The sequence below is a fragment of the Lampris incognitus genome, chromosome 6 (genome assembly GCF_029633865.1).
Source record: "Lampris incognitus isolate fLamInc1 chromosome 6, fLamInc1.hap2, whole genome shotgun sequence".
NCBI lineage: Eukaryota > Metazoa > Chordata > Actinopteri > Lampriformes > Lampridae > Lampris > Lampris incognitus.
In genome coordinates, this window is record NC_079216.1 from 3,111,221 (window position 1) to 3,255,399 (window position 144,179).

Sequence of the window (144,179 nt, forward strand, 5' to 3'; positions counted from 1 at the left end):
AACTCATAGTCTGCTGCAAAACAAGCTATTGGTTGTACATGTTGTAAAATTATATAGTTTCATAATTCATGGTGTTATGGTACTGTGTTAAATGAGAAATAAGGTCTCATTTTAAGATATAAGAAAGCGAACATCTTAACTAATATTTTCTGTATTGTATGTGCAGTTTTGTTTTTGTTTTTTTTACCTGGAATTAGCTTGGTTTCAAGCCATGCCTGAGCTGGATGGCGAACCTGCCCAGTGAGAAACTCCCAAGCAGGGAACGTTTGGAACCAGTGTGGCCAACTGGTTTGGATTCCTTTCTTCGGAGCGACTGATCTGATCCTCCTCATGATTTCAGATAAGATAACACGTGCACACTTTAGTTTTCTACCCGGGTAGATAAGTGATCACAGTATCAGTAAGAGGAACACTGAAACTAGTTTTTTCCAACAAAAGAAGAACAAATACACTCCAAACATTGAGGAAGCAGGACCATTTAAGTACAAAACCAAGGCACCAAAGGATATATGTGAATTTGTTTATTTTGCTACTTTAAACAGAAGGTCACTTTACACCTTTGTTTGATATTTTTATTAGGTGAACTTTGTGTTTGTGAGGAAATTTCATTATTTTGTACCATTAATGAATCGCAGTGATCATTCAGTAAAGATACCCTGTTATAAAGTTGCTAAGTGTTCAAGCTCATGCAGTCTCCTCGTGAGCCTTTCTGACCTTACTGCTTAAGAACCTGGGTTTGAAGTGTAGTATCTCTAGTCAGTTGGGAACAGAGGCGCTACATTACTTAAGTAAAAAAAGACAGTCTTGGTGAGTCTTTAATGTGCTTATCAAAGGAAGGGCTAGAATCAAATGTAACACCCGAGATATTTAGCTGCCACTTTGTGTAATCACAGAGTTGTCGATTGTTATCATTACTTGATCAAATTGGTGTGTGTCTAGCAGGGCCAATGACCAGCAAAAAAAAGTTTTATCCGAATTTAAAAGCAGAAAAATTAGTAACATCCAGTTTTTCACAGCAGCCAAGCAGGTCTCTAAATTAGTCATTTGAGTACGATCATCAGCCCTTGTAGGCACATGCAGCTGAGTGTCATCAGTATAGACATGGAAATGTATTCCAGTGGGGAGTTTGAAATGTAAGAAGTTTTTTATACCTAAACACACATTCTCTCTCTCGCTCTCTCGCTCTCTATCTCACTCTCAATTATAAATACTGTACTGTAGTTAGATTTATTATTATTACTGTGTTATTATGTTTTAGGTATAATATATACTCTAACGTGCATGGATAAGAAGACACGCTGGCCCCTGGCTCGCGGGTCTGACCCTTTAGTCAAGCGGTTAGCGATGCCTCCTGCGGTGCGGGCGATACGGGTTCGCTTCCCGGCCGCGGCACTTCCTGTGGTTGCGTTGTCCCCCGAATTCGCTACATTGGTGTCAGAAGTGGGATGGAGCAACCGTAAGGCCATCGGAAGCGTGTGCGCCCTGAGGCGTGAAGGAGCTGATATGCTTAAGTGTGGGGACGCGCTTCCCGAAGGAGGGGGGTAGTGTAACGTGCATGGATAAGAAGACACGCTGGCCGCTGGCTCGCGGGTCTGACCCTTTAGTCGAGCGGTTAGCGACGTCTCCTGCAGTGCGGAGGATACGGGTTCGCTTCCCGGCCGCGGCAGCTCCTGTGGTTGCGTTGTCCCCCGAATTCGCTACAATACTATATACTGAGACAAACATTTGACTCATTGACGCTAGATGTGAAATGTATGTAACTGTTCTGACTTAAATACAAATTCAACATAAGAACAGACTCAAAGACGAAATTCGTTCGTTCTATCTGACATTTTGTTTATGTAGCACATTTTGCATATAAAATGTAATGCACGTTTACATAACAAGTTGAAGAAAAAAAACATTATTTAGCGTGCGTGCGTGTGTATATGAGGTTGTTTGCAATAAATGGTGTCATGTTCCAGCTGTCATGTCATGTGGCATTTAACAGATTTCCCTTGACCTCGCAAGACAGCTGTAATAATTCTCTTTAGAAAAACAGAGCCAACAGATCCAGTCCATCTTCTGTGTTTGTCTTGTTATGCTGATCATTTAAACACCTTTTTCTGTCATGTTGATAAGTTGTTGAAGTATTCACCGCTGGAGGGTGAGAAAATCAAACATGATCTCCACCAGTGACAAAAATATTGGCAGGTTTTTACAAAGTGTTTCAAAGAACAATGAAAATGATGCAAGTACAGATAGAGGCTGTGATCCATCCATTATCTTAACCGCTTATCCTGCTCTCAGGGTCACGAGGAGGCTGGAGCCTATCCCGGCAGTCATTGGGCAGCAGGCGGGGGGAAACCCCGGACAGGCTGCCAGGCCATCACAGGGCCAACACACATACACACACACCCATTCGTTCCTCGGGACAATTTAGTACGGCCAATTCACCTGACTTGCATGCCTTTGGACTGTGGGAGGAAACCGGAGCCCCCGGAGAAACCCACACAGACACAGGGAGAACATGCAAACTCCACACTGAGACACTGCGTGGACGGTACTGGGTGAGGCCGCCACAAACATAAGTTTGTGCCGCCATCTTCCCACACCAGAAGCATGCAATGGATGTTGTTTACACAATTTACACAAGACAACACTGAAAGAGGATAATAGAATTATAATGGAGTTATAAAATTTACGAAGAATATGATGAGGATGCCAAGCAGTGTCCAGATGCCACCGGAACGGCCCAGGACCTAAGCCATGTCGCCACCATCACCATGGAGACAAAAAAAAAAAGTCACACATCTTCGTAAGAGAGAGGCTATAACATTAAAACAGGATAACAAATTATATGGATTTATAAGATATATAAAAAGAAAATGTGATGAGGAGGATGTCAAGCAGTGTCCAGGTGGCAACCACCATCACCATGGAGACCTGGGAGGAGGTCAGACTACGTGTGCACACAAGGGAGACTCACATCAAACCATTCACACACAGATGGACAGAAAGGAGAAGACATCATTCAGGGAGAGAGAAAAGACACGTGAGAGAAGAGAACAGTTTGCAATTGTCATAATCTGTACTCTATAATCTATAATTTATACTCTATAATCTATACTCTGTAGTCTATACTCTATAATCTATACTCTATAATCTATGCTCTATCATCTGGTCAGCAGAACAGTGCTTGGTATTGAGACAGAAACAGACCCACCATGCAGTACAGGTTGTGAAGCACTTAACTTAAAGACAACTAATTGTAAGTTAAGGTTAGATTTAAAGGACTCAACAGACTCTGACTCTCTGATGGCAGCAGGCAGGTTATTCCACAAGAACGGGGCCCGATAGGAAAAGGCCCTGCCACCAGCTGACTTCTTTTTAACGTTGGCTACACACAGGAGCCCTGTATTTTGACAGCGAAGAGCAAAAAATGACCGCCAACAGTCGTTCTAGTAGTCTTTAAGTCCCGGTCGTTGTTTGGGACTGTTTCCATCCAAAGGAGTTGAATCAAGTGCAACTGGACTTGGTATATATCCATGAAGACGTTTCGCCTCTCATCCAAGAGACTTCCTCAGTTCGTGCCTTTCTGACTAGACCAAGCTAGTCTGACTGGCTGGTGATGAGACTCCGAATTTATCCTCTAGGAGTCGTTGTCAGAGCTATAGATGTCCATGGCTCTTTATGATCCGATGTTTACCAATGCCCGTCGCTAACAGAGCCATAGATACAGTGCATCCGGAAAGTATTCACACCCCTTCACTTTCCCCACATTTTGTTATGTTACAGCCTTATTCCAAAATGGATTAAATTCCTTTTTTTTCTCATCAATCTACACACAATACCCCATAATGACAAAGTGAAAAAGGTTTTGTAGAAATTTTTGCAAATTTATTAAAAATAAAAAACTGAAATATTGCATTTACATAAGTATTCACACCCTTTGCTATGACACTCAAAATTGAGCTCAGGTTCATCCTGTTTCCACCCATCATCCTTGAGATGTTTCTACATCTTGACTGGAGTCCACCTGTAGTAAATTAAATCGATTGGACATGATTTGGAAAGGCACACACCTGTCTATATAAGGTCCCACTGTTGACAGTGCATGTCAGAGCAGAAACCAAGCCATGAAGTCAAAGGAATTGTCTGTGGACCTCCGAGACAGGATTGTATCGAGGCACAGATCTGGGGAAGGGTAAAAAAATTTCTCCCATTTTGAAGGTCCCGAAGAGCACAGTGGTCTCCATCATTCGTAAATGGAAGAAGTTTGGATCCACCAGGACTCTTCTAGAGCTGGCTGCCCAGCCAAACTGAGCAATCGGGGGAGAAGGGCCTTGGTCAGGGAGGTGATCAAGAACCCGATGGTCACTCTGACAGAGCTCCAGCGTTCTTCTGTGGAGATGGGAGAACCTTCCAGAAGGACAACCATCTCTGCAGCACTCCACCAATCAGGCCTTTATGGTAGAGTGGCCAGACGGAAGCCTCTGCTCAGTAAAAGGCACATGACAGCCCGCTTGGAGTTTGCCAGAAAGCACCTAAAGGACTCTCAGACCATGAGAAACAAGATTCTCTGGTTTGATGAAACCAAGATTGAACTCTTTGGCCTGAATGCCAAACATCATGTCTGGAGGAAACCAGGCACCTCTCATCACCTTGCTAATACCATCCCTACAGTGAAGCATGGTGGTGGCAGCATCATGCTGTGGGGATGTTCGTCAGCGGCAGGAACTGGGAGACTAGTCAGGATCGAGGGAAAGATGAATGGAGCAAAGTACAGAGAGATCCTTGATGAAAACCTGCTCCAGAGCGCTCAGGACCTCAGACTGGGGCGAAGGTTTACCTTTCAACACGACAACGACCCTAAGCACACAGCCAAGACAACGAAGGAGTGGCTTCAGGACAAGTCTGTGAATGTCCTTGAGTGGCCCAGCCAGAGCCCAGACTTGAACCCCATTGAACATCTCTGGAAAGACCTCAAAATAGCTGTGCAGCGACGCTCCCCATCTAACCTTACAGAGCTGGAGAGGATCTGCAGAGAAGAATGGGAGAAATACCCCAAATATAGGTGTGCCAAGCTTGTAGCTTCATACCCAAGAAGACTTGAGGCTGTAATCGCTGCCAGGGGTGCCTCAACCAAGTACTGAGTAAAGGGTGTGAATACTTATATACATGCAATATTTCAGTTTTTTATTTTTAATAAATTTGCAAAAATTTCTACAAAACCTTTTTCGCTATGTCATTATGGGGTATTGTGTGTAGATTGATGAGGAAAAAAAGGAATTTAATCCATTTTGGAATAAGGCTGTAACATAACAAAATGTGGGGAAAGTGAAGGGGTGTGAATACTTTCCGGATGCACTGTATGCGTGGCTCTTTTGTGTACCGATGTTTGGCCATGCCCGTCGTTATCGGAGCTATTGATATGCGTGGTTCTCCTGTGCTCCGATATCCAGCCGCGCCCGTCGCCATCGGAGCTATTGATTTGCATTTGTTTAGCAGCGACGGTCGTTGGGGGTGTTAGTTTCGACTTCCTTATTCAGTGGTCATGAGAGTTGTTGGAGCCGTTAGTGAGCGACTGTTGTTCTTGGAGGCTCGGCTTCTTGAGTCTCCTGGGTAGAGATGAAAAGACGGCATTGTAAGTAGGAGATAGGTGGTGTTGCAGACCTCCTCCTCTGTTGAGGGATGGTTTTTCCAGTTTCACATAGATGGCCTCCTTCACCCCTCTTTCAAACTATCTATCTTCCCTGTCCAAAATGTGTACGTTGCTGTCCTGGAAGGAGTGTGTCTTCTCCTTTAGGTGTAGATAGACTGCTGAGTCTTGTCCTGAGGAGTTTGGCCTTCTGTGTTGGATCATCCGTTTGTGTAGTGGTTGTTTGGTTTCTCCTATGTATAGGTCAGTGCAATCCTCATTGCATTGGACAGCATACACCAGACTGCTTTTCCGGGTGTGTGGTACACGGTCTTTGGGATGAACCAGTCTTTGTCGGAGTGTGTTGCTGGGTTTGAAGTATACTAGGATGCGGTGTTTGTTGAAAATTCTCCTGAGTTTCTCTTAGACCCCAGAAACATACGGGATGACTGTGCTATTCCTTCTGTTCCTTTTCTCCTCGTCGCTCACCTGGTTGGTCTTTCTGGAACGTGTTGCAGTCTTCACAAAGGTCCAACTGGGGTAGCCACAGGTTTTTGAAGCTCCCCTCCGGTGTTTGTGTTCTTCTCGTTGGGCCTGAGTGCTGCTGGGCACATTGTCAGCTCTGTGTTGCAGAGTTCTGATGACGCTCAGTTTGTGTTCCAGAGGGTGGTGTCAGTCGAAAAGTAGATATTGGTCTGTGTGTGTAGGTTTCCTATAAACCCCAATGTGGAGGCTCCTTTCTTCCCCAATGTGGACGTCACAGTCCAAGAAGGGCAAACTGTTGTTCTTTACATCTTCCCTTGTGAACTTAATGTTCTTATCCACTGAGTTGATGGGTTTGGTAAACGCTTGCACCTCTTGTGTTTGGATTTTGACCCATGTGTCATCCACATATCTCAACCAGTGGCTCGGAGGTGTTCCTCTGAAGGAGGTCAGGGCCCTGTGTTCTACCTCTTCCATATATAAGTTGAACATTCACAGACACGTAATATTTTCACTTTTCAATTTTGCTATTTAAGTTCCACCATGTCTCTTTGAAGTTTAAATTGTTTAGAAATAGTATTATAGTTGTTAAAATGTTAATTTTGGTGTCAGTTAGTTTCTTAACAGACATACTAACATATGTAATGCATTAATATCTCAACTGGGTATTTATCTTGACACAATATAGAGTTTAAAAACCGGCCGTCATGTTGACCGCCCATGGTGGTTTTAGGTAGGAGTGAAACCCCGGTCGTTCTAGTGTTAACAAAAATTCATTTGAGATCTGAAAGATAAAATTTTAAACTTTTTGGCTTCAAGATACCATCCATCATTCAACCACTACTACTACTATCAACTGCTCCCGTTAGGTGGCACCACAGCGGATCATCTGTTTCCATCTCATCCTGTCCTCTGCATCTTCCTCTGTCACACCAGCCACCTGCATGTCCTCCCTCACCACATCCATAAACCTCCTCTTTGGCTTTCCTCTTCTCCTCTTCCCTGGCAGCTCCATATTCAGCATCCTTCTCCCAGTATACCCAGCATCTCTCCTCCACACATGTCCAAACCATCTCAATCTTGTCTCTCTTGCTTTGTCTCCAAACCGTCCAACCTGAGCTTTGTAAAATACTCGTTCCTAATGCTGTCCTTCCTCATCACTCCCAATGAAAATCCCAATGAGCTAACTGCTAGCCCATGCAGACCTGCGGTTTTGACAGTCATCCTTGCTGGCGTTCGTTCTGTGGGGCAGTGATTTTTAGTTTAGCTATATGTGTTAGTTTGGATATATCAGTTTTTGTAGTTCTTGAATGTGTTCTTGTCTGTTTGTTGCACTGCTGTGGGCTGGGGGAAATGGCATTTCGTTTCATTTCATGTGCACAAGCACATGAGGTGAAGTGACAAAGTGTTCCTGATTCCTGATTCCCAATGAGCATAGATATCTGGAGTTAATTTAATTTCAGCACACAAGTCGGAAAAGAAGAATTCGTTTGGAGGGGAGGTCATGCATGTTCATCTGAGAAGGAAACGGCAACAGAGGAATTGGAAAGCTCTCTCTAGATAGAGGATAGAAGTCAGAGGAGCAACTTATCCGTTGCCTCTGACCTGTCGATAGAAGAGAGATGGCGAATGCATAAATGGATTTGTGTACCCAACACAAACTGCTGCTATTTCATACAAGTGTGAGTTTAATTGGCTTTGGGAGCAGGTTGGTTGAGGAGAAACATGCGGAACATGCATTGATCAAGGGAAAGGGCTCAGAATGTAAAACGCTGAGAGAACTGGGTAACCTGATTTGTCTTTAATTAAAAGTAAAAGTGTTATCCTTACTGAAGGCAGCCTCCGGTCTCCTAAGGCCACTCCAATTACAGAGCGAGACAAAAACAGCAGCGGCCAGACGGAGGAACGGGAAGCAGAGGAGGTGATGGTCCCGGTAATGTTAAGGTTAAATACAAGGAGAGTTTGCAAACTTGTTTGTTTTCCTCAAAACCATCAGAGGCAGATGTATAGCCACAGCTCTGTGTGTGTGTGTGTGTGTGTGTGTGTGTGTGTGTGTGTGTGTGTGTGTGTGTGTGTGTGTGTGTGTGTGTGTGTGTGTGTGTGTGTGTGTGTGTATTTGTGCATCCGTGCATGTGTGTGTTCTTGTACTTCTATCTGAGTGAGGACATTTTGGCCCGTCATCACTTCTTTAAGGGTCTATTTTCGGGTTAGAGTTGGGTTAGGGTGGGGTATCCGGGTGGCGTGGTGGTCTATTCTGTTGCACACCAACACGGGGATCGCCGGTTCGAATCCCCGTGTTACCTCCGGCTTGGTCGGGCATCCCTACAGACACAATTGGCCGTGTCTGTGGGTGGGAAGCCGGATGTGGGTATGTGTCCTGGTCGCTGCACTAGCGCCTCCTCTGGTCGGTTGGGGCGCCTGTTCGGGGGGGGGGCAGTGTGATCCTCCCATGCGCTATGGTGAAACTCCTCACTGTCAGGTGAAAAGAAGCGGGTGGCGACTCCACATGTATGGGAGGAAGCATGTAGTCTGCAGCCCTCCCCAGATCAGCAGAGGGGGTGGAGCAGCGACTGGGACGGCTCAGAAGAGTGGGGTGATTGACCGAGTACAGTTGGGGAGAAAAGGGGGGGGAGTTTGGGGGTGAGGGTTAGGCATGTAGTTCTGATGGTTAGGGTTAGGGGTTAGGGAATGAATGTGGTCAGTGAGACTCCTCACGGGTATAGAAAACATGCGTGGGTGTATATGTTATTCCCCCCAGTTCCCCCTCCCCCCGACATGCGTGGGTGTATATGTGTGTGGACATGCATATCTGCACATGCGTGCATGCACACACGTTAACAAGTCTGCATGTACAGAGGGATGTGCACTGCTGAATGTGCACAGGGATTGGAGGAAGAAGCAGGGAGAGACTTACCCTTTCTTCTTTTCTCTCCCTGATGTGTATGTGTGAATGTGTGTGTGCATGGGGGGGGGTAGTTAAGTTTGGAGGGTGGAGTCAGGGGTGGGTGAGATGTGGCAGGGGAGGATCCTGCAGCGGTTACTCGGGTTCCAGTTCTGGAGACTCGTTCAGTTGCTTCTGAATGGAGAGACTTGAACACAGCGGAGGACTTTTAACTCACAGCAACGCAACATGAGAGACCTTCATCTGCTCCTCATCACTGTCTGCATCGCCCTGATCTGCCCGCCTGGCCCCAGCCAAGGAGGTAGGAACCACTCCAGATTGGTCTAAAATACCAATCCAAACTGGTCTGAAGTTCAATTCCAAGGTAGTCTAAAATAACCATTCCAAACTGGTTTTAAATACCACCCCAAACTGCTTTTAAGTTCCAGTCCAAACTGGTCTCCCAGCTGACGGGGACCTGACACCTTCTCAGATAAATGGTTTAAATGGTTTGGTGGTGGGGGGGGGGTAGATCAGATCACTCCCCTGCATCCGTCTAAAGATAAACTGCTGCCACCACTAATGAATAGTCCCTGATTGAGCGACGGGCGGTCTGGAGGGAAAGACTCGAGACTTGCGAGGGCGAGGGATTGTGTGTGGTTCCAGATGTGCAACAGATTTTCTTTGTCAGACGTGTGAAGCGGCGAGTCGCCCTCTCGCTCCTCATGTCATTCATTGCTGAGTGATGATGAGACCCTGGTTGACTTGGAGGATGGAGGACATGCCAGGGCCCTCACCGAGTCCAAGGTCTGAGACAGCCGCAGCTGCTGCAGCACTCTACAGTGTGTGTGTGTGTGTGTGTGTGTGTGTTTGTTTGTGTGTGTGTGTGTGTGTGTGTGTGTGTGTGAGAGAGAGAGAGAGAGAGTGTGTGTGTGTGTGTGTGTCTGTGTGTGTGTGTGGCTGTATCAGTTTATCTGCCCGTGAGAAATTTGACGTGTGTGTGTGTGTGTGTGTGTGTGTGTGTGTGTGTGTGTGTGTGTGTGTGTGTGTGTGTGTGTGTGTGTGTGAGAAACTATGCTGGCTGGCTGAGGGAAGTGAGTTTGAATCTGAGGTTCCTCCGCTGGCAGGATTGAAAGGCTCTTTCAGGGGGGGAAAAGAGTCTGGGTGCAGATGTGAGCAAGAATCTCTGCTTGTGTGTGTTTCAGAGTGCATATATGTGAATGTTTGTGTGTGTTAATCTACAGAAGAGGGAATGTTTGTGTATATTTTTGAGTAACTATGCATGACAGGGTGTGTGGTGTGTGTGGGGTGGGGGGGGGCACGAAGGGCAGAGCACATACAAAGGGCCCACAGTTTAGGGGTTGAGTCAGCCACTGTACTACCTATGCAACCACTACACACACACACACACACACACACACACATCTGAAGTGCAAAAATGTTTGTGTGTTTGGTCTTAAGTGATTGGTTTTGAGGGGGGGGGGGTCTGGCTTTTGACCTGGTTCTGGTTCTGGTTTTGCGTGCACGTGTGTGTGTGTGTGTGTGTGTGTGTGTGTGTGTGTGTGTGTGTGTGTGTGTGTGTGTGTGTGTGGTGGGGTTCACTAGATTCCTCAGTGTTGGACTGTGCACAGTCATTTGGATATGGAGCTTGTTGCTTGTTGCAAATTCCTTCCACCCCAGTTTTGGTCTGCATGAGAGCTGCCAACTTGCTCTCTGGCGTCTAATAGAGGACGAATGGCTGTGCATCTGAACAGATACGTCTCACGTTGTTTCAGTAGCAAAAAAAAATCAAAGCTTCATCTGTGCTTCTCTTTTCTCTTTTCTAGAAAGGTCTGGGTTTGATAGTTCACATGACATGCATTGAGTCTTGGGTTTAGTCTTTAAGAGACAGACAGATTTAAGTAAAACTTTTTTTGCAGTTTTGAGGCTGCTGTTTTTTGAGCATGTCTCTCCTACGTTCACCGGGACACGCAGGCTAAACTTTTCAATTCATTGATTTTATCTGTTTGTAGCTAACAGCTAACAGAGACATGCTATGGGGTCACACTATGCCAGGGGTGGGCAGTCTTATCCAGAAAGGGCCAGTGTGGGTGAAGGTTTTTGTTCCGACCTAGCAGTTACACACCTGAGCCCACTAATTAACAGTAGAGTCTTTGCTGAGGAACTTGATTAGGAGACACAGGTGTGTAACTGCTTGGTTGGAACAAAAACCTTCACCCATATTGACCCTTTCTGGATAAGATTGCCCACCCCTGCACTATGCAATACTGCACAGTGGTAAACTTAGCAGTCAGCTAAATGGTGCAGAGGAAAATTGTAGAAAAGGTTGTTCACCTGGTCATAACCTTGTCACAATCAAAGTATGAAACTGTGTTTGGGAAGGAAAACTCAACACCAACTCTGGAGCACATCCATAATATCAGTATGTTACTGAGCCACTGGTTAAACGTGACCTAGCTAACGCCCACTGCAAGCTGCCAGGGAAACCTTTTCCACAAACACTCACTGATGGTTCGACTTTGTCCTCTTTATTCACGTCTTCATGTACTCTCCAGCACGCCGCTGGCCACATGACACCCAGATACCCGGATAGACTCGCTGCCTTTGACATTCCTCCCAAATAAGCACTCAGCCGTCTGTCTTCTCTTCTGCGAGGATGAGACTGGTGTAATTCAATCTATCAGGACTTGAACAATAGCAGATGAGTATAAGCATTTTGAGTTTCAGAGTGGACAGTAATGAGCACATCATAGTGAGTCGTCCCTTATTATTTGGTTTTCATCATTTAATGAAAATTCTCACTTTCTCACAGGTGTAAGCCATCTTGTTCAGTCCACCCACATACTGCAGCAGATGCAGTTATGTGACCAAATCACTTGACCACATCAATAACTTATTTTCTCTCTGGATCTCATATGAAAACATAACAGTCCTACCAAATACATGACTGAACCCAAGTCAGCGCCACGTTTTAGTAATATAACAAACTCAATTATAAAAATGTTGACTCCAGTTTTAAAGCGGCTGTAGACAACATTTCAACTCCCCTTAGCATTCCCAAGTGTCTTTATTGTTTGTGCTGCTGTCACAAAGACAACCCGATCGCTTTCTGTGTATTAGCAGCCTGGTTACTGTCCAAAGCAAGAAACAACCGTAAGAATCCCAATTTGAACTAGAAACCCTGATCTCACTGCTGTGATAAAGGCAGCGCAAAACATCCGGTAGTATTAATAAGTAGGAGCAGAGATGCAATTCTGGGGTTCCCAAAACGGACACTCTCCTCACCTTGGCTGCACCCTGAGATCCTGTCCATGAATATCACAAACAGAATCGGAGACAAAGGACAACATTGGCAGAGTCCGACAACCACCGAAAACATGTTTGACTTTGTGCCGAGATTGCGGACACAGCTCTCACATTGGTTATACAAGGACCGGATGGCTTGTATTTCTATCACTTATTTTTACATATTACCGTATTGTGCACCATGGCTGCTGTTCACTATTGTCTCATTACTGTATCATTTTTTTTAAACATGGCTCTCTTCCAACTTCATATCCAATCAAACCTGTAAAATTGTCATTTTCATTTCATGTTCTTCCTTGAGACATTTCATCTTTTGGTCATTAGGGGTGGGAATCTCTAGGCACCTCGCGGTTCGATTCCGATTCAGAGGGCGACGATGCAATTATAAAATTATTATTGATGCATCAACATTTTTGATTTCTATACATCCATCCATCCATCCATCCATTATCCAAGCCGCTTATCCTGCTCTGCGGGTCGCACGGATGCTGGGCCTATCCCAGCAGTCATTGGGAGGCAGGCGGGGAGACACCCTGGACAGAGCGCCAGGCCATCACAGGGCCTTCCGCAGTCGAGTCTATTTCTATACATGATTTATTTTTTTCTCACTGTGTGACTACTTACTACTTTTAAAACATGACTGAACCTGAGTCAACTCCACGTTTTAGTAATATAATAAACTCTATTATAAAAAGTGTTGACTCCAAATTTAAAATGGCTGTAGACATTTCAACTCCCCCTAGCATTCCCAAGTGTTTTTATTTTTGTGCCGCTGTCACAGAGATGACCGGATCACTTTCTGTTTATTAGCAGCCTGGCTACTGTCCAAAGAAAGAAACAACTGTAAGAATCCCAATTTGAAATAGAACCTGATCTCGGTGCTATGATAAAGGCAGAGTAAAACATCCGCTAGTCTTAATAAGTAGGCAGGCAGTGTTACTTACTGATCCAGTAGAAAGAATGCCAACTGAATGTCGGTTTCGAACCCTCTCAAGTCTCGGGTGTTGTGTCGAACTCCGTTTCCCCGTCGAGTTCTGTTTCCCCCTAGCCAGAGTTCGATACAACACCAGAACACTTGATTAACCTAAACCTAACCCTAAGCTTAACCTAACATTTACCTTAACTTAATCATAGGCGATAGCGAACCTGTTTCTATGCCAACACTTTCCTCTGGCTAGGGGGAAACAGATCTAGATGGGGAAACAGATCTCAGTCTAACACCGAAGCTCTCTACATCGACTGAATGCCCGTCTGAGGTTCACTCTTGTTTTACCTCTGTTTCTATCACTCTCCCTATTCGCCTTCTTTGCCTCCTCCGTAAACCAGGTTCTTTATCTCTTCCCGGGTAGTTTCCACTGTCACTTCAGTTGTTCCACCGTCCGCCTGGGGGTGGTTACTGATCGCTACCAGGGAAAACAAAAGTTCCATCTTCATCAGATTTTCGTTGCTTAATGGTTGACACACTTCCTTTGTGCCGTAAATTGAGCCTTAATTTTTCCGCCAGATCATACCCAGTGACAGACAGAATTGCATAGTGAAAGTGAGGCTTATAGGGGGCATCTGGGTAGCGTAGCGGACTATTCCGTTGCCTACCAACACAGGGCTCTCTGGTTCGAATCCCCGTGTTGCCTCCAGCTTGGTCAGGCGTCCCTACAGACACAATTGGCCATGTCTGCGGATGGGAAGTCGGCTGTGGGTGTGTGTCCTGGTTGCTGCACTAGCACCTCCTCTGGTCGGTCGGGGCGCTTGTTTGGGGGGGGGGGGGGGGCTGGGGGCATAGCGTGATCTTCCCACTTACTACGTTCCCCTAGGGAAACTCCTCACTGTCAGGTGAAAAGAAGCGGTTGGCGACTCCACCTGTATCAGAGAAGATATGTGGTAGTCTGCAGCCCTCCCTGGATCAGCAGAGGAGGTGTGGCAGCGACCGGGACGGCTTGGAAGAGTGGGGTAATTGGCCAGAAACAACTGGGGAGAAAAAGAGGGGGAAATCCAAAAAACCAAAGAAACGATCCACAAGCCCTCTTTCATTCACTCCCAGTCCTCTCATTCACTAACTAGGTTTCTGTGTTCACTCTGAACTTAAAGGAGTTTGCACTATGAGATATTTCCAGTCTGTTCTATTCTACTGGTATGTGTGGAACAAGACACCACATCCGTGTCCTGTCTGACCAACCTCACAGGTCAGATGAAACCAAACAGGTGAAAGTGTTTCTGAGACCGGTGTATGTCGCTTTGATTTGAACGGAAAACACAGATGGAAGCCATTCTAATGTGAACTGAGTCCAATTAAATGATGAGTGACCTCCATCGACCCATTACCCTGACAGAGGGCGGTGTGAATTTCCACCATAGCTACACCCCAGGTACCCCAACTGACCCAGCAGGCGCATTGAACAAAGATTTTTATCTGAAGAACTCAAAAGATGCCCATTTTAAAACACAAGTATCGGAAGTCAATAGAAAACAGTAGATATGACTCGTAAGTGCATTGTTAAAATGGATTTATGCTTAACAGATTGCCAGAATAACCCATAAGACAGCAGTGACTGATGGGAAACCATGGACTAATGATTTATGTACATTTATGAGGGCTTTGAGAGGACTTGTTCCTGAATGTATTTACCATTTGAATCGCAAAGCGTAAAGATTAGATTTGCATCCAGAGACGGCATATGAGCCTCCTATCTCCCCTGGTGTATTATGTCGCCATGGCAACAAGAAAAATAAATATGGATTTTTTTTCCGCGGCTTGCCGGTGTGTCTGTGTGCAGGAGGACTCCATGTGTTCCTCCAGAGCTGACAGGGTGAGCCTGTGACTGCAAGTGTCTGCGCACAAGATTAAAAAGTCCAATATTTGCTTTGGGAAATTGATGAGATTAGTGCTCCGCTGGCCCCGCTGGTCTGACAGACGTGCTGGATGACCCCACATTCCCCTCCCTTCTTTAAACAAGGCGATGCCACGGCAGTAGAGAGATGCAGCGTTTGGTTTGAATCCAGACGAGACAGCCGGGCTGTTCAGAAATGCAACGTATGAAACACCCGCCTTTTGTCCTGTCGCCAGGCGGAAGGAAATCCCTCCAAATCTGGTGACTGCATGCTCACCTGTGAAGTGCAAACACTCCACAAAACCTGAAGAGACACGAGGAATCTTCTGGGAGTGTGATGGTGCATCTTCATCACCTGTATAAAGGACATTTCTTAGTTTCTTAGTTGGTCTTTTGAGAAGGTCAATCTCAGAAATGCGTCCTGTATGTCACTTGAGTATACAAACAAGTATTTTCCTTGAACTCATTAGAGGATGAACTCTTGCTCCTGTTTTCTTGAGTCTGAGGCTCTGTGGCGTCCACTCATGGCGTATACATATGCACCGGTCATGTTCTTTCAGTCTCCTTGGTTATACCTTCTGCTTGTGAACGAATGCAAACATAGTCTTTGTAACTGCTGAAAAAAAATCAGTATTGATTATGTTTCCTTTTTCTCCCCAATTGTACTTGACCAATTACCCTGCTCTCTGAGCCGTCCTACTCGCTGCTCCACATAGCAAGTGGGAGGATCATGCTATTCCCCCCAGTTCCCCCGCACAGGCGCCTTGACCGATCAGAGGAGGCGTTATTGCAGCAACCAAGGCGCACACCCACATCCGACTCCCCACCCACAGACACGGCCGATGTGTCTGTAGGGACACCAACCAAGCTGGAGGTAAGACGGGGATTCGATCTGACGATCCCTGTTTTTGTAGGCAACGGAATAGACCACCACGCTACCCAGACGCCATTGATTATGTTTCTAAAGTCTAACAGCCCCACACCGCTTTTCTATCACCCAGCTGTTTTATCTTGCCACTTTGGAGGAGAGACTGTGAGAGACTCATTGTTTATTAACGGACTTTGTAGGTTCTGGCCCAAGGCCAACACCACCGCCAGAATTCAAAGTTCTCCCTCTCTCCACTCCACGCCTGGCTAGAACCTAGTCTCATTTCCACTGGTTTCAAATAGGAGTTTCACTGCAGACCTAAGTGGCTCTGGTTGAGTCTCGCAGTCCATGACAGCATTCGAGTCACTATGTTGTAATAGAAATGACACAGGTTTGATGTGCTGTCGAGTGTCTTTTCATTAAGACACACAACTTCTATCTGCTGGTTAATCACAGAACAGCTCATCGGTGAAATGCTTAAAATCAAAAATGTAGGGTGTCCAGGTAGCATAGTGGTCTATTCCATTACCTACCAACTTGGGGATCGCCGGTTCGAATCCCCGTGTTACCTCCAGACACAATTGGCCATGTCTGCAGGTGGGAAGCTGGATGTGGGTATGTGTCCTGGTCGCCGCACTAGCGCCTCCTCTGGTCAGTCAGGGCACCTGTTTGGGGGGTAAGGGGTAACTGAGGGGGGAGTAGTGTGATCCTCCCTCGTGTTACGTCCCCCTGGTGAAACTCCTCAGTGTCAGGTGAAAAGAAGCCGCTGGTGACTCCACATGTATCGGAGGAGGCATGTGGTAGTCTGCAGCCCTCCCCGGATCGGCAGAGGAGGTGGGGCAGAGACTGGGATGGCTCGGAAGAGTGGGGTAATTGGCCGGGTACAACTGGGGAGAAAACGGGGGGGGGGGGGAGAGAAAAACCCGGTGGAGAGAATCCACCTTCTTTTAGAAAACACTGCTGGCAGAGCTGCCAAAGTCATAGCGGATAAAAGCAACATCACAGCTCAGTTTGTTCTCATTCTGATGCAAAAACAGAGAGAGAAAGATACCCCCCCCTTGCCTCATCTTGAGAACCCTATTCTCCGCTGGCGGGGAATCTGTTCCCACAGTGCCGTCTGGGAGGCGGTGGTGGCTGTCAGCAGAGGGCTGCAGGGATTATACTGAAGGTCTGTGATCAGCCCACACACACAGGACTCATTTCAACTCCAAGTGGATACACAAAGAGGTCCTGTACACAAACATAGACGTGGACTCTGCCCGGGGTCGGGGATCAAAGGGCATCTGGTGAAATGCCCCGATGTTGTTTTAACCCTATCCATGTCAATCAGATACAGACGGGTTGCCTCAGTGCAAGGTGGTCCGGTCGTGGACCACACTGGGACCGGGGTGAGACTTCGGTTTGGGGGCCTCCTGAATTACTGATGACCACTCCTCGCCGTGTAGCTTCAACACATTTTAAGTGCACATTCGTTTTTGGAGCAGGGGTCAGCATTTGTTGAAGTGAGTGGACGTGGTATTCATATATACTGTCTTATAGGACTGTGTTATGAATATGTGCTTTGCTCAAGGGCACAAAGCAGCACATCAGAATCTGTCTGGTTATCTTCCCACATCAGACTTTACACCTCATAAGAGGACTGCAACTGCTTACAGGTTCTGGCATCATGAAGGTGCACTTATGACACTGTCTTGTAGGAAGCTAGGTGTGTCTGTGGGGAGGGGGGGGCTTACACAACATCTTTATTGATCAAATGAGAGAATGTAGTAATAGTACAATGCCAATACTAGCAAGGGCATGTGTTATGCAGTACAGTGTTGTCAAAGCAGGGTCTGGGGTCTGCTGGGGGTCCTGGACAGATTTCTACAGGGTACCAAGCAGTATGGAGAAGTTTTAAGGTACAGTATCCAAGTTCATCTCTTTGAACAAACAAACAACGACAAGACATCTACTGGATCATATAAGTGGTATAAATATGCTAACATATGTGCTTTTCCTGAAAATAACATTATCTTTATTCTATGATTACTATTAACTATATTACATGTATTTTCATTCACTGAAAATCTGGATGGTGACAAGTATTCAGTAGTCTTTCCGTCACCTGTCTGTTGAATCTCCTCATCAGCATGGCCGATACATTTCATTCTGCACCACGTCGGCGCCACCTAGAACATAGAACAGACATACAGAGAGCCTTATCACCTCATAATGCATACCTCTGCAAGTAGGGCGGTCCTTGAAATGAAAAACTCCAGACACCTCTGCTGGTTTTTATCTGGACGTCTTGATTCTGTACCACTCTCATGATGTCATTGAAGCAGGTCTGCAGACCACAGGCATGTATAGATACTATGTGTTTGTGTGTGTATGTATGTATGTATGTACAAATGTATATGTATGTATGTGTGTGTATGTATGTACAAGTGTGTATGTATGTATGTGCAAATGTATGTGTATGTGTATATATATACATGTGTATGTATATGTACGTGTGTGTGTATATGCATGTATATATGTACGTATGCATGTATGTATGTACAAATGTATGTATGTGTGTGTATATGCATGTATGTATGTATGTGTGTGTGTGTGTATGATATGTATATATGTATGTTAGCATGTTAGCATGGCTAACACCTGTAGCAGTGGACATTTTTCGATTCCAGGCGGGGGTTTTGTCAGATTAGTATTCTGTCCCTCAGCAGACACTGTACCCGGCGTGTTTATTTTTGATAAGAGCTTTATGGGAGTTCAGTGGCCAAAATCAAAACTCCAGTTTCCACTTTCTCATCATCACAGAATTGCCAATTTTTCAATAAGCAGGAATTATGCATGAGCAGATTTCTCGATACAAGCGGCCTCGCTGGGTTTTTGGTCGTTTGTCTGGTCAGAATTATCCCTTTTTGGCTGGAGAAAAAGGATCCAGTTCTTTTCTGTCCGCCATTGTCTCTGTTATCTGGTGAAAAGAAATTAGAATGAAAACAAAATCCAAATGTCCTATCCCTTACATAATGGACAACAATGAACAGAGTCAGTCCACCTCTGAAGATTAGTTCTCAACCATCTCACTGCAGGTCTATCACTGGTATTATCAGCGGGTGTAATTATCAGCCGCTGCTGTTAATCTGTTGCGGGCTTGTATTCAGTAGACGGACATGGCGGAGATCTAAATTAGATCTGGTAAGAGAAAGCCTACTCCTTGTTGAGGACGTGATGAAGAATGCTGCACGCTCTTATTAGCGGAGACAAAATGACAGAGCCCATGGCCGACATAAATCTACCGCCTGTGAGGCAGCGGAGCGGCGGCATGAATCATGGGAAATGTTTGCCGCGTCGGGGGCTGAGTCATCTGAGACGTGTTAGAAGGGCCTGAGGTTTCCACTCCAACATCTGGAGTGGGCTGAGCTGATTCGTAACGCGGCCGTGGCTGGAAGCTTTCATCAAAGTGCCCTTCCACTTCCCTCGCAAAAAAAAAACAACAAACACCCAGAATGCACTGCAGCTATTTGAGCTCTCAGCAGGAAGAGCGGTGAAACCACAGCGTTGGTCTTCTCCCATCACATCCGAACTCTGCTGAGCTTCCTTCACAGGCCGTTAAGTTGATCTTCAGGCTACCACACCAAACAGACTGACAAACATTAACAAGCTTCCAAACACATTTGTGTTAAATATTTTGTCTCTGAGTCCCACGTAGCATGAACCCCCGAGAGAGACTTCCTTTGTGCGGCGTGTGTGAAGGCCGGCCGCCACAGAGGCAGTTTGAACACATGAAGATGAGTCAGACGGTGGTAAATTTAGAGGAAGACGACTCTGGCATGGGCACTGCTTCCATCCCGCGAGGCGGATGAGTCACACGCATCACGAGATTCCTCCTCTCTCGCAGTCGGGTTCTAGTTATTCTTCTTCAACCGTGACTATTTACGCCGTTGTCATCGCTCCCCCCGACCGCTTTAGACCTTGGCCTTGCCCGGCTGCGTCTTCTCGATGGTGACGGGCTGAGCGGAGATGATTTATTGGGTTTGTTTGAGATAAGAACTTCATCTCATCGTGGTCGTACAAGGTCAGGCAGGAACCATCTATAGAGAATTCCAGGACAGGGCGGCGATCCCGACCAGGGTCCCCACACGTCCTGGACAATCTGGAAATTAGTAGACTAGTCATGGAAAACACCTGGAAAATGATGATCATCCATCCATCCGTTATCCAAGCTGCTTATCCCAACTGGGGTTGCGGGATGCTGGAGCCTATCCCAGCAGTCATTGGACAGCAGGCGGGGAGACACCCTGGACAGGCTGCCAGTCCATCACAGGGCCAGGACATTTTCAGGGCATTGATCAGATGTCCTGAAAATGGTATTGAGGTCCCCGGCGTAATGTTAGGTTATACTGTTGTGTTTTACCAGTTGAGATGGCTGACTTCCAGCACGGTTTAAAGGTGTGATGTCATATTTTATCCACATGTCTGTGTTGAGATGTGTCATCAGCAGCTAAGAACCACGGCCCACTGACAGACTGTTGGTGTCTTTGCTGTAGTGTCAAACGCCACAACGATGAACCCACGTCTGTGTTCACACCGTCATGAGAAATGTACTGCCACGGGTGGCGCTATTTCAGTAAAACTCTGACTTGCAGCAGCTGTCAGGTGTGCTGGAGCAGAAGTCGTGGAAAGTGATTTCTTATAAAGAGAGGGGTCCCGTTGTTCCTCAGTACACTGAAAGAATAGTCTGTTGGAGTTAGATAAAAAGTTGTGTACACCAGTTGCACATATTAAAGTTGTGTTTTCTAAAAAATAATTTATTTAAGTTCAATATATGATATACCAGTTTAGTAGTTTTCTCGGGAGGTCTCCCATCCAAGTACATACCTGCTTAGCGTCCGTCATTTGGCAGAGCCAAGGTACACAAAGCAGAAGCTTCTCACATATACACATGCGGTTGGGACGCACGTTGGTGCACAAGTTCTTTGGACAACAGCATAGTGAGCAGTAACCACTGACGTCTTTACGAAGGGGCCGGGGCTTCCAAACAAAACATAACGTCTTCGTTGGTCCTTAACATGACTGAAACTTTTAGATTTTACGTCCGTCAGAATTAAAAGAGTTCTACATGTCTGACACATGATCAGAGGAGTAACACACATGACTCAAGTCATACATACGAAGTGCGTTTTTGTAAATTGTACACCCCCATCTCTCCCCTTTTCCCAGTGTAGCGACTCCGCTCAGTTGAGTGGTTGAACACTTTTTTAAAAGCGTTTTAACTTTGGGTCTGGAGAAGGTAGAAGTCCAAAGAGTCAAGCCAAGCCTAGAACGACCAAGACGGACCGGACCGTCTTCTTGGATTTTCAAAGTTTAAAAACTTTGTCAAAAAAAAAAAAGATACAGACCTGCCGCTCCCCGAATTCTCCTAAAATTGCGTATATTTGCATTTAAAACGAGTTTTAGATCAATTGCACACAAAAAAGAAAAAAGTTAAGATAAGATCTTCCTAAAATGACCATGGGCGGTCAACATGACTGTCTCATAATTTGCACGTGATGGTGTGCGTCATGTCAGTATTTATGACATCCTGTGTGAAGTTCATTGCTGTGTCCTAGAAACACACTAGCGTCCTCCATTGGAGACAAATAGTCTAAACGTGGTGTGTGATGATGTCCAACATGTCTGGTTACAGACGCACCATGACTACCAGCGAGGCCTTGCAGTATTTACGGCGTTGGACAGCGGCCATTTTAAATTGTTTAAAAATAGTATTAAAGTTGTTAAAATGTTAATTTTGGTGTCAGTTGGTTTCCTAAAGGACATACTAACATATGTAAGGTATTAATATCTCAGCTAGCTATTTATCTTGACACAATATAGAGTTTAAACACCAGCGGTCCGCCCATGGTCGTTCTAGGTAGGAGTGAAGTCCCGGTCGTTCTGGTGTTAATGTGAGGCTGGAGGCCACATCTCCATAACTACGTATGGTTATGGACCATGAGTGACAGTGTGCCACATTATGTGAAATGAAATATTAGTGGAGCCTCAAACTTCCTTCATCACATATTTTGTCCTCAACCCGTCTTGAAAGGATGAGACAAACTTTAGTCTTTTAAAACGGCCACCAGTGCTTGGACTGAAGCAGAACAGGAAGTGTTGTGAATTGACTGAATCAGGCTGATGCCGGAGGAGTGTAGGGTCATTTTATGGAGTGTGTAACATGAATCCGCGTCTCTGACTGCTGCTCCAACAACACGCCGGTGTGGTTTTTATAGGAGAGGCCCTTTCACATGGTGCTGAGATGGAGGCCAGATTAACGCCGGCTCTCATCTCGTTGAAAGTCCTCATCGGCAGCAATGAGGGACCGTGAGGGCTGTGAGTAATTTGCTGCCAGACGGGCTTGTCAGAGGCGCGGCTCAGTCACACCAGAACAGGGGGGCTGGGGCAGATCTGGTAGACGACAGACCGGATGGACTGCGGAGGATAAATATAGACAGACAGCAGAGGCAAGACAGGAGCACACTGCTTCAGCTGGGGCTGACAGGAGGTGTGTGTGTGTGTGTGTGGCAGGCCAGATTCATGTCGTCATCTGGGGCTCAGATGAACTCGGGGTGATTCGTCCCATGGAGCCCCCTCTGACTGGCTGTGCAGCCGGGCCCGTCTCTACAGCTGGGTCCGTCTCTACTGCGGTTCTATTTACTGCTTTAGACAAACGAACGATGGTTACGTAAGAGACAAGTCAACCGCTGCTGCAGAGTTGGTCTTGCGACGCGATGTGGTGTCATACCTGGCAGAGGAAAACAGAGAGAGAGAGGCTCGGTGGAGCTTTCATAGCCTCTGAGTCTCTGACAACAGTTTCTGAACTCACCAAAGAATTCAGCTGCGGAGCCAGAGGAGGATCCAGATGTTTGTGGCCCACGTTGCAGTCCCGTTCTCAGGCTCTGCTCGGATTTGGGTTTTTGTTTTTGTCAGTTTGCGGAATGCGAAGTTAAAGAAAGGGAGGCTTGACCACGTTTGACCCCGGAGCATCAAGTCACACAGCTGCCAAAAGACGTGAAATGGACCTGCAGCGTTCCTCTGCAGACAAGCCTCCGGTTATTGGAGCGACTGCAGAGAGAGAGCGGTCTGCTGGTTTAAACGTGGACATTACGGAGTAACTGCTCGGTGTAGAGGTTAAACTGCAGCAGCCTGCTCTCCTGTCTAGTGACGGCATGTAATCATTTCTTATAAAACTTTTAACACATTTTGGGCGGCACGGTTGGCGCAGTGGTTAGCGCGGTCGCTTCACAGCAAGAAGGTTCTGGGTTCGAGCCCCGGGGTAGTCCAACCTTGGGGGCGTCCCGGGTCGTCCTCTGTGTGGAGTTTGCATGTTCTCCTCGTGTCTGTGTGGGTTTCCTCCGGGTGCTCCGGTTTCCTCCCACAGTCCAAAGACCTGTAGGTAGCAGTTGAGATGATGAATGGATGGATGGATGGACTTAAACACATTGTTGATAGTTGGCCAGAGAACATATGGTGAGAGGATGCTGTCGTTACTGGGTAAACACCTGACACCCGTCATCCTGCCCGTCACGCTCAGGATTTCTGTGTACATGATGTGAAATTAAACAGTCATGGATGTCGGACACCAGAATTCATTGGGGTTTATAGTAATCTGGTGGACTCACTGGTGGACGTGTCACATCCGCTCGGCTAGCATCTGCCTCAGCCACTCTCTGGACCACATCCTTCTTCTTAGTCCTCGCTCTCATTGTCTCTTTGTTTTCCTTTGTCACTATAACGCTTATCCGAGACTGATATCGATAAGATCAAGCTAATTATGTTTTGCCGAACAGGTCGGTGTCTGTTTGTCTGTCTCTGTCTCATCAGGTACATGTTGTCCTTTTTCGTTTCCGAGTCTCCTTGTGATCCAGCATGCAGAAGAGAGGGACTGGGGGGGGCTATAAATGTGCAACACATACCCTGTGCTCCTGTCACCCCACAGATCATCCACAGGGCAGAGTCATTATGTGGTCCCCCCCCCCTTTTCTCCCCAGTTGTATCCGGCCCAATTACCCCACTCTTCTGAGCCGTCCCGGTCTCTGCTCCGCCCCCTCTGCTGATCTGGGGAGGGCTGCAGACTACCACATGCCTCCTCCCATACATGTGGAGTCGCCAGCCGCTTCTTTTCACCTAACAGTGAGGAGTTTCACCAGGGGGACGTAGTGCATGGGAGGATCACACTATTCCCCCCCCCTCCCCCGAACAGGCGCCTCGACTGACCAGAGGAGGCGCTAGTGCAGCGACCAGGACACATACCCACAACCGGCTTCCACCCGCAGACACAGCCGGTTGTGTCTGTAGGGATGCCCGACCAAGCCGGGAGTAACACGGGGATTCGAACTGGCGATCCCCGTGTTGGTAGGCAATGGAATAGACACGCCTCTTATAAAGTGGTTCCTGATAATTAATAAAGATTGTCTTTGCAGGTCGAGAACCTGAACTCCACCTGCAGATTATCTGTCTGGGACACACTGGCACTTCTCCTGTGTTGTATGTCTAGCCTGCCGACATCACGGGTCAGAGAAGAAGAATTAAAAACACATTATGTAGGCTGATTATCGACTACACACACTTCCAGAGGGTCAAACCTGACAAAATACAAAGTGAGGAAATGTGATTTATAAGTTGTTAGACGTACTTGACACTTGACTGGCTGATCCATTGGCATTCCTCGTGTCAGTCTGAGATGGAGATGATGTGAATCTCAGACATCGTGTCGAAAATCTGTTTTCCAAGAAAGCCGTGGGTCCTTAGAAACACTTCAGCTCACTCATTCCTGCCTAATAGCCGGTCCTTGGTTGAGTAACCTCCAGGGAATAGCTAATTGGCCGGGTCTGAGAGAAAGTCATTTGCTACCCATATGGTGAAACCATCGGCTGGTAATTAGCTTAAGGCCAAGCCTGAGGGGGGAAAATTAAGCTTGATTTTCATGGCTCCCTGGTTTTCTAATGCAGATGAATTTATTATTTATCAAGAAAACAAAGCTCACGCTGTTTTCATTTCCCTCCATCCATTACAGAAATATCAACCGATTTTCTGATCGTATGAAAAGGGAAAAATAATTGCCAAAGAAGAATGGCTGCTTGCGTAAAGACCCCTGCCATGCCGTCTGCTCTGTTGCAGTGGGCCTCTTTGTGAAATGGGCTTGAGTCCCGGAGGGGCACTTCATCAACCGACGCCATTTTAGTTTTCATGTCCTCTTTCCACACACATGAAAAGTTGAACTAAGGTGAACTATTGGTTTTATTAAGAAAATTCATTTCAGGGTGGCGTGGCGGTCTCTTCTGTTGCCTGCCAACATGGGGATCGGCGGTTCGAATCCCCGTGTTACCTCCGGCTTGGACGGGCATCCTTGGCCGTGTCTGCGGGTGGGGAGCCGGATGTGGGTATGTGTCCTGGTCGCTGCACTAGCGCCTCCTCTGGTCGGTCAGGGCACCTGTTCGGGGGGGGAGCGGGAACTGGGGGGAATAGCGTGATCCTCCCACACGTTACCTCCCCCTGGTGAAACTCCTCACTGTCAGGTGAAAAGAAGCGGCTGGTGACTCCACATGTATAGGAGGAAGCATGTGGTAGTCTGCAGCCCTCCCCAGATCAGCAGCGACCGGGAAAGCTCGGAAGAGTGGGGTAATTGGCTGGATACAATTGGGGATAAAAAGGGGGGAGGTCCAAAAATTTTTTCATTTCAGTCAAGAGTGAGAGACGTAGATGGAGAGGAAGAACCAGGTTAAGGAAGTTTTAAATCGTGAACTCTTGTCAGACTGGCTGTCTGCTTTTGTACACAGCGTTATACTTTATTGATTAGCTCATTCATTAATGGATTGGCTGCCATACCCGAAAAACATCCTCTCTGTAAACCAAAATCATACTTTACATTTTGCAGTCATAGTAAAAGTGGACTCCCCGTCACCTCCATCAGGGAAAGCAACCTGAGAGAATGGACAGTATGGAAGTGAAGCTCACCACCTTAAACTAAACATATTGTAGAGTATGAAAACCTTTTGAGCTCATTTTCCGTAGCTGGAGAAGTAAAGATTCGCTGTCTTCCACAACTTATCCGTTGCGTTTTGGGTCTGCCCCCCCCTCCACAATTGTACTTGGCCAGTTACGCTATTTATCAGAGCCGTCCCGGTCGCTGCTCCAACCCCTCTGCCGACCCGGAGAGGGCTGCAGGCTACCACATGCCTCCTCTGATACTTCCGGAGTCACCAGCCACTTCTTTTCACCTGACAGTGAGGAGTTTCACCAGAGGGAGGATCATGCTATTTCCCCTCCCCCCTGAACAGATGCCCCAACCAACCTGAGGAGGCACTAGTGCAGCGACCAGGACACATACCCACATCCAGCTTCTCTCCCGCAGACACGGCCAATTGTGTCTGTAGGGATGCCCGACCAAGCCGGAGGCAACACAGGGATTCGAACCCGCAAGCCCTGTGTTGGTAGGTTACGGAATAGACCACTACGCTACCCGGACACCCTGTGTTTTGTGTTTTGATGGGAAAGTCGGTGCTAACTGACTGGACGGCTGCTCCAGGGAGGACTCAGACTTGATCCAGTGTGAAGCTACTTGTGAGCAAAAATATGTTCCTGGCATCTGACATTGCCATTGCAATGCCAAAAAAACTCAGCTCCAAAATATGCCTGGACATGTAGGAAGGTTCAGTTTGCAGTCCTGACTCATGGACCAAAGAGAGAAACACAATCTGTCTCTACACACATCTGTACACACTCTCATTAGGTGGTTTATAGCGCAGCTGTCGAACTTCTGACAGAGGTTAACTAACAGGTACTTTCAGCATGCAGTCCCATTTGGTCAACCATAATGATCAATGACTCTCGGAGAAGACGAGCCTCCGGACCGATCTCACAAGTCGATTGTATTTATCGTTTCTGAAATGGGATGTGACTACCACTTGGTGTGAGCCATTTAAAAACTCCATTCACAGCTTTGGAGCTGTTCCAAGCAGCCTACATAGTCTGCAAGATTACTAGAGAGACTCGTATCGAGGCAGCACAGTGGCGCAGTGGTTTGCGCGGTCACCTCACAGCAAGAAGGTCCTGGGTTCAAGTCCTGGGTTCAAGCCCCGGGGTAGTCAAACCTTGGGGGTCATCCCGGGTCGTCCTCTGTGTGGCGTTTAAATGTTCTCCCCGTGTCTGCGTGGGTTTCCTCCGGGTGCTCTGGTTTCCTCCCACAGTCCAAAGACATGTAGGTCTGGTGAATCACCGTACTACATTGTCCTTAGGTATGAATGTGTGTGTGTGTGTGTGTGTGTGTGTGCCCTGTGATGGTCTGGTGGTCTGTCCAGGGTGTCTCCTCGCCTGTTGCCGAATGACTGCTGCGATAGGCATCAGCACCCCCGTGACCCTGGGGGCAGGATAAGTGGTTCGGGTAATGGATGGATGGATATAATCATATTGAGGAAGAGATCCCACAGCAGAGTCACATGATGCAGTCACATGATGGGGGGCTGTGATGTCAGCAGACATTTTGAATTAGGTGTCCAAAGAGGGGCTAACAATTTTTTTTGGGGGGGGGGGGGTTGTCACTCAAATGTTCTTAAATTTTGGAATAATTTCTTTGAAATAACACTGCAGGTTATACGTATAGTTTTGCAATCAAGAGGATGAGGATACATGATTAGGTAATCCCCCCCCCCTTTTTTTTTTTCTCCCCGATTGTTCCTGGCCAATCATCCCACTTTTCCAAGCCGTCCTGGTGGCTGCTCCACCCCCTCTGCTGATCCGGGGAGGGCTGTAGACTACCACATGCCTCCTCCGAAACATGTGTAGTCACCAGCCACTTCTTCTCACCTGACAGTGAGGAGTTTCGCCAGAGGAAGTTAGCACGTGGGGGGATCATGCTATCCACCCCAGTTCCCCTGCCCCCCCGAATAGGTGCCTCGACCGATAAGAGGAGGCGCTAGCACAGCGACCAGGACACACACCCACATCTGGCTTCCTACCCGTAGAGACGGCCAATTGTGTCTGTAGGACACCTGACCAAGCCAGAGGTAAAACGGGGATTCGAACTGGCGATCCCCAACGGAATAGCCCGCCACGCCACCTGGACACCTTCATAATATTAATATTAAAAAATAATGACAATAATAATTCAAATGAGTCCGGTGCATCTGATATTCATACAGCAGGTCAAAACAATGTTGTCTCGCTCCTGCTGGCAGCTGTCGAGAGCTTTATGTCTGTTTTTTTTTACTGTTCCTTGTTATGCATCCGTTGTGCCAGCTCCTGTCTTTCTCGCAGTTTAGGGGGATGCTTTCCTTTTGTTTAAAAAGGATGTTGTCAAGGTCCCGCTTGCGTTTAGAAAAGTCACTGATGAGTGAAATCGATTTTGAATGCAGCTCTGGTTGGAACATGCTTTGGTTTCCCATCAGTCTCTGACAAATTGAGGATCCATATTCTTGCCAGGGAACATTCAGCCATTACCCAACATCTGTTCCTGTGTACTGCTGGCCGGCCGGCCGGCGGCCCTACTCTGGTCTGCTAGATGATACGGGAAACAGATCTAAAGCAAATTCTACTGGAGATGAAGTCTAACCCCAGTAGCAGGAAACATTTCCGTAACGTAAGAGTTTTACGCCGACACAGAGTTTCTGCCACCAGAGAAAAAAATAAAATCTCTTGCCACCCTACTAACCCGCATGGAAAAAATAGTAAAAACGGTAACTTTTGTATTACCAGGGAGCAATATTTTAACGTTCAATGCCTATATTAATTTTAATGCCCTTTTTTTTTTGTTAATGTTCCAACAATTTGTAGTATTTCAAAATTCAAAGGTTGGGTCATTGCTGTTATCTGCTGAAATTCTGTTTCTTTTTTCATTTTCTGAAACATTTATAGATATCCATATTAAGCTGACAGTGCAGTACCTGCACACCATCCAAACCCATTTGACTCTAGAAGTCTAGAACATTGTGTTCTGGTACAGCCCACCCCCAACATTAAACCTTGTGTTCTAGTACAGCCCACCCCCAATGTTAAATAGGCTGTTTTAGAGCATGTGGTTTTGGATCCACTCGGTTACTTATGGGAAATCTTAACTTATAGACATACGGTTCATTCACAAATCAGTATAATGATTTTACATAGAGAAGAAGAGTCCGGCTCTGCATTCTTTTAAAAGTACAGCCGTAAAATATTGAGGGTGGTCTCCATCAGAACCCGTTCTAGACTCCTGTAGCACTGCCTCATGAATGAGGTCATTTGGAAAAGATCTGAATGTCTGAGTCTGGAGAGAAAAGGTTTGGGTTGGAAAATGTATTTGTGACTGCAGCAGTTTAGAAAAAGCTTCCAGGATGATAATGGAGCAGGCGCTAACTGAGTAGGTGTCCTGTGAAACAGATATGTCCCCTTTCCTGATGATTCACAAACTTTCAGAAATCACTTTAAAAAGTCTTAAAGTGAAAACTGACATTAAGATGCGTGTTTGGTCCTGGCGATGGGTCATTTAAATGGATGTAAAGGGTTAGGAGGAAGCGATAAGATTCATATCGGCAAACTGTCGGATTGATTTTAGCCTACAGCTTTAGAACTGGATGAGGAGGATGGTGTGATGGTTTACTTGACATTTACGGCCAAACTTAGCCATACTGAACTGAACTGAACTAAACTAAACTGATTTGAACTAAACTAAACTGATTTGATATGAACTAAACTAAACTGATCTGAACTACACTGAATTAAACTAAATTGATCTGAACTAAACTGATCTGACCTAAACTAAACTGGTCTGAACTAAAATAAACTAAAGTGATCTGAACTAAACTAAACTGATCTGAACTACACTGAGTTAAACTAAACTGATCTGAACTAAACTGAACTAAATTAAACTTACGTGAACTACACTGAATTAAACTAAACTTATCTGAACTAAACTAAACTGATCTGAACTAAACTAAACTGATTTGAACTAAACTAAACTGATCTGACCTAAACTAAACTAAACTGATCTGAACTAAACTAAACTGATCTGAACTACACTGAATTAAACTAAACTGATCTGAACTAAAGTGATCTGAACTAAACTAAACTGATCTGAACTAAACTAAACTGATTTGAACTAAACTGAGCTGATCTGAACTAAACTAAAGTGATCTGAATTAAACTAAGCTGATCTGAATTAAACTAAACCAAACTGAGCTGAATTAAACTAAACTGATCTGATTGGAACGGAACAGAAGTGAATTGAACCGAGGTAAAATGACTTCAACTGAACTCCTCTTCCACACTTCCCCTTTCTGTCCCATTTCTCATCTCCTTTCTCCTCTTCATCTATCTATTTCTCCATACATTTTTTTTTAATTCCCATCTGCTGCACCTGAGCAGAATACAGAATACTACCTGCTCCCCAAAAAGACAATTCATCCCCTTGGAGAAAGTGAATGTACAGAACAAGAAACTTTTTCTTTATTATTCAAAAAGAAAAAAAAAAGCGTGGTGACTGGTCTACTGAACAGAGACCTGGGACGGGATGGAGAGAAGGTGGAAACTATGCAGACCGCTGAAAATCAAAGGCATTTTCACCTTCGAATGAGACAACACAAATGCAACCGTGTTTTGAAAAAGATTCACAGTTTTGATGCTGTATTGCATTTTTCCATCTTTCCTGTTTAAATCTGATACTACACGGTGGGGAGTGGCAGGTAACAGTTAACAGCACGGCGTTGCAGTTGTGATGCACATGTGTAAATAGCATGTCACACCGCCAACAGTAAACCATACAACACACTGATATTAAACCCAGCTGTGTATAGTTTGCTGAGATGCATCTAAACACCGGGCCTGGATGCCTCCCAGTTAAAGATATTTATTGTAAACGTGTCCTTCACATACACCCAGATGTGCATATAGCGACTGTACTGGCTTATAAATCTATTTATTCCCACAGCCCTTTTTACCCAGTGAGTCGAGCAAATCTGTAAAACACATGAATGCCAGCTGGTGCAGCATGCCCTCAGCAGAACGACTCCTACTTCAGTTTTTCTGCTGTGAGATGGAGCGGCAGTCATTAGCAGTCAGTGGTACAGGCCGTTTCGTTTAGCCTGTGGATACGAGTTCTTCAACCTCATTTGAATGCTAGTAATAAATGGCCACGAGTTTAGAACAAAAGGCCAGAGCTCATTAAAGTCCGACTTTCACGATGAGTGCCATGACTTCAAATGAGCGTCAGCATAAAAACATACGTAAAACAACCAGACTGTCAGCACATGGTGATATGCATCCACCACGTTGCGTCTGTAGACATCTCAGATGGAGAGCAAACCTGGCAAGCATGCCAGTTTTAATGGCCAAATGTCAGAAAATTTCAGAAAACATTTGACTTGGTGTTGACATCTAGAAGACATGTGACTCCAGATAATGTGGGAAGATGAATGACCGTTCATTGGAATGGATTAATTCATTTCGTATTAAGATACTAAGATGCTGGACATCCGTTCCTCCTCTGGCTTCATTTACTTGATATTTTCATTGAGGCGGACGCCAGCACAATACAGAAATGCTTAGTATGTCCACAACATTGAAGCCTACAGTAGAAGATGAAAATAATCTTAAACATTCAGCAATTGAGACAAATTTGCATTTAGCATGCAGTAGAAATGCCATTAGCCATGTTAGCAGTATAGTCCTGTTGGGTTAAAAGGAGCCTGGTGAACATGTCGGGTTTTGTCTCTGATTCCCTTGACAAACTGAATGCAAGGCAAGGCAATGCAAGGCAAATTTTATTTGTATAGCACATTTCAGCAACAAGGCAATTCAAGGTACTTTACATAAAACATAAAAGGCATTAAGAAAAAATGTGAAAGCAACATGAGCCAATAAAAAGACATTCAAAAACAAATAAAAAGTAAAAGTTACAGGTAAGATGATCATCAGAAGCTTCAAATTTGATTTAATAAAAGGCAGAGGCAAACAGGAAAGTCTCTAGCTTTGATTTTAAAGAACTGAGAGTTGCAGCAGACATGCAGTTTTCTGGAAGTTTGTTCCAGATATGTGATGCATAAAAACTGAAAGCTGCCTCTCCATGTTTAGGTTTTGACGTTGGGGACAGAAAGCAGGCCTATCCCAGGTGATCTCAGAGGTCTGTATGGTTCATAATGTAGCAGAAGGTCAGAAATGTATTTTGGCCCTAAACCATTCAGCGCTTTATAAACCAAGAGCAGTATTTTAAAATAAATTCTTTGATGGACAAGAAGCCAGTGTAAAAACCTCAGAACTGGAGTCATGTGATCTACTTTTTTTGGTCTTAGAAAGGACTAGAGCAGATGCCTGAATCAGCTGCAGCTGTTTGATTGATTTTTTTTTTTTTTTTAGAGAGAGAGACCTGTAAAGATGCCATTACGGTAGTCGCATCGACTGAAGATAAATGCATGGACAAGTTTTTCCAAATCCTCCTGAGATATAAATCCTTTAATTCTTGATATATGCTTCAGTGATAGTAGGCTGACTTTGTAATTATCTTAATGTGGCTATTGAAATTCAGGTCTGAGTCCATGACTACACCAAGATTTCTGACTTGTATGTGGTTTTTAACATTACCGATTGTAGCTCAGCACTGACTTTTAATTGTTCTTCCTTGGCTCCAAATACAATTACTTCCGTTTTATCTTTGTTTAATTGAAGAAAATTCTGAGACATCGAAACGTTGATTTGTTCAATTCACTTGCTCATTGCTTGTATGCGATTATAGTTCCCCTGGTGAAATGGTTATGTAAATCTGTGTCTCATCTACATAATTATGGTAATATATTTTGTTGTGTCCATAATCTGAACTAGTGGGAGCACATAGATAATAAACAGAAGCAGCCCCAGAACAGAGCCTTGGTGCACTCCACAGGTCATTTTTGTATGCTCAGATTTATAATTACCTATAGACACAAAGCAGTCCCTGGCCTTTAAGTAGGATTCAAACTAGTTTATGCTCTGCCACAAAGGTCCCACTCAGTTTTCCAATCGGTCTAGTAATATGTTGTGGTCGACTGCATCAGATGCAGCCCTGAGATCCAATAATACCATGACTGAGATTCTGCCACTGTCTGTGTTTAAGTAGATGTCATTAAAACCTTAACAAGAGCAGTCTCCATGCTGTGGTGTGGTCGAAATCCCGACTGGAAGACATCAAAACAAGCTGTTTAGTGCCAAGAACTTGTTCAGCTGCTGGTTAGGGTTAGGCTTTTTCAATGATTTTGCTCAGAAATGGGAGGTTAGGGTTAGATAGGTTTGATATGGGCCTATAATTATTCATGAGGGAAGTGTCTTGATTATTCTTTTTTTAAGAGTGGCTTGATGGCTGCAGTTTTCAGGGCCTGTGGGATGAAACCTGAGATAAGAGACATGTTGACAATTTGTAGAAGATCTGAGGCCATGCAATTAGAAACATTTTTGGAAAAGCCTGTTGGCAGAATATCAAGGAAGCAGGAGGAGGATTTCTGATGTTTTATAATGTCCTCCAAGTTTTCATTGTTGATGGGATCAAATTATGTCATGCTATTTGAATTGATTTTAGGTGGACACAGGGACAACACATACCCCCTACCTAGTATGGAGGTACCGACTGCCTGCCTTATTTTCTGAATTTTGTCATTGAAAAAGGAGGCAGATTAATTGAAGCCCAGGCTTAATAAAAATCCAGAGGCTATTGCCACAGGAGGGTTTGTTAGCCTGTTGACAGTAGTAAACAAGACACATGCATTATTATTGTTTTTGCATTGATGTCAGAGAACTAGGACCACCTTGCAGACCTTGGAGCTGCTCCTCACTGTCCGGGGTGGGCTGTATCAGCAGCAGAGGGTCCATACCCAGTAAGCAGAGGGAGACATGAGCTGAAAGGGGGGGGGGTGTTAGTAGTCAGCATGCCCTTGCTTTGTTTGGATAAGTCGAAACTTTTGGTGCCATATAGTAATATCTCATCAATCCCTTTTATCTGCATCTTTAGCTTGTGTGAGATATCTCTGACAGGCGGGGGGGGGGGTGCTGGGGATGATCCGTGATGTTGTCCTGGGTAAAACAGATTGCTCTACTTTTACCCAGATTTTCCTGACACTTTCCAAATAACAGCAGTGAGGTGCTGGAGCCCATAGGTTAAGTTGGCCGCAAGTGCATCTGGGTAGCGTAGCGGTCTATTCGGTTGCCTACCAACACGGGGATCGGTGGTTCAAATCCCTGTGTTATCTCCGGCTTGGTTGAGCATCCCTACAGACACAGTTGGCCATGTCTGCAGGTGGGAAGCCGGATGTGGTTATGTATCCTGGTCGCTGCACTAGCGCCTCCTCTGGTTGGTCAGGGTGCCTGTTCGGGGGGTAGGGGGAACTGGGAGGAATAGCGTGATCCTCCTGTGTGCTACATCCTCCTGGCGAAACTTCTCACTGTCAGGTGAAAAGAAGCGACTGGCGACTCCACATATATGGGAGGGGGCATGTGGTAGTTGTAACATAGTCTGCAGCCCTCCCCAGATCAGCAGGGGGTGGAGCAGCGACCGGGACGGCTTGGAGAGTGGGGTGATTGGCCAGGTAAAAATTGGGGAGGAAAAAAAGGGGGGGGGGTCCAAAAAAGAAAAAAAAGTTGTCAGCAAGCGTGCGGACCCCCACCCTGTTTACATGAACCCTGTACAGTCTGAAATGGTTTCGTTGCTCCCAGAACAGGTTGAAGTTGTCATGGAGCTCTGTTTTTCAGCAGTGCCTGTGGAGGAAAGCCAGGCATTTAATGCCAACAAGTGGCTGAAACGTTCAATTCCTTTCCCTGAAGTGGAGGTTGAAACTGACAGAAATATTTGAGCTGGGGGTTGTTGTAGAGTGTCCATTAGCTGTATGGTGTCTCTTTGTAGCAGCTCTGAGCCGTGTGTCATTCCAGGACGAGTCTTATTTGTTCCAACAGGCACAATGAGAATGAATGAATGCATGCATCTTCTTTTTATGTGTGACTTATTTGAGCCATGTCGTCTGACTGAACATGACTGTTGCCACATCAGTTGACTGAGGCCGATAAAAATAAAACCCATTATTAAGGTCTTGAGAAGTTACGCCATCGCAGAGAAAATGACGCCTCTGGAAACAAGACCAACGCCCCTGACGGCCAGCCAAGGCCTTGTGGCCAAACAGGAGTTCTGAAACACTGGAAAGGCAGCTCTTTCACCCCAAAAATACATCTTTCCCCGCTGGCCAGAGAATCCCCTCCTCCCATCGGGTACATTACATTCTGTTTCCATTTCCTCCGCCGCGAGTCGTCCAGCACCATTTGTGGAGGACACAAAGACTCCTTTTACAGAAGTCATCTGAAAAATAACTTTTTGTGTCGTTGTTTTGTAGAAGGGCGGTTTTCTGCTACAGCCCTCTCCTCCTGCTGTGGAGTCACCCTGCAGCTCATAATGGTTTAAAAAAAGATTTTCTTTTCTCCTTCAACCAAAAACCACCTCTAGTTTCTGACATGGCCGAGTCTGCAGAGGAGCTCCGCTGTAAAAACCTAACATACATATTCCTCCTTTTCTCAGACCCACAAAATGTGTGTTTCTGTATGTCTGCATGTGTAGTCGTGTGTTCAGCTTGACAGTTTTTAAATATTTTCCTCAATTCCTCTTCACTGTGGGTCATTGTGTTTAACGGCAAACTGTGTCTCCTCCATTTATGTTCAGCTATTATGTGGCAAGATGGTTCAGGAGATTAGTCTGGAAGACGTTTGGGTTCTTGAGGGTATGTGTGTGTGTGTGTGTGGTTAAAACAAATGTTCTTCTATCTTCACACTTTTATTTTATTTTTCCACTTTTATTATTATTTCTTTAAATCCATATTTATGTGCTTTGTTGTTCTACAAACATCTTGATGGCAGAAGTGGCTGGCTGAGATGTGCCTCGTGGATAAACGACTCCTCGCACACATTGATTTTACTGTTATCTCGCAATAATGTCTGGCAGAAAAATCTATGCCAGCAATTATCTTCTCTGGTTCCCTCCATCAAAGAGCGCCATAAAGCACAAATTCCTCTTCCAACCAAAAAGAGGTTTCCCGAGTGTCTGGGGGCTTTGATATATTGATGTGCAATGGGGCTGAACAGACAAATAGAGTCGTTCATCTGTCATTGTATTTTCAACATGTGCTGATTTTAATTGAAGAGAATTACTGTGGGGGAGTTCCAGTCAGGATCAGAACTGGAATTTGTTTCATTTTCCCAGTAACTTTTCACATGGACAGGACTCGACTTCAGGAGAGGCTAAGTAGGATCTGTACGATTCATAAAGTACAAGTTTAGCTTTCAGTGTACATTCGACCTATGGGTTTGCAGCCACATGATATTAGTGCATGCTTTGGACTTTGGAACGCATGAAGGTAATGCTAATAGACCATCTACATAAGAGCTTTTTTGTTTTAGGCGCTCAACACCACGCCCTGCTTTTTGGGTCAACGGCAGGAAACCAGACTGAATGTACCCTCACCAAAACTCCCTGCTGACTAAAGCTAAAATCCCCATAAAGTCATTTTCCAGACACAACACAAACCCGGCCAAGTAGGAGAAACAATGCAATATTTTCATGACTTTTATCAGAGTTTGGAGTTTGTCATTGACTGCTTAAGACTTCAGCAGTAAACCTAACAGGGAGACATGGCTGAAGGCAGGTGAGAAGTTCTTTGTTGCCGGTCGATCCATCTGGAAGAGAGGAAAGCCGTGAGTTAACAGGGAATTTGCCTGTGTCATAGATAACCATGTTATTTGACACGGATCTGAAAGGGGCTGACTTGGCTTTCTCCAGCATTTTCCTGGCCACTGGGCTGGTTTCCAGTATGTTCCCTGGGTCATCTTTGCACAAAGTCACGTCTTAATTCATGGCCAGTTGGAAAGTTGTTTCAGTGGATTTTCTGAAACTTTTCCTTCTCTGAGTTGTGCAATGAAAGATTGGCACATCTCAGAATTTCACAGCCGTCTTTAAAGAGAGATTGCTCGACTCTTTGTTTCTGGTCTGACTTCTGTTAGACGCTAAGTTGAGACAGGCGCAAATGTTGTTTTTTTTTGTCATTGAAAAATTGGTTGAAATGGATTTATGAAAGGATTTATAACGGGATTTTTAATGGGATCTATGCATGGGCATTGTAGCAAAAACAATGAACACAATTAAAAAGAAAGATATCACCCACAAATGATGGATAAACTGTAAATAAGTCATTATGAATGTCTGACTCGAATTAGCTGCCGTAATCTCATCAATGGCTTTGAACTCCTATGTTTATCCATATGCAAAGGGTTCTCATTTCAAGGTCTCTTCAGCTCCACTGAGAAACTCCTATAAGTTCCTTAAACACGTGTTCCCAAAAACGTCTTAAAATCTGGAGGAATTTTAATTACAACTCAGATACCCTACAAATGAGTTTGCTTGTGTTGTTTGGCTGGAAAATGATCTGTTGGGAGGATGTTCTCACAAACCTCCAAAAAACATGACACTATGATGAGCCACAATCCAGAGAACACGACAACATTTTTGGTGTTACTGCCAAAAAATTTTACTCCTCGTAAATCCAGACCGGAGTATTCGTAAAAGACAGAACTATCAATACGCCAATCCCACTCAGACTCAGACTGTTGTGAAGTCAAGATACCGGTGATCCTGAGTTGATGTTAAGCTGGACTTTATCATGCTCCTGCTGCTGGGTGTTGATTGATGGATGGATGGATGGTTTGTTGGTTGGTTGGTTGGTTGGTTGGTTGGTTGGTTGGTTGGTTGGTTGGTTGGTTGGTTGGTTGGTTGGTTGGTTGGTTGGTTGGATGGTTGGTTGGATGGATGGATGGATGGATGGATGGATGGATGGATGGATGGTTGGTTGGTTGGATGGATGGATGGATGGATGGATGGATGGATGGATGGTTGGTTGGTTGGTATTGTTGGATGGTTGATTGGTTGGATGGTTGGTTGGTTGGATGGATGGATGGATGGATGGATGGATGGATGGATGGATGGATGGATGGATGGTTGGTATTGTTGGATGGTTGATTGGTTGGTTGGTTGGTTGGTTGGATGGTTGGTATTGTTGGATGGTTGGTTGGTTGGTTGGTTGGTTGGATGGTTGGTTTGTTGGTTGGTTGGTATTGTTGGATGGTTGGTTGGTATTGTTGGTTGGTTGGTTGGTTGGTTGGTTGGATGGATGGTTGGTTGGTATTGTTGGATGGTTGGTTGGTATTGTTGGTTGGATGGTTGGTTGGTTGGATGGATGGATGGATGGATGGATGGATGGATGGATGGTTGGATAGTTAGTTGGTTGGTTGGTATTGTTGGATGGTTGATTGGTTGGTTGGTTGGTTGGATGGTTGGTATTGTTGGATGGTTGGTTGGTTGGTATTGTTGGATGGTTGGTTGGTATTGTTGGTATTGTTGGATGGTTGGTTGGTTGGTATTGTTGGATGGTTGGTTGGTATTGTTGGTCGGTTGGATGGTTGGTTGGTTGGATGGATGGTTGGTTGGTATTGTTGGATGGTTGGTTGGTATTGTTGGTCGGTTGGATGGTTGGTTGGTTGGATGGATGGTTGGTTGGTATTGTTGGATGGTTGGTTGGTATTGTTGGTCGGTTGGATGGTTGGTTGGTTGGATGGATGGTTGGTTGGTTGATTGGTTGGTTGGATGGATGGATGGTTGGTCGGTATTGTTGGATGGTTGGTTGGTTGGTTGGTTAATCAACTGGGAAAATGAGAACATTTAAGGAGAATTTGTTTGGACACGTGTTCATCCAGTGTATTGGGTATCTTCTTGAATGACATCTTCAGATTTCATTGATAAAATATTTATTATGCTTTGCCAATTTAATGTTTTAATCTAAACAGAATCTGGATTTTGGCCTCAGTGTGGACTTGAGATTGTTAAGCGTGGGTCTGTGTTTGGTGTGGTTAGGTCTGGGATCTGGGGGGACAGTTGTTAAGAGTAATAATCCCTGTTGAAAAGCAGATCTGGGTGGATGTCCTCAGTTGCATCCTCTTTCGTCATTACATGGACAGTAGATGCATGTTGAGACCTGCAGAGTAGTTGTAGACAAGCATGTTCATCTTAGTTGGTCTTCATGTGGTCGGTACGTGGGGATGTTAGACAGGCGTGTGTGGCTCATCTAGTGTCTTATGGACATTTTCACTTTTCTACAAGCCGTCTTTGCTTCCTTAGCAGATAAGCAGCAGCGAGCACATCTGCAGACACTTAAATTTCGGTTCCTCAGTTCTGTAAGAGGCCTCCGCTCCCTTTCTTTTAACAGCTAAAGAGTGTATCATTTTCATTTTAATGAGAACAGAAAGGGATTCGTCCTCACAAACCTCCTTTCCTCACAAATGAGGAGAGGGATGTGAAGGATAATCATCCCACTTTTCTTTTTTTTAAAGGAAAGGTCATTTGGTTTTATAAGATCGGCTACTCAGCAAAGCTAATGATGAACAAACCGAGATGAAGGTTTCAGATGGAGGAGTGTGGGGAGTCCCTTGGGGAGGGAGGACGGAGGAGGAAAAGGTTGCCGGAGGCCCGTAAACTGCCTGTATTACACTCGGAGGTGGGATTTTAAGAACTCACCTGACTGGTGAACATTCTGTTTGACTGAAATCAGGTCTAAATCCAGTCTGTGTCCTGAGACTAAAACAGCTCATCTAAATTATTTTATCTTCTCTTGATAACGCTTCTGTACTTGGCTTATTATGTATAAAACATTGAATTACACACTAAAATTGTCTTTCTATAATGTGCAATAGAAACATAAAATGTATGAAAGGAAGAGAAAAAATTCAGTATTAATACACATATGTGTACATATATATGTATGTATATATGTGTGTGTGTGTGTGTGTGTGTGTGTTTAGATATATGTACATATATATATTTATATATAATCCAGTGAGTCAAGTAATTTTTTTATGAGCTGATGATTGCTTATGGCATGAAACAGGCTTGTACCGTCTCATAAAGAATTTACTTGACTCACTGGATTATATATATATATGTATGTATGTATGTATGTAGACTGTGATGAAGTTTGTATACCAGTCTCTGGTCTAAAAGAAGTCTACAGGAATATATTTTTCTCCTTCTTATCTGAATAACAATGAAAAATCAGTGTTTTCCACTTTGCCTGGTGCATGCTGGGTAACAATATCATCTGGGTGTGAATGTGTATTATATGAAGCAGGGCTGAGCTTTATCACTGAAGTCAAATATCAGCACGTCTCTGAGTGAACACCTCCATGTGGATGATGAGGTGGTGTTTAGTGGAGGACTACTGGTGCTTTCCTAAGATGTTTACACAGCAGTAAACGATGATCAATGAATAATGAGTAATGTGGATATGATGACCAAGCAGATGGAGACATTCATTGTTCATGTCACTAAAACAGTGGAATAAGTTCAGAAAATGGTCTCACTTTACTTTAAGACCAGGAAATGACAACATTTAAGTTGTATCACCATGTTACCACAACCACACAACACACCTGCTCTCACATCACCATATACAGGCATATATATATATATATATATATATATGTGTGTGTGTGTGTGTGTGTGTGTGTGTGTGTGTGTGTACTATATCTAGATACAGAGCAGATCTAATAGGAAGGTGCATAGTGAGGCAAAAGTTTATTCATCATGTACAAATACAATGAGCAGTGATATGATTTTTTTTTTTTTTTTTGCAAACTGAAAACTGCAACAAAAGAAGTGCAACAACAATACAATAAGAATAAATTAAAATACAATAAAAGTTGGATTTGTGCAGCCTCAGCAGTAATGCGGACGTTGTACCGGACCGTTGTGATGAAGAGGGAGCTGAGCTGGAAGGCAAAGCTCTCAATTTACCAGTCAGTCTTCGTTCCAACCCTCACCTATGGTCATGAGCTTTGGGTAGTGACAAAAAAGGGTGAGATCGTGGATACAAGAGGCTGAAATGAGTTCCCTCCATAGGGTGTCTGGGCTCAGCCTTAGAGATAGGGTGAGGAGCTCAGACATCCCGAGGGAGCTCGGAGTAGAGCCGCTGCTCCTTCACATTGAAAGAGCCAGTTGAGGTGGTTTGGGCATCTGATTAGGATGCCTCCTGGACACCTTCCTTTGGAGATTTACCAGGCACAGCCAACTGGGAGGAGACCCCGGGGTAGACCCAGAACTCGCTGGAGGGACTACATGTCCAATCTGGCCTGGGAACGCCTTGGGATCCCCCAGGAGGATCTGGAGGATGTTGCTGGGGAGAGGGATGTCTTGAGTGCCCTACTTAGCTTGCTGCCACCGCCACCCGACCCTGGAGAAGCTGCTGATGATGAATGATTGAATAAAAGTTAAAAATTCGGGGAGTATACAGAAGGTATATCCCGATGAATATAGATGAAGAATGATACCAGTTTTGACATGGCTGCAGGCTGGACAGGAACTTTGAGTTTTTTCATCTTTAATTCATCTAAATGTTGCTGCAGTAATATGAACAGGTTGACCAGTTTACATACATATGGTCAATCACCTTCATCACTTTTTCGGCGATCATCTCTCTTCTTTTTTCTGTGGCACCAAACTGATGTACAGATGAAGCCATGGTGTCACACACACCGTTCTCATACTGCTGTCTTAGAATAAGACTTGGCCTTGGCTCTGTTCTTGCAGCCAACAGTCTGCTAAAAAACTATTTGAGCAACTCTAGTTTTATGTAATAACGATAATTTGATTTAGTTGGTTCAATTGAAGATAGAAGCGTCTGCATTATTAATGTTGGATGGATGCAGTAAAAATGCCTGGAAGGCGACCTTCAGCAGAGAAAAGACGTGAAACAGAGTTGGCTCGCACTTTGTAGAAGCAGCTTCATTTTTCTGCGACAAATAAATCATTGCATACATAAATATTTGGAATTACCAGCCATCTGTATGAATTTACATCCTTGGGGTCCATCTTTTTCAGCCTGCACCCCGTCACGTTTTTTTCTTTTTGGCGGGTCTTTGATTGAGGTTTTGCTGTGTGTGCGGCGTGCTGGGTCGGTGGGGTGGTACGTTGATTTTAGTCTGGGGCTTTGTTATGTGGAGTCTTCAGCTGAGGCAGAAACCCCATCACAGAGGGAGTTTTGCCTTCCAGCAGTGAATAAAGAAGACATACCTCTCTTTGTCTTTTCCCCTGATGCTCAGTGACTCTCTTGCTCTCTCTCTCGCTCTCTCTCTCTCTCTCTCTCTCCAGCTCACCGCTGTTAATAATCTCATTCTCTCTCCCACTGATGCCCTGTTTCAACACCACACTCCACCAAACCTGAATTCATCACCCTCTTGACAGCCGTGTCAATATTGTGCACCCCGACTGGGCCCGGATGAGACGAACGAATGGGCCCATAAATCTAAATGAAGCCACCAAGCTGTTGCTGCTGTATGTAAAGCTTAGTTCACCGATGTGGCTTTGATGCACAGAGTCTGCTCCAGCCATCTGTAGGTGTGGCATAGCTCATCATCACAGGCCTCTCGCTCTGACATCTGTGTCACAAAGCCTCTCAAAAGACTGGTGTTGGCCCACCTGAAGAACTTCACAGGACACCGGCTGGCAGTTTGCCTGCTGGGCAAACAGGTCAATGGAAGACACAGTCAACATGGGACTGCACTACAGACTTCAACACCCTGACTGCCCAGCAACATGCAAGGATCCTGTCCGTAGACTTCAGCTCGGCATTCAACACCATCATTCCACAAATCCTGTCCTCCAAACTCTCCCAGCTGTCTGTATCCCCTGCCATCTGTCAGTGGAGCACCAGCTTCCTGACAGGCAGGAAACCGCAGGTGAGGTTGGGGGAAGTCACTTCTATACAGACAGTCAGCACTGGTGCTCCCCGGGGATGTGTCCTCTCCCAGCCACTCTTCTCCCTCTACACGAATGACTGCACCTCCAAGGATCCAGCTGTTAATCTACTGAAGTTTGTAGATGACACTACGGTCATCGGACTCATCCAGGATGACTGTGAGTCTGCATATCGGCGGGAGGTTGAGCAGCTGGTGCTCTGGTGCAGTCGGAACAACTTAGAGCTGAACATGCTCAAGACTGTGAAGATCACAGTGGACTTTAGGAGACACTACTCCCCCTCACAATATCCAGCAGCCATGTGTCAACCTTGGAGACTTTCAAATTTCTGGGTACTAGCATTTCCAAAGACCTGAAGTGGGAGACCAACATCAATTCCATCCTCAAATGGCCCAGCAGAGGATGTTCTTTCTGCGGCAGTTGAGGAAATTTGGTCTGCCACATGAACTGTTGAGCCAGTTCTACACTGCAGCCATTGAATCTGTGAATATCCATGAAGGTCTGGTTCGGCACAGCTACAAAACAGGATAGGAATAGGCTGCAGCGAACGGTAAGGACAGCAGAAAAAAAACCATTGGAGCTCCCCTGCCCACCCTGAAGTTCTTGTACACCTCTAGAGCCCGGAAACGGGTGGGCAGAATCAGCACAGACCCCCCACACCCAGGTCACAGTCTGTTGAACCCCTACCCTCTGGCAAGCACTACAGAGCAATTTGCACCAAAACCACCAGACCTGACCTGACCTGATGTTGTTCCATTTATTTCTTCTGGTTTTTTCTTGTTCGTTTTGTTTTGTTTTTTTGTCTGGGTGATATCTGCAAGTGTTAGAAGCTGCTGTGTACCGGAGTCAGATTCCTCTTGTGCATAGACACACTTGACCAATAAAACTGATTCTGACTCTGATACCATCAAATCATTTACACACAGCACCGCCACACTGGAAAAAGGCTTGATGGTGATGAAGGGGTGTAGCTGTGCAAGACCAAGGCATGCGTGAGGCCATGTTGTACGTTGCGTGTCCACACGAAGTTCACAGGATTTTAGATGTTTATGTATAAACCCCAATTCCAATGAAGTTGGGACGTTGTGTAAAACGGAAATAAAAATAGAATAACAATGATGTGCAAATCCTTTTCCACCTATATTCAATTGAATACACTACAAAGACATCAAAGGCATCAAATTCAAAATTAGTGAATATTTGCAAAAAAACAAAGTTTATCAGTTTGAACATTAAATATCCTGTCTTTGTAGTGTATTCAGTTGAATAGCAGTGGTATTAAGTGGTCTATTGATGCACCATTCATTCATTCATGCATTCATTCATTTATTCACTCATCTTCAGCCACTTCTCCGGGGTCGGGTGGCAGTGGCAGCAAGTTAAGTAGGGCACTCCAAACGTCCCTCTCCCCAGCAACGCCCTCCAGCACCTCCTGGGGGATCCCAAGGCGTTTCAGGCCAGATTGGACATGTAGTCCCTCCAGCAAGTTCTGGGTCTACCCCGGGGTCTCCTCCCAGTTGGCCGTGCCTGGTAAGCCTCCAAAGGGAGGCACCCAGGAGGCATCCTGATCAGATGCCTGAACCACCTCAACTGGCTCCTTTCGACTCAAAGGAGCAGCGGCTCTACTCTGAGCTCCGTCCGGATGTCCAAGCTCCTCACCCTATCTCTAAGGCTGAGCCCAGACACCCTATGGAGGAAACTAATTTCAGCCACCTGTATCTGCAACCTCACCCTTTTTTGTCACTACCCAGAGCTCATTATTGATGCAGCAGAGGTCTCAATTTGTTGTGTACAAACTCCAGATCTCAATAGGTTCATAGAAAAACTACACAATATGGCTTTAAGAATATGGAGCCTGTGGTGCACACAAACTGTTCAAACACGGCAAGCAGTTTTCAGAGAAGCAGAACACTGGCCATGCGTGAGGAAGACTCTGCATAACACAAAGAGGAAGATTGTAAGCAAATTAATTCAAATGAAACGACAAGACGATTGGCAGATGATGAGGTGCGCTGCTGGTTATTACAGCGGTCTGATAGGCCGTGGAAGTTGCTGAGCAGCAGTCTGGGCTCTTCTCATCGGAATGCAGCGTGGAGGTGAAAGTACCTGTCTGCCTTTCTGTCCAAGTTGTGTGTTGAACCTTTCAGGAACACAAACACGACCAAAAAACAAATGTTCCACTGTTTCTGTCAGTCTTTCTGCACTGACTTGGCTAAATTTTTGAAGAGGTATTCCTCAATCTCCCATCCTCTTTTCCTTTGGTCTCTCTCATCATATCTCTTGCTCTCTGAGTGCTGTTATCTCTCCAAATAGTTTGTTTGTTTCTGCCTCTGGGATGCCCTGCAGGCTCGGTGAGCCTCATGAACTCGTGGTGTTGTGGCTTTTACTGCTGCTCGTGACTCTTACCACATGTTGCCCACTCTCTCTCTCTCTCTCTCTCTTCTCTCTCTCTCTCTCTCTCTCTCTCTCTCTCTCTCTCTCTCTCTCTCTGTCTCTCTCTCTCTCTCTGTCTCTCTGTGTGTCTCTCTCTCTCTTCTCTCTCTCTCTCTCTCTCTCTCTCTCTCCTCTCTCTCTCTCTGTCTCTCTGTGTGTCTCTCTCTCTCTCTCTCTCTCTCTCTGTGTCTCTCTGTCTCTCTCTGTGTCTCTCTCTCTCTGTGTGTCTCTCTCTCTGTGTCTCTCTCTCTGTCTCTCTCTCTCTCTCTGTGTCTCTCTCTCTCTCTCTCTCTCCCTCTGTCTCTCTCTCTCTCTCTCTCTCTGTCTCTCTCTCTCTCTCTCTCTCTCTCTCTCTCTCTGTCCTCTCTCTCTCTCTCTCTGTCTCTCTCTCTCTCTCTCTCTCTTGTCTCTCTCTGTGTGTGTGTCTCTCTCTCTGTCTCTCTCTGTCTCTCTCTCTCTCTCTTGCTCTGTCTCTCTCACTCTGTCTGTCTCTCTCTGTTTCAGAAGATTTGGAAGTCTTTCTCGTTAAAAACAGATAGATTTGACTATTAATTTCAGAGCTCAAGTGGTGCATGGCTGCTCACGATCAGCCATCTTCTCAAGATCTCTGTCTCTCTCTCGCTGTCTCTGTCTCTCTCGCTTGCTGCCTCTGTCTTGCTGTCTCTGTCTCTCGCTCAATTTCTCTCTCGCTGTCTCTCTTTCTGTCCCTCTGTCTCTCTTCTCTGTCTCTCTTGCTGTCTCTTTCTGTGTCTCTCTCGCTCTGTCTCTTTCTCACTGTCTTTCTCTCTCTCTCTGTCTCTCTCTCTGTCTCTCTCTCTTTCTCCTGTGTTTTTCTTGTTCATTCTGTCTTACTGTCATCTCTCCTGTCTTGCCACCATTTTATCAAGAAAATCCAAATTGGTATGAAATTCAACCCAGCCCACCTTCAGCTTCCTCTTATGAAGCATTCCCACGTGCACCTCAAATCTCAGCTTGGGCTGGAGTCAGGAGGACACAGATAACACTGCCTCAAACCCGGAACTGCTGGGTGGAGATGGGCGAAATGAGAAAGATTAGACTGAATGAGAACAGTTTTAAAACAGAATCGGCAGCTGTCATCCAGTTATACGTGGGTCGGGCCGGTCTCTGATGGAAAAAGGAAAAGATTTATCAGGTTTCAGTTGACTGACAGAAAGTTACTTTGCACATCTCTTGCACATTCTTACCTGGATTGTTAAGCATGCATCAAGACGTTATTTGCACAGTGGATTGGATTGTTTAACATTGAGATGTAGAGAATGGCTAACATTATCTATAAAACATGTGAGCTGCAAATATAGATGCAGATGCATATCAAACACTCTCTCGGCGATGCAGCAGCAGGTGGATTTAAAGGTGTCTTATCCGTTGTGGCCTCATCTGTTAGCACCCCGGCGGTCCTCGGGAGAGACAGTGATGCAAGCAGTGGTTGTGTGTTGGGACACATCGGTATTTGAAGTGGCTGCTGTCGGCGAGCGATCGGACCAGAAAACCAGAGCATGTCGCCCCCTGCAGGGAAATTCTCCCACTGTGGCAGTACATGTTTTAAGCCATTATAGATATGGCGCGACACGGTGGCACAGTGGTTAGCGTGGTCGTCTCACAGCAAGAAGGTCCTGGGTTCGAGCTGTGGGGTAGTCCAACTTTGGGGGTCGTCCCGGGTCATCCTCTGTGTGGAGTTTGCGTGTTCTCTCCCACGTCTGTGTGGGTTTCCTCCGGGTGCTCCGCTTTCCTCCCACAGTCCAAAGACATGTAGGTGAGGTGAATCAAAGACATGTAGGTCAGGTGAGTCAGCTGTACTAAAGTGTGTGTGTGTGTGTGTGTGTGTGTGTGTGTGTGTGTGTGTGTGTGTGTGTGTGTGTGTGTGTGTGTGTGTGTGTGTGTGTGTGTCAGCCCTGTTTGATGGCCTGGTGCCTGTCCAGGGTGTTTCCCCGCCTGCCGCCCGATGGCTGCTGGGATAGTCTCCAGCATCCCCGCACCCTGACAGCAGGATAAGCGGTTCGGGTAGTGAATGAGTGGCGCGGGGCGTTCGGGTCGAACCTCGTGTTCTAAGCCCCATGTGCTGCATGTTAGTCAGACTCGGTGGGAATGCCGGGCCTTTGCAGATTTTTCTCCATCATTTGGACTGGGAAGCATGAGACCGGGAGTGATCCAAAACTAATGCAGGAAAAGCCCCACACAGGCCCAAATTGGATGGGGATGTTGGAATATTTCTGAATTGTGCGTGTGCAGATATTTTGCTGCTGTTCTAGTGTTGACCTTGTCTTGACCTTGTTGGGTCAGCGGTATCTTACATTTCCAAGACAGCCATGATTTCATGTTGCTTGTTTCAGTAATTTCATTTCGTTGGAATCTGGTTGGATGTGTGGAGACGTGCAGGTTTGTGTAGATGGTAGAACAGACACATCTGGGGTACTGGGTCGGTCTGTGAGAAGACAGTCGACCCACACCTCCATGTTAGGACTTTGGTCGACATGAGGAGAAACAGGAGCCTGTTCCGAGCGGAGGCCCCACGCAGATTTCTCCGCATGCTGACTGCAGACTACCTGCATTTTCCACCCAAACCGATGCTATCCATCTTTTCCAGTCTCGGAGCCTCGGCAACCGGGAGGAATTAGCCTGTGGAAAACTGGAAGTGGACGAGTAAGTCAGCGCTGGAACATTCAAGTGCTGTTTAAGTTGGGTTTGTGGCGTTCCCGGGTTTTCTGCGTAGCATCATGTTTATTTTGAGCCAAAAAAAACGGCGGGCAGAGGAAGCGCGGGAACAGCGAGGTGCAGGGGGTGGGGTTGCTTTAGATTTCACCGCAAACTGGAGGCGAGCTGATGAAAGCGAAGGCAGCTGTGATGGGGCCGGGTGGACCCAGGCGGGGCGTCCCGGGCAGGAGCGGTGTGAGAGGAGGGAGGAACTGGATCCAATCAACAGGGCGGAGAGGGATGATTGACAGGTTGTGGGGTGTCTGGCTGGTGTGGGGGGAACCAGTGTGTGTGTGTGTGTGTGTGTGTGTGTGTGTGTGTCTGATTGTCTGTTAGTTGGTGTGTATTGCAGCTTTTTATCCTTGTGTACTTGTGTACTTTTGTACTTGTGCATGCAGTTGTCTGCAGGCGTGTGCGCTTGCACACACACACGGGCATGAGCGTGGCGGGCGTGCTTGTTTCGTGTCCCTGGGCGTGTGGAATTCGAACAGTGGAAAGTAACAGTGCTTGATGGAAGGGTTCGGTAGCCAACATCTGGCTAAGCATTTATGTCGGCCCTAAATGCAATGGATTGTGGGTAAAAGGGAGAGGTGTTTTGGGGGAGGGGTGTGTGGGGCAGGGGCGGCAATGGCGGGTCACTGTGAAGCAGAGAAGTGGCGCGTGTGTGTGTGTGTGTGTGTGTGTCCTCATCTGGTTCTCATTACAGGTCTAATGGGACACTCTGATCTCCAGCACACACGGACTTTACAGCGCGGCCTTACAGCCGGATGTGGATTATGGGAGGCCCACTTCACTGCAGCTTCTGTAGCCCCGTTCTCCTGCTCGGCCCCCGGTGGGACTGAGGGGCCTCGCCTATAGAAAGAAATGCTTTGGAAATGTCTGGAAGGTAGCGGCGATAACGCGTTTAAATCTTACCTTCAGATGTTGAACTTCAGATGAAGTTCAGGAACGGTTTTGGTGTTTTTATTTATTTGTTTGTTTATTTTTCTTGTATTGCGGCCTGCTGAGAGGTTCAGTAGCAGATTTTGGTGTTTTTATTTATTTGTTTGTTTATTTATTTTGTATTGCGGCCGGCTGAGAGGTTCAGTAGCAGGATTTTGGTGTTTTTATTTATTTGTTTGTTTATTTATTTTGTATTGCGGCCGGCTGAGAGGCTCAGTAGCAGGATTTTGGTGTTTTTATTTATTTGTTTGTTTATTTATTTTGTATTGCGGCCGGCTGAGAGGCTCAGTAGAAGGATTTTGGTGTTTTTATTTATTTGTTCTGTACTGCGGCCTGCTGAGAGGTTCAGTAGCAGGAACAAGTGAGGGCGGTGCAGAGAGAGAAGTACCCAGAAGGGAAAAAGATGTAGACGGATCACCCCAGGGAGCCGTCTGCTGCCACCGAGGAGCTCCGTCAGCCTCCGAGTCCAACCAGAGCTCGTCTCCATCCAGCATCCCTCAGCGCGTAACACACGGCGGCCCTGTCAGAGCGGCGCCCCGGCATCCAGCTCTTAAATCTCCTCCGACCCCTGCTGACGGTCAGCCACGGTGATTTACCGCCACGGTGTGCTGCTCAGCGCCGTGTTCTCCAGCCCACTGACAAGCCCGTGTCACGCCGATAACGAGAGGTGGAGGGGCCGAACGGAGGCTGAATGACGCTACTGGTGTGTCAAGAAGACAAGGGGGTCAAAGGTGAATGAGGCTGAGATTCTTGATTCGGGATGAGAGGAGACCTGAACAATTCCCTGAAATGACAAAACCAAAATATTGAGTGTTTCACACACACACACACACACACACACACACACAACTCTGAAGGGTTGTAGTTCAGGATTCAGTGAAATCAACCTGCACACTCGTGAGCGAATAAACGTGGCAACAGCAGGTCACATGATCAATCACTACAAGACTACACCGGCAGAACTTACAGGATAAAATCAACTTTTGTATCCGGCCAATTACTCCACTCCTCTGAGCCGTCCCGGTCTCTGCTCCACCCCCCCCTGCTGATCCGGGGAGGGCTGCAGACTACCACATGCCTCCTCCCATACACGTGGAGTCACCAGCCGCTTCTTTTCACCTGACAGTGAGGAGTTTCACCAGGGGGACGTAGCGTGTGGGAGAATCACGCTATTCCCCCCAGTTCCCCCTCCCCCCTGAACAACTGCCCTGACCGACCAGAGGAGGCGCTAGTGCAGCGACCAGGACACATTCCCACATCTGGCTTCCCACCAGCAGACACAGCCAATTGTGTCTGTAGGGATGCCCGATCAAGCCGGAGGTAACAAGCGGATTCGAACCGACGATCCCAGTGTTGGTAGGCAACGGAATAGATGGCCACGCCACCCGGATGCCTCGAGTGTCATACTTAAAGTCGCAAAGGTTTTTAAGCATTTCTCAATCACTGTTTCAAAAGTTCACCCATCACTACAGACCCGTTAGAGGAAGTGACGTAACAGGACGTGGGTGTGAAAGTGTTTGAAACAAGCTGAAAGCTGAGTGCAGTTAGACATTCAGACCATGGCCAGAATGTGACTGTGAAATGAAGCCGTGATGGTTTCTGTGTTGTGACGTATGGGAACAATGTGGTAGCAGAAACAGTGTACGTGAGATACATTACACATGTATACGCTACATGTATACATGTAGTTGTAGTAGTAGTAGTAGTAGTCATAGTAGTAGTAGTAGTAGTAGTAGTAGTAGTAGACTATACATGTATACACGTAGTAGTATTAGTAGTAGACTATACATGGATACACGTAGTAGTATTAGTAGTAGACTATACATGGATACATGCAGTAGTAGTAGAAGACTATACGTGTATACTTGTAGTAGTATTAGTAGTAGACTATTACATGTATACACACATACAGGCAACACAGTGCTGTGCTGGGGCCTGTCTGGGACACCACATCGCCTGTTTTGTGTGTCTGAACCGCCGCATGCGGTGGCAGGAGAACCAGTAACCTGTTAGAAAGCTGCAGCACCATCGTGCCCATGTTCATGACAGAGACTTGACCCGGTACTGAGCAGCAATATGACCGACTTGAAGTCCCAACATGACCGTGATGTGGTTAGTAACTCGTCAGCAGATGATGTCACAGCAGAGCAGCCAGCTGGTGGTTCAGTTCAGCCCTCCTGCTAGTGGTTCAGTTCAGCCCTCCTGCTAGTGGTTCAGTTCAGCCCTCCTGCTAGTGGTTCAGTTCAGCCCTCCTGCTAGTGGTTCAGTTCAGCCCTCCTGCTAGTGGTTCAGTTCAGCCCTCCTGCTAGTGGTTCAGTTCAGCCCACCTGCTAGTGGTTCAGTTCAGCCCTCCTGCTAGTGGTTCAGTTCAGCCCTCCTGCTGGTGGTTCAGTTCAGCCCTCCTGCTGGTTCACTTCTGGGTTGACACAGTAAGGAATATAGACGTAAGTGACAGTAATTAACCACCGGCTAATTTCTTCCAGCTAATAACTCGCTTAATGAGTAATGTGCAACGAGGCTGGCGTATCCATGCTGAAACGGAGATAAGTATCATCCATTTGAGGAAGGACTTTCTTTCTGTTCCCTTATCTCGAGAAGGTTTTTTAAAGCAAAGTGGGATTATGAGAAAGATTTTCTAAATCCTTTATTGAACTTTAGCCAGATTTGCATAAATATTTCAGTCAAAAAAAAACAAAAAAAACAAACCAAGACACAAGATTTAAATGTTTAATTTCAATTGAACCACTAACGTGTCACTCCATAATTTAATACATGGTTTCCATTAAGCATTATGGCTCTCCCACAGCCGAGGGAACCCGCTCGTCTTTCCACGGCTTCACATTCCAGGCTGCAAAACCAAAGAGCAGGATCAGGAACGTATCCTTTAACTAACTATTAACATTACATTAACTGTGACCAGCACACAGCAGACACGGCGGCAGCAGTAGGCTACATAGGACCGCACAGTAACCACATATAATCATTTATTCTCTCTCAGTAGTGCTGTATGCAAGTGAAGTGTGGACATTGTCATCTTATGATGCTCTAATTTGTTGTCTAAATTAATGAAAAGGAGAATCTGTGAGTTCACATTTCTCACAAAATGATGTGCAGTGGCGGCTAGCCAGTACAGGGAGCTGGGGCGGCGCCACCTTCAAATATCAAGAGAGGAAAATCTACTTAAACATGTTAAATATAATGTAGTTGTATAATGCAAATAATGATGACTGTGAGCGCCTGTCAGCAGCATTAAATATTGGTTCACATGGTGTTTGGGTGATTTCTGTCTGAATACATATACTTCCTGGGTGAGGGGCGCCAGCCAAACCATACCTTATGTAAGCTCTCAAACTTGTGGCGAGCAGGTGACCTGAGGCTACTGTCTGATTGGTTTCTTCGGATTTTCCAGAGGGCGCAGTTCTGTGCGCCCCAGACACTCCCACTTTTATAGGCTGTGAATTGTTATTGTTTTAATGTTTTTTGATCTAACGTGATTGGACGATTCTCGTGGCTGTCAATCATGTTCACACCCACCACCACGCCTCGTCTCGACTGTCAATCATCCACCGTCTACCAACCCTGATAAAATCTATAGGCTACCTTGCCCTTCTTAATAACTCTGTGACTGTGTGGACATTAAAGCAGCCATCAGGTGTGCTGCCCCCCCCCCCCAAAAAAGTTTTAGCCCCAGCCACCACAGCATGTGAAACTTCTCATGGAGTTTTATGTGAAGACTGGTTTTGGTTTGATATCATACTGTACATTACAAACAGGCGATGGTGGTGAAACACAGCTGGGTTCTTACTCGTGATGTTTCTGCAGATGTAAGCAGATGTCGTGATGTAAATTATAAATGTTTTACTTTCCATAAGCAGTAACCAGCTGTGTGCTGTAGGGGGCAGGACCGGTTACAGAAGGGAGGGATAGGACGGTGATAGGCTGGTTGGTGCTGTGATGTCATGGCGGGGGGCGGGGTGTTGGTGGAGGTGTTGGTGGAGGACTTGTTATTTAAAAAGAGCCACCCACAGGGACCCTGGCAGCTGAGGCCCGCGGCAGGCCCACAGACACATGCTTTGTGCTGGTGGTCGTAAATGGCAGTGGAGCTCGAGTCCCCACAATGCTTCTGTTCAGCACCGTGTTTGTGTTTCAGTGCGGCAAGGCTGGGTGAGGTCATTACAGCCAGCGGGCCTCTTGGACCTGAAGTTGCCGAGCCTTGGAACAAACTGTGACTTGGGCGCTGCTGTTATGAGAATTAGAAGTGTTGTAATAAAAAAAATTTTTTTTAAAAACAAAGTTTATATTGTATGTGAGAAGACACCTCTAAAAGGAAAATGCTCCACTGTGGCTCTTTACACGTTCTGGAATAAAGCCACACCGTCACAGTGGGCAGGACGTTTAAACAGGAAGCTGAGCTGCAGCTTGCACCGCTGCCTCGCAGTAAGAAGGTCTTGGGTTCAATTCCCATCTGGCAGTGTCACCACTGGGGCGTTGCATGTTCTCCTTAGGCCTGTCGGTTTGGACTCTGCATGTTCTTGCCCTACGCACATGGGTTTCCTCCAACATCACAAAGAACCCCAATGCTCTCCTGTCCTGTCCCTGACCAGCACCACATGGATGTCCACCTGGAGGTGGTCTGAAGGACCACCACAACATGGATGTCCATCTGCACGTAGTCTGAAGGACCACCACAATATGGACGTCCATCTGGAGGTAGTCTGAAGGACCACCACAACATGGACGTCCATCTGGAGGTAGTCTGAAGGACCACCACAACATGGACGTTCATCTGGAGGTAGTCTGAAGGACCACCACAACATGGACGTCCATCTGGAGGTGGTCTGAAGGACCACCAAAACATGGACGTCCATCTGGGGGTGGTCTGAAGGACCAACACAATGTGGACATTGATCTGGAGGTAGTCTGAAGGACCACCACAACATGGACGTCCATCTGGGGGTGATCTGAAGGACCAACACAATGTGGACGTCCATCTGGCGGTAGTCTGAAGGACCACCACAACATGGACGTCCATCTGGAGGTGGTCTGAAGGACCACCACAACATGGATGTCCATCTGCAGGTAGTCTGAAGGACCACCACAATATGGACGTCCATCTGGAGGTAGTCTGAAGGACCACCACAACATGGACGTCCATCTGGAGGTAGTCTGAAGGACCACCACAACATGGACGTCCATCTGGAGGTAGTCTGAAGGACCACCACAACATGGACGTCCATCTGGGGGTGGTCTGAAGGACCAACACAATATGGACGTCCATCTGGAGGTAGTCTGAAGGACCACCACAACATGGACGTCCATCTGGAGGTGGTCTGAAGGACCACCAAAACATGGACGTCCATCTGGGGGTGGTCTGAAGGACCAACACAATGTGGACATTGATCTGGAGGTAGTCTGAAGGACCACCACAACATGGACGTCCATCTGGGGGTGGTCTGAAGGACCAACACAATGTGGACGTCCATCTGGCGGTAGTCTGAAGGACCACCACAACATGGACGTCCATCTGGAGGTGGTCTGAAGGACCACCACAACATGGATGTCCATCTGCAGGTAGTCTGAAGGACCACCACAATATGGACGTCCATCTGGAGGTAGTCTGAAGGACCACCACAACATGGACGTCCATCTGGAGGTAGTCTGAAGGACCACCACAACATGGACGTCCATCTGGAGGTAGTCTGAAGGACCACCACAACATGGACGTCCATCTGGGGGTGGTCTGAAGGACCAACACAATATGGACGTCCATCTGGAGGTAGTCTGAAGGACCACCACAACATGGACGTCCATCTGGAGGTGGTCTGAAGGACCACCAAAACATGGACGTCCATCTGGGGGTGGTCTGAAGGACCAACACAATGTGGACATTGATCTGGAGGTAGTCTGAAGGACCACCACAACATGGACGTCCATCTGGGGGTGGTCTGAAGGACCAACACAATGTGGACGTCCATCTGGCGGTAGTCTGAAGGACCACCACAACATGGACGTCCATCTGGAGGTGGTCTGAAGGACCACCACAACATGGACGTCCATCTGGAGGTAGTCTGAAGGACCACCACAACATGGACGTCCATCTGGAGGTAGTCTGAAGGACGACCACAACATGGACGTCCATCTGGAGGTGGTCTGAAGGACCACCAAAACATGGACGTCCATCTGGGGGTGGTCTGAAGGACCAACACAATGTGGACATTGATCTGGAGGTAGTCTGAAGGACCACCACAACATGGTCGTCCATCTGGGGATGGTCTGAAGGACCAACACAATGTGGACGTCCATCTGGCGGTAGTCTGAAGGACCACCACAACATGGACGTCCATCTGGAGGTGGTCTGAAGGACCACCACAACATGGATGTCCATCTGCAGGTAGTCTGAAGGACCACCACAATATGGACGTCCATCTGGAGGTAGTCTGAAGGACCACCACAACATGGACGTCCATCTGGAGGTAGTCTGAAGGACCACCACAACATGGACGTCCATCTGGAGGTAGTCTGAAGGACCACCACAACATGGACGTCCATCTGGGGGTGGTCTGAAGGACCAACACAATATGGACGTCCATCTGGAGGTAGTCTGAAGGACCACCACAACATGGACGTCCATCTGGAGGTAGTCTGAAGGACCACCACAACATGGACGTCCATCTGGAGGTAGTCTGAAGGACCACCACAACATGGACGTCCATCTGGGGGTGGTCTGAAGGACCAACACAATGTGGACGTCCATCTGGAGGTAGTCTGAAGGACCACCACAACATGGACGTCCATCTGGAGGTGGTCTGAAGGAAACGGCTGCTCCTGCAGGAAGGACAGGAAAAAATGCAGAAGGAACATTTCTTCAGCCACCACTTCCTGCATGTGTGTGTGTGTGTGTGTGTGTGTGTGTGTGTGTGTGTGTGTGTGTGTGTGTGTGTGTGTGTGTGACGGGCATCTGAAGGGGTTGCAGTGAGGCTTCTGCTGATAGTAAATAATGTGACCTTTCATGGATATCAACGCAAATGTCACTAAATATATTGACAGTTTCTGGAAAGTGGTCTCCTGAAGAGAGGGGGAACCCTGTAAATGTTGGTAGTGGGTTTTTGTTCAGTTGTTCCTGTCCTGGTGCAGATGTGCACCACAGGTTTTGTTCAGATGAATGGATTTCTCAGTCTGACAGGCCAGAGTTAGCGCTGAAGGGACAACCTGTGTTTCCAGGCCATGGCAGCAGCGACCGCGGTGTACCGTTCACAGGCTAATCACAGCATGCTAGCAGCTCTGAAAAGGAGGCCAACACGTTATACAACACACTTTCAGACCTGACGGTGCCACGCTGGCGCAGGGCCATTATCTGTTCGGGCCTTTCAACACAGGGCCACGTAGAAAACAGCTGCTAAACCACCGCACTTCAATGGCCAACGGCAGAAGCACAAGTCGCACATAAAACAGCGATGCAGCGGCGCTTCTCAGGGCTCAGCAGGACTCACTTCTGCAGGCTTTATGGAGCCGTTTGTCAGACTGGCTGTGGCATTGTGAGGGCAAACACATCGTTTGAGCCTCCTTTCAAATCCACATCTATCTCCACACCCCTGCCAGCCGAAATGTGAAAAAGACTTGAAAGAAGAGCGGGGTGGACGGGCTCGGCAGGTGGACCCCTCCCTACGGTGGAAATAATTAAAACTTTTCAGCTCCGTCTCTGTAAGACTCACACTTACAGATGGAGGGCAGCGGCCATGAGGAAAAATTATGACCTTTCCCTGTGAAAGAGAGAACAGCGTGGTTGTGTTGGCTCAGCTGTGAGAAGGGAAGAAAAAGCCTGGAAAAGAGGGCAAGGATGTCTCTGAGAGAGACTCTGTAGTCGGACCTCAGTGGAGAAACTCCATCTAAAAGAGACGAGCAAAACAACAGCAGGACGCATGGAGACATGACAGCCATGGCTTAGCGGAGGACAAGACTCAGTTTGACAAGTCGCAGCAGCATAAATGTAGACGTAAAGAAGAGGCGTGCAGGCTTTCATCTGTCTGGGCTTTCTGGCTTGTTGTGGTGTCCAGATCTGTGCGTGTGAACGGGAAATGGGAGGTGAAAGGTGGGAGGAATAAGGCCACACAGCATCCGGTAGCTCGCCTGCCTGCCGTGGGAAGATGAAGGCTGATAGTCTGATTCATGATAAATTTCCATTTTAAGACCTGACCAGCACCACTAAGACCTGACCAGCACCATTAAGACCTGACCAGCACCACTAAGACCTGACCAGCACCACTAAGACCTGACCAGCACCACTAAGACCTGAGCAGCACCATTAAGACCTAAGCAGCACCACTAAGACCTGAGCAGCACCATTAAGACCTAAGCAGCACCATTAAGACCTGACCAGCACCATTAAGACCTGAGCAGCACCGTTAAGACCTGAGCAGCACCATTAAGACCTGAGCAGCACCATTAATACCTGACAAGCACCATTAAGACCTGAGCAGCACCATTAAGACCTGACCAGCACCATTAAGACCTGACCAGCACCACTAAGACCTGACCAGCACCACGAAGACCTGACAAGCACCATTAAGACCTGAGCAGCACCATTAAGACCTGGGCAGCACCATTAAGACCTGACCAGCACCATTAAGACCTGAGCAGCACCATTAAGACCTGAGTAGCACCGTTAAGACCTGAGCAGCAACATTAAGACCTGAGCAGCACCGTTAAGACCTGAGCAGCACCATTAAGACCTGGGCAGCACCATAAGACCTGACCAGCACCATTAAGACCTGACCAGCACCATTAAGACGAGCAAAACACTGCAGAGAGAACAGTCCAGACCACCGCTGGCTGCAAGGAAAGGCGTTCTCTGTCTCACACACACACACACACAAACACACACACACCATTCCACAACAAGTTTTCATTTGATCAGTGAGTGTAACAGAAATATCTCCATTTTTAGTGTTCGAGAGAGGACTTTATTTATTTTTTGTATTTCACTTTGTTGTGAGGAGGATGTTGAGCTTGGCGTCTGTCCATGTGGCTGCATTACTGTGACATCTTAATGAAGTCTAAATGTGTGACATTAAGCTGCTTGTTGAAATGACCAGGCGTCTCATCTCATTTCACAAAATTTGCCGTAGTAGTGGCTAAAAACAATTTCCAAACCTACGTTTACAGTTTTCCATGACCTCAACGAGACTTCCAGGACACTGGATAACTGTTGTCGTTATCTAGCCATGTTTCATGACAGGTAGTGGGTGTGTAAAGTTGCAGGTTTTGCAGGATGGCGGAGAACCCAGGTTCAGCCAGACGACTTCCTCTGTCTGCAGATGTGTGGAATGAGATGTTTTTCTGCTTCCGGTGTGGGAAGATGGCGGCATGAATTCACGTTTGGAGCGGCCTCACCCAGTAACGTCCATGCAGTGTCCTTGTCCACGTCTGTGTCTAAGTTTTGTCTTCGTATGATGGCTGGGAGAGCTGGCGCTGGTTCGGCTAGGAGAGCTTGGTCTGCTGCGTCCTGTGGCCCAGGGACCACGGCCCTGCCTGGAGCGGCGCCCAAGGAGGTAACACCGAGGGCGGTCTGACAGGATGTGGAAGCGGGACAGGCTGAGCTAACTGCTAGCCCATGCAGACTGGCAATTCCGACAGTCATCCTGGCTGGCGTTCATTCCCTTGGACAGTGATTATTTTTAGTTTGTATAGATGTGTTAGTTTAGATATATGTGTGTTCTTGAAGTTGTAGTTTTTGGATGTGTTTTTTGTCTTTGTGTTGCACTGCTGTGGGCTGGGGGAAACCATGTTTCGTCGTGTTCCTGATTCCTGACCTCGACTCAGTTTTAGCAAACCACTGACACCCAGTGGAGCCGTAGGACTGGATCAGAACATGTAACGCGGTATGTCTGTGTGGTGTTTGGTTGAACTCGGCAGGCGTTGGTTTGTACGGCAGCCGGACTTGTGGGCTGCTCACGTTCAGTCTGTCAGCTGATAGACGCCGGTGGGCTGCAGAGCGGCTGGCTGCAGACGTGACAGTACAACTAAGGTTGGTTGCTAGCAGCGTTTCTACACACCCCGTCCCCACTCGTTCATAACACTGGGAGAGTGAGACATAATTACTTGTCATGGTAATTACTGCGTTGCCATACAGTAAATGTCACCATCCTCCCTAAACGCTCCCCTGTTCTGTATCTGTGGGCACCAGCAGCCGATCCTTCATATAATTACATCCAGGAGTCATGATTCCCGCTGCAGCAGGCCCGGCCCGGCCCGGCCCAGCGAGGCAGACAAATGACCAACACAACCACTATTTATAGCCCGACCAGCCCAGCTTTAACCATGGCCGACGTCAGCAGATGCTTTGTTTGGCTCTCGGGCCATGTTGCCATGGCGGCACTCACAGAGGAAAACACACACTCGGTATCCCTGCTCTCATAACGGCCGAGTCATTCCACATTTTTTTTCAGCACATTTTAATAACCATAAAAAGAGTGATTGTGTTTGAATAAAAGCCTCGTTGATTTACTTGCAGTGTTGTACATGTGCACGACGCCGGTGTGACAGGAGCTGAACTGTGCTTCTGTTAAAGCTGCAACGCTGGACTTTAACATGCAAAAGTGTGTGCTTTCCTCACACCTGATTACTGTGGGCTATTCAGGACAGTAGTCAATGCATGAACCTCCACATCCTGCACACTGCAGCGGTGTGATAGGGATGCCTGGTGTCTCGGAGGACTTTACCAGGAAAATGACAGGGAGCATAATGTGTCAATCTTCATCATAGCAGCCAGATGAGGAAGAAGAAGGTAGGTAGTGTTGAGTTAGAAGAACAAGTGAAGGTGTTGTGTCTAACCAGCAGATATGACAGAACAAGCTGGCAGAAGACCTTTACCAACACATAGTACTGCATCCATCCATCCGTTATCCAAACCGCTTATCCTGCTCAGGGTCGCGGGGATGCTGGAGCCTATCCCAGCAATCATTGGGCGGCAGGCGGGGAGACACCCTGTACAGGCCGCCGCCAGGCCATCACAGGGCCCACTCAATAAGTATTACTCAGGTTCCACCAGGTTTTCTGGTTTGTTTCTGACACAACAGCCCTGCTGACTCTCATTCATTTGGAATGAAGCTCAGCCCACACTCACCTCACCACCACCTACATAGAGACACACTGGTCCAGTAACACCACCACCTACATAGAGACACACTGGTCCAGTAACACCACCACCCACATAGAGACACACTGGTCCAGTAACACCACCACCTACATAGAGACACACTGGTCCAGTAACACAACACCTACATAGAGACACACTGGTCCAGTAACACAACACCTACATAGAGACACACTGGTCCAGTAACACCACCACCTACATAGAGACACACTGGTCCAGTAACACCACCACCTACATAGAGACACACTGGTCCAGTAACACAACACCTACATAGAGACACACTGGTCCAGTAACACAACACCTACATAGAGACACACTGGTCCAGTAACACCACCACCTACATAGAGACACACTGGTCCAGTAACACCACCACCTACATAGAGACACACTGGTCCAGTAACACCAGTAGATTCAGGACTGTAGCTTTAATGAGTTTTTGTACTTGTGGTTCTGTATTCAGTCTAACCATTTCCTAAAACAACCAATGCAAAGCAGGGTGACACAAATTTGTGTGTGTGCGTGTGTGTGTGTGTGTGTGTGTGTTTGTGTGTGACTCAGGATGTGTGTTGTTGGCGTGTGTCTGAGTGTGCCCAGAAAACCTCATTTGGTAGTGAGCTGAATATGAGTCATGGACACAGACCAGTCCCAGGACACCACAGCGTCCTCCGTCCATCTCTGCCTTCTGTGGCCTCTCTGCGGAAGTTTTGTTAGATGGCACCTTAAAGAGCGGGCAGGAGAGGAGGGGGAAGAGGAGAGAGGGAGAGACAAGGGGGGAATTCACTGGCTCCTTGCTGCACGAGAGAGAGGGGTGAGAGGGGGGGGCTCTTAGTTTCCTCCCAGCATTATAAATACAGGCTCAGCCAGTCATCAAATTATAGCCATCTGCACTGGCCTGAGACCAGACCTCCTCCTCCTCCTCCTCCTCCTCCTCCTCCGCCTCCACACAATGAGGCAGTGTGAGGAGGGAGGGATCACACGGCGTCCCCACATCAACTCACTACACTCTCTATGCTGGCATAAATCTTCTTCACACACACACACACACACACACACACACACACACACACACACACACACACACACCTGCCTGAGTGAGCCAACACTTGTCAGTGCAGGATTTAAGAGGGGGGGGACGGTGAAGCAGCACCACAGAATAAGGGGATTCTCTCTCTCCCACACACACACACACGCCGGCCTCCTGAAAATGAACTTCTATCTAAACAGCTTTTCTTTTCAGAGCTTCTCGGGGTTTTGGTCACTAATGAGTTGCAGGTAGACGGCGGAGAGCAGAACCATTGTGCCGGGTCTGAAAACGTGCCTCTCTGCTCACAACGTCCTCAGGCAGGACTGGCTTGGCATCGTCTCCTTCAGCTTTTTATCCCCCCTCTCCACAAAGAATCCAACAAAAGCCCAGGTTAAGGACCATGAAGCTCATTGCGATTTTCTTTGTTAATGCAGTTGCCTTGAAGGAAAGATTCTTTTTCCTCTTCTTTTTTCAGTTGCAGCCCAAAGGCTCCCTTGTAATTAGCATTACTCTTTTGTTTGGAAGAACTCGGCCAAACCCACAGTTCTCTGAGCTGACTGACTGTAGCATCCTCCAAACCTCTGCAGAAAGGCCTCCATGCTGGAAAATGACTGAAAGCTTTGACTCAAAGATGCCTTGTGTGACGGTTCAGCTTTCTTCATGCGCAGCATGACCAAAAAATAGGATATGACTAGAAAATGATATGACTAGAAAATATGATATGACCAGAAAATATGACTAGAAAATATATGACCAGAAAATATGATATGACCAGAAAATATTATATGACCAGAAAATATGACTAGAAAATATGATATGACTGGAAAATATATGACCAGAAAATATGATATGACTAGAAAATATATGACCAGAAAATATATGACTAGAAAATATATGACCAGAAAATATGATATTACCAGAAAATATATGACCAGAAAATATGATATGACTAGAAAATATGATATGACCAGAAAATATGATATGACCAGAAAATATATGACCAGAAAACATATGACCAGAAAATATGACTAGAAAATATATGACCAGAAAGTACGATATGATTAGAAAATATGATATGACTAGAAAATACACTACCGTTCAAAAGTGTGGGATCACCCAAACAATTTTGTGTTTTCCATGAAAAGTCACACTTATTCACCACCATATGTTGTGAAATGAATAGAAAATAGAGTCAAGACATTGACAAGGTTAGAAATAATGATTTGTATTTGAAATAAGATTTTTTTTACATCAAACTTTGCTTTCGTCAAAGAATCCTCCATTTGCAGCAATTACAGCATTGCAGACCTTTGGCATTCTAGCTGTTAATTTGTTGAGGTAATCTGGAGAAATTGCACCCCACGCTTCCAGAAGCAGCTCCCACAAGTTGGATTGGTTGGATGGGCACTTCTTTGAGCAGATTGAGTTTCTGGAGCATCACATCTGTGGGGTCAATTAAACGCTCAAAATGGCCAGAAAAAGAGAATTTTCATCTGAAACTCGACAGTCTATTCTTGTTCTTAGAAATGAAGGCTATTCCATGCGAGAAATTGCTAAGAAATTGAAGATTTCCTACACCGGTGTGTACTACTCCCTTCAGAGGACAGCACAAACAGGCTCTAACCAGAGTAGAAAAAGAAGTGGGAGGCCGCGTTGCACAACTGAGCAAGAAGATAAGTACATTAGAGTCTCTAGTTTGAGAAACAGACGCCTCACAGGTCCCCAACTGGCATCTTCATTAAATAGTACCTGTTAGAGCCTGTTTGTGCTGTCCTCTGAAGGGAGTAGTACACACCGGTGTAGGAAATCTTCAATTTCTTAGCAATTTCTCGCATGGAATAGCCTTCATTTCTAAGAACAAGAATAGACTGTCGAGTTTCAGATGAAAGTTCTCTTTTTCTGGCCATTTTGAGCGTTTAATTGACCCCACAAATGTGATGCTCCAGAAACTCAATCTGCTCAAAGAAGTGCCCATCCAACCAATCCAACTTGTGGGAGCTGCTTCTGGAAGCGTGGGGTGCAATTTCTCCAGATTACCTCAACAAATTAACAGCTAGAATGCCAAAGGTCTGCAATGCTGTAATTGCTGCAAATGGAGGATTCTTTGACGAAAGCAAAGTTTGATGTAAAAAAAATCTTATTTCAAATACAAATCATTATTTCTAACCTTGTCAATGTCTTGACTCTATTTTCTATTCATTTCACAACATATGGTGGTGAATAAGTGTGACTTTTCATGGAAAACACGAAATTGTTTGGGTGATCCCAAACTTTTGAACGGTAGTGTATATGACCAGAAAATATGATATGACTAGAAAATATGATATGGGAAGTACATTCAGTGCTAATGTGACCAGTAAATATCTGAGATAGGCTCCAGCATCCCACTACCCCAATTGGGATAAGTGGCTTGAATAATGGATGGATGGATGGACTAGTAAATATCGTAATTTGACCAGTAAATAGGTTAATGTGACTAGTAAATATCATAAAGTGACTAGTAAACATCATAATGTGACTAGTAAATATCGTAAAGTGGCTAGTAAATATCATAATGTGACTAGTAAATATCATAATGTGACTAGTAAATATCATAATGTGACTAGTAAATGTCGTAAAGTGGCTAGTAAATATCATAATGTGACTAGTGCCACCCAGTGACTGCTGGGATAGACTCCAGCATCCCCGCCACCCTGACAGCAGGATAAGCGGTTCGGATGATGGATGGATGGAAATTGCATTTGTATTCCAGCCTGCATTCTTCTTCTTCTGTTTGAAGCACAGGATCTGGTCTCTTCGCTTGGTTTGGTGCATTTGGTTTTCTCTCATCTGGTTCTGGTGATTTCACGTCATGTTGCCGGCTCATCATCACGTCATATTACCTCATTATGTTCCACCTGTGATGATGGCAAAGGAAGTGTTGTTGTAATTCCACCACAGGAGCAGCGGCGGGGTGTTTTGGGCTCCATGTGGGGGCCGTTCATCACTGACTTGATTTGTGATGAAGCGCCCATGGAGCTTAAAGCCGACGCCTCTGAGTGTAATCACATAGGCATGGGCGAGATGATGAAGGCTTTTCTTCCGTCTTTGCTGAGATCAAAATGGTTGTCTTTGTTCAGTTCTTCAGCATTTGTTTCAGATTTGGAACAGAAGAGTTCATTTACTAGAAGAGAACGCAAAGGACAGATGTACCCTTCAGTGTCTGGAGCTGGCAGCACAGCATTCCTGTGGATAGCTCCAACACACATGCTGGCTGGCCTCACACACACACACACACACACATACACACACTGTGAAGCCTACTGGGAAATAGTTTCTCCATTTATAGTGATGGGTGTGAATGTTTGGTTTCTTATATCTCGAGCTGTTATTTTGGACTAATGAAGTGGTGGCGTTTCATCCCACTTCCTGCCAAGCTCTGTGGAAATGCTAAGTTGATTTTTCAGGAACCCTTTTGGTCCTTTGGACCTGGACAGTAGACTGGTTCGGCCGTGTGCTGCTTCAGACACGATGTCCTGGGTTCAGATCCTCCTCAGACGTCTGTTCCAGACCCTGTCAGAGCCAGCTCTCACCCCAGAGCGTCTCAATATGGATGCTATTAAGAAGGATTTGCTATGTGATGAGCAAGAAACCCTTCTGCATGTGTATGGACACGTAGCAAGATATAGCAGTGAAACTACCTCTGACCTTAAACTTAACCACTATCTCACATCATGCCGTGTTAGGCTGAACCATCCTGGAAGAATAACTGTCGTCATCCAACACTGCCGCGAGGGGTTTAATGGTGAACTAGACGAGTGTCCTCAGTAGAGTCCTGCAGATCTCCACCAGGCGTTCCATCTCCCCGTCATCATACACACACGCGTATGGACAGAAACAAACTGTTTTCCTGTCAGTGTAAGACTTTTGGACAGCACCCAAGTCGATTGAACAGGAAATATAGATTAAATAAGAAGTCGGTAATATGCAGTGCTCAAGCTAACAAACCTAGCTAATAACGTGTGGCCTGTCAGTGTGGGGATGTGCAGCCTCCTAGGTGGACCCTCACACAAAACAACAAGTCTGACATGAAATGACAGAGGTCAGGTGTCGTAATATCAGAGCCCTTGTTAAAAGACTTCACATGTGTTGAACCGTCGTGGTTTCGTGATATGAATGAATGAAGGTGGCTGACTTCCATTCAGAAAACAGCGGGAAGAAAACATAGCTCAGCCATGGAGCTGTTCTCTTGTAGCTGCTGAGATGACCTCCAGCTCTGACTGTGAGTAATCCTACTGTTGACGTGGTATTTTTATACACAAGGTGAAAAAGGTCAGGGTTTCATACGTAGCAGAACAGCTCTGTCACTATGGCGACAGGCATGGGCGCAGGTCGATGAATACTGGGATGGCGTCCAGTGCCTTACCTGTGCCCCCGTCCATAGGGTTAGTGGTTGTGCCAGGAAGGGCATCCAGCATAACATTTTGTCAAGTCAGTATGCGGATTGACCATAGCGGATCGGTCAAGGCCCAGGTTAACAACGACCACCATCGGTGCTGTGCCCTCACAGGGTCCCGATGGAAACTATCAAATCCGCTGTGGCGCCCCCTGGGAAACAGGGAACAAGCTGAAAGACGAAGAAGCTTGTTGGTTCCTCCAGTTCTCCTGTGCTGAGCTCAGCAGTGAATGATTTGCGGGACTGTGGAATACGATCGACTTCTCGTTGACTTTAAGGATTCATACCTGAATACATCATGTTTTGGTTCTGACACTGTCGCTGTCCCATCTGACTCAACCGTAGATGTGAGTCGCGCACAGTTGACTCGGCGCAGACAGTGATGGAAAGCAGCGTTGGTCGAGCGTGCTAGAGAGTGAATGGAGAGAGGGAGCAGAGATAAAAACAAAGGTTTTGTGGAGGTTTTGAATCACCGCGACCACGAGAGGTTCTTCATCCTATAGCCCTAACTGTGCACAAGGCATCAGGCTGATAGGTCAGCAGTTTGTGAGATTAGCCACGGACACACACGACCAAACGTATAATCCCCAATAATAAAGTTCCATTAAATTGAATTAGGCGGCACGGTGACGCAGTGGTTAGCGCAGTCGCCTCGCAGCAAGTAGGTCCTGGGTTTGAGCCCCGGGGTAGTCCAACCTTGGGGGTCGTCCCGGGTCGTCCTCTGTGTGGAGTTTGCATGTTCTCCCCGTGTCTGCGTGGGTTTCCTCCCACAGTTCAAAGAAATGTAGGTCAGGTGAATCAGCCGTACTACATTGTCCCTAGCTGTGTGTGTGGGTGGGGGTGGGTGGGGCTGTGATGGCCTGGCGGCCTGTCCAGGGTGTCTCCCCACCTGCCACCCAATGACTGCTGGGATAGGCTCCAGCATCCCCACGACCCTGAGAGCAGGCTGGATAATGGATGGATGGATGGATGAACTGAATTAACATCTGAGTCTGTTGAACGCCCAGCAGATCTTTGTCCAAAGTGTGTGTGTATTTTGTGACACTGTGGGTTGTAAATGTGTTGTGGCTGCCCACATATCTGTCAAACGAGGGTTAAAATATCCAAAACACTCACAGTGTCCTTCACAGTGTTAGCGTCGTGTCGTCAACAGGAGAGGGCCTTCCTCACCATCTTCCAAGTTTTAAAGTCTTCGGCTTTCACCCCACCAACGAGGCGAATCAGCCGCTTGTGGGAGCTCCCCTTCCTCCGTGAGACCTGGTCCTGGAGGCCGTCCAGCTTAATCTGAGAGCAGCAGCAAGGGGAAGTCAATTACTTCCTCCGTGGTCGTTTGGTCGGGGGCTCCGGAGACTGCAGTGTGAGGCGGGGGCTCCATTTGCATATCTTCAGGACGCGACCCGTCTTGAGCCAGGGAAGCCCCCTGCGCCCGCGGGCGCTCCGCTCTGGGCGAGAGAATGACGGCTGCCTCGGCCAGCACATCCCTCTGAGGTCAGGCGAGCCACCGACAGCTGGAGGAGGCCTGATAAAGCCGCTCCACCCTGAAGGAGCGACGCTGTACCGCGACAGGAGGAGGAGGAGGGGGAGCTCGTCTAATTGATTTCTCCGAACTTCCACATCAGAATTCCCCGTGTGACGAGTCCCTCTCGGATGGATTATGATGGTGGCAGGAGGAGGCTGTCTGTCACTGTGAGGAAGGTCAAGAAGAGACTCCCACCAATGCAAATGAACTTTTATTCATTAGCCAGTTTTTTACTATTAATAAAAAATTACTTTTGTCCTTTTACTTATGTTAATTGGACATTTACATGGTTGTTTACACACACACACACACACACGTGTGTGTGTGTGTGTGTGTGTGTGTGTGTGTGTGTGTGTGTGTGTGTGTGTGTGTGTTGGTGCAGTGCCCATTCAACTTGCACCTGCAGGGGAAATTTGATGTCTGAGTGTGGAGAAGGTTGAGCTTGTTTGGATGAATAGTTGTCAAGAAAATCGAAAGACGGACAGACAGATGGACAAACAGACAGGCAGATGGATGGATTGATGGATGGACAGACAAGACGGATGGACAGATAGACAGATGGATGGACAGACAGACACATGGACGGACAGACACATGGACGAACAGAAAGACAGATGGTTGGACAGACAGAAAGACAGATGGACGGACAGACAGATGGACGAACAGAAAGACAGATGGTTTGACAGAAAGATAGACAGATGAATGGACAGATAGAAAGACAGATGGATGGACGGGCAGACAGACAGATGGATGGACGGACAGACAGACAGACAGACCATTATGATATGATCTTAATTTTCTTAATGCGTATGTAGCCCTAACTCTAGTTTGGTTCACGTTTATTTATGGCAAAGTAAATATGATGGATGGAGCGGTGCAGCAATTAAAATAAATCAAAAAAACAAAAGTCGTAACACTACCTAAGAACACAAGTGTCCAGGAGAGACCAAAACATGACAGGATTCAGCCAACAAATTGCAAAAAAAGACAGAAACGCATTTAAATGAATTAAAGGTGTCTCCCCGCCTGCCGCCCAGTGGCTGCTGGGACAGGCTCCTTGTCCCTGAGAGCAGGACAAGCGGTCCGGTAATGGATGGATGGATGTTAATTGTGTTTCTAGAATGTCTTCTTTGCCGTATACTTGGCAGTGTCTCTCTTCCTCCATGGGAAGTTTTGTTGAGTCTGGCTCATTGTGTTTTATGTCTGTTACACGTCTGTGCACCCTGGAGAAGACAGCCTTCTCGGCCAGGGCCAGTTATTGTCTTCCTAATATTTCAGCCCCTTTCTTTGTCCTATTAGTTTTTCTAGTGGAGTTTTTCCTCACCTCAGTTTAGCCGGGGGCGGAGTGTCATTTCTCTATCTGTTTTCCTCACCTCGGTTGAGGGTCCGAGCGTAGGGGGGGGGGGTCATTTCTCTATCTGTTTTCCTCACCTCGGTTGAGGGTCCGAGCGTAGCGGGGGGGGTCATTTCTCTATCTGTGGCCCCTGTGGGCTGACCCTATGGAAGCCTTATGAGCTGTAACTAACTTGTGATCGAGGGCTTCATAAAAAAATTAAACCGGGCGTCCAGGTGGCGTAGCGGTCTATTCCATTGCCTACCAACACGGGGATCGCCGGTTCAAATCCCCCTGTTGCCTCCAGCGTGTTTGGGCGTCCCTATAAATACAATTGGTCATATCTGCCAGTGGGAAGCCGGATGTGGGTATGTGTCCTGGTCGCTGTACTAGCGCCTCCCCTGGTCGGTCGGGGCGCCTGTTCAGGGGGGAGGGGGGGATAGCGTGATCCTCCCACGCGCTACGACCCCCCGGTGAAACTCCTCACTGTCAGGTGAAAAGAAGCGGCTGGCGACTCCACATGTATGGGAGGAGGCATGTGGTGGTCTGCAGCCCTCCCCGCATCAGCAGAGCGGGTGGAGCAGAGACCGGGACGGCTCAGAAGAGGGGGGTAATTGGCCAAGTACAGTTGTGGAGAAAAAGGGGGAAAATCAAAAAATATAAGAATAAAAATTGAAGCTAAATGTTTAATTACAAATACGAGGTTGTCATTGAGGGGAGAAGTATAGCGTTGTACTATTTTGAGCTACATGACTTTGACCTGCGAGCTGCAGTTTTCTGGGTCCTGTAACATCCTGATGCTAACGCGGCTCATCTCCTTCCACAGCTTCCTACTTTGGCGACAGTTCCTGCAGCATACAGGCCATCCAGGATGTCTCCTCCTTCCAGTTGTCCCTCCAGTTTAAGACCAGCCGACGGAGCGGGCTGCTTCTCCTGGCGGCAGGAATGCAGGATTACCTTTTCCTGGAGCTCCAAAACGGGAAACTACAGGTGAGGCGGTCCGCAGGTCCGTTTGTACTGGATGGTATGAACAGACATGGAGGTGGCAGTGACGTGTCACACGTCTACCGACATTTTAGTTTAATCTGTTCAAAATGGAGAGAGACCGACGCAATGTAATCGATCAACCAGTCAAGCAATCAAATAACCTTTAAACTTTCACACTGGGGGCGTCCGGGTAGTGTAGCGGTCTATTCTGTTGCCTACCAACACAAGGATCGCCTGTTCGAATCCTCGTGTTACCTCCGGTTTGGTCCCTACAGACACAATTGGCCGTGTCTGTGGGTGGGAAGCCTGATGTGGGTTTGTGTCCTGATTGCTGCACTAGCGCCTCCTCTGGACGATTGGGGCACCTGTTCGGGGGGGCAGGGGGAACTGGGGGGGAATAGTGTGATCCTTCCACATGCTACGCCCCCCTGGTGAAACTCCTCACTGTCAGGTGAAAATAAGTGGCTGGTGACTGTATGGGAGGAGACGTGGTAGTCTGCAGCCCTCCCGGATCAGCAGAGGGGGTGGAGCAGAGACCAGTACGGCTTGGAAGAGTGGGGTAATATGCCAAGTACAAATGAGGGGGAAAGGGGGGGGGGGATTCCAAAAAACCAAAGGAAAAAGTGTGTCTCACAGCCAAAAGCAGCTGCCCATACCGTTTTGTTTTGTTTATTTTTTTGTTTGGAGGATCTATTTTTACTTTGACATATTCGGTGGCTCCTAGCCATACCAGTACCAATGTAATGTTGATTTATTTTAATATCACAGCAGGCCTTCTGCGCTGCAGCGTTTTCCATACTTCCCAGTGCAGTGGGTGAATGGTGTGCTGGGTTTTGTGGCTGTGAGATGGTTGAAGGCCAGTCGATGACGGCGTAACGTGGTGGAAGTTCTTACATCAGCTGGACAACAGTCCATATGGATTTATCTTCAGTTGTAAACCTGTAGACCTGACGTGTAAAACAACTTCCCATACCAGAAATCTCTGACGTCTTTAAAATCTCACACAACTGTTTGAGCTACATATCAAATCGTATGTGAAGGTGTTGACTTTATGTGTGTGTATTAAGCATACAGCTGAAGCATGTCTTCACTGTCTTCCCGCACACGTCCCTGCAGAGCAGAATTGCATTTGCTGGGGCCCATTCATAAGAAATTCTATTAGGCGGCCTTTTAAAAACATGATAAATTGCTTTCTTGTGTTGTTGTCACTAGCTTGCTCGACAGAATGAGGCATGACATTTTAATTCTTAGGCTAATTGCTTAACGAAGTCTGAGAGTAGCAGACTTAGCATCAGATGTGCTTTTGCAAACATTAACATGGATTGTCCTCAGAAAGGAAAGTGTCCTTGCATTTGAAATGAGGGGAGATTTTATGCCGTCTCTATGAGCCAGCCTTGTTTCTTTTCTCCACAGCGATAAAAGAGGGGCTATTTAAACTCAAGGCTGAACAAAAATGAATTTGCCTTATCTGGCATTCATGTCTGAAAGCCATTTCTTCAGTATTCTTTAGTGGGCGAGAATTATTCAAAATAGCATCAACGTGTATACATTTTCAAGATTCAAGATTACTTTATTTGTCCCGAGGGAAATTATCTTGGACATAAAAGCTGCCACATAAAAATACATATATTATACACCCATCAGCCAAAACATTTAGACCACCTGCCTAATATTGAGTAGGTTCCCCTGCTAAAACAGCTCTGACCCATCGGGTATGGACTTCACAGACCTCTGAAGGTGTCCTCTGGTATCTGGCACCAAGATGTTGACAGCAGTTCCCTTAGGTCCTGTAAGTTTCGAGGTGGGGTCTGTGGGACGTGGGGATGTACAGCACATTAGGGCAATGAAGGATAGAGATGGAAATGTGCTGACAAGTGAGGAGAGTGTGTTGAGAAGGTGGAAGGAGTACTTTGAGGGGCTGATGAATGAAGAAAATGAGAGAGAGAGAAGGTTGGATGATGTGGGGATAGTGAATCAGGAAGTGCAGTGGATTAGCAAGGAGAAAGTGAGGGCAGCTATGAAGAGGACGAAGAGTGGAAAGGGGGTTGTTCCAGATGACATACCTGTGGAGGCATGGAGATGTTTAGGAGAGGTGGCAGTGGGGTTTTTAACTAGATTGTTTAACACAATCTTGGAAAGTGAGAGGATGCCTAAGGAGTGGAGAAGAAGCATACTGGTACCGATTTTCAAGAATAAGGGTGATGTGCAGAACTGTAGCAACTACAGAGGTATAAAGTTGATCAGCCACAGCATGAAGATATGGGAAAGAGTAGTAGAAGCTAGGTTAAGAGGAGAGGTGGTGATCAGACACAGCATGAAGATATGGGAAAGAGTAGTAGAAGCTAGGTTAAGAGGAGAGGTGGTGATCAGCCACAGCATGAAGATTTGGGAAAGAGTAGTAGAAGCTAGGTTAAGAGGAGAGGTGATGATCAGCCACAGCATGAAGATATGGGAAAGAGTAATAGAAGCTAGGTTAAGAGGAGAGGTGGTGATCAGCCACAGCATGAAGATTTGGGAAAGAGTAGTAGAAGCTAGGTTAAGAGGAGAGGTGATGATCAGACACAGCATGAAGATATGGGAAAGAGTAATAGAAGCTAGGTTAAGAGGAGAGGTGGTGATCAGACACAGCATGAAGATATGGGAAAGAGTAATAGAAGCTAGGTTAAGAGGAGAGGTGATGATCAGACACAGCATGAAGATATGGGAAAGAGTAATAGAAGCTGGGTTAAGAGGAGAGGTGATGATCAGCAGCAGCAGTATGGTTTCATGCCATGAAAGAGCACCACAGATGTGATGTTTGCTTTGAGAATGTTGATGGAGAAGTATAGAGGAGGCCAGAAGGAGGTACATTGTGTCTTTGTGGATTTAGAGAAAGCATACGACAGGGTACCGAGAGAGGAGGTGTGGTATTGTATGAGGAAGTCGGGAGTGGCAGAGAAGTATGTAGGAGTGGTGCAGGATATGTATGAGGGAGGTGTGACAGTGGTGAGGTGTGTGGTTGGAATGACAGATGGGTTCAAGGTGGAGGTGGGATTACATCAAGGATCAGCTCTGAGCATTTTCTTGTTTGCAATGGTGATGGACAGGTTGGCGGATGAGATCAGGCAGGAGTCTGTGTGGACGATGATGTTTGCGGATGACATTGTGATCTGTAGTAAGAGTAGGGTGCAGGTTGAGGAGAGCCTGGAGAGGTGGAGGTATGCACTGGAGAGAAGAGGAATGAAAGTCAGGAGGAGCAAGACAGAATACCTATGTGCAAGGAGTAGAGGTGACGAAGGTGGATAAGATTAAATACTTGGGGTCAACTGTTCAAAGTAACGGGAGTGCAGAAGAGAGGTGAAGAAGAGAGTGCAGGCAGGGTGGAGTGGGTGGAGAAGAGTGTCAGGAGTGATTTGTGACAGAAGGGTACCAGCAAGAGTTAAAGGGAAGGTTTACAAGATGGTTGTGAGACCAGCTATGTTATATGATTTGGAGACAGTGGCACTGATGAAAAGACAGGAGGTGGAGCTGGAGGTGGATGTGGCAGAGTTGAAGATGATAAGATTTTCATTGGGAGTGATGAAGAAGGACAGGATTAGGTAGGAGTATATTAGAGGGACAGCTCAGGTTGGACGGTTTGGAGACAAAGCAAGAGAGACAAGATGGAGATGGTTTGGACATGTCTGGAGGAGAGATGCTGGGTATATTGGGAGAAGGATGCTGAATATGGAGCTGCCAGGGAAGAGGAGAAGAGGAAGGCCAAAGAGGAGGTTTATGGATGTGGTGAGGGAGGACATGCAGGTGGCTGGTGTGAAAGAGGAAGATGCAGAGGACAGGAAGAGATGGAGACGGATGATCCGCTGTGGCGCCCCCTAACGGGAGCAGCTGAAAGTAGTAGTAGTAGCAACAGATTTTTGGTTCATCTAGTGTTCCTTCAGTTTTCCTGTGCTGAGATCAGCACTGAATGATTTGCTGACTTGCGTAATATGATCGACTTCTCGTTTACTTTCAAGACTCATACCCGAATACATAATGTTTTGGTTTTCACACTGTCGCTGCCTGGTCTGACACAACCATAGCTGTGAGTTGCGTGTGCGCGCGGTTGACTCGGAGCAGGCAGCAACAGAAAGCAGTGTTGGTCGAGCGAGCTAGAGAGTAAATGAAGAGAGGGACCAGCAATCGCGAGAACAAAATGTTTTTCAAAGGTTTTGATTCACCGCAACCATGAGAGGTTCTTCATCATACAGTCATAACTGTGCAGAAAAAATGTTTGCACACACACACACACACATGACCAAACACATAAAAACAATTTACAGTTCCACACAACCCTGTTAAGTACAGGAATTCAAATACACAGGATCTAATACAAATATTCGGTTTGCCATAACAGTTACTACCACCCATCCATCCATCCTCAAGGACAGGCTTTTTTGGATGATGTTTTTTTTTAAAATATAATTTACCTTTAATAATTAATTAACCTGATAATAATGATAATAACGATAAAGATAATTGACCCGTGCCTTGTGATGGTCTGGCAGCCTGTCCAGTGTGTCTCCTTGCCTACCACCCAATGACTGCTGGGATAGGCTCCAGCATCCCCTCAACCCTGAGAGCAGGATAAGCGGTTCCGATGATGGATGGATGGATAATGGTTACTAATGTAATGTTTGGGTTAATCAAAACCTTTTTTTTCCCCCCACAGGCGCGGATGAATATGGGGGCCGGAGAGATCACACTGTCCTCTTCTGTTGGAGTCCAACTAAACAACCTCCTCGATCACAAAGTGTCACTCACGTTACAGGATTCTAAACTCACCATGATGATCGACGACCTGTTCTCAACTTACATCCCCATGTCCAATGCCGAAGAGGAACTCAACATCGACCTGGGTGTTTGGCTGGGAGGGATAGGACAGCTAGATGCCCCTTATCTCAGCAGCGCCATCACACCCTTCCGCGGTTGCATGAATGATGTAAAGTTTGAGTCCCATGGTTTTGATATTCTGAACTCTGTGTTGACAGATTGTCAGGACACCAAGGAATCTTGCAGCAGTGAGTTTGAGGCTGGCGATGGAGAAGCAACCAGTTTCATTAGCCCAGATTCTTTTGTGTCTTTTCCCACCTGGAGTGGGGCTAGCGACGGCGTACGGACCTTGGAAATCCTGATGAAAACCACCATTGAAGATGCATTGCTTGTGTTCCACCCTGGCCGAGAGTCTGATTTCATTGCCGTTGGTGTTGTTGGGGGTTATCTCAAAGGCGTTTTGGATATTGGCAGTGGCATGAAGGTGTTGGAAAACACCCAAGTGCAGCTGGATGATGATCAGTGGCATAGAATTAGGATCCAGATTGATCAGAGTAAATTTGACATCAATGTAGACAGTCAGTCCACCTCAATCCCTCTCCAAAGCTCAGAAAAATTAGACTTAGTTGGGAATCTCTATTTGGGAGGAGTCCAGGGGAAAATGAAGGAGGTGTTCCGGGATAGCGGGTTCTTGAATCGCATGGAAGATGAAATAACGTCCGAATCCTTTATCGGATGCTTGGGAGAAATCAAAGTAAACCAGAAGGATAGAAGCCTACAAGATGCTTTGGTTACCAAAGATGTTCATGTTAAGTGCGAGGGAGAGGACTATGACTACTCAAGCTATTATGACGGGGAGGCAACCACAACCGCTGCCCCAGTTCGGATTCAGTATGTTGATGTAGATCCCAATGAGCTACACTGCCATCCATCAGACGACCTTCCAGAGATATTTAGAAACGTAACAAAACTCCTGGATGTCACGACATTAATTGTGCCTGAAGGTGGAGAAGTTTTCCTCGGTATAAACAACCTTCTCCCCACATTTGACCTCAGCAAAGTAGAAATGCGTCAGTCTCAGATAATTTTTACTCTTATGAATGATCCCTGGTATGGACTAGTTGACATGGACATTAGCACAAGACGCATCCAAAAGTTCACTCTTCTTGACGTCGTCAATAAGAAAATTAAGTACCTTCATGATGGAAATGAGAGGCACAGAGATCAAATCCAATTAGAAGTAATTGCTGAGAGAAACGGATACCTTCCAGAATGCCTTAAAACTCCCCAGCAGTACATACTTCCTGTTGAGGTTATTCCTGTCAATGATATACCTCAGCTTAGCGGAGGAGACATTTTTATCACAGAGCATGGGAGGACTCGCTTGAGCCCCAACCTCATCAAAATCGTGGACTCTGACACACGCTGTGATGAGTTAGTCGTAACTGTGACCTCAGAACCATCTGTGGAGGTTGGTTACTTGGAGAATGCCCAGCAACCAGGAAAAAGCATCACAGAGTTCACCTGTAGACAGTTGAAAGATGGCAATATCTATTTCGTACACAAAGGGGGCAGAGCGAGTGAAATGAGCTTAGAAGTATCAGATGGACTCTCAATAAGTCAGTCGACCACTTTCAAGATGTCGGTGACGCAGCCACATATGACTATTGTCACCAATACTGGGCTTTTCTTATTTCAAGGGAGCAGTTCTCTGATAGGTATAAACGACCTGGCTGCACTTGCTCATCCTCGTAATGGAGATATCATGTATAACATCACACAGCCTTTAAGGTTTGGAGAACTGCAAATTATCAACAGGAATACTGTTCCTAGACCAGTAACCACATTCTATCAGTCAGACTTGGAACAAGACCGCCTCAGGTATATTAGCACAGACTCAAGCAACCAGGAGGATATTGTGGTTGAGCAAATTCAATTTGACATCCATCTGGGACAGTTCACCCTTTGGAACAACACCTTTTTAGTCAAGGTCATGCCTGCTCAGGTGAAGATTTCAAACCTGGTCCCACTGGACATAGAGGGAGAGGAAGAGAAGATAATCACACATGCTGAACTTGAGGCTGAGGTCAAAGGGCAAACTCCAGATCCAGTGACAGTAAGTTACGTCCTTGTTAAGCTTCCGGCACTGGGCTCTCTACTTCTGCTGGACAAGGAGCTAGTCGAAGGAGATAGCTTCACCCAGCAGGACATTTTGCAACATCATGTAAGCTACAGACTCCAGATGCGTAGAGCTGTGGATAGAGTGGACCAGTTCCAGTTCAGGGTCTTGGCTGCAAATGAGTACTCTCCTTTATACACCTACCCAATAAACATCCTCGCTGATTCAAATGCTCCTGTTTTGACTAATGAGAGACTGGTTGTTTTACATGGTGGGGAAGACACTCTGAACAAAAACTATCTCTGGATCCAGTCACCAAGCTCTATGGATATTGTATACAAAGTAACCCAAGACCCAAAGTATGGCCGCCTTATAAGACAGTCACCACCTGGGCAGCTCAGATTTGAGGGGGCAATCAGAGTATTTAGCAATGAAGACCTTGAGCTTGGCAGACTCATCTATAAGCATGATGGCCTCAAGACAAGCAGTGATGAGTTCCACTTCACAGCATTTGATCATGCAAAAGAACGGTCAAACATTCAAACTAACGGCCAAGAATTGTTGAGCGGTGTTTTTAGAATATTGATCCAGTCCAAGAATGAGCATGTACCTGTTAGAGTTGTGGATAAAGTCTTCAATGTGGTTCGTCATGGACAACGTTTATTGACCACAGATGTCATTCAGTTCAAAGATGATGACTTGGGTTTCAATGATTCCCAAATCATCTATGGCCGCGAGGGAATCCTCTCTGGCAACATTGTCTTGACATCCAATCCCTCGCAGCCGCTTTTCCGCTTCACACAAGCCGACCTGAGAGATAAGAAAGTCCTCTTCATTCACCATGGTGCCAATCAGGAACGCTTCCAGCTACAGGTTTCCGACGGGTTCCACAAGACTGCCGCACTGCTCTTGGTCCAGGCAGGCGACCCCTACCTGCGAGTGGTAAATAACACGATGGTCGTCATGGACCATGGTGGCACAAAGACACTCAACACCACCCTCTTGAGTGCTGACTCCAACATAGACATCAGAGAGGAGAGCGAGATCCAGTTCCAGGTGACGTCGCCACCCAGTGATGGAAGAATCATTGTTAGTGGGATTGAGGCCTCCGACTTCACCCAGGAGGACCTGAAGAAGGGCGTTGTGTCATATGAGCATAACTATGAGAGTTTGAGGTCCAAGGACTCATTTAGCTTCACAGTCCAAGCAAAAGGTTTTTCTGAGGAGGGAACATTCAGGATTAAAATATTCAAGCAAGGCTATCTGTCTGAACCTGAAGTTTTGAACAACAAGGTTATCATCTCTTATGAAGGAGAACATACCGTCATTGACCATGACCACCTCCAGGTACTGTTTACTTCGTAAAACTCACACTTAACACAGGTTGAAATGTATTTTATCTAATAGTGCTGTTCTTATTCACTGGTGCAAGTGTTAATCAGTCCAGCGAACAAGTGAAACATCTGCTCCTTTGGTCTGTCATCTCTGCACCATACATTTGTTTTTGTTCATCGAGAAAAATTGTGTAACTGACACAGTCTGGTAGTCATTACTGTGTGAATGCACATCGTCTTTGTATGTAAAAGTTTATTTTCTCTCTGCAAAGTAGACCCTTCACATGACTCAAACAAGAGCACTGGCTTGTGATACTGCACAGTGTTTGTTTTTTTTTTTTACTTTCTCTCAAATGCTTCTTACACCCACATGAAAGTAGGACTAAATATCAATGTGCAGTGTTGCTTTTAATCTAGTTTATGTACTAAATTACAGTCTATTAGGTGTGGAGAAGAGAGCACTAAGTATACCCCGAAGTGGTATCTGGAACCCACTGTAATTTATAAGGTGATTCGGCCTGCATTTTGTCCTACATTAATGGAGCTCAAGTTTTGCTCCAAAACACAATAAGTTGATGTTTATGTGTTGAGTTTCAGAACGAGAAACAGTGTGAGAAAAACTTTTTGCCTTGTTGGGTTTCATTTCCATTTCTTCTGGTTATATTTCTGAGCTCCTCAGTATTGACTGAAGAAGCACCTGGACACCCAGTTCATGAGTTATTGAGGGGGAAAAAGAAACGTTGAACAAAGGCCTGCCAGCATGGCCTTTAAAAGTGGTAAAATATTGACTTGGCTGGTGGAGCTTATTCAGACTTTGTGTTGACTTTGATAAGAGCCAGCTCCTCTGACAGAATGTAAAATTGAAGCCTGACTACTAAACATTACAAAGCTCAGGGCTCCAGAGAACCACTCCAGACTTCTCAAAGTGGACTACTGTAAAGATGTGTTTGAATAAAAATGCAGAACATTGTTAAACATTGCATTATTACTCAATTCCATCTTTAGCTTTTCTTTGTCCACTTGAGAAGCCAACTATTATGTGTGTATTCTATGAACTGAGAAAGTCAGACTCCTTGTACGTTACCTGTGACAACATGATGGTTTTGTTTTGATGTAGGTGAAACAAGCCGACATCCTGCCCTCAGAAATGGTGTTTACCATTAAAGAGCCACCTCGCCTTGGCCATGTGGTGATGCTGGTGAACAACTCTGACAGCACCGCCTCGCCCGTCCTCGACTACATTCACTCTTTCACTCAGGAGGACGTCAACCAGGGACACATTCTCTACGTGTCGGCGTCTGTCCAGGTTTACTGTCGTTTGCTTTGATTCTGCCACAGGATAATCATAGCTCAGTGAGAATAAAGTCTTAAAGATGGTGTCCGGGTAGCATAGTGGTCTATTCCGTTGCCTACTAACACGGGGATCCCAGTTCGAATCCCCGTGTTATCTCCGGCTTGGTTGGGCGTCCCTACAGACACAAATGGCCTTGTCTGCAGGTGGGAAGCCGTATGTGGGTGTGTGTCCTGGTCACTGCACTAGCGCCCCCTTTGGTCGGTCGGGGCACCTGTTCGGGGGGAGAGAGAACTGGGGGGAATAGCGTGATCCTCCCACACGCTACGTCCCCCTGGTGAAACTCCTCACCGTCAGGTGAAAAGAAGCGACTGGTGACTCCACATGTAAGGAGGAGGCACGTGGTAGTCTGCAGCCCTCCCTGGATCAGCAGAGGGGGTGGAGCAGAGACCAGGACGGCTCAGAAGAGTGGCGTAATTGGCCAAGTACAATTGGGAAGAAAAGGGGGGGGGGGGATCCAAAAAAAAAAAAAACACAAGGCCATAACTCAACATCCTCAAGTTGAAGTCTTGTCTGTCACTAGAAATGTCCAGGTCATAGTGTCTAAGAATTATTGGCATTTTCAAACATTTCCATGAATATGAAAAAGCCTAAAAACTGACTGTCAGTATTGTATCAAAAGCGGTTGTTTTTATTGTCCACCATCTTGCAGGGCAGCGATGCATTCAGGGCAGACGTGAGTAATGGCTTCACGACGGTGGAGGGCCTGCAGGTGTCTGTGAACATCGTCCCTCGCCTCATCCCCGTCCACTCCCTCAACTTCACCGTCAGGGAAGGTGCCGGCGCTTCCGTTACTGCAGACATCCTGAACATCTCGCATCCCTTCTACAGTTCCGTCAACATTGACTTCATGGTGGACGAGCCGCCGCAGCATGGGGACCTGCGCTACCTGGACGGCGACGAACTAGACCTCACATCCTTCACCTGGGAGGAGGTAGGCCGCCCGTCAGCCGAAACAGATGATGATTATAAAACTAAATGAAACTACACAGAGTGTTTGTAGAGAACCTTTCCAGAGCTCAAGGACAAGAACAAGAGTAAAAGAACAGAGAAGATAGCTGTAGAACCAAGTGAAAACAGAATAAAAGGGCATCTGGATAGCGTAGCAGTCTATTCCGCTGCCTACCAACCCAGGAATCGCCGGTCCGAATCCCCGTGTTATCCCCTGCTTGGTTGGGCATCCCTACACACACAATTGGCCGTGTCTGCGGGTGGGAAGCCAGATGTGGGTATGTGTCCTGGTCGCTGCACTAGCGCCTCCTCTGGCCAGTTGGGGCACCAGTTCAGGGGGGAGGAGGAACTGGAGAGAATAGCGGGATCCTCCCACATGCTACATCCCCCTGGTGAAACTCCTCACTGTCAGGGGAAAAGAAGCGGCTGGTGACTCCACATGTATGGGAGGAGGCATGTGGTAGTCTGCAGCCCTCCCCGGATCAGCAGAGGAGGTGGAGCAGAGACCAGGACGGCTCGGAAGAGTGGGGTAATTGGCCAAGTACAACTGGGGAGAAAAGAGAATAAAATAGAAAAAGAGCTACGGAGAGAAATACAACAAAACAGTGAACAGAAATAAACATTTAGATCAAATATGTAATTAGATGTCCAGATAAAGCCACATGGATGTCACAACATCAAACACTTCAGTCCTTTTGTTACATAACAAACGGAGGTTTGTCAGTAAAGTTAAATTGCTCTCATAGTAACGTACTAGTCCCAAAATAAGGTTTCAAAGGAGCTGGACTGAAATTGATTCCAGCTTTCCGTCTCCATTAAGAGCTGCCGAATACCCATGTTGTCCTGAAAACAACCCAAGAAAGAAAACAAACATGGCTCATTTCGTTGTTATTCTTTGACAGAAAGCTTCCCGCGTCCCCACTAACTATTCCTTAACGTTCCTCGGGCCTAATTATTCCGATGACGTCTTCCTCTCATGTCTTCTTTCAGCTTTGTGGGGTTTCTTTTTTCTTCTTTTTTTGGAAGAGGACCACTGCTGCTCCATGCCACCATGGAACTTTCCAGACTTCCACTCGAATGTATTATTTTCTACTGGGTTGGATTTGTTGCATCGATAGAAAAAGAGAATTCTGGGACTTCTGTAGTTATCTGATCCCCCGCCATGCGGTTCCGAGCCCACTGTTCGAGGAAGGTATTAAAAGAACATGAGTAGTTCCTGGTGGAAAAAACTCCTGCATTCTGAATGGACGGCGTAGCTTAGCAGGGCTGGTTAGGCACGTCTCCTACGCCCCCCCCCCCACATCCCCCCTGGGCTGAGGCATTGTGGAAAATCTGACAGTGCCTTTAGACCGCCCGGAGCCAAAATAAACTTACCCAATATATTCCAATAATAATTTAAGTGTGCACACAAACCTCCCATGCATTAGCACTGCCAGACCTACTCAGTCTTGTGTCTGAAAGAGACCACTGTGATTTCTGGATCAGCCGCCAGATGCTCATCACCATGACGCAGCAAAGCCCGCTCACATCGACAGCTCATATAAAATGACCTTTGGCACACTCTGGATGTGTTAAGATCGGGTGGAAATTGAAACAATAATAGTGTAATCAACATCACTTATTACTGTAATCATCGTTAAATTTGTACTGTATCTTTCTATTAAAAAAAGATAGTTATGAAGGGTATTATTCAGTTTTTCTCTTTCCAAAAGAGCGCCCCCTAGCTCTGCTTCTCTCAACTGATCTTATTTTTATGGTACTAAAGACATCATCAGACACTCATGTACATAAAGCCAATCATATCAAATCGTCAAAATATGTAACCCCGCCCACCGTCTTCACAACCCTTGCTTGTATCTGTCACTCAAAGATCAGCTGATGAATATTAATGAGGACTAGATCACTCCCACAGTTTTACAGACAACTAAGAACAGTTAAAGTTATAAACATACGATTATAGTCATTTACAAATAAAGAAATGTTGCTGAAAGTTTATTTGCTGTCTTGCAAGGTTTTATATATGAAAAGTTCATTTCGGCTTCAAGATAGAAATACTCACAACCTGGACTTCTCTCCAACGCTTTAAAGGAGGCAGTTTTGTCTTAAGGTCAAGACTTTGTACTCGCCCGTCTCCTTTTCATTGTTAAATACCCTGCATGAAATATTCTCCCAAATGAGAACCACGTTGAGGAATCAATGAGCGGTGCTCAGTCAGCACAGCGTTTAACCCAGAGCGTAATTGTTCCCAAATTGAAGACGGATGTGCTCGCTCTCATTATCGAACATTATTTCAAATTTCTGTGTTCACTCATGTGAGCAGCAGTGGGCCTTTCCGAGCCAGACGTTGTTTCAAGCACCGCTGGGCAAGTGTCCCCGCCACCGTGCCCCCGAGACTGGACGCTGGTTTAACTGCTGTGGGAGGTAATTTTGTGATAAAGTCATTGTGGCTCCACAAGGTTATGTAAGGGTACAGTGACATGAGTGAGGAGGCTGTGAAGAACGACACAGAGAGAGGAGAGAGGAGAGGACTTTCTGCAGCTTAAACATAAGACACAGGCAAATATACGATTTGGTTCTTGCATGTCACAGAAAAATCAAACGTGTGTGAGAAAATGCACTGCCCATCATTCAGCACACCGACACTCTCTGATTGACTGGAAGAACTGGAGGTCTGCACAAGGTAACACGTGGTTAAAGAGAATCCAGAAACTTCCACTTTCCTCCAAAACGGCTTTTATTTCATCAGACTCTCCTCCTCGTCAGATCCTAGCCTTCATCACGTCTCCATTCGCCCTTCTGTCTGTGGAGGTCTTCATCATGTCTCCATTCACCCTTCTGTCTGTGGAGGTCTTCATCACTTCTCCATTCACACTCCTGTCTGTGGAGGTCTTCATCATGTCTTCATTCACCATTCTGTCTGTGGAGGTCTTCATCACTTCTCCATTCATACTTCTGTCTGTGGAGGTCTTCATCACTTCTCCATTCACACTCCTGTCTGTGGAGGTCTTCATCATGTCTCCATTCACCCTTCTGTCTGTGGAGGTCTTCATCACTTCTCCATTCACACTTCTGTCTGTGGAGGTCTTCATCATGTCTCCATTCACCCTTCTGTCTGTGGAGATCTTCATCACGTCTCCATTCGCCCTTCTGTCTGTGGAGGTCTTCATCACGTGTCCATTCACCTTTCTGTCTGTGGAGGTCTTCATCATGTCTCCATTCGCTCTTCTGTCTGTGGAGGTCTTCATCACTTCTGTTTGTGGAGGTCTGTTAAAACCCAGACTGGTAGAGAGGTCTTTATATTTTTGCCATAGAAAAGAAGTTTTGGAGTAGAGAGACGTAAACTCTGCATAACAGGACTCGTTCTCTCACGTGTGTCCACAGGACAGTTTGTCTCAGCATGCCGCCACGTACTTCCATTGGCTAGCTTTCATATCAGTTTGCTAGCATGTTGTCAGCGTGCCGGACAATCGGTGACTTCAAATGAACAAGTACAAAATGTGGTTCATAAAAGTTAAGAGTCCTGTGTCAGACACAGTATTTAAATATAGACTGACTTTAACATCATATATGGTGTTAAAACACACCTTTCCAGGGGCAATAGTTTCTTTTGCTCATGGAAATGATTCTAATAGTTACTATATGGGGGGTGATGAAACTACGTCCAGTGTTGTTTGTTGTCGTAGTTGTCAGACCGACTGACTGGCTCTCTGTCCCCCTGGTCTGTAATGACAGACTGGGAGTAGTTGGGGGTAGTCAGGGGAGGTTAGAGGGGTTGTGGGGGGTTCGGGGTGGTTCCACGAGGTTGGAGGTTATATGGAATCCATTAGACACTTCCTGTCTCACTGGTGCAGTTCCACTGAACACAATGGACCAGCATGCCTGCCTGTCTGTGTGACACACACACACACACACACACACACACACAGTGTACACTATTTATATTCACTATTGTATATTTTAGTAGTATTTTACTGCTTTTCTATTGTTATTTTATTGCTGTTGTTGCTGCAATGTTGAGGAGCTGAAACACAAGAATGTTACTTTGTTACACTTGTGTATGATGGGATATAAAAATAAAGTAATCTTGAATCATGTGGACCGTCCGTTTAAACCAAAGACACACTGACCCACACAGATCAGCAGACCAGGATCAATACAGGAACAGTAGTGAGAACAGAGATCAGCAGACCAGGATCAGCACAGGAACAGTAGTGAAAACAGAGATCAGCAGACCAGGATCAGCACAGGAACAGTAGTAAGAACAGAGATCAGCAGACCAGGATCAGTACAGTAACAGTAGTGAGAACAGAGATCAGCAGACCAGGATCAGTACAGGAACAGTAGTGAAAACAGAGATCAGCACAGGAACAGTAGTAAGAACAGAGATCAGCAGACCAGGATCAGTACAGGAACAGTAGTGAGAACAGAGATCAGCAGGTCAGGATCAGCACAGGAACAGCAGTGAGAACAGAGATCAGCAGAAATAAAATGGTCACATGGCTTGTCAGAAAATGGAGAAACAGTAGAATAGAAGAGAATGTGGCTATGCCATGTGTTTTAAATCTCTCCCAGTGAAAAGGATAGAAAGGCCATCCATGAAGACAGAGGTTTTTGGGAAATAAGTTCCACCTCTTGGCACTGACCCTGACCTCATTTCCTGTCAGGGAGTTAGGACGGGCCAGTAATTCAATATTATCATTTATCGTCTTTCACTAGTATTGTGTTGGGATGAAAGTTGGATATCATCATATTGTGACACACAAATTTTGGTATCTAAACTAATGGAAATGAGAATCTATGAGCTAAACTTCTCAGAATATGAGGTGTGAAACATCTAAGGGATATCAAACCAACACTGTGAAAACTAGTGTTGGTTTGATATTCTACTTGACATGATAAACATACAACACACATAGTATTTATATGTGGTTTTATCAGCTCATATCTCCTGGTTTAAGGTTGTTCTACATCTACTTAACCCAGTCTTGGAAATGACTCAGATTCCCACATATTACTGGCATGTGTAGAATATTAATTTGCTTGTATATCTAGTCATCCAGGCACCATTTGCACATTTCTCCTGGTTGTTATGAGCATTCATCTGGATGATTTTAAACAGGATGTTTTTCTACACTAACTCAGAATAGTATTTCTTAGGATGGGGTTTGCATGCAAAATACACCTCTAAATGAATTGTAGATGTGACGTGTCCTCTGTCTCTGGTGTGAACCTCTCTGTCATGTCTGTCCAGGCATAACTGTGTCTGTGTCTCCTGCAGGTGAAGCTGGGACATGTCTACTACATGCACGACAGCACAGAGACCACGGAGGACAGCTTCACGCTCTCCGCCTCGGCCTATGACATCCAGCGGCGGAGCGTCCCCGTCACCATCCATGTGACTGTCGTACCTGTCAACGATGAACCGCCAATGCTGACACGGAACACGGGACTGGAGGTAACCGTCCGTCCGGTTACCCAACAAGCCACATGCTGTTGCTCTGAGCTGGCTCTAAAATGCTGCAGATGGACCACTGACTCACATTATATTACATTATATTACATATTACATGATATTACAGTACTATCTATGCACCAGGACATCACAAGCAGTGTCACAAAACTGCTTTCTTACAAAACAACAACAGGACAGAGGTGAATTTGCATGTTGTACTTTGCAAAACGATGGCCTCTGATTAAAGTAATAATGTGAAATCATAATTCAAACAAATCGATTTTTCCAAATAAGTACCCCTCAGTGACAGAAGTCATAAGCTGTACATCAGTTCTATATGCAGGGCACACAATGTGAAGAAGGACCTTTTCTGACGCCTACGTCTGTATGCATTTTAACCCAGTGCTGAGTTTGCAGGGACCCTGTGGCGAACACATGCACCATTCATGCATCATGTCAGATGCAGAGTGCAGTGGCCTCAAAGGTCTGTTCAACACTAAATCGCCTCATCCTCACTGAACACTGATGTACATGGTTATGGACATAGCCAGGTCAGAGACGTCGACCCAGCTCCTCATCTTCACATTTTATTGCAGTCTATACAATCTATACGATCTATATAAGCTATATGATCTATACGATCTATATGATCTATACGATCTATACAATCTATATGGTCCATACCATCTACATGATCTGTACGATCTATAGGCAGATCAGTGAGTTTCATCTAAGTGCTGCTTCACTGGTTATAACTGTGTTATTGCAACCATGGACTGTCATAGACTATGTGATGTGATGCAAGCCACAACCCGCGGCTACGCCCTTCCACCTTCTACTGTACATAGTACTACTACTACTACTACTACTGCTACTACTTTCGGCTGCTCCCGTTAGGGGGCGCCACAGTGGATCATTGTTTCCATCTCTTCTTGTCCTCTGCATCTTCCTCTGTCACACCAGCCACCTGCATGTCCTCCCTCACCACTTCCATAAACCTCCTCTTTGGCCTTCCTCTTCTCCTCTTCCCTGACAGCTCCACCTTCTGCTGCACATACAAAACACTCAAATCCTTCTGTTGAGCAGAGGAGCATTTAAGCCAGAGACATGTTGAGACCAAAGTACATATTTTTGTATGTTTCAGTAGTCCTAATTTGATTTCTATATTGTTCCATGTAGTTCTGTAGTTTTATATAGTTTTGTAGTTAGTTTGTAGAATCAGCACTCTCTCTTCCCTCCATAGTGACCTGCGCCAAAGGGAAACCAGCTGCAGGCTGTGGTTTGATACCTGCAGCCGTCCCAATGCTTCACTCACATTCTGTAATGATTATTATCATTATTATTATTATTATTATGGCATTTTTTAAATCTCAGACTGGCTGCGGTCTGTCTGCACCGGGCTGTTGTGTTGACCTTCATCATCTCAACTCAACCCTCTTTAAATGGCCTGCGATGCTGTCGTGTTGCAGGTTTTGTTTCTTGCCAGCCACACAACTCAAATGTCAGTTTACGGTGATTCATGTGAATCTTACATCGCTCTAGAAGATGAGTGGTACATTTATCTTTTCCTACTATTTGTTACAGTTCACTCAAAATGAATATGAAATAAGTGGTCCTAGTACATTAGGTGGTAAAGACTTGGTGTAATTGTGGAGTTGAAATCATCTTTTGCTGGTGAACCATCCTGATAAGTATTCTCAGCTGTATTCTTCACTGTGTGCCAGCTATTATTGTGATGTGCGTGAAGTGGAGGAGACATGGCGCTCTTGTTTGATGGCATATTTAATCAGCTGGCATCAGGCTCAGATGTGTTTCACCAAACACAGGTCTCTGGCTTCCTGAAGACAGAGACGTGAGGTTTGAATAGACCAATAAAGCAGAGCTCTGCAGTGGGAGTCTGCAGCCAGTTGGAAGAGCCAACAATAATCAGCTCACAGAACTGGAAACCAACTGTGTCATTCAGCCCTCACTGCTCTGCCTGCGGCTCGCCGTCTCCCTGGCAACCTGTATTTTTGGAAAATCAAGATGGTGGAGGAGACCGCGGGTTTCTGGCAGAGTGTCGAGGGTCCCAGCCGGTCCCTGAGCCTTCCTCTGCAGCGGCTGCACAGAGGGGAAGGAAGACATGTGGGTGGGCGGGGCCAGCTGACCGTATGGCGCCCAGACTGATGTGAAACCAGAAGTGGTATGTGTCATGTGTGTTTGTACTGTGTGCAGTGTGTGTTGTATTTGTATTGTGTGTATCTGGCAGGCCATTTCATCATCTGTTCATGTTATGGCCCTAGTCACTACAAATTACACACTAGTACTTATTTTGTAAGCACTAGTTGCTATTATAAAGTCACTAGTTGCTAAAAATTAGATACTAGTTCTATTGGAATAAGTACTAGTTATTTCATGATGACTAATCACTTTTCTCTTTTACTAGTAACAATTCAGTGAACACTAGTTGTTTTATTTTAGTTATTAGTAACAATTCAGTGAACACTAGTTGTTTTATTTTAGTAACAATTCAGTGAACACTAGTTGTTTTATTTTAGTTATTAGTAACAATTCAGTGAACACTAGTTGTTTTATTTTAGTAACAATTCAATGAGCACTAGTTGTTTTATCTGAGTAACTAGTATCTAATTTAAAGGCACTAGTCACTATTCATTTCTTCCTAGCAAAATGCCAAGCTGCTTATCAGTTGACCCTTATGAGGTGTCACATTGTAGATATCAACTTTTCAGTCACTACTAGTCACTATTTAAATAGCACTAGTTGTTAATCCAAGTCTACTGGTCATTAAAGGTTAGTCAGTGTTCATCCATGACCAGCTGCTCTTTTGATGATCACTTGTCATAATTACATCACAGTACTAGTTGCTGCTCAGTAATGAGACCCAGTTTCTATTCTAAATACACATATCAACTTATATGTTTTTACTTGACATATATATTTTTAACACTAGTGAATTAATATAAATATTACAATCTTGTGTTTGTATCAAAAGTTCAGATTTGACTTGCCAAAATGAAAAAGTGTTAAACTGAATAGAGACAAGTTACTTTAAAACAGATTCCAAAGTAACTAGTAACCGTGGGGCATTCACTGGTAATTACTGGAAGAACAACTAGCATTCATAAATAGTTACTACAGGTGACAGGCTTGGTGCAAGTCCATAAGTACTGGGATGGCGTCCAACGCTTTACCTGTGCCCCGTCCATAGGGTTAGTGTTGTCTCAGGAAGGACATCCTACATAACAGTCTGCCAAATCAGTATGAACTGACAAGACCATACCGGGTCAGTTGAGGCTCCATACCGGATCAGGCTGTCTGTCTGTCTATCTATCTATCTATATATATCTTTATCTCTGGTTATCTCTCTGTCTGTCTGTCTGTCTCTATCTATCTATCTATCTATCTATCTATCTATCTATCTATCTATCTAGCTATCTATCTATCTATCTAGCTATCTATCTATCTATCTATTTATCTATCTATATCTAAAATATATATATCTGTCCATCTATCTGTCTGTCTATCTATCTATCTATCTATCTATCTATCTATCTATCTATCTATCTATCTATCTATCTATCTATCTGTCTGTCTGTCTGTCTGTCTGTCTGTCTGTCTGTCTGTCTGTCTGTCTGTCTGTCTGTCTGTCTATCTATCTGTCATCTGTCTGTCTGTCTGTCTATCTGTCATCTGTCTGTCTGTCTCTATCTATCTATCATCTATCTATCTATCTATCTATCTATCTGTCTGTTTGTGTGTGCTCCTTTTTCCTCCAGATTATTTCTCACCAGATTAGGATTACATTACCAGCAGACTAGGATTACATTACCACCAGACTAGGATTACATTAACACCAGATTAGGATTACATTTCCACCAGACTGGGATTACATTACCACCAGATTAGAATTACATTACCACCAGACTAGGATTACATTACCAGTAGATTAGGATTACATTACCACCAGACTGGGATTACATTACCAGCAGATTAGGATTACATTATCGCCAGACTGGGATTACATTACCACCAGACTAGGATTACATTACCACCAGACTAGGATTACATTACCGTCTAAAGGTGTCTGTATTAATGCTGCTCCTGATCCCTGTCTAACAGATGTGTTGGTCTGACTGATGTGTTGGTCTGACAGATGTGTTGGTCTGACTGTTGAGTGACTGGATTAATGAAAGCTAATTCACCTTCACCAAGGTTTCTGTAAATACACTGACTTTATCTCTGGTCGGATAGGAAGTCTCAGGTGTAAAAACAGGAAGCTGGAGGGGCGTCTGGGTGGTTTACAGTCTATTCCATTGCCTGCCAACACAGGGATCGCAGGTTCGAATCCCCATGTTGCCTCCGGCTTGGTTGGGCATCCCTGCAGACACAATTGGCTGTGTCTGCATGTAGGAAGCTGGATATGGGTATGTGTCCTTTTCGCTGCACTAGCGCTTCCTCTGGTCGGTCGGGGCGCCTGTTCGGGAGGAGGGGGAACTGGGGTTAATAGTGTGATCCTCCCACGCGCTACGTCCCCCTGGTGAAACTCCTCACTGTCAGGTGAAAAGAAACGGCTGGCGACTCCACATGTATGGGAGGAGACATGTGGTAGTCTGTAGCCCGGATCAGCAGAGGGGGTGGAGCAGTGACCGGGACGACTTGGAAGAGTGGGGTATTTGGCCGGATACTATTGGGGAGAAAAATGGGGGAAATCCAGAAAACAAGAAGCGTTTGTTAGTGTTGTATGTTAGTGATTGGAATTATGGGTCTTTGTCTTAAGGAAACTGTGTGCACAGCTGCAGAGCATGAGACAACATGGCCGGGTCATCTTCATCTTCCTCTCTTTCTACAAACGTAGTTTGCTCATCAGCTGACCTGCTGCTGTGGACTATAATACCCCATCTGATCAGCTTTTGCCCCAATGTTTGTCCAGAATCATCACCCCAAACACAGAGTTGTGACCAAAGTCACAGCACCGCTCCAGCATACTGCACTTCACCAGTTACACCCTTTGTTTTTTGTTTTTTTCTCCCCAATCATACCCGGCCAATTACCCCACTCTTCCGAGCCGTCCCGGTCTCTGCTCCACCCCCTCTGCTGATCCAGGGAGGGCTGCAGACTACCACATGCCTCCTCCCATACATGTGGAGTCACATGCCGCATCTTTTCACCTGACAGTGAGGAGTTTCACCAGGAGGATGTAGCACGTGGGAGGATCACGCTATCATCCCCCCCTCCCGAACAGGCGCCCCGACCGACCGACCGACCAGAGGAGGCGCTGGTGCACTGACCAGGACACATACCCACATCTGGCTTCCCACCCGCAGACTATGGCCAATTGTGTCTGTAGGGATACCCAATCAAGCTGGAGGTAACACGGGGTATCGAACCAGCGATCTCCTTGTTGGTAGGCAACAGAATAGACCGCTATGCTACCCAGACGCCCCATTTACATCTTTTGTACGTTGATGAAGACAGAGACAGAGACGTAGGACGATCAGGATCCACCACAGACTCTCAGTCAGGTTCAGAGACGGAGACTCCAGTTGTTTACAGTAACCAACTAAGTCATTTTGCAGTGGCAGCTCCTTCATTACCGCCTCCAAACGAATTATCAGCCGTTCTGTCAGGGTAAATTGAATTTGCAGCCCATCCTCTTAGGTGCTAAATGTATTGATTGTTATATAAACCATCAATTTGCAGGGCCATTTTCAGATTAGCTGCCTTAAACTGCCTGGTGGGTTCTGGCTGTGCAGAACGGACCAACGTCGTCCTCTAGTGTCAGTCTGGTGTATCACACCGCACAGAACACCAGGCCCAGTCAATCAGTCACCCCTCTTTCTACACAAGTTTCATTTAATCTGCCCCCCCCCCCTGTTTCTATAAAGGTGCACTCGTATTTTGAGAATCGATAAAACATGAGATGTATTTCTTTCATTTCTTTTGCAGCGTAGCCTCTGCCTTTTACTTTGACTCTGCTGTTGCCACCCACACAGTTGTATTTCCCTTCAGCGGAGAGAAATGATAGATGAACTGTCATTTTTCTTTCATCATTACCACCACGAGTTATACCAGAAGGATTATATATGTCTAAAGACCACAGGGGGCGACAGCATCAAAGCCCAGCATCAGCTCCTATATGGGAGTCCTTATCCATTTTCAGTTTAATCATTACAAAGCCAATGCAGACACAATATATTCGCTGCCAATAGAGCATTCATTCGTAGTTCAGTTGTTTCTGGCAAGAATTCTCCAGCATTGGATCCCGCAGCAGATCTGTAGCCTAGACTGTTCAGGTCAGAGGGGATGTGGTTGTACCGTGCCAAGATGTTGACGACATCACGGAGGGAAAAGGGAACAACGGGTTGAGGAAAACAGGGAAGTTCCTCTGTATTGGGTCATTACCGCGTCCCTGCATGGCTCTGGGGTTGTAATTTGAGGCTCTGGGGTTGTAATTTGAGGCTCTGGGGTTGTAATTTGAGGCAGTCTGCCTGTAATTAAAGGTAATTTGCTGCTGGTGTAATGGCTCCTACAGGAAGTGCCTCAAAACGCAGCAATATACTGACGGTAAGAAGAACCATGATGTCACCAGAGAACTGTGATGTGCTGAGTACACACCAACACACTGCATGTGTACTACTAATGTACTGAATACACAGGAATATACTGAGTAGACAGTGCTACACTACGTCTTGGGGTTGTTTTAACGTTGTGTAGATGTGATGTGTTTCCTGTCCGTCTGTGTTTCCACAGCGACTGTTCACAACCTCGTCTCGTGAAAACGTGTCAGACCCTCCACATGGAGAGTCTGTGTACTTGTGCCTCCCCGGCAGCTCAGCAGACACTGATCTAAAGGAACAAGATGTACAAAACACCTTCAGCTTAGCCAGGAAACTCCACCGGTCTGACAGGGACGGGCTCGGATGATCCTGCCCTCGGGTGAATCACAGCTTCGTGTGCAGGAAGGCCCCTGCTCCCTGTCATGCGGAGGAGTCCGGCAGTCTGCCAGGAGAGGAACAATAGTCAAAAGGGGAATATTGCTTTTTAACCGCCCTTGTTATCACATCGTGCAAGCGGTACAAAACGTTGGGTAATGGAAGCTGATGTTGTGGCTTTGTGTTGTGATTCCCATGCCGCCTGTGTGTGAGTCATCAAAGCGGTCACCTGCGTGGCGCTGCAGAGCCGAGGGCGTGCAGAGCTGAGCGGATGCTGATGGATTGGGGCACCGGCACAGAGGACGCCGACTGTCAGCGGCGTGATGGAGCTGCTGTGGAGCATCAGAACAAATTGGACACCAGGGGGCGAGAGATGCGAGCAGGTCTCAAGACGTTTTAAATGCTAGCTGGACTAGATGGATGCTAACAGACACGGGCACGATAGAGCAGGATGAAATGTTGGTTCTCTGGTATTTTGCTGAATGCCAAGTATCGACTCCAAGAGGTTTAGGGCTGGACGTCCATGTTGGGGTTTTTTCTTAAAGCTGTGTTATACACCCCATCCTACCACACCGCTTCTGGTGCGGGAGGATGGCAGCGTGGACTCATGTTCGCGGCGGCCTCACCCAGTGCCGATTATGCCGTGTCTTTGTCTATATCTAAGTTTGTGTCATCGTATGAAGTTTTTATTTTGATCGTCGATTTCGCTCGGCTAGGAGAGCTGATGCTGGATTGGCTGAGAGAGCTTGGTCTTCTGCGTCCTGTGGGCTCGAGGAGGAGGCAAGCGGGACAGGCTCAGCTAACTGCTAGCTATGCAGACCGGCGCTTCCGACAGTCATCCTGGCTGGTGTTCGTTCTCCAGACGATGGAGTTTTTGGACTGTGTTATACTGGGTGGACTGTGTTATACTGGGTGGACTGTGTTGTACTGGGTGGACTGTGTTGCACTGGGTGGACTGTGTTGTACTGGGTGGACTGTGTTGTACTTGGTGGACTGTGTTGCACTGGATGGACTGTGTTGTACTGGGTGGACTGTTGTACTGGGTGGGCTGTGTTGTATTGGGTGGACTGTTGTACTGGGTGGGCTGTTGTACTGGGTGGACTGTGTTGCACTGGGTGGGCTGTTGTACTGGGTGGACTGTTGTACTGGGTGGACTGTGTTGCACTGGGTGGGCTGTTGTACTGGGTGGACTGTGTTGTACTGGTGGACTGTTGTACTGGGTGGGCTGTGTTGTACTGGGTGGACTGTGTTGCACTGGGTAGACTGTTGTACTGGGTGGACTGTTGTACTGGGTGGACTGTGTTGTACTGGGTAGACTGTTGTACTGGGCAGACTATTGTACTGGGTGGACTGTGTTGCACTGGGTGGACTGTTGTACTGGGTGGACTGTGTTGCACTGGGTGGACTGTTGTACTGGGTGGACTGCGGTACACTGGGTGTTGTACTGGGAGGACTGTGTTGTTGGCTGTTGTTGCTTTGTTCTCTGGTTTTGTATGTTTTTGGTGGTGTTGTTTTTGTATGTTTTTGGAAATTTGTTTTTGTGTTGCACTGCTGTGGCCTGGGGGTAAGGGGTTTTGTTTCTTTTGTGTACGTACTTGTACATAAGATTAAATGACAAATCAATGCTCCTGGCTGCTGAAAGGACTGCTGAAAGGACTGGTGTGACTGGTGTTAGAACCAGAGCATCTGCGGTCATATCTCACCTGAAGACAGGTTTGAATGTTGGTGTGTTCCACAGCCTGATGGGAGGTCCCTGCTCACCCTCAGGGTTCTCCTGTGGTGGTTTGGCACCAGGGAGATGGGGAGAGACGGGTGGTCTGTGTGTGGGCAGATCGATACGTCCGTCTCTCCGGGCCCCGTCTTGCTCTTTAAGGATGTCTTTCAGCAGGTCTGGCCTATTTCTTTCCATTAATGCTGCTCTTGGCCGCTTGGCCATTAGAAGTCCATTAGCGGGCCTCCGCCCGCAGACTCCTTCAGGCTTTGGGACGGCGCTCAATCTTCTGATAACAGGAGCGTCTCGCCTGCCACTCAGAAATAATTAACCTTCGAATTGTGCTTTAGAAGACGGCTGGCCGTTTTTCTCTTTTTAGGACCATTTTCATCTCTTACTTGATCCACTCATTCAAGTATTTTATGTTTCCTCTCCCACTTGTTTGTTTAGTTGCTTTCTTTTTGGTGTTCTGTATGCATGCTTGTGTATATGTGTGTGTGTGTGTGTGTGTGTTTGTGTGTGTGTGTGTGTGTGTGTGTGTGTGTGTATATATATATATCAACAGGGATGCAGGAAAAAAGCTGTTAGTGCATAGCAGTACAGGCCTGTTTGGTGCGTCTGGCATCATCAGCTGCTCATGTTTTATTCACAAAGCATCATACAGTTAAGCTGTCCAGCGTCACACCCCTAATGTCGGTTGGACAGCGACCAATCAGATGGGAAACATTCAAACTATAACAACCAATGGGGTAGGTACTTACGATGCACAGCAACCAATGGAGGGGTAGAAAACATTACAACCAATGGGACTGGGGCTTGTTTTGAAAAGCATTTAGGGGCCAGGGCGCTGCTGAAGTGGCCTACATTACAAATATAACAAGGTAACTTATGTGAATTATATATTGGGGTGGTGTTAGGGTACAGTTGGAAGGACAGGCAGTTAAAATATTTAAAAAAAAAAACATAAAAAAACCTCTAATAAATGCCATATGTGTATCATCTAATGGGGGGGGGGGTAGTAAAGACGTTTTACTTGTAGTTACAAAGGAGATATTGTTTTCAGTGTCTACAACATGGTGGCCAATTGGTTTCTATTAATCAAGGTGGACATATCAGGTCTGCAAATAATAAAATACATCTCTGCCAAGCACAGGTCACATATTTTACCCCTAACTGAATATGCGCTACTCTTTGTAAGGGTTTTCCATGAGACAGAATAACCGATACTCTTGTCTACCAATGACCACATGTGGCGGCTTAAGGCCGCTGCATTTCTTGCATGCTCATTTCTGAAACTACTCATATGGGCGTTACACCTCATTTTAAAAGGGCCCTCTGTTAATCCCACGTAAGTGTCCACGTTGTAGTTGTACAATGTGGACATACACACACACACACACGTATATATATATACGTGTGTGTGTATATCAACATATATATGTATGTATATGTGATATTCCGCTCCTCATTAGTCGAGCACTCAACACCATTGATGGTTTCGAAAAAAAACACTATATATACAGATAGATAGATAGATAGATAGATAGATAGATAGATAGATAGATAGATAGATAGATAGATAGATAGTGCGTGTGTGTATGTGTCTGTCTATCTATCTGGCAGCTTTAAGAATGTGGTAAAAAGGGGCGTCTGGGTAGTGCAGCGGTCTATTCCATTGCCTACCAACACTGGGATCGCCGGTTCGAATCCCCGTGTTACCTCCAGCTTGGTCGGGCGTCCCTACAGACACAATTGGCCGTGTCTGCGGGTGGGTAACCAGATGTGGGTATGTGTCCTGGTCGCTGCAGTAGCGCCTCCTCTGGTCGGTTGGGGCGCCTGTTCGGGGGGGAGGGGGACCTGGAGGGGGATAGCGTGATCCTCCCATGCGCTACGTCCCCCTGGTGAAACTCCTCACTGTCAGGTGAAAGGAAGCAGCTGGTGACTCCACATGTATGGGAGGAGACATGTGATAGTCTGCAGCCCTCCCTGGATCAGCAGAGGGGGAGGAGCAGAGACCGGGACAGCTCAGAAGAGTGGGGTAATTGGCCAAGTACAATTGGGAGAAAAAGGGGGGGGGTAAAAAAAAGAAAGAAAAAGAACGTGGTATAATAAATCCTCATTTGGTTTTTAACAGGTGATAGTTTTTCTTCCCTGTATGGCCATGTAGCAGAATAAAGAGAAGAAGACTTATGGAAGTAGTTTTATTTGAATATTCTCTGCATCGCTGTGAACATCATGTTTCCAACACAAACTCCGTTTCTCACTTTCTCTGTTTCCTCCCGCTTCATCTTCAGCGGTCTCTAAGTCTTTGGGCCGTGCGAGGCCTTCCTCTCCATCCATATTTCATTATTGAATGTTCTCAACCTCCAGCTCCGCAAGCTGGCCGTGGTTCCCTCCCTCACGCCGCTCTGTTCATCTCTGTCCATCCCTCCCTCAGGTGCTGGCCGGCGAGGAGGCGGACATCACGACCAGCATGTTGAGAGCCGAGGACGCCGACACACCGGCGGAGGAGCTGCTGTACCACGTGGAGTCCCCGAGCGCCGGGCGCATTTCCCTGAAGGAGTCTCCGGAGGAGAGCATCCTGAACTTCACACAGAGTCAGGTCAACAACGGGGAGGTGGTCTTCATCCACCAAGGTAAAAACCACTTTCACAGCTGTTCACACGCTGTGTTGTGTTGCATAAACCAGTCGAGGGACGATGATTTGAGATGTCGTCTCACCACCGTCCTTCCCAGTATTCCTCACCATCTTTTCAGAGTTTCATTTGATATATTTATATGTTTTTTTTAAAGAGAAAATAAGATTAACTTTATTCGGTTCAATTTAATTTGTCATTGTACCGTGAACTCCGTGACGGAGCTGGAGGTGGCAGAGTTGAAGATGATAAGATTTTTATTGGGAGTGATGAAGAAGGACAGGATTAGGAATGAGTGTATTAGAGGGACAGCTCAGGTTGGACGGTTTGGAGACAAAGCAAGAGAGACAAGATGGAGATGGTGTGGACATGTGTGGAGGAGAGATGCTGGGTATACTGGGAGAAGGATGCTGAATATGGAGCTGCCAGGGAAGAGGAGAAGAGGAAGACCAAAGAGGAGGGTTATGGATGTGGTGAGGGAGGACATGCAGGTGGCTGGTGTGACAGTATATCCCTGACATGAAGTATTGACAATGAGCATCTACACAACAATGTGGCTTTCAGTTTATGTTGAACGCAGGAACACACAAACTTGTTTCATTTGGTATTATCGATGATAGTGTTGAGTGTGAGGACGTAGGACAGACAGTCCTAAGACAAGTTGTGTGATGTTAGGCGAGACTTATCAGATCTCAGTCTGTTATAAATGAGACAGAATCATTAACATCACAAACCTGTATTACTCATGGACGCCCCCTGGCCTCTGTGGTGTAGGTGACACCATGTTAGCCTAGCATCTTTTATCAGACCTGACACCATGTTAGCCTAGCATCTTATCAGACCTGACACCGTGTTAGCCTAGCATCTTTTTATCAGACCTGACACCATGTTAGCCTAGCATCTTATTATCAGACCTGACAACATGTTAGCCTAGCATCTTTTTTATCAGACCTGACAACATCTTTTCATCAAACCTGACAACATGTTTATCAGACCTGACAACATGTTAGCCTAGCATCTTTTTATCAGACCTGACATGTTAGCCTAACATCTTATTATCAGACTTGACAACATGTTAGCTTAGCATCTTTTTATCAGACCTGACAACATGTTAGCCTAGCATCTTTTTATCAGATCTGACAACGTTAGCCTATCATCTTTTTATCAGACCTGACAACATGTTAGCTTAGCATGTTTTTATCAGACCTGACAACATGTTAGCCTATCATCTTTTTATCAGACCTGACAACATGTTACCCTAGCATCGTTTTATCAGACCTGACATCTTTTCATCAGACCTGACATGTTAGCCTAACATCTTTTTATCAGACTTGACAACATGTTAGCTTAGCATCTTTTTATCAGACCTGACAACATGTTTGCCTAGCATCTTTTTATCAGACCTGACAACATGTTACCCTAGCATCGTTTTATCAGACCTGACATCTTTTCATCAGACCTGACATGTTAGCCTAACATCTTTTTATCAGACTTGACAACATGTTAGCTTCGCATCTTTTTATCAGACCTGACAACATGCTTGCCTAGCATCTTTTTATCAGACCTGACAACATGTTAGCCTAACATCTTTTTATCAGACCTGAAAACATGTTAGCCTAACATATTTCTATCAGACTTGACAACATGTTAGCTTAGCATCTTTTTATCAAACCTGACAACATGTTAGCCTAGCATCTTTTTATCAGACCTGACAACATGTTAGCCTAACATCTTTTTATCAGACCTGAAAACATGTTAGCCTAACATATTTTTATCAGACTTGACAACATGTTAGCTTAGCATCTTTTTATCAGACCTGACAACATGTTAGCCTAGCATCTTTTTATCAGACCTGAAAATATGTTAGCCCTACATCTTTTCATCAGACCTGACAACATGTTATCCTAGCATCTTTTTATCAGACCTGAAAACATGTTAGCCTATCATCTTTTCATCAGACCTGCACCAAATGATACTGTCGGTGCTAAAAGGTGTTAACAGTTCATTTTAGCTTACAGTTCGTTTTTAGTCAGCAGGGTTTTGTGAACAGTTCATTTTAAATTAAAACACGGGCATCTGGAGTGTGGATGATGGATCAGATGAAGTTGCATCCTCACTATTAAATCAGGACAGCAAACATTTCCTACTCAGGTAGGTGACCTCTTCAGTGCTGACACGGATCTGTCAATAAGCGTTGTGTCCAGATGAACTGATCCAACCTTCGTCTGTGATTTCCTTACCTGGGTTACTGAGCAGCATCAAGACATTTAACCGTTTGACCCAAGAGACCTGCTCACCTGTGGTCACTAGGTAGCAGTATGGCTACATGGTAGAAATGCAGTTAAAATCTTAAATAAGTAGCTCGGTCAGTTTAAGTGATACAGTCATGGAAGTTACACCATTGTTCTAGAAATTGTTTGCTGAGTAACATTAAACTGGGTTACCAGATGGTTTGACAATTAATTCACACCAACTCAGACTTGTACAGCAACAAAGAGAGTTCCATTGAAGGCCTCTAAGGAATGTTGGAGTTTATGACTAAGATTAGGCAACCAGCACTTGGCATGGTCCAAAGAGGGGGCTTAAGGGTATGTGATTTTGTGTTTGGCGTGTGTCCAAACCAGCTTCATCTCGCCTCCCCTGCTGTGTCTCCAAACCGTCCAACCTGAGCTGTCCCTCTAATATACTCATTCCTAATGCTGTCCATCTTCGTCACGCCCAACGAACATCTTTCTCAGCTGGTGGTATTTGAAAATAGGGGTGTGTTTTACTCAGACCTTTACAAGTATCAGGCATGTCAACAAACCCTTCACAGCAGCACAAAACGTTAGAAACTCATAACATTAAGTTTTTGCTAAGTGTTTAACTGGTCCTCTCCATCCAGGTGAGGATTCGGGCGGTTTCAGCTTCACGGTGACGGATGGCGAGCACACGTCTCCTCTCTACCGGTTCATTGTCACTGCCAGACCTCTGACTATCACCATGGAAACACAGGAGGAGCTCATGGTCTTTCCAGGTAAGCCAGCTGCTTTTCACCGCAAACAGGGGCGCAGTATGACCAAGTTACTACCACTTACCTGCGCTGGTTTGTACCTTATGTCCATTGTGGTGCTGAGGTCATCATGAGGCCAGTCAGGAGTCATGTGCACAGTTATGGTTTGTGTTTCCATCAGCGTTGGAACAGAGATCAGGTCTAGGAAGTCCCACAGAAAAACTACACTGTCTACAACAAATGACGCCATGATGAAACAGCCTCCATCTCCGTGGCGTGTTCCACATGAGTCCCAGCATGCTCCGTGGCGTGTTCCACATGAGTCCCAGCGTGCTCCGTGGCGTGTTCCACATGAGTCCCAGCATGCTCCTTGGCGTGTTCCACATGAGTCCCAGCGTGCTCCGTGGCGTGTTCCACATGAGTCCCAGCGTGCTCCGTGGCGTGTTCCACATGAGTCCCAGCATGCTCCGTGGCGTGTTCCACATGAGTCCCAGCATGCTCCGTGGCGTGTTCCACATGAGTCCCAGCATGCTCCTTGGCGTGTTCCACATGAGTCCCAGCATGCTCCGTGGCGTGTTCCACATGAGTCCCAGCATGCTCCGTGGCGTGTTCCACATGAGTCCCAGCATGCTCCTTGGCGTGTTCCACATGAGTCCCAGCGTGCTCCGTGGCGTGTTCCACATGAGTCCCAGCGTGCTCCGTGGCGTGTTCCACATGAGTCCCAGCATGCTCCTTGGCGTGTTCCACATGAGTCCCAGCATGCTCCGTGGCGTGTTCCACATGAGTCCCAGCATGCTCCTTGGCGTGTTCCACATGAGTCCCAGCATGCTCCTTGGCGTGTTCCACATGAGTCCCAGCATGCTCCGTGGCGTGTTCCACATGAGTCCCAGCATGCTCCGTGGCGTGTTCCACATGAGTCCCAGCATGCTCCTTGGCGTGTTCCACGAGTCCCAGCATGCTCTGTGGCGTGTTCCACATGAGTCCCAGCATGCTCCTTGGCGTGTTCCACATGAGTCCCAGCATGCTCCTTGGCGTGTTCCACATGAGTCCCAGCATGCTCCGTGGCGTGTTCCACATGAGTCCCAGCATGCTCCGTGGCGTGTTCCACATGAGTCCCAGCATGCTCCGTGGCGTGTTCCACATGAGTCCCAGCGTGCTCCGTGGCGTGTTCCACATGAGTCCCAGCGTGCTCCGTGGCGTGTTCCACATGAGTCCCAGCGTGCTCCGTGGCGTGTTCCACATGAGTCCCAGCGTGCTCCGTGGCGTGTTCCACATGAGTCCCAGCGTGCTCCGTGGCGTGTTCCACATGAGTCCCAGCGTGCTCCGTGGCGTGTTCCACATGAGTCCCAGCGTGCTCCGTGGCGTGTTCCACATGAGTCCCAGCGTGCTCCGTGGCGTGTTCCACATGAGTCCCAGCGTGCTCCTTGGCGTGTTCCACATGAGTCCCAGCGTGCTCCGTGGCGTGTTCCACATGAGTCCCAGCGTGCTCCGTGGCGTGTTCCACATGAGTCCCAGCGTGCTCCGTGGCGTGTTCCACATGAGTCCCAGCGTGCTCCGTGGCGTGTTCCACATGAGTCCCAGCGTGCTCCGTGGCGTGTTCCACATGAGTCCCAGCGTGCTCCGTGGCTTGTTCCACATGAGTCCCAGCATGCTCCTTGGCGTGTTCCACATGAGTCCCAGCATGCTCCGTGGCGTGTTCCACATGAGTCCCAGCGTGCTCCGTGGCGTGTTCCACATGAGTCCCAGCGTGCTCCGTGGCGTGTTCCACATGAGTCCCAGCGTGCTCCGTGGCGTGTTCCACATGAGTCCCAGCGTGCTCCGTGGCGTGTTCCACATGAGTCCCAGCGTGCTCCGTGGCGTGTTCCACATGAGTCCCAGCGTGCTCCGTGGCGTGTTCCACATGAGTCCCAGCATGCTCCGTGGCGTGTTCCACATGAGTCCCAGCATGCTCCGTGGCGTGTTCCACATGAGTCCCAGCATGCTCCGTGGCGTGTTCAGCGTCCTGGGTTTTTCTTTCTGTAACGACTGGCGTTTCAAACACAGTCTCACTTCTCCGGGAGCGGCTTGCGAGGCTGCAGCCGGGGAGCGGGTCCGGTTTATGAGGCCGGTCACTCCCCTCGCCTTCCATTATGAACTTTACTTTCCAGCCACTCACCACCGTGTGAGATGCAGTGCCCCGTTTTGCAAAGGGGTTGCGTTGTTTGTAAAACGGATCCGGCCACATGGCGCTCCGAGGGAATATACACCAGCTAACGTAATCGCACACGTTCCAGGCACTTTCAGATTCTGCTTCAAGTTACCATTTACAAGCTCAGCGGCTCCTGGCAGCGAGCCGTTTTCCACAGTATGCTCTCTGAGAGGAGTGTGTGTGTGTGTGTTTGTGTGTGTGTGTGTGTGTGTGTGTGCGCGCGCACGCGTGTGTGTGTGTGTGCGTGTGCGTGTGTGTGCTTCCACAGGAATGAGACAGCCAATCACCGGTGCCAATCTCGGGGCTGTGACCAGTGAGGATGGAGATGAGATCAGCTACTCGCTGGTCCGCCCGCCCCGCCTGGGAAGACTGATCCTCGCCAAGGAAAGCAACCGGTTTGAGGAAATCACCCAGTTCTCCCAAAGCCAGGTACTGTGTCTTCCTGTCAGGTGGTAGCGTGTCTTCCTGTCTGGTGGCATGATGAAGGTGTGAATGAGTCTGGCCCTATTGGATCTTTCCGGCTGGTTTGAGGTGTGTTGTGGAGTGTTTGTGATGTTGTGTGATTGAAGCTGGGTGTTCTCCACTCACAACATGGTGGTGGATCTCCAACACCTGACGAGTGTTGGCACGGTGGTTTCTGTTGCACCTCCCTCAGCAGCCGAGGTGGTGTTGAGGCGTGTGGGACATGTGATGCAGTGACGGAGAGACAAACCCCTGATACCTGGCAGCAGCCACTATTGTCCATAGTAGTGGACAGTTTTGTATTTGAAAGTCAGGAACAAAAGATCTCCACCATAGCCTTGAACCCTGACAGGGTGATGGATTCTAACTTGAACCCTGACGGGGTGATGGATTCTAACTTGAGCCCTGACAGGGTGATGGATTCTAACTTGTCTTAAAGTTACACATGTGGATCATAATTTGACTTATCAAGGCATCTTATCTTGTTTTGAGTCTCATCATGTTACCATATTTCCTGGACGACAAGTCACACTCAGCAAAAACGTTGTTGTGAGAAAAAACACACAAGTTGCTTCAGTGTATAGTAAGTCACATTTAGTATGTGGTGGTACAGTTGTGATAAAGCACAGCTCAGGGTTTTTTACCCACACCTACCTGACCCGTTATGAGAGCCAGTCCCCACCGCCAAACCCTCTAGAACATGTGTTCATTAACCACCGGAACCCAACCCAACCTGCTGCTACTACTACTACTGCTGCTACTATTGCTACTACTACTACTACCACTACTACTACCACCACTACTACCACTACTACTACTACTACCACTACTACTGCTACCACTACTCCTACCAGTACTACTACTATCACTACCATCACTACTACTACTACTGCTACCACTACTACTACTACTAATACTACCAGTACTACTACTATCACTACCACTACTACCACTACTCCTACCAGTACTACTACTATCACCACCACTACTACTACTAATACTACTACTACTACTTTCAGCTGCTCCCGTTAGGGGGCGCCACAGCGGATCATCCGTCTCCATCTCTTCCTGTCCTCTGCATCTTCCTGTCACACCAGCCACCTGCATGTCCTCCCTCACCACATCCATAACCCTCCTCTTTGGCCTTCCTCTTCTCCTCTTCCCTGGCAGCTCCATATTCAGCATCCTTCTCCCAGTATACCCAGCATCTCTCCTCCACACATGTCCACACCATCTCAATCTTGTCTCTCTTGCTTTGTCTCCAAACCGTCCAACCTGAGCTGTCCCTCTAATAGACTCGTTCTTAATCCTGTCCTTCTTCATCACTCCCAATGAAAATCTTATCATCTTCATCTCTGCCACCTCCACCTCCAGCTCCACCTCCTGTCTTTTCATCAGTGCCACTGTCTCCAAACCATATAACATAGCTGGTCTCACTACCATCTTGTAAACCTTCCCTTTAACTCTTGCTGGTACCCTTCTGTCACAAATCACTCCTGACACTCTTCTCCACCCACTCCACCCTGCCTGCACTCTCTTCTTCACCGCTCTCCTGCACTCCTCGTTACTTCGGACAGTTGACCCCAAGTATTTAAACTCATCCACCTTCACCACATCTACTCCTTCCATCCTCACCATTCCACTGTCCTCCCTCTCATTCACACATAGGTATTCTGTCTTGCTCCTACTGACTTTCATTCCTCTTCTCTCCAGTGCATACCTCCACCTCTCCAGGCTCTCCTCCACCTGCACCCTACTCTCACTACAGATCACAATGTCATCCACAAACATCATCGTCCACGCAGACTCCTGCCTGATCTCGTCCGTCAACCTCTCCGTCACCACTGCAAACAAGAAAGGGCTCAGAGCCGATCCTTGATGTAATCCCACCTCCACCTTGAACCCATCTGTCATTCCAACCACACACCTCACCACTATCACACCTCCCTCATACATATCCTGCACCACTCCTACATACTTCTCTGTCACTCCCGACTTCCTCATACAATACCACACCTCCTCCCTCGGCACCCTGTCATATGCTTTCTCTAAATCTACAAGGACACAATGTAACTCCTTCTGGCCTTCTCTATACTTCTCCATCAACATTCTCAAAGCAAACATCACATCTGTGGTGCTCTTTCCTGGCATGAAACCATACTGCTGCTGCTGATCATCACCTCTCCTCTTAACCTAGCTTCTATTACTCTTTCCCATATCTTCATGCTGTGGCTGATCATCACCTCTCCTCTTAACCTAGCTTCTATTACTCTTTCCCATATCTCCATGCTGTGGCTGATCATCACCTCTCCTCTTAACCTAGCTTCTATTACTCTTTCCCATATCTCCATGCTGTGGCTGATCATCACCTCTCCTCTTAACCTAGCTTCTATTACTCTTTCCCATATCTCCATGCTGTGGCTGATCATCACCTCTCCTCTTAACCTAGCTTCTATTACTCTTTCCCATATCTTCATGCTGTGGCTGATCAACTTTATACCTCTGTAGTTGCTGCAGTTCTGCACATCGCCCTTGTTCTTGAAAATCGGTACCAGTATGCTTCTTCTCCACTGCTCAGGCATCCTCTCACTTTCCAAGATTATGTTAAACAATCTAGCTAAAAACTCCACTGCCATCTCTCCTAAACACCTCCATGCCTCCACAGGTATGTCATCTGGACCATTGGCTTTTCCACTCCACTTTCCACCATATTTGAACCCGAGCCGACCTGCAAACCTCCAAATTTAGCCTAGGCTACAGCAAAGTCAGCAGTGTTGTACTATTTCATTTTTGGGCTGTTTGCCCAGCATCATACACTGATGGCGAGGCACAGCCGGTTGTGTATCAGCCTAACAACATCTGGGTCCAGGCTACTAAATACACAGACTGATTGTTCCAAACAGAATCCTTTATTGTTGAATAGCAGCAAAACAAGTAACCCTTCATTAAACACATGATGAACCCTGTGATGGCCTGGCGGCCTGTCCAGGGTGTCTCTCGCCTGCCGCCCAGTGACTGCTGGGATAGGCTCCAGCATCCCCACCACCCTGAGCAGTGGCGCCGGCAGCCGTAATCCTGTTCGCACGGTGCGTACAGGGATCTGTATGCACCGGGCACTATTAGCCAGTGACGTTAACGGGATCTGCTGCTGTCACAAGTTTATTTTCAAGATAGAATGTTAAAACAAACAAAATCATAACAAAGCCGCACACGGTGCGTACAGGATTACAGCTGCCGGCGCCACTGACCCTGAGAGCAGGATCAGTGGTTTGGATAATGGATGGATCTCTCTCTCGCTCTTTCTCTCTCTCTCTCTCTCTCTCTCTCTCTCTCTCTCTCTCTCTCTCTCTCTCTCTCTCTCTCTCTCTCTCTCTCTCTCTCTCTCTCTTTCTTTCTCGCTCAGTCACACACACACACACACACAAGCCTCTTCTTTCTGACCAAAGGAGAGTTTTGGCGGTGTAAACAAAAAGTATGGAGGCCACTTGGGGAAAACACTGGTGGGTGAAGCCTGATCACTATAACACATGTTAACCCAAACCACAAGGGGGGGGGTAAGAGAGAGAGGGAGAGTGAGAGAGAGAGAGAAAGACAGGGAGAGAGGGGGAGAGAGAGAGGGGAAGAGAAGGTGGAGTAGTGACACACCGTCTAGCCTGTTGCACGCAGTGTTTCTGTAAGTTATGTGAAACGTACTCGGAGCACTGTCAGTTTTTCACCCGCCTGCCCGAACCCCTGATATTTTCTGCTAAGCTGACCTGAACCTGCCTGACCCATGCATCACTGTGGTACTACAGTATTTCACAAGTTTACGCACACACACGCACACACACACACACACACACACTCACAACTGTAAACAGTGGCATCTAGTGGCCATAGTTGAAATGCCGCGTATTCGTCCCACAAAATCACGTAGTATAGGTCGTTCTTTTGCAGTATAAGTTGCTTTTTTTGCAGTATAAGTCGCAGGACCAGCCAGATGAGTAAACAGACAGCGACTTATAGTCCGGGAAATATGGTACCTTTAAGGTATGGATAGTAAACAGTTGATAATAAAATTAATTTTGATAGTATAGTATATTCTTCCTCTTCTTCTCATTATTATTATTGTTATAGTATTAGTATAGTATAGCAATATTGATGGTAAATGTTCTTACTCCACTGACAGATATCACTTTTTTCAATAAAGTGTACTTGTTTCACAATTATAAAACTTGAGGAATTTTCCCTGAATGGGAAAAGACGTCTTAAAACAAGACACTTGATCTCAGATCATCTTTTTTTTATAGTAAATGTCTTGAAATAAGTCTTGTCATCATGAAACAAGTGCAGTCTCTGGAATAAAGGGGTCATATCTGCCAGAGGAGTAACTTTTACCAACAACTGGGCCTCATGTGACCCTGAGAACAGGATAAGCGGTTGGAATGATGGATGGATGGATGGATGGATGGATGGATGGATGGATGGATGGATGGATGAAGGCCGTCTTGAAATAAGTATTATCAGACTTAAAACAGGGTAACATTCCTTGATAAGCTTCTTTTTTTTTTGCCGTGTTTGTTTTAACTTTGTTATCGTCGTTGTTTTTCTTGATGACTGAATAAGTTAGCATTTAAAGAGCAAAGATTTTCACTTGTTGAGATTTTCAACATAAAAAGCACAAAGAACATGAATACAAGTTTCCAACCTTATAAAGCAACAAAAAAGATGAACATCCGTATCAGATGTACTTGAGATTTTATGTCAGACGGCACCACACAGCTGTGCTGAGCCACTTCTTATCAACTGGATTTATTAACATGTTCTCACCAAATAAGAGTTACTTAACACAGGGGGCGTCCGGATAGTGTAGCGGTCTATTCCGTTCTCTACCAACACGGGAATCGCCGGTTCGAATCCCTGTGTTACCTCTGGCTTTGTCAGGTATCCCTACAGACACAATTGGCCGTGTCTGTGGGTGGGAAGCCGGATGTGGGTATGTGTCCTGGTCGTTGCACTAGTGCCTCCTCTGGTCGGTTGGGGCGCCTGTTCGGGGAGGAGGGGGAACTGGGGGGAGTAGCGGGATCCTCCCCCGTGCTACGTCCCCCTGGTGAAACTCTTCACTGTCAGGTGAAAAGAAGCGGCTGGTGACTCCACATGTATGGGAGGAGGCACGTGGTAGTCTGCAGCCCTCCCTGAATCAGCAGAGGGGGTGGAGCAGAGACCGGGACGGCTCGGAAGAGTGGGGTAATTGGCCAAGTACAATTGGGAAGAAAAAGGGAGAAAATATCCAAAATAAAAAAGAAAGAATTCCTTAACACAGTGGTGTGGAACTAGTTGACAGAACATTTTTCAGTAAATCCGAGATTTTTTTTTTTTTTTTGAGTGTAGAAAGCCGGACACCAGAACTTCCAGAACTTCTTTCTGTCTTTAACCAAACCATGGTGGTGATTTATAGACACTGAATTTCACATTTTCAGCTTACTAAAGTTCTCCTTCCTCTTCTGTCCTCCTCGTGTTTGCTCCAGCTGGACTCGGGAGCGGTGTTCTACGAGCACCAGATGCCTGAGGAGCCATTCTGGGTGGTGAGGGACTCAGTGGAGCTCCTTCTGTCTTCTCCTCCCGCTCCGGACGTCCGTCACATCCTCCCCATCACCGTCTCCTACTACGCTGCCCACCGCAACATCTCCCAGCTCTGGAGGAACAAAGGTGAGCCGTTTAAAGGACAAAGTTGAAAGAGGGGTTTTATTCCGGCGATGCTTGACGGAGCAGACTGTCAACAACGCCCGCCTGAGGGCTCGACGCACATCTACGTCGATACACATCAGCGTCTCGGTGAAGGGGCGTAGAGAAGGGGTTTGTGAGTAACTGCAGAGGATGGCATGTGCCCACTGCCAGAACCTCAGTATTGTGTTTATTGTGTCCGTGGATGCTGACCGGTGGAGCAGCGAAGGAAATCCATTAACTCGACATCACACCAAGCCAAACAGTAGTGGTGATAAAGCAGCTGACACAACACTCGCACACAGCAAACACACACTCAGAGGATGAAAGGTAAAACCATTCACCACAGAGTTCCTACCCGGTCCTGGTATGAGGACTGTCGACCCATTCCAGATAGCAAAATTGCTGTGGCCCGGACCCGTCCCACACCCAACACTTTCATTCGGCCCACATACCGCGTGGAATGATGGCACTGGGCAGTCCACTCCTGTTTGCCAGATCTGGGCCAGAACCAAGCCATAGCAATGCTGCATGTGCCACATATCTGCCAAAGGTGGCCCATATTTGTGTTGTGATATTTGGGCCATATTCACCATTTACCACACGGGCCACTTCAGGGTCACATCCAGATTACATGTTGCCCAGAGCACTGCGTCTTTGCCAAAAAAGGCCCACATGTGATTTGGCATATTTGGGCCATATTTGCTGTTGTACATGTGGGCCACTTCAGGCTCACATCCATTTTGTCAGGGCCAGAAGAAGGCCACCAGTGTCGCATCATGGCCTGAAGTGGCCCACATCCAGATGCCCTCTGGGACAGGTCAACACAGCGCAGGGAGATGAAAGCACAACACATTATAATGCAATAAAACACAATACAACATGACACAATTAATAATTTGATTCCTCAATTTCTATAGTCGATTCCACTGAGTGAAAAGTTGTCTGGCGTGATTTGTTTTTGTTTTTGTTTTTTTACAAACCAAAGAAATGGGATAAGTCACCTTCTCATCTTCTTGTAGCTCGTCAGACAAAAGTAGAAGTTGCCCATCCTGGCCTGCAGCTTGTCATTACAGTACATTCATGATTAAATTGGTATTTCAGTGTTAAGTGACAGCTGGTTGGTCAGTGCATTGCTAAAAGTCTGCAAATAAAAGTTGTTCACTTTACCATCATTCACCTTCTGATCAGTCTGAGCTTACAGATGAGTTGACTGACTTTCATCCATCTGCCACTCTGACATGGCTAGCTGCTTACCTGCAGTATTATCTGAGGTAAACTGGTGTTTGGGAACAGCCTATTTTCTGATGGAGAGAAGATTAGGCAGTCAACTTTTTATGGGGTTTTTTTGGGGGGGGGGGTATTTTTTAGAGAGTAGGAATGCTGAGAGGGAAACAGTGTAGGGGGAGTCAGGAGGGATTGAATCCCAGGTCAGTTGGGACACATTGAGAAGACAAATTTAACCACTCAAATATCTCTCAAATTATAGAATCTCACATTTATTTTGTTTTTTCCTTCCCTTCAGGTCTGGAGATTGTCCAGGGCCAAAGGAAGGCTATTGACAGCTCCATTCTCGACGCCTCTAATCTTCTGGCCAGCCTTCCTGAGTCTGAACGAGGCCTCCTGGATGTTGTCTTTGAAATGAGACGTTTTCCTGCTCATGGACGCATCACCCTGGGAGGTCAGGACCTCCCACGCGATGCCCCCTACTTTATGCAGGGGGACGTGACCCAGGGCAACCTGGAGTACCTCCATGATGACTCTGGATCCTCCTTGGACAGCTTCTCCTTCCGGGCCCGTCTTAACCCTCCAGGCCATGGTGTTGCTTCCTCGGCCCAGTCTGTGGTGCTTGAGGAGATGTTCAATATCTCCATCCGTCGGCGAGACTCAACCCCCCCCGAACTGGTCAGCATAGACATGCTTCTGGAGGTTCTCCAAGGATCCATGACCATCTTGACACAGAAGCACCTTAACACCCAGGACGAGGACAGCCCACCAGATGAGGTGCGCTTTAAGGTGACCAAAGCCCCCAAAAATGGACGACTGGTTGACTCGCTCACGATGGACCCCATCTCTGAATTTACACAAGAGATGGTCAACCGCGGGCAATTGGGTTTTGTTAGCGATGGCAGCTTGGCAGATGGCTTTGTTGAATTCATTGTGTCAGATGGAAAACACCAAACGGAGCCACACACCCTCCACATTGGTGTCCTGGCCCGCACACTAGTTCTCGCCAAAGCTCTGGAGATCAAGGTGAAGCAAGGGGATGATGAAACTTTAATAACGGAGGAGATGTTGAGGGCAACCACAGGCGGGCCTATCGAGGAAGATGTCCTCTACAAGATTACAAATATTCCCAAGTATGCTGCTGTCATGGTGGACCGCCAGCCCACTTCAGCCTTCACACAGAAGCAGATCAAAGAGGGTCGAGTCAGCGTCCGCTTTGTGAAATCCACCTCGCCCCGTGACAGCGTGGCATTTGTGGCAAGAAGTCGCGCTGCTAATGTCTCTTCTGTGCTCAACATCACTGTTCAGCCTCTGGCCAATATCGCTCATAACCCTCTCCTCCCCCGTGGTGCCCTCATTCAGCTGGACAGGAAGCTCCTGGATGCTTCTCCCCTGGCCAACAAGACCAGGACCTCTCCCATGTTCAGCGTCATCCAGCAGCCTCGCGGAGCTCGATTTGTGAGGGGCAGGGATCCTGGGATCGGTCAGCCCGTAGACACCTTCAGCCAGCGAGACTTAGACGAGGGTCGTGTGGCTGTGGAAATCCTAAACTCTTCTTCTGGGTCAAAAGATGATGTAGAACAGGATGAGGCCCGCTTCCTGCTCAAGGCCCACGGCGTCCCCCCTGCAGAATGTGTGCTTTCCTTCCAGACAGGCCACTATAACGCCTCCAGCTTCTACCCTGCCACTCTCCTCAGGGTCCCTCAAGAATCACCCTGGATGGATAGCAATGACCTCCCCGAGGGGACAGGGTCACCGCGTGCCACCCCAGCTGGCCCCCGCTGGAGGGGTAACATGCACTGGCCCCATGGAGATGCCCTGACCACCACCTCCTCCTCTGGCACAGACACCCACAGGAAGCCAGTGGTCTCCCGACGAAACAACCTTTGGTCCATTCTTATCCCAATTCTGGTCATTCTGCTCCTCCTGCTACTGGCAGCCATTTTGGCTTACTACTTGATCCGCAAAAACAAGACGGGCAAACATGATGTCCAGACGGCGGCGTCAAAGCCCAAAAATGGAGAAGTGGCAAGCACGGAAACGTTTCGCAAAACTGACGCTGCCAATAATATCCCCATGTCCAACATGGACTCCAAAGACACAGACCCGGAGCTGCTGCAGCACTGTCGGACATCGAACCCAGCGTTGAAAAAGAACCAGTATTGGGTTTGAGACATTTTGAGACAGAAGACAAACGGAGGTAAATCCTCAGATTGATTGGAACACTGCCTCCTCAGTATTGAAGACCTCCTCAGTATTGAAGACCTCCTCAGTATTGTAGGCCTCTTGCCACAGCAGTAGAGATGAAAATGATTTTCTGGTGTCTTTAGTCACTCTTTTATCGCAATTAAACTATGGACAAATTCTCAGGCAACAAAACACTGAATACTTAGCGGCAAAGAAAGAGGCAGTTTCTAATCTTGGAGGCTTCAGCCATGTCTATTTATTTTAGTTTTATCATTCCTTTTTTCAAAGGGCACACATGAGGACATAAACATGCCTTATGTTTGCAAAAAAATTATTTTGGGTGTGCTCATGCAATGTATTCCACAAGGTATCATAGGCCAATATTATTCATCGACGACATCTGTAATTTAACACTTTGGTGATAATTTGATTGTAGTTGTAGTTTTATGGGGAAAGGATAAGTTTGTACATAAATCAAATGTATGAAGTAGATATAAGCTGTATGAAAGACAAGACGACAAGCTGCCTCTTAGTCTTTTCTGTTTATTTTTCTATCAAAATACTTATACGTTTTTGACTCTTGGGTCTAAATTCAGTTAAATTTCAAGCAGCAACGTTGATCCAAAAAATTTGTCATTCAAAAGTGCTGTGTATAATTCTACCTGCATCCTGACCTTGATGGTTCTGCAATGTGACGAGCAAACCAAACCAAACTAATTTCAATAGAAAGATCGAACGTTTAACATCATGTTCTGTTTTTGAAGACTCTCAGAAGGCATTGTTCCTTAGGATCGCTGCATAGTTCTCTACCAGACTTAGGATCGCTGCATAGTTCTCTATCAGACAATCAAGTCAAAGTCTTTTTTTCCTCAACAAAGAGTGGGAAATTGAGGCCTTTATTTATCAGGAGCGTAGAGATAGATGGGAAACATAGGGTGAACAGAGAAGGGTAAGAGACACGGCAAAGGTTCTGAGCCAGATTTGAACCCGGGATGCTCCGGTCAGACCTGATCCACCAGAATGCCCCACATTCTTTGTTGGATGTGGGCATCAAACCAGAACATGATGCAGTTAGTAGGTCTGGGCCCTATATTTTAATCACTCAGTAACACTGCTAATAATCACTAGTCATGTTATAATATTCACTAGTCATGTTATGATATTCACTAGTAGTATCATGATATAGGGTGCCACAGTGGGGCAGTGGTTAGTCCTGTCACCTCACAGTAAGAAGGTCCTGGGTTTGATTCCTAGCTGGCCTGCTGGGGTCCTTTCTGTGTGGAGTTTGCATGTTCTCCCCGTGTCTGCGTGGGTTTCCTCCGGGTGCTCCGCTTTCCTCCCACAGTCCAAAGACATGTAGGTCAGGTGAATCGGCCGTACTAAATTGTCCCTAGGTGTGAATGTGTACATGAATATCTATGTGTTTTTCCAAAGGAGTTGAATCAAGTGCAACTGGACTTGGTATATATCAGTGAAGACATTTCGGCTCTCATCCAAGATGCTTCATCAGTTCGTGCCTTTCTGACTAGACAAAGCTAGTCTGACTGGCTGGTGATGAGACTCAGAATTTATCCTCTTTGGAGTCGTTGGAGCCACTCATATCTATGGCTCTGTTAGCGACGGGCGTTGGTAAACATCTAAACATCGGAACACAAAGAGCCATGGTCATCTATAGCTCTGACAACGACTCCAAAGAGGATAAATTCTCAGTCTCATCACCAGTTGCACTTGATTCAACTCCTTTGGATAACCATGACCTGGATGAATGAGAACATTCACAGACATCTATGTGTTTGCCCTGCGATGGACTGGCGACCTGTCCAGGGTGTTTCCCTGCCTTCCACCAAATGAGCACTGGGATAGGCTCTAGCACCCCGCGGCCCTAATTAGGATAAGTGGCTTGAAAAATGTATCATAGTATGTACTAGTAATATTAGTGTATTTACCGGTCATATTTTGACATTTACTAGTCATATCGTGATATATGCTGATGATATTGTGATATGCACTAGTCGTATCTTGATATGTACCAGTCATATTATGGTATCCATCCATCCATTATCCAAACCGCTCATCCTGCTCTCAGGGTCGCGGGGATGCTGGAGCCTATCCCAGCAGTCATTGGGCGGCAGGTTGGGAGACACCCTGGACAGGCTGCCAGGCCATCACAGGGCAATTTACTTGTCATATTTTATGTACAAGTCATACTATGACATTAACTAGTTGTGATGTTCACTAGTCGTATCTTGAGACGTACTAGTGATACCATGCTTCAGGAAAGTCAACATAGCACTTTTAAAATGAAAGTTTGTTCCAAAACCAGCAGATCTTTAATTAAATTTATACCGAGTGGTCCCGTGATATTCCATCTCTTTTTCTCTCCACACACACTTTGCTTGCTGAAGGCTTGTTAATATTCACTGGACTGGCTTAGAACTGACCACAAAACTGCACAGTACACAGTTTGTGGAGCGCAGGCAGGACGTGTTTCAAACGTGTTGCTCTTGAACACATCCTTTACTGGCTGACGAGCCGGGATGAGGTCATGGGGAACAGGGAGGGTTATTTTCCAAGCCTGCAATTAAGATTTCATAGAAGCTGAGAGCAGTGAGGGCCTGGCTGGGAGTGATGTGTAAAACACTCCTCTCATTACATCGCACAGACTTAAAACGGCTTCCTGATGGACGTTTTGATCGAATCAACAAATTTTTTTTGGGGGGGGGGGGTTCAGTCCAGGTCGTTCATGTGTTGGAAGCTGCCGGTGGCATCGTGTGTTCCGGTTCTCGGCTGACAAGTTAGATTTTTATGATTTGAAGTTAAAACTGATCTTGTGTCAGTTCTTCTAGGCTGTTTGAACATTTGGAAGAACCTGACATGACAGTAGATTAACATCTCCTGACAGACATGTCATCCCTCTGACCCATGGAGGCCAAAACCATGGACCCCATGAAGTGACTTTATCCACAAGCTATCTAGGTAATGGTTGAAGGGTCAAAGGTCATTATTCAGTGTTCTGGGTTAGTGGAGGGCTTTTTTCTCTCCTTTGGAGGAAAGGTATTTCTAAAGTCAGACATTTGTCTGCTGGGCCTGTTGGAGTGTGTTGTACATTTCTTTTCTCATACAGTATATGTATATCTATATGATGGTACTTTATCATTCTGCTCTAGTTTGATACACCGTGATGTCTTTTATATTCATTTTCTATTTTTATACCTTTTTTTTTTCCTAAGCAGGATTCTAGATATAGATTGAAAAGACAGTGAGGAGCTCAGGAAATACACTTTGTGCTACCGTTTCTGTTTCAGCTGAAAACCACCCAGTCTGTCTGGAGTCAGCCTCCACGTGATGTTGTAGATACACAACATCTTCACATGTGATGTTTCAGGTAGACAACATCTTCACATGAGATGTTTTATATGGACAACATCTCCACTTGTGATGTTTTAGATAGACAACATCTCCACATGTGATGTTTCAGATACACAACATCTCCACATGTGATGTTTCGGATAGACAACATTCCCACATGTGATGTTTTAGATAGACAACATCTTCACATGTGATGTTTTAGATACACATCTCCACATGTGATGTTTCGGATAGACAACATCTCCACATGTGATGTTTCGGATAGACAACATTCCCACATGTGATGTTTTAGATAGACAACATCTTCACATATGATGTTTTAGATACACATCTCCACATGTGATGTTTCGGATATACAACATCTCCACATGTGATGTTTTACATGGACAACATCTTCATGTGTCTTCTCTGCTGCCTGAGCTATGTCCTTAGTTATGTCAAAACAAACTCGAATCACTCCTGTGTGTGTGTGTGTGTGTGTGTGTGTGTGTGTGTGTGTGTGTGTGTGTGTGTGTGTGTGTGTGAGACCTGCAGGCTTCAGGGGTTTAACTTACTGCTCAACTTTATCACGCTCATCATTTTCCATAGTTTGATTTTTCTGTCACTGCCCTTTTATCCTACAGTGTCCTTCCATTGTTTGGTTTGTCGGAGATCAGAGTGTAACCCGACCGCTGCCTTCAGAAAGACTGTCAGTACAGTAGCACATCAGTACAGTAGTGCACCAGTACAGTAGTGCATCAGTACAGTAGTGCGTCAGTACAGTAGTACATCAGTACAGTAGTGCATCAGTACAGTAGTACATCAGTACAGTAGTGCACCAGTACAGTAGTGCACCAGTACAGTAGTACATCAGTACAGTAGTGCATCAGTACAGTAGTACATCAGTACAGTAGTGCACCAGTACAGTAGTACATCAGTACAGTAGTGCACCAGTACAGTAGCACATCAGTACAGTAGTACACCAGTACAGTAGCACATCAGTACAGTAGTGCACCAGTACAGTAGTGCACCAGTACAGTAGTGCACCAGTACAGTAGCACATCAGTACAGTAGTGCACCAGTACAGTAGTGCACCAGTACAGTAGTGCACCAGTACAGTAGCGCATCAGTACAGTAGTGCACCAGTACAGTAGTGCACCAGTACAGTAGTGCACCAGTACAGTAGTGCACCAGTACAGTAGCACATCAGTACAGTAGTGCACCAGTACAGTAGTACATCAGTACAGTAGTACATGTGGTGTTTGGAGTAAGAGGAAGCTCCAGTGTGCCTCTGAGCTCGTCTCAGCACTATCAGAATAAAATGGTCATGCAACAAAACGTGTGTGTGGAGTTTTCTGTTGTGCTCTTTGTGTCTGCTTGGTTTGACAGACAGTCAGGTGACAAGTCACTGTCAAACCCCAAAACTCCTCCACTGAGAGAGAAAGACTTGAATTTGTGTGTTTAAATGCCTTTTCTTTGGTTACTGGGTGACTTCCAGCAGTTTGGTTCTCAGTCATTGTCCTCAGTTTGCAGAAACACAGGGACTTGAACATCAGTTGTGTTGATGCTGCTTTAACGTGGGTGTGCGTGTATAATGCAGTAGAAATGTACTGCAAAGTGTACGTACATAAAACAGATAGGGACTGTGTGTAAACATGCACAGTGTGAGGAGCAGAAATATTGGCCTTTTGTCTTAATAAATGGGGTAAATATGATGAACTCAACCTTTTATTAGCCGCGTGTCGTGGCGGTGAATGGCCAGCAGGTGGCGTCACACTGCATGTGGAGAAAAAACCATCCCCCTGTTTTTAACAAGGCCCTCTCCGGACGTCATTATTTCCAACGAATGGCCTTTACTTTCACAGCTCCTTTCAAGTTCTTACATTTTCCTGCTTCTCTGTCGAGTCCAAACATTAATCATGCCTTTATTTTTGGTTTTTGTTTTTCTGTGCTGCCATGTTGTGCTATGACACGAGGGCTTCTCTGCTGCAGCTGCTGCCTCGTGTCTCGGGCCGCGTGCAGGACAACAGAAACGTGGAGCAGAACACGAAGCACGAGTATGATGGAGCAGAACACGAAGCAGGAGTATGATGGAGCAGAACATGAAGCAGGAGTATGATGGAGCAGAACACGAAGCAGTAATATGATGGAGCAGAACACGAAGCAGGAGTATGATGGAGCAGAACACGAAGCAGTAATATGATGGAGCAGAACACGAAGCACGAGTATGATGGAGCAGAACACGAAGCAGGAGTATGATGGAGCAGAACACGAAGCAGGAGTATGATGGAGCAGAACACGAAGCAGTAATATGATGGAGCAGAACACGAAGCAGGAGTATGATGGAGCAGAACACGAAGCAGTAATATGATGGAGCAGAACACGAAGCAGTAATATGATGGAGCAGAACACGAAGCAGGAGTATGATGGAGCAGAACACGAAGCAGGAGTATGATGGAGCAGAACACGAAGCAGTAATATGATGGAGCAGAACACGAAGCAGGAGTATGATGGAGCAGAACACGAAGCAGGAGTATGATGGAGCAGAACACGAAGCAGGAGTATGATGGAGCAGAACACGAAGCAGGAGTATGATGGAGCAGAACACGAAGCACGAGTATGATGGAGCAGAACACGAAGCAGGAGTATGATGGAGCAGAACACGAAGCAGGAGTATGATGGAGCAGAACACGAAGCAGGAGTATGATGGAGCAGAACACGAAGCAGGAGTATGATGGAGCAGAACACGAAGCACGAGTATGATGGAGCAGAACACGAAGCAGGAGTATGATGGAGCAGAACACGAAGCAGGAGTATGATGGAGCAGAACACGAAGCAGGAGTATGATGGAGCAGAACACGAAGCAGGAGTATGATGGAGCAGAACACGAAGCAGTAGTATGATGGAGCAGAACACGAAGCAGGAGTATGATGGAGCAGAACACGAAGCAGGAGTATGATGGAGCAGAACACGAAGCAGGAGTATGATGGAGCAGAACACGAAGCAGGAGTATGATGGAGCAGAACACGAAGCAGGAGTATGATGGAGCAGAACACGAAGCAGGAGTATGATGGAGCAGAACACGAAGCAGGAGTATGATGGAGCAGAACACGAAGCAGGAGTATGATGGAGCAGAACACGAAGCAGGAGTATGATGGAGCAGAACACGAAGCACGAGTATGATGGAGCAGAACACGAAGCACGAGTATGATGGAGCAGAACACGAAGCAGGAGTATGATGGAGCAGAACATGAAGCAGGAGTATGATGGAGCAGCGGAGGCCACAGATCTGCTGTCTGTTTGGGTTTTGCTCCATAAACCCGCGGGTTGGAGGAAACGTGCTGCTGGATGTAGAATTCCTGTTTACTGGGGCAGTCGAAGGCCGAGCAGCTGATTGGCGGATGTTAACAGAAGGATTCTTCCTCTCCCATCAGGAATGAAAACACAGAGGAGGAGGAGGAGGAGGAGGAGGAGGGAGGATCCATTTTTCACATGCCATGAAGATAAATTCCTTTTTTCTCTCTCCCCCCCTTGCTTGAACTGAGAGGGTGGAGGACGCCGGTCAGCCGAGTCTCAGCTCAGTCAGTGGTTTTATCTTCTCGGTAAACTGAGAGATGGCCACCGGGTTTTGTTTGAGGGGTTATTACAGGGCTCAGACAGACGTGAACCTGTTGAAGTCCACAACAGTCAGTGAGATACCGGCTAAAGGAGCTTTCAGGGGGCAGCACCACGGGCGACTACGTTAACCAGTCGACTGAAGGGTCTCACCCGTTAGCCAAGGCGCTGCGTTCCGGTCGTAGTCTCCCTTAGAGGCGTGGGTTCGAATCCCACTTCTGACACCAATGTAGTGAATTCGGGGGGCAGCCGGGAACCGCTGCAGCCGGGACACAAACCCAGGCCTCCCGCATGACGATGTTAACCAGTCGACTAAAGGGTCCGACCCGTTAGCCAACGGGCTAGTGAGTCTAGTCATCCGTGGTCGTTACATGATTATTATTATTATCATCATCATCATCATCATCATCATCATTATTATTTCACTTTAGACCAGCAGCTGTCAAACCTGTCCAGGTCGGGACCCATCTGTTAAAAGGCTTTTTGGTCCAGGACCCACCAAATATAGGCAATAAATAGCTCATTAGCTGTGATAAAGTGAGGTAATTAACAACCTTCTCAGTGTCGTTTGTCAGCACATTGTTCCTCTTTTCACTCCTCAGCCATGTCCTACTAATGATCAGATGAGAAGACAAGACGAGTCGGCATCAAACCTTATTCTCATGACATCCTGAAATACACGTAAATCACTATACTGTTTGCTTTGACTCAAACTCTGTCAAAGTAAATGTTTTATTTGTTTTATTTCAATTCTTTCTCCAAACAACATGTGTTTATTGTGGATATCATAAGACTGATCCAGCTCCCTGGGTCACGACCCCTCGTCTGAAAACCACTGCAGGCATCATAACAGTCCACTATGTTACGTGATTCACATTTTTTCGAAGGGCCCCAATTTCCACACAGGGGCCGTGGATCCTGAGCATGAGAGCCGCTGTGCCGTCCTGATGTGTAGTCCTGCTGTGCAGTCCTGCTGAGAACTGGGCCTCGTCAGTCCAAATGAAGAGGCGGACCGCTTCAAACTGAGAAGGGAGCCAAAAGAAATCAGCAGTAGATTTTCTTCTTTTCTTCTTTGGTCTTTTATCCGAGATACATTTTCCCATTTCTGCTTTCAAATCCAGCAATTAAGTGAGGATTATGTACAAGCCCGTGTCTTCAAGCTCATGTATTTTGCCATTAACCTCTAATCTAAAGGTTGAGCCGACCTGTGTTGATGTTGGCCTCAGCCCTTCTGGAAGGTCTCGGACGGCTCTGGCAGGGAAGGTATTATTCCTGTTTGTGTTTGACTTTACTCTCGTGATAAGATCCGCAGGCGGCTGTTTCTTGGTGGAAGTGAGCGAAACTGATGTTAATTGTGCGTTTGTGTGCTTCTGAATTTCTACTGAACTTGAAGTCAAACAAAAAAAAAACCCTAACCCTGATGTCTTCCAATGGACCGTGATGGTCCAGTTGAGAGTTGTTCTCTTCGTATGACCTAAACGGCTGAACTAAACCTACAGAGACACGCGGGGCGTCTTGTGTTGCTGGAGAGCTCCTGTGTAAAGGCCTGGTTCTGCTTTGTGGGTCAGACAGAGAGAAGGTACCTCCCATCTCATGTGTCTTGAATTAAGCTAACGACATTTCCAGAAGGTTCAACGCCAAGTTCTGGTATTTCTGCAACCCCCCGCCCCCCCCAGCACGTCCACTGTCAGCATGGACAGCTGAGTGTTGTCGTCATTCCAGGCTCTAAGTCGTCCCAGTCCAGTTCTTTTGTGCCTATGCTGAAGGTGAAGAGGGTTTTTGGGGTCCTGCTTGCCAGTCCCTCTGCTTTTACAATATACTGAGAAATAGAGGTGACAATGACAGATGACGAGGTTCTTACACATTTTAACATGTTGGATGCCTCAAAATTAGCCATGTAGCATCAACAAACTATGAGAACATGCACCGTTAGTAGCTGTTATGAGCTCTTATGCTAAGCTAACAAAGCTAACAGTTACTAGCCATTTCCTATTGCATCGACAAAACTGATCACAATACCCCTCAACATATCTAGAAATGGATGACGGCAATCCTGAAAAGCAAAAAGAGTCAACATGGGTGGACAATGGACTAAGTTAAAAGAGTTACTGGTTCCCTCCCACCATCAAAACGACATGTGTTTTAGGGTTCATACTCCTGCCTGTGCCCCTGAGCAAGGCAATGGAAAGAAGGATGGAGTTGGTCCCCGGATGCTGCAGCTGCCCACTGCTCCTAAACAATAGGATGGTTACATGCAGAGTAGGAAGTCATTATAAGAACACCATGTTGAATAAAGTGGCTTTCTTGCTTTCTTTTCTTCTTTCTTCTTTCTATCCTGTACGTTTCTACATTGGACTGAAACAGGACTGGATTTAGTCTCTTCTTTGGACGTGACATTTACATCCAGCTTCAGAGGTCTGCTGAATAGAAAGATGTATATCTGGATCTCATTTTTCACTTCACAACGTGGCACCAGTGCTAAGACTGGTCTCCTGCACAGATTAAAGGTTGTGGTTCTCATCAACTCAATAGAAGACTAATCGTTGGATTAAAGGATCTTTTTGGAGACATTTTTAGACCCAGCTGTTCCTGAGGACACAATATCACATAGAGTTTAATGGAACAACCTCCAAATGTGAAAGTGTGCTGGTGTGGCAGTGTGTAGGTGTGAAAGTGTGCCGGTGTGAACATGTGTAGGTGTGCCTTTATGTGGTTCAACAATCCCTGTCACATTTTTAAAATACAATTACATTTCTGTTTGTAAGTAAGAACGACGTGTCCACCATTTGAGAATAGTGAAATACTGCAATTCAAATATAATTGAGAGACAAACCTTAAAAATGGGTGAGTCTTCGGTTGTTAAAGGGATGAACCACACTTTAACAAAATGGATCCTCTATCTTAGACATGTTCTTTAATTAAATAGACACGAGTTGGAAATTTTACTACATTCAGTTAGAACCTGGATGACCCATGCGGGGACCGGTTTAAGTGTAGTGCTGATCCGATTGTTCCTGGTGTGGTTTTGAAATAGCAGTCTTATGCTGAATAAGACTCTAAGGTTAAAACCTAGTCTGTTCCTGTCTGCCGCACAAACGTCCCTGAGGACAAAGGACTCGTCTTTTCAGGACAAAGCAATCCTCTGTTCAGACCACAGTGAATGTTGATCCATTACGTGTTCCTGGATCTGTGAATACAGGACTGAAAGTTAAAGAAGGTTGGCTCAGTTCATCTGCAAACATTGTTTGAACGTTGCATCCAGATGAACTGATTGCACCTGGTTCTTACCTGGGTTATCCAGCATAAAGACAGGACTGAAGGGTTTCCAGGTACCAAGGTCGACACTCGCACAACACTCGCACAGCACATAAAGGCCCAGGAAACCTTGTCATTTCATGTTCAATTCATATAAATTCATATCATATATAGGACGGATAGCTTGTGGATAGTGCGCTGTACAAGCAGAAACTCACTGACAAGGGAGATCAGATACCCCTTTTCCACCAAGGAGGTCCAAGCGTCGCTTCAGAGCCGGTGCCTCATCTCGAACCAGTTCTTAGCGTTTCGACAGCCAAAGACTGGCTCTCGGCCAAGAAAACTGGTTCCAGAGCAGCACCAACTGTTGTCTGGGCTAGAAGAAAGAACGGCCTATGTCAGGGGCTGGGGCGGGATCACTGATAGGGGATGCATTACTCGACAGCCACAGTCAGTTCTGCCCTTAACACTCAGTAATGACACTTCAAATCAAAGTTTGATAGGAATCAAATGGTTTTATCAGCACGTACTTCATTTGGTCAACTTTGACAGGATGATTTTGCCACCCCACATTCATGTATGTAAGTACTGGAGCCTGCTGTAAACCGGAGTCAAATTCCTCATGGCACACTTGGTCAATAAAGTTGAATCTGGTTCTGATTGTGATTATACAGTGCTTTTCAAAATGTTATCAAACCCAGTCAACATGGGATTGCACTACATCTTCCAACACCTCGACTCCCCAGGGACACACGTAAGGGCCCTGTCGGTGGACTTCAGCTCAGCGTTCACCACCATCGTCCCAGATACCCTCCATTCCAAACTCACACAGCTTAAAAACTTCCTGACAGACAGGAGGCAGCTGGTGAGGCTGGGGAAAAGCACATTCAGCACCCAGACAATCAGCACTGGCGCCCCCCAGGGATGTGTGTTCTCCCCTCTACTCTTCTCCCGCTACACAAATGACTGCACCTCAGGTGACCCGTCTGTTAAACTCCTGAAGTTTGCGGATGACACAACCATCACTGGCCTTATCCGGGATGGTGACGAGTCTGCATATAGACGGGAGGTTGAACAGTTAGCCCTCTGGTGTGGTGTCATAACAACTTGGAGTTCAAAACTGTGGAGATGACAGTCGACTTCACCATACTCCCACCATACTCAACAGCACTGGTCTGCTGTGGGCACCTTCAGGCATCTGGGATCCACTATCTCCCAGGACTTAAGCTGGGCATCCTACACAGACACAATCATCAATAAGGCCCAGCAGGGGATGTAGTTTCTCCACCAGCTCAGGAAGTTCAACCTGCCTCAGGAGCTGTTGATTCAGTTCTACACTGCAATAATCCAGTCTGTCCTCTGCACATCCATCACTGTCTGGTTTGGATCGTCCACCAAACAGGACAGGGACAGACTACAACGGACAGTTAGGTCTGCAGAGAAAATCACTGGTGCAACCTGCCCTCCATTCAGGACTTATACACCTCCAGACTCAGGAAACAACCTGCCCTCCATTCAGGACTTATACACCTCCAGACTCAGGAAACAACCTGCCCTCCATTCAGGACTTATACACCTCCAGACTCAGGAAACAACCTGCCCTCCATTCAGGACTTATACACCTCCAGACTCAGGAAACGGGCAGGCAGCATCACTGCAGACCCATCACACCCTGGTCACAACCTGTTCTAACTCCTCCCCTCTGGTCGGCGCTACAGAGCACTGTACCCCAAAACAACCAGATATAAAAACACTTTCTTTCTGCAGGCTGTCACTCTGGTGAATACTTGTCATAATAAATCTAAGCACGCTGTGTATATTGTATATTGTACATATACATGCATATTCTGTCATGTCCACCTACTTCATGTACACGAGTAACCTGCTGACATATTTACTGCAGCGTCTTTGCTCTCTGCACCACGGCCTTCCTGTCTCACCTGGACCTAGTCATTCCTCGTAAATATTCCTGCAGATCGTGGTGTTGTTATTCTATGTAAGCACACTGAGAGCCACTGAACCAGAGTCCAATTCTGTGTATGTGTAAACAACAATGGCCAAATAAAGATGATTCTGGTTTTGCTGGCAAAGACCAACCAGACACTCACAGTTAAAATCAGCCCAGTTAAAGTCTTCATGACTTGGAGATTTACTGATTAGTTGTTGTTAATTTGTCAGCGACAGTCTAAAGTTGCTTGGGAGCAGGATTTGGGTGTGGAGCTGACAGGTGGGACGTGGGACACTGTGCTGGGGCTAGTTCACACCGCCTCAGTATGTGCTAGACATGGTCTTATACAGTGTAAGAGCTTACATGGCATTCATTACACTCATGCCAGACTAGCTAGGATACTTCCTGGTAGAAGTGATGTGTGTAACCGCTGTGGACCATCACCTGCACACCCGCTTCACATGTTCTGGACCTGCACTCGCTCATCTGAATTCTGGACAGGCATTTTTCAATCCCTTGGGGATATATCTGGGGTGAACGGTGTATATCTGGGGTGAACGGTCCACTTGATCCTCTTACGGCCCTGTTTGGCACCCCCCCCCCCGGACTAACACCTCCCTGTATCTTCACAGAGTCATGTCTTTCACCTCTCTGTTAGCGAGACGTCTAGTACTGTTGAGATGGAAACATGTATCTCCACCTACCCACAGCAGATGGATCAGAGATGTGTTGTACTACATCAGGTAAATACAAAGATGTGTTGTACTACATCAGGTAAATACAAAGATGTGTTGTACTACATCAGGTAAATACAAAGATGTGTTGTACTACATCAGGTAAATACAAAGATGTGTTGTACTACATCAGGTAAATACAAAGATGTGTTGTACTACATCAAGTTAGAGAAGATCAGATTTCCCTGAAAGGTTCACCGAGAAGCTTTGAAAAAGCTTGGTCACCTTCTCTGGACGATGTAAAGACCTTGACAGTCGCTCCAGAGGATGGGGACAGCTAAAGCCACACCAAGTTAGATAGAATGTTCTGCACACACATGCACACACATACACACACATACACACACAGTGTTGTTGTTGTTGTTGTTTCTTGAGGGGTCCGTGCATGTGCTGCAGGAAGCCTGTTGTTACTGTAACTGTTACTGTCATGTCGTGACTCTGAATGAACCTCTTATGATGTCACCAGTACCGCCATGTTTTTTCTTCCTGTTTAGAATGGAAGGGAGGAAGGAGGGACGGACGGAGGGAGGGAGGGACGGAGGGAGGGGATGCATATGCTTGATTGGTTGTTTGTGGTATGTTCGAAAATGTTGCAAAACCCAATAAAGAGGTTTAAAATGGGTGTAGCAGAAGTCAGAGGCAGTAGCGTGGTGCAGACATGGTGGTGCAGACATGGTGGTGCAGACATGGTGGTGCAGACATGGTGGACACGGCGTGGTTGTGGACCGCCTCAGCTTGTGTGACTTGTGTTTTATGGATGTGAAGGTCCTGAGGGATTCTGACCAGACTGGTGAAGACGACGTCACATCAACACGTTTCTCTGCGGGTTTCTGCACATTTGCAGGGCAGCTTTCAGCCTTTATAAGCAGCACGCGGCTTCTTTGTTCTTTTAAGCGGAATTAGGGTTGACGGTTTTGTCACGTGACTAGCGGTTTTGTCACGTGTCTAAAGGTTTTGTCACTTGGCTGCAGGATTTGTCATGTGACTGCACTGACAGCTGGTTGGTGTTCACATGCAGCGGTCAGAGGGTTGGAGGTTCGAGTCCTGGGGCGGGTTGGAAGGCTCAGAACAACCTGTGTGAACAGAACCAGAACCAAACACAGAACATGCACACACACACACACACACACACACACACGCACACACAAGTACACTAACTGTGACAGAGATACCAGACAGGATGTATTTAACTGTACAATTTTGCGTGCGCGTGCGCGCGCAGCAGCAGGGTGGAGCATAGTACAAAGAGAGCCAAGAACAACACAGCCTGGTGTTACCCCCCCCCTCCCCCACCCCAAAACTCCACCAACCCTGTAAGAACAACCCCGAGTGTGAAGAGACGCCAACAATGTGGGACAGGCAGCGCTCCTCTTCCTCTCTCTTCCTCTCTCTGTCTCCGTCTGTCTGTCTGACTGTCTGTCTCTCTCTCCCCGTCTCCTGTCTCTCTCTCCCCGTCTCCTGTCTCTCTCTCCCCGTCTCCTGTCTCTCTCTCTCTCTGTCTCTGTCTCCGTCTGTCTGACTGTCTGTCTCTCTCTCCCCGTCTCCTGTCTCTCTCTCCCCGTCTCCTGTCTCTCTCTCTCTCTGTCTCTCTGTCTCCGTGTGTCTGTCTCTCTCTCTGTCTCTGTCTCTCTCTCCCTGTCTCCTGTCTCTCTCTCCCCGTCTCCTGTCTCTCTCTCCCCGTCTCCTGTCTCTCTCTCTCTCTGTCTCTGTCTCCGTCTGTCTGACTGTCTGTCTCTCTCTCCCCGTCTCCTGTCTCTCTCTCTCTCTGTCTCTGTCTCCGTCTGTCTGACTGTCTGTCTCTCTCTCCCCGTCTCCTGTCTCTCTCTCCCCGTCTCCTGTCTCTCTCTCTCTCTGTCTCTCTGTCTCCGTGTGTCTGTCTCTATCTCTCTGTCTCTGTCTCTCTGTCTCTCTGTCTCCTGTCTCTCTCTCTCCGTCTGTCTCTCTGTCTCTCCGTAGGGGGGCCGGGGGTGGGGGTTTTGGGACCATCCTGTAGGATCAGGGTGGAGGCTTCCTCCAGGGTTGGGCTGAGTTTGATGTGTGATTACAACAGAAAACAACCAAAAGGGGGGAGGGGAGGGGAGGGGAGGGGAGGGGAGGGGGGGAGAAAGGAAACATCGTGCACGTTTCCTCATGAGGACGGTGGATCTGCTCCTGCGTCCTTCACGGTCTCGGAGCAGCAGACGGTTTGCAGTCAGGAAGGTGTGCGAGTAGTTTTGTTTCTTCTGGTCCTCTAGAAGAAGCAGAAGGGCTCAGCATCAGGACAGAGGGCTGGACTGGGTTTTGGTCTCGGCAGACAGATGCAGACCCTCTCCCCCCTCCCCGCGTGGATCTGAACTGAAGTCAGGTGAACATGAAGGTGTAGTGAGACCAGCAAATAGAAATTAAAATAAGAAGTTAAAATCCTGTTTTCCTGCTGGAGGTCTTTCACATTAGCAGGAAGTGTCCAGAGGACTGGTTTTAACTAGAATCCGGAAGGGAAGTAAACAAAACAGCTAGAAGAGTTCTGGTTCTGGTTGTGGTTCTGGTTGTGGTTTGGGGTTAGAGGAGATATGAAGTCCCTGTGAAGATATTGAGGTTGGGCTTCTTGTGTGAGGGGGATGAACAACATTCTCTCTCTCGTTCAGCGTGGTGTGCAGGATTGCTTCAGCTCCTCCACTGGGAAGCCGCTCCACAATACCAAGACCCCCTTGGCCTTGCTGGTCTTTGATGAAGCGTAGACGTTTCCCTCTCGGGTCGTCCTCGGTGGCTCAGGTCGCCTCGCGTCGGGGAGGTGGTCTGCTGCGGCGGAGAGAGAAGGCTGCGGTATGCAGGACTGAGGTGGTCTGCTGCAGCGGAGAGAGAAGGCCGCGGTATGCAGGACTGAACTGCAGAGGTGGTCTGCTGCGGCGGAGAGAGAAGGCCGCGGTATGCAGGACTGGACTGCAGAGGTGGTCTGCTGCAGCGGAGAGAGAAGGCTGCGGTATGCAGGACTGGACTGCAGAGGTGGTCTGCTGTGACGGAGAGAGAAGGCCGCGGTATGCAGGACTGAACTGCAGAGGTGGTCTGCTGCAGCGGAGAGAGAAGGCCGCGGTATGCAGGACTGGACTGCAGAGGTGGTCTGCTGCGGCGGAGAGAGAAGGCTGCGGTATGCAGGACTGGACTGCAGAGGTGGTCTGCTGCGGCGGAGAGAGAAGGCTGCGGTATGCAGGACTGGACTGCAGAGGTGGTCTGCTGCGGCGGAGAGAGAAGGCTGCGGTATGCAGGACTGATCTGCAGAGGTGGTCTGCTGTGGCGGAGAGAGAAGGCTGCGGTATGCAGGACTGGACAGCAGAGGTGGTCTGCTGTGGCGGAGAGAGAAGGCTGCGGTATGCAGGACTGAGGTGGTCTGCTGTGGCGGAGAGAGAAGGCTGCGGTATGCAGGACTGAGGTGGTCTGCTGTGGCGGAGAGAGAAGGCTGCGGTATGCAGGACTGAGGTGGTCTGCTGTGGCGGAGAGAGAAGGCTGCGGTATGCAGGACTGAGGTGGTCTGCTGTGGCGGAGAGAGAAGGCTGCGGTATGCAGGACTGAGGTGGTCTGCTGTGGCGGAGAGAGAAGGCTGCGGTATGCAGGACTGAGGTGGTCTGCTGCGGCGGAGAGAGAAGGCTGCGGTATGCAGGACTGAGGTGGTCTGCTGTGGCGGAGAGAGAAGGCTGCGGTATGCAGGACTGGACTGCAGAGGTGGTCTGCTGTGGCGGAGAGAGAAGGCTGCGGTATGCAGGACTGAGGTGGTCTGCTGTGGCGGAGAGAGAAGGCTGCGGTATGCAGGACTGAGCTGCAGTTATTTTAAGGCCGAGCTCCTCTGGAAACTCGCTCCCGCTCCGCCTGTCTGCGCCGTTTTCCAGCTCAGACGCGTCTCCGGCTGACAAGCAGATGAAGTCACACAGCAGACCCAGAAGAACTGGGCACGGCTTCAGCGTGGACGCGATCCAGCGTGGAACCGGGCCGTTAAACTGTGTGCTAAAAGTGTTTCATAAAACCCCTTCCTGTTTAAGAAATGCGCCTCAGCAGTGCGAGTAGGTCTGCAGTGCACACGCAGCTGTGAATGGTGAGCTGGCTGGAGAGCTTAGACACCCTGAGCTGATCCCTCTCTTAGCGCCACTGCCGCGGCGCCGCCACCACCACCACCACCACCAGCACCTCTCCACCTTCCCCGACCTTCTACACCAGGGGTCCCCAATTACTTTTCATAGCGGGCCACTTTTAAAACCACGGGCCACTCAACCTCCAGCAGCAGGTTGGTCGTTAGTTTGTTTCGGTGTCGATACGTTGCAGGTATTATAATTTAAAGAGAGATTTTCCATCTATTTTTCGATATATTATAGTCTTACTTTTACTGAGAAATAAAAAAAATTTTTTTTTGGCATTTCTCCAAAAATTCTCGCGGACCATAAATCAAACCGTCACGGGCCGGACGTGGCCCGCGGGCCGCCTATTGGGGACCCCTGTTCTACACTGCCGCCTGCTTTGGTCCCTTTCTTCCCTCGCTTCCCATCAGGAACCGGGGCTCAGGAACAGTTTACCGTCGCTTCTTCCACCTTGTCCCCTCTGCTGTCCCCTGTGTTACTCAGTCCTTGTGTGTACATGTGGACAATGTTGCGTTGTACTTTTGTTGTTCTATGAACCCTCGCGAGTACGCCAGGGTTCGCGTGACGTAAATTTCGCCAGCAGAGGGCGTTCGCGTAGGGTCCGCGCGGACATCCGCGTACCTCCGATTTTTTTGCGTCCGCGTCGCGCGGGCAAAGGTTCAACTGCGCATGCGCTGGTCAACAAAAATGGACGCCGACTCCGAAGAGAGGCCGTGTGAAGAGGTCCGTCGTTACCCTCATCTTCATCGTTCGCCGTGAAAACGTTACAAAGATGACCGGACGTGCAGAAATCCGTGGCAGGAAGTTGCCAACACGCTGGCGGAAGGGGAAGGTGCGTGCCGACAGAAATGGAAGTATTTGAGAGACAGATTCGTGAAGGCCACAAAGAAGCTGCAGGGAAGAAGCGGCGCGCCAGGCGGGAATGTCTGCGTTCCCGCCATTGTTTCGCTTTTGAGCGGGCTTTCCCAGCTCCCCAGACGCCGGGACACACTCCCGCTTCCCAGCAGAGGTACGTTCATGTGGACCGGCTTTGAAGTGGCAAACCCGCCACACGACGCGTTGTGAAGGGAATGTGGCGCGTTAGCGTCGTTTGTTTTGGCAATGCTTATGTCATCACTAAAGTTTGGGTCAACGTCTTGTGACGAGACCGTTTTAGTTTAAAGTTTTACATTTCATGGACCCTATCTAATTTTTTGGTTCTGGTTCTGATGTGACCTCTTTAGTATAAATAGAATATTTATGGTGGCACAGTGGTTAGCGCGGTCGCCTCACAGCAAGAAGGTCCTGGGTTCAAGCCCCGGGGTAGTCCAACCTTGGGGTCGTCCCGGGTCGTCCTCTGTGTGGAGTTTGCATGTTCTCCCCGTGTCTGCGTGGGTTTCCTCCGGGGGTCCGGTTTCCTCCCACAGTCCAAAGACATGGAGGTCAGGTGACTCAAAGACATGTAGGTCAGGTGACTCAAAAGACATGTAGATCAGGTGACTCACCCGTACTAAAATTGTCCCTAGGTGTGTGTGTGTGTGTGTGTGTGTGTGTGTGTGTGTGTGTGTGTCGGCCCTGTGTGATGGCCTGGCGGCCTCTCCAGGGTGTCTCCCCGCCTGCCACCCAATGACTGATAGGCTCCAGCATCCCGCGACCCTGAGCAGGATGAGCGGTTCGGATAAAGGATGGATGATGATATTTACCAGTCCTATAATGATCATAATATTTACTAGCGATATTGTGACACTTGCTCATCAAAGTTTACTTCAAGAAAGTTGCGATATTACAAGTAGCCGCTTCGAGCGGCACGGTGGCCCAGTGCTTAGCGCTGTTGCCTCACAGCAAGAAGGTCCTGGGTTCGAACCCCAGGCCGTCCCAGGTCCTTTGTGTGTGGAGTTTGCGTGTTCCCCCTGTGTCTGCGTGGGTTTCCTCCGGGCAATCCGGTTTCCTCCCACCATCAAAAAGACATGCATATTAGGGTTAATACTCCTGCCTGTGCCCCTGAGCAAGGCGACGGAAAGAAGAACTGGAGTTGGTCCCTGGGTGCTGCACGGCGGCTGCCCACTGCTCCTAGCTACACAGCTAGGATGGCTTAAATGCAGAGAGTAAATTTCACTTGTATGTATGTACAAAATGACTAATAAAGAGAATTCTAGTTGTAGTGTTCAGTGTACACTCCGGGTTCGGGCTTCCCTGCTGTGTTCCAGTCAGGTGTTGTCGGGAAAACCTTTTACCGGGCTGTTTGCTGGAGGGGAAAGATTTTGGCGCGTCTCCAAAGCCGAGCTATGACTTGTTCTCTTATCTTTCTTCAGTCTGGGTTGTGCTCTTTGCACAGGGCGTGATGTGATGGGGGATATAACTATACTGGGCTTTACTGCAGCACTTCAGTGTTGAGATTTTGATAATGCAGTCGGCCCCGTGTGTTTTCCTGACCGCACAGCTCACCTTGGAGCTTTTACTGAAAGACTCTCGAAGCTCAGTTTGCTCAGCTGGAAAGGTGGACGGGTCGACACGTTCTGTGCTGAGTAACCTGACAGTTGCTGAGGAGATACCTTTACAAGACAAACCAATACCAACACCAGTGTCCAGTAGAATCCACTAGAACCTACTTATGGTTTTATTATCAGGCAAAAATTCACCTTGAAAATCACGTGTGAACACAGAGAGAAACATGGTCAAGGTCATCTACCCCTCGGTCATACATGTCTGATGGAGAGAGAGAGAGAGAGAGAGAGAGCGAGAGAGAGCGAGAGAGCTTCCCTTTAACCAGGTCTTTAATGGTCCAATTTTTCATTTACATGAACAAAACAATAGAATTAACACAGATACTCCTATATAGGTTGAACAGCAATCTCCATACACAGCAAAAACAAAAGATGCAGCCCTTCCCTTTTTGAGAAGTTAAGAAGTACTAGTTGGTTTGCTACAGTGCACAGAACATCTCCATGTCCCCAAACAGACGCAAATTCTTCCCAGTTTGAAATCATTTTGAACTCAGTTTTCAGCCGAGCAGCCCCTGAACATGAGTGTAGCATCTGTGGACCCTGTGCCTTTCGTTTTGTTTCTTCTGCTGAACCAAACGCTCATTGTAGCCTGACCTATCAGAAAATTAACCAAGGTGACACGTCTGCACTGTGCTGCCGTGTATTTAGGACCAAAGACAAACGGGCTGTCTTCCAAAACCTCTCCTAAACCTCTGAGCCACCACTGTAGTACAGAGAAAAGAGGGCTCAACCTGGGACACCTGAGCCATAAGTGTGGTAGAGTTTCTTCATCGTTACAGAAAAAGCAGTGACACCCCCCCCCCGCTCTAGGATCTATATGTGCCACGTGTCTGTTTGTAGCCACAGCCCCATGTACCACCCTCCACTGTAGATCCATGTACCACCCTCCACTGTAGATCCATGTACCACCCTCCACTGTAGATCCATGTACCACCCTCCACTGTAGATCTGCAGTGTGTTTCTCTCTGGGGGTTTGTACAGGGACCTCCAGCTGCCATTGGGAGATGAACCTGGTTCTGCTGAGAACCTTTTTATAGCGACTGCCTACAAGGCCTTCTTAGATGTGCTTGAGACGTCCTGTAGTTCTGGTGTTTTCAAAGACAGAATGGCCCCGTTCACTTTCTCCTGCTCCTCCACTGCAGCATGGATGGACAAAGATGGAAAAACAGGCCACATAACTGGTTGATCCACTCCACACTCTGCTCCGAGTGCCTCTCTGAAGAAACCAGGAAGTGAACTGATCCCTTCCTCAAACAGCCTCTCCATTAGATGAAGAGATTTAAAACCAGTCTCCTCTCACCTCACCTGACCTATCCCGTAACCTCTTGAGAGGTCGTTGGGGCACCGCCGTTGAATCCACAACCAGTCCTCGCCATCTCTGTCTGTCCTCAACTGCCCTCTGTAAGCTGGCAAAGTCAAGGCCTGTCCACTCTGATGTGACATAATCATCGCTTCTTCTGTCTTCCTCGTCTTCGCCTGCCCCTCACTGTGCCTTGCAGGATGGTCTTGGCAACGCCGGAACTTCTCGATATGACCATGCCATTCCAGTTTTCTCTTCTTGACGATTGTCAACAAGTCTTCATGTGTTCCAGCGGCTTGTGTAATGCTTCTTCTCACCTCTTCATTCGTGATATGGTCTCCATATGAGATGCCTAGAATCTTTCTGTAGCCCCTCATCTCCATTGCGCTTATTCTTCTTTGGAGATCTGCTGTGAGTGTCCAAGTTTCACATGCGTATAAAAAGATGGAGATGACTAGTGAGCACATCGATCTGACTTTAGACCCGCTACTAATGTTTTTGTCTTTCCAGATTGGTTTTAACCTTGTGAGTGCTGCGGTCACTTGTGAACCAGTCTCTTGGCTCAAAATGTCAGCCATTTTCCATTGTCCTCCTGATCTGAGACACGTTATCTTAGTAAGTCCAGCTTTTGTGAGGGACCTCCATACACTAACAGAGATAAGCATCCTCCAGTGTATCAACAGGTTATAGAACAGCCCCCCCCCCACTGCCATAGATCCGGGAGTAGTCTCTCTTGGTGCTGTAGACTGTTCCCCAAGCTCAGGACAGCCTGATAGAAAGGTGTTGTTGTGAACTCCATGCCAGATAGTCCCAGAAGGAACAAGTCCTTGTCACAATTCAGGTTCATAATCCTATGAAGCAACACAGATGTTGTTTCACTCCAAAGCTGTTGTTTGTGATATAATAGTCACAGCACAGTCAGAAGGAAGACAGACAGACTGAGACAGAGAGAGCGAGAGCGAGCTGAGAAAGCTCTGGTCGTGGCAGTGATATAATGGTTTTCTGTGGTATTTGTTTCCTTAGCTGGAATGTTGTTTACTGGAACAAGAAAGCGGTTCAGGAATGTGTTCTGTGGATTCTGAGGAAATGGTTTTTGTCCCCAGAGGGAACCTCTACAGCCTGGAGCCGGACTGGGGGGAACACTGACAGGGACGGACTCCACATCAAACAAGTGGCACTTAGCTGATCTTCCCTACCACATGCAAAGATCAATCAATCAGGCATTCAATCAGTCAGTCAGTCAGCCAGTCAGTTAATGAATTTGTCAGTCAGTCAGTTAATGAATTTGTCAGTCAGTCAGTCAGTCAGTTAATGAATTTGTCAGTCAGTCAGTCAGTCAGTCAGTCAGTCAGTTAATGAATTTGTCAGTCAGTCAGTCAGTTAATGAATTTGTCAGTCAGTCAGTTAATATATTTGTCAGTCAGTCAGTCAGTCAGTCAGTCAGTTAATGAATTTGTCAGTCAGTCAGTCAGTCAGTTAATGAATCTGTCAGTCAGTCAGTCGGTCAGTTAATGAATTTGTCAGTCAGTCAGTCAGTCAGTCAGTCAGTCAGTCAGTCAGTCAGTCAGTTAATATATTTGTCAGTCAGTCAGTCAGTTAATGAATTTGTCAGTCAGTCAGTCAGTCAGTTAATGAATTTGTCAGTCAGTCAGTTAATGAATTTGTCAGTCAGTCAGTCTTGACATATCAAAATGCAACATGTGTTTTACATGTAATCAAATTTAAAGAGAAAAACAGTATGTACCCGTACACAGAATAACTGTGTGTGTGTGTGTGTGTGTGTGTGTCAGCAGGATGTGAACCAGGTTAGGGGTATACTGGAGAGTGTTTGCAGTGATTGTGTAATATACTAATTACCATGTGGATAAATATGTTAAAGTTAACAGTAAACTACATAATGTGAAGCACACACTTCCTCAGTGATTCCCAGGTGGAGATCCCCCCACCGTTCTTCCCGGGTGGAGATCACCCCCACCGTTCTTCCCGGGTGGAGATCACCCCCACCGTTCTTGCCGGGTGGAGATCACCCCCACCGTTCTTGCCGGGTGGAGATCACCCCCACCGTTCTTCCCGGGTGGAGATCACCCCCACCGTTCTTCCCGGGTGGAGATCACCCCCACCGTTCTCAACAGGAACTGTAATGGAAACAAACAATGCTTGTTTCAACAGAGCCCTCCTATTGACAGCCGCCTCTTTAAACAGGCTGTAAAGTGGAGAAGAATCGTTCCGGCTGACTGGTTCTGGTCTTCTGTGTCCTTCTTGTAGTTACAGCGAAGCCGGGGGAGGTAAGGGGAAGTTAATGACCTTTAGGTTGTGAGGGCAACTCTCTCTCGGCCTTGCGGTTCCTAGGAACTCCATAGCTGGAAGTCATGATGTGTTTTCCTCTGAACTGGCGGCTGAGGCATGATGGGGTGTGCTCACTTTAATACGGTCCAAGTCTGTAATGAATCTCTTTTAAAATACAATTAAAGTTGCTCCAGATTTAATGTTTGGGCAGTCTGTTGCACTGTTTAGTCATCACAGAATAATTCTTATACAGCAAACACAAATCAACTGTTAGCAACAATTGTCGACTCCTGCTCTCATCTTTTACAGTACACTGGATTTTAAAAGGATAATAACAACAATAATAATAATAATAATAATAATAATAACAATAATAATGGCCTGGCAGCCTGTCCAGGGTGTCTCCCCGCCTGCAAACCCAGTGACTGCTGGGATACGCTCCATCAGCCCCGCAAGCCTGAGAGCAGGATAAGCGGTTAAGATGATGGATGGATGGATGTTCATAATAATAATCATATTGGTGGAATATTGCACCAGTGTGTCTGTTCAATGTAAAATGGACATTCAGATGTACTGTGACATCATATTGAGGTACAGCTTAATATCAAAGGTCTTGTGATACGGGGACATCCGGGTGGTGTGTCGGTCTATTCCACTGCCTACAAACACGGGGATCGCCAGCTCGAATCCCCTTGTTATCTCCTGCTTGGTCGGGCGTCCCTACAAACACAATTGGCCGTGTCTGCGGGTGGGAAGCCGGATGTGGGTGTGTGTCCTGGTTGCTGCACTAGCGCCTCCTTTGGTCGGTTGGAGCGCCTGTTCAGAGGGGAGGGGGAACTGGGGAGAATAGCGTGATCCTCCCACGTGCTACATCCCCCTGGTGAAACTCCTCACTGTCAGGTGAAAAGAAGCGGCTGGTGACTCCACATGTATGGGAGGAGGCATGTGGTGGTCTGCAGCCCTCCCCGGATCAGCAGAGGGGGTGGAGCAGAGACCGGGACGGCTCGGAAGAGTGGGGTAATTGGCCGGATACAATTGGGGAGAAAAAGGTCTTGTGATGTGATTGGCATATGGATTAATGTGATGACCGACTGATCTGACTGGATAATGTATCAGTTTCACCTACAGAACAATAAAACAAAAAATTCAGTTAAGTTTGATCTTGACAGTAACATCTCTTGTGTAGTACAGGACTATAATAGAGTAGTTAGGGTTTGTTTGATCGAAGAAAATACTTAAGTGGGTTACACTGGAAAAAAGGGGAGAGGTGGGGTTGTACAACTTACAAAAATGCACTTCGTATGTATGACACAAGTCATGTATGTTCCTCCTCTGATCATGTCATTCATGTAGAATTCTTTTAATTTTGATGGATGTAAAATCTAAAGTTTGACATGTTAAGGACGAATGAAGAAGTTATTGTAGTGAAATCGGGCGGCAGTCCGGGAACGGCCACAGCCGGGTCGCGAACCCGTGTCTCCCAATCCGCAAGCGACAACGTTAACCAGTCGACTAAAGGGTCCGACCCGTCAGCCAAGGACCAACGTGTCTGCTTATCCATGCACGTTACACTATGTTTTGTTTGGAAACCTCGCCCCCATCGAACGGCAAAAAGTTCTGCAGTGGATTCCCCTCTGTGCGTAACTGTAGTCCACTAACTTCCGGTTTCTACTGCAGCGGTCATACCAGTTTCCTGTTTGTTGGCACGTGCTATTGACAATGGCATATTTTTCGCGATGCCTGCAAGATTTACCATGGATAAACGTCAACCACATGCACACAACTGTCCACACACTTCCACCTGCAGCTACCAGCAAACGGGTGAAACGTTCCAAGTTGAACACATCAAGTTACGTCCACACTTATGAGGATGAGGATACTCATCCTAGTAGTAGGTGCAGGTGAAATTTGGTCGACAATTCTGCACATGTCATAAACATGTCTCCATGGTAAATCTTGTAGTCAATTGCACACGCCCACAAACAGGAAACTAGTATGACTGCTGCAGTAGAAACCGGAAGTCAGTGGACTACAGTTATGCACAGAGCCAATTACCGTCCGCCATCTTTTCACTCGTGTTCCAGTCGAGACAAGACTGATGCCCCGCTGTGTCTCATTCCTCCGAGGTTGTTTTGGGGTCTAGCACTGGGTCAGTATACACGCCAGAATCGCTGTGTAATCCAACTCTGCTAACAGGTTATGGGCCCAGAGTTACAGAGAAAAGTCACGATGTACAGCGTGTCCGGTGAGAGTTAGCATGCCATGCTAGCACATGAGCGGGCAAGCCGCCGAGTCGAGTGGCCGCTGGTCTCGGCTAGTTTTTGACGGAAGTGAGAAGAATTATGAACTGTGGGAGACGAAATCTTTGGGCCATCTTCGGCTCCAAGGGCTACAGGAAATGAGCCAGCTGACGATGAGGAAGCAGAACCGGCAGGACGAGGGGAGAAATGCCGAGGCCTCAGCAGATCTAATTCAGTTTCTGGGTGCTAAAAGCTTCTCGCTGGTCATGTGAGAAGCTGTGGACAACGGACGGGAGATTTTGAGAGACTATTATGCAGCCAAAGGTATGCCACATATAATTAGCCTATATACAGAACTGACCTCACTTCAAAGGTCAAACCGGAAGAGTGTACATGAGTGTTGGTGTGTTGCCTGGCGGTGGTGATTCATTAAAAACGGCAAAAGCTAAATAAAGCCTCCATCACAATCATATACATGGGGTCAAGACCGAGGAAACAGTTTGTTGTTTAAAAATGAATGGACTGAGACCTGGCGGCACGGTGGCACAGGGGTTAGCGCGGTCGCCTCACAGCAAGAAGGTCCTGGGTTCGAGCCCCGGGGTAGTCCAGCCTTGGTGGGTTATCCCGGGTCGTCCTCTGTGTGGAGTTTGCATGTTCTCCCCGTGTCTGCGTGGGTTTCCTCCCACAGTCCAAAGACATGTAGATCAGGTGAATTGGCCATATTACATTGTCCCTAGGTGTGAATGTGTCGACCCTGTGATGGACTGGCGGCCTGTTCAGGGCGTCTCCCAGCCTGCTGCCCAATGACTGCTGGGATAGGCTCCAGCATCCCGTGACGCGGCTTGGATAATGGATGGATGGATGGACAGTAGCAAGATGATAGGCTAAGCATGCAGGTGTGTCGCTGTGCTGTTGGATAGATGAAAACAGGTGATGTGATCAGCTGATGGCTCAATTAACAGCCCCAGACAATGACAGCAAGGGAATATATGAGTGAGCATGCATGAGAGGTGGGAATGGCAGGGTAAAATAAGAAATATAACTATAGGCCTTTGCATGCAAAAGATAGTCTTCCTGACTGAACATTCTCTAAAGCTCCATTTGGAACAAGTGTCTGTTGTAAATATGATTTCTGCTGGTAGTGGCGGTGGAATGAGAGAGTCAGTTACCGAAGACCACATTCAGATGAAGGAGATTATTCTCATCAGTTATCAAAATGTTTTAAATGGGGATGAGTTTAAAACCACTTAAATCGCGTAATGATGTGTGTGTGTATGGGGATTAACATATTACAATGTGCTCTGATTCCTCCAGAGCTCAGCGCCCAACCTTGTCAAGAGTTGGAAGTTATGATAAACATTTATTTCCTTTTCCAAACTTGCCAGACTCGCACAGGAAACCTGAATCAAACTTTTGACAAAGTAAAGTAAAATCTGGGCTGTGTGGAGAGGACTACTGTGTACGAATATGTGAAGTAGTACAGCTTGGTGTTTTTAAGTGTGAGTCTATGACACACATGAACAGCAGGTGTCACATGTTTTCATGACATCTGGTAGAAAAGTCTTCAGATCATGCATGTCCTGAGACACGAAGGCGTCCAGCTGCTGGGTATTTCTCATCTGATGAAGTGTCCCAGCATCGAGCTGAAGCATCAGATAATGTGATGTCATGGCTCCTGGCAGACTATAGTCTTGACAGGACAAGCTTCTGCGTACTTTATGCTGCATACTTTACACTGCATACTGTATACTGCAGACTATAGTCTTGACAGGACAAGCTTCTGCGTACTTTATGCTGCATACTTTACACTGCATACTGTATACTGCAGACTATAGTCTTGACAGGACAAGCTTCTGCATACTTTGTGTATCCATTCTACCTGAAGTTTTGTACAGTGATTTGTTGTTTAATATTGTGCACCCTTTCACCTCATCCAACTTAACTTCTTAACTAAAGCATTTGCACAGAAAAACAATTTCTTTTAACAATAAGGGGCGGCATGGCTCAGGAGGTAGAGCAGGTCGTCTTATAATCGGAAGGTCGCTGGTTCAATTCCCGGCTCCCCCTGAAAGTGTGTGGAAGTGTCCTTAGAACAAGACACTGAACCCCTAACTGCTCCTGATGAGCAGGTTGTCGCCTTGCGTGGCAGCCTCTGCCATCAGTGTGTGAATGTATGGGTGAATGTGAGGCATACATTGTAAAGCACGTTGAGTGGTCGGTAGACTAGAAAAGCGCTATATAAGTGTAGTCCACCAATAAAACTGTATTGTCAAAGAATGAAACAACAAATTTAACACTGGATGACAAATCCATATTTTTTGGCTTTGAACCCAGGACCTTCGTGCTGTGAGGCGACCGTGCTAACCCCTGCATTACCGTGCCGCCATCTTGCTTTTTTTTTTTTCTTTTTTTTTTAATGTTTCGCTCTCTGCCTCTGGGCGTTCGTGCTGCTGTTATATGCGCATCCGTCATCATGTAGGTTGTGAGTTTACACTTAGCTTTTTTGCTAAACTCTCGGGCTGTCATCTTATTTTAAGAGGTCATACACAGAAACTGATCTGATCAATGCTGATTTATCTGAAATAGCTTCTATCTCATCGACAACTCGACACAGTAGGATTGAGGCTCGGCAAAGAGAATCAGGTTCAGGAATTCTGGCGATGTTAAAAACCCAGGGCGTTACTCTGGCTCCGGCACTGGATCTTTGGCAGCTTCAGGATTTGGCTAACACAGTGGTTTGCGAAACACCAGGTCAGGATGAGCCCCCTGTAACCTCTGATGCTACAGCTGGTCCTGGTAGCAAACGCATAAATAAAACTCATTGTCCACCTGGTCAAACCAAGCGTAAGAATATCTCTGCCAGCTATGCGCATCCTGATCAACCAAATGCAACCATTCATCCATTAGATAACGCCCTCACATCAACTCTCAAGTCTGGTAACTAGTATTCTTGCAATTGATGCTCATCGCGTGTGTCTGGAGAACACCTGAGTCTCATCTTCTTCTTCTGCAATACTTAAAATCCCCCTGATTCATGGATAGCCAATGGCTCTTCAGCCATCCATTTCCACTGCAAGTGCCCCCAGTTTTGCCACAGCACTACCCGGCCGCTACCATTTCTGCTTCTATGCTAGGTAGGCCTTATGTTCCTTTCAGAGCTAACATCTGTCCTCGATTAAGGTAAAAAAAAAAAATTGCAGTGAAACATCATTATCCTTATCAGTCTGCCATCTCCAGAATGTAAAAACAAAGTTTATACCACGGAAAACTTCACAGCTGTTATTAAATCTGCCAATCCCAGATTGTCAAAAGTTATGTCAGTGGGTGAATTTGTAGTTGTTTTGGTATCTATCGTGATGTGATATGCTCCATCTACCCAGAGTGTAGATAAAAACTGGACTCATTGGCTCTGATTTGTGATTGAAACTAAAAAATGCAGATCATAAATCAGATTTCCATACCGGATTAGTGGAGGCCCATTGGTTTACCAACGATCGCCACTGGTACTGTTGACCAGCACGGTGCCGGTGGAAACTATGCTACTGTTCGACAAAAGAGGGGGAGAGGGGGAAGGCATGTCCAGAGGCAGCGGGAGAGGAGGAAGGGTAGGAGTGTGGAGGTGAGGGTCAGAACTTTGAATGTTGGCACTATGACTGGTAAAGTCATAGTGCCCTCGGGGATGAATAAAGTATTCTGATTCTGATAAAGTCAGAGAGCTGGCTGATATGATGGAAATAAGAAAGGTAGGTATACTGTGTGTGCAACAGACCAGGTGGAAGGGAAGTAAGGCAAGGAGCATTGGCGGTGGGCTCAAACTCTTCTACCATGGTGTGAATGGGAGGGGACATGGGGTAGGGGTAATTCTGAAGGAAGAGTATGTCAAGAGTGTGCTGGAAGTAAAGAGCGTCAGACAGAGTGATGAGTATAAAGCTGGAAATTGAAGGTGTGATGATGAAAGTTGTCTGCGCATATGCCCCACAAGTTGGGTGTGAGATGGAAGAGAAAGAAGAATTCTGGGGTGACTTGGATGAAGTGGTGGAGAGGGTACCCAAGGAGGAGAGAGTGGTGATTGGAGCAGACTTCAGTGGGCATGTTGGTGAAGGGAACAGAGGTGATGAGGAGGGGATAAGTAGTTATGGTGTCAAGGAGAGGAATGTGGAAGGACATGGGAATGGCTGTGGTGAATACATATTTCAGTAAGAGGGAGGAACACAGGGTGACATACAAGAGTGGAGGAAAGTGCACACAGGTGGACTATATCTTATGTAGGAGGCGCAATCTGAAAGGGATTGGAGACTGCAAGGTGGTGACGGGAGAACATAGCTAGGCAGCATTGGATGGTGGTCTGTAGGATGACCTTGGAGATGAAAAAGAGGAAGAGAGTGAAGGATCAAATGGTGGAAGTTGACAAATGAAGACTGTTGTGTGGCATTCAGGGAGGAGTTTAGACAGGCACTGGGTGGTAGTGAAGAGTTGCCGGATGGCTGAGCAACCACTGCAGAAATAGTGAGGGAGACAGCAAGGAAGGTACTTGGTGTGTCATCTGGACAGGAATGAAGACAAGGAGACTTGGTGGTGGAATGAGGAAGTACAGCAAATTATACAGAGGAAGAGGTTGGCAAAGAAGAAGTGAGAGAGAAATTAAGAAAGTAGACAGGAATACAAGGAGATGTGGCATAAAGTGACGAGAGAGGTTGCGAAGGAAAAGGCGTATGGTGAGTTGTATGACAGGTTAGACACTAAGGAATGAGAGAAGGACTTGTACTGATTGGCTAGACAGAGGGACCAAGCTGGGGAGGATGTGCAGCAGCTTAGGGCGATCAAGCATAGAGAGGGAAATGTGCTGAGAAGTGCGGAGAGTGTGCTGGGAAGTTGGAAGGAATACTTTGAGGGGCTGATGAATGGAGAAAATGAGAGAGAGAGAGAGAGAGAGAGAGAGAGAGAGAGAGAGAGAGAGAGAGAGAGAGAGAGAGAGAGAGAGAGAGAGAGAGAGAGAGAGAGAGAGAGAGAGAGAGAGAGAGAGAGAGAGAGAGAGAGAGAGAGAGACGAGAGAGAGAGAGAGAGAGAGAGAGAGAGAGAGAGAGAGAGAGAGAGAGAGAGAGAGAGAGAGAGAGAGAGAGAGAGAGAGAAGGTTGGATGATGTGGGGATAGTGAATTGGGAAGTGTGGTGGATTAGCAAGGAGGAAGTGAGGGCAGCTATGAAGAGAATGAAGAGTGGAAAGGCAGTTGGTCCTGATGACATACCTGTGGAGGTGTGGAGATGATGGAGAGATGGCAGTGATTTTTAACTAGATTGTTTAACATAATCTTGGAAAGTGAGAAGAGGCCTGAGGAGTGGAGAAGAAGCATACTGGTACCGAGTGTGTTTTGGGGTTTGAAAGCAACTGAGATGCAGTGCTTGCACTGTTTGGGCGTCTTCCTGGCTTTGACAAACACCCAGTTAGGATAACCACACGTAACCAGGACCTGTTTAATGTGGGATTTCTCCCCTTCTCCGGCTGCTGTGTCGGTGGAGACGTTGTCAGCTCGGTGGTCCAGCGTCCTGATGACTCCTAGTTTGTGCTCCAGTGGATGATGAGAGTCAAACCTTAAGTACTGATCAGCATGTGTTGGTTTATGGTAAACATCAACAATCAAATGTCCTCCATCACCAACTGCAGTTTCACAGTGTAAGAAGGCTACCCTGTCATGTTCCACATCCTCCCTGGTGAACTTGATGTGGTGTCCTCAGAGTTAATGTGGTCGGTGAAATGTGCACATGGCGATTCTGTCACCATCTTATAATACTGTGATTGCAGACATTCCCGAATCCCCTGTGAATAGTACACATGTCCACTGTAACTCTAGTCAATAGCCACGCCCATATTTGCATATGAAACTGGTCGTTGGTTTGGGTCGATACTGTATTGTTTATAAGGGTGGGACACCTGCAGTCAGGTGAGACTGAAGAGGTCACCCTTTTCCACTGCATGGTACTGCTCAAGTCGACTCTACTCGCTTTACTTTTTGGGATTTGGTTTCCACTGCAGATAGTCTCCTTCACGGCGAATCCCGCTGGTCATTTGTGGGCGTGTTGACTAGTTTTACCTCCCTTGTCTACCAGCGTCCCACACAAGTGTTTTATTTTCAAAGAAATCAACAAGACCAACTCTAAATGGTGCTTCACGTGAACAATATTAGTGTAACTAAGAGATTCACTGATAACTAATAATTTTTTACATGGGTAGATTATCAACTATAATACAAGTTTCATAAGACTCACTTTGGCATTTTCAGGTTATAAACAAAGCTGTTCGATTTCTGTCTGACCAATCAGTGGTCAGATTTTATTTATATTTAAATAGATATGAATATACATATATTTATTTTATTTGGATCTTATAATTTTATTTTATTATTTATTGCCGGCACGGTGACACAGTGGTTAGCATGGTCGCCTCACAGCATGAAAGTCCTGGGTTCGAGCCCCAGGGTAGTCCAACCTTGGGGGTCGCCCCGGGTCGTCCTCTGTGTGGAGTTTGCATGTTCTCCCTGTGTCTGCGTGGGTTTCCTCCCACAGTCCAAAGACATGTAGGTCAGGTGAGTCGGCTGTACTAAATTGTCCGTAGGCGTGTGTGTGTGTGGGCCCTGTGATGGTCTGGTGGCCTGTCCAGTGTGTCTCCTCGCCTGCCCCCAATGACTGCTGGGATAGGCTCCAGCATCCCCGCGACCGTGAGAGCAGGATAAGCGGTTCAGATAATGGGTGGATTATTCTTTACTTATAGTGGTATTTTCATGTCACCTTTTAGTATCGGCTCAGCTCACTTGGAACCTCGACGGAGGTAGTACCAAAAAAAGTACCTGGTACCAGGTACTATCCCTAACTTTTGCCCAATTGAAACCAAAACAGCGAGTAGAGTTGAGTCGAGCTGGTACCGTGCAGTGGAAAAGGGCGTTAGATGGGTGAGGAAACCTATCTGCCAGTGAATGTTGTGTCCAGATCAGCTGATTCTACTTTCTTTGAATTCTGAAGTGGAACGTGCACAGGAAGCCTGCTGACGAGGTACTGTACTACACACCTTAACACTGTCTGGAAAGGTTCATTATTTCAGTGGAGGGATTGGGGTAATTGCCACGACTCTGAGATGCTGATGCATGTACATGGTTGCTGCTGGTGGCATTGAACTGTTTTGTATTATGAGCTGTCTTTTTACCCAGCAGGCTTTGTGTTTCCCAGAACAACATCCACCGTCTGACTCACCTCCGACCTTTACATATTTGGATTTCACAATCCCTGTTTCTCTGGACACACGGTTCTTCATCATGTCAGCTCAACCTCTTTATCATATGACCTTTAACTCTTCATCATGTGACTTTCACGTCTTCGTCATGTGACCTGCTGGATGTTCTCAGCAGAGAAAATTGTTCATGTAACACGTGGACTGCCTGTCCAGGCTTGCAGTTAAGAAAATGGGAATCAGAGACGGTATCATTTTAAAACAAAACACACGTGCACACACAAACACAGACATGAAACACCCATG

General features: G+C 46.7%; 1 protein-coding gene across 1 annotated transcript; it reads left to right on the plus strand.

The window, feature by feature from the left end:
- The first annotated feature begins 9,187 nt into the window (after positions 1–9,187).
- cspg4 (chondroitin sulfate proteoglycan 4) lies at positions 9,188–116,086 on the plus strand. The gene is made up of 11 exons (XM_056282195.1): positions 9,188–9,306; positions 69,151–69,314; positions 73,999–77,565; positions 78,670–78,858; positions 79,556–79,837; positions 85,133–85,309; positions 96,387–96,585; positions 99,470–99,601; positions 102,034–102,194; positions 107,735–107,915; positions 109,456–116,086. The coding sequence occupies exons 1-11, from the start codon at positions 9,234–9,236 to the stop codon at positions 111,327–111,329; spliced, it is 6,999 nt and encodes a 2,332-aa protein (XP_056138170.1). The 5' UTR covers positions 9,188–9,233; the 3' UTR covers positions 111,330–116,086.
- Positions 116,087–144,179: the final 28,093 nt, after the last annotated feature.

Coding starts and splice junctions, on each gene's coding strand:
- cspg4 (XM_056282195.1), top strand. CDS start 9,234: ATGAGAGACCTTCATCTGCTCCTCATCACTGTCTGCATCGCCCTGATC. Junction 77,566..78,669: donor TTGACCATGACCACCTCCAG/GTACTGTTTACT, acceptor GTTTTGATGTAG/GTGAAACAAGCCGACATCCT. Junction 79,838..85,132: donor CATCCTTCACCTGGGAGGAG/GTAGGCCGCCCG, acceptor TGTCTCCTGCAG/GTGAAGCTGGGACATGTCTA.